Source organism: Mus caroli, unplaced genomic scaffold (assembly GCF_978045245.1).
Source record: "Mus caroli unplaced genomic scaffold, Mus_caroli_1 scaffold_17, whole genome shotgun sequence".
Taxonomy (NCBI): Eukaryota; Metazoa; Chordata; class Mammalia; order Rodentia; family Muridae; genus Mus; species Mus caroli.
The window spans coordinates 10,536,098-10,680,276 of NW_028227272.1; the positions used below are offsets into that span (position 1 = coordinate 10,536,098).

At 42.6% G+C, this 144,179-nt stretch overlaps 3 protein-coding genes and 2 pseudogenes across 10 annotated transcripts; 2 read left to right on the top strand and 3 right to left on the bottom strand.

The window, feature by feature from the left end:
* Window positions 1-8,078: 8,078 nt before the first annotated feature.
* Window positions 8,079-14,502, bottom strand: LOC147000581 (elongin-B pseudogene; annotated as a pseudogene).
* Window positions 14,503-14,578: 76 nt separating this feature from the next.
* Window positions 14,579-52,275, top strand: Rrn3 (RNA polymerase I transcription factor RRN3). Its single transcript, XM_085832503.1, has 18 exons — window positions 14,579-14,718; window positions 15,833-15,938; window positions 17,738-17,794; window positions 23,172-23,261; window positions 23,353-23,482; window positions 23,946-24,005; window positions 25,776-25,839; window positions 27,063-27,132; window positions 28,093-28,191; window positions 31,153-31,245; window positions 33,950-34,088; window positions 35,212-35,342; window positions 42,427-42,557; window positions 44,026-44,210; window positions 46,449-46,557; window positions 48,016-48,168; window positions 49,073-49,160; window positions 50,537-52,275. The coding sequence occupies exons 1-18, from the start codon at window positions 14,636-14,638 to the stop codon at window positions 50,717-50,719; spliced, it is 1,971 nt and encodes a 656-aa protein (XP_085688629.1). The 5' UTR covers window positions 14,579-14,635; the 3' UTR covers window positions 50,720-52,275.
* A 4,256-nt stretch (window positions 52,276-56,531) lies between these two features.
* Window positions 56,532-72,118, top strand: Ntan1 (N-terminal asparagine amidase). Of its 7 annotated transcripts, none has more exons than XM_029470327.2 (10): window positions 56,923-57,081; window positions 63,992-64,013; window positions 64,169-64,234; window positions 64,497-64,605; window positions 66,110-66,183; window positions 67,593-67,646; window positions 68,152-68,205; window positions 68,890-68,987; window positions 71,350-71,463; window positions 71,806-72,118. In XM_029470327.2, exons 1-10 carry the CDS (start codon window positions 57,001-57,003, stop codon window positions 71,980-71,982), a joined length of 849 nt encoding a protein of 282 aa, XP_029326187.1. In that variant the 5' UTR covers window positions 56,923-57,000; the 3' UTR covers window positions 71,983-72,118. The 7 variants fall into 7 exon arrangements, with proteins under 7 accessions (XP_029326191.1, XP_029326190.1, XP_029326189.1 ...); XM_021185430.2 differs by having other exon boundaries at window positions 56,929-57,081; window positions 63,992-64,094; XM_029470329.2 differs by lacking the exon at window positions 71,350-71,463 and having other exon boundaries at window positions 56,538-57,081; window positions 63,992-64,094.
* Window positions 72,119-72,705: 587 nt separating this feature from the next.
* Pdxdc1 (pyridoxal dependent decarboxylase domain containing 1) lies at window positions 72,706-140,744 on the bottom strand. 2 transcript variants are annotated; one of them, XM_029470326.2, is made up of 23 exons: window positions 140,564-140,744; window positions 123,284-123,357; window positions 119,872-119,934; window positions 116,895-116,975; window positions 114,620-114,766; window positions 111,370-111,559; window positions 108,354-108,422; window positions 106,118-106,196; window positions 96,222-96,306; window positions 95,370-95,418; window positions 95,120-95,221; window positions 93,621-93,746; window positions 90,636-90,686; window positions 84,978-85,041; window positions 82,759-82,847; window positions 81,567-81,672; window positions 77,971-78,142; window positions 77,334-77,452; window positions 76,922-77,043; window positions 76,021-76,113; window positions 75,815-75,911; window positions 74,801-74,905; window positions 72,706-74,372 (listed from the first exon to the last, which is right to left on the bottom strand). In XM_029470326.2, exons 1-23 carry the CDS (start codon window positions 140,582-140,584, stop codon window positions 74,116-74,118), a joined length of 2,361 nt encoding a protein of 786 aa, XP_029326186.1. In that variant the 5' UTR covers window positions 140,585-140,744; the 3' UTR covers window positions 72,706-74,115. The 2 variants fall into 2 exon arrangements, with proteins under 2 accessions (XP_029326186.1, XP_021041088.1); XM_021185429.2 differs by having other exon boundaries at window positions 119,872-119,937; window positions 140,564-140,743.
* LOC110311969 (diphosphoinositol polyphosphate phosphohydrolase 2 pseudogene) lies at window positions 102,414-104,341 on the bottom strand (annotated as a pseudogene).
* Window positions 140,745-144,179: the final 3,435 nt, after the last annotated feature.

The following is a 144,179-nucleotide window of genomic DNA, read 5'->3' on the forward strand; positions in this document are numbered from 1 at the left end:
TTCTTAATTATCCACTCAGTTTTTAATAGCAGGGGTTTTTTTTTGTTTTTTGTTTTTTGTTTTTTTGTTTTTGTTTTTTTGTTTTTTTGTTTTTTTTGAGACAGGGTTTCTCTGTATGGCCCTGGCTGTCCTGGAACTCACTCTGTAGACCAGACTGGCCTCGGAAATCCGCCTGCCTCTGCCTCCCGAGTGCTGGGATTAAAGGTGTGTGCCACCACACCAGGCTTAATAGCAGTTTTAAAAGGACTAGAATTTTATATTGGATCTTTGAGAATTCTGAGGTACAATACCTCAAATAAAAGTTGAAACATAGCTGGGTGTTGGTGGTGCACGCCTTTAATCCCAGCACTCGGGAGGCAGAGGCAGGCAGATTTCTGAGTTCAAGGCCAGCCTGGTCTACAGAGTGAGTGCCAGGACAGCCAGGGCTACACAGAGAAACCCTGTCTCAAAACATACACACACACACACACACACAAAAGTTGAAACATAATACACATTATGCGTGTCAAAAATGACCTTAAATTTGTATCAATATACAATAATCTAAACCAATGTATACCTTAAATTTGTATCAATATAAAAAAATTCTATACCAATATAGCAGAATATAACCTCAATATGTATCAGTATTCAAAGAACTATGCCAATGTAACAAAATATCTTAGTATGTAACAATATACAATGATCTATGCCAATCTGATACTATTGGCTATAAAATGTTCTTTGGTTTAAGAGTCAATTGCATAATCTACCCCTTTTCCTATTATTCCTATATTTCACCCTTTTCTTATCAACCTTTCTCCCCCTTCCTCCTCTAACACTACATAGGAGAGAAAGATAGAGGAAAGAAAAAGAGAAAAATAAATCTCTAAATCTAACCTCTTTATTTCATGTCCTCCTATCCAAGGTCATGACTACTTGTAACCGTCCCCTTGGGATGTGTGTTGACAATCATTTAACACAATTGAATGACCAAAAATCACCTGCCCTACTTCTTGGGAATGGGGTGTGTTTCTCTTACACAGTGTTTCCTGCTGATTTGGAGGTGAAGTATATATTTGGGGTGAGGGCAGAATTTAGCAATTGAATACATAGCAGCACAAGTCCAACCCCCAACACACTGTATTAAACCATTTTTGCAAAAGCACACTGTTTATGAATATACATTTTTTTAAAAGATTTATTTATTTATTATATGTAAGTACACTGTAGCTGTCTTCAGACACTCCAGAAGAGGGCGCCAGATCTCGTTACGGATGGTTGTGAGCCACCATGTGGTTGCTGGGAGTTGAGCTCTGGACCTTCGGAAGAGCAGTCGGGTGCTCTTACCCACTGAGCCATCTAACCAGCCCATGACTATACATTTTATTTACAGATTATTTTATTTATAGAATATTCACAGAGCTGAGGAGGTAGTTTAGTTGTAAAGAGGTTGCCTTACATGGTCAAGACCCTGAGTTTAATTCCTAGTATTTAAAACAAACCACAAAACCTTAAAAATGCCTTTTAAAAACAAAACCAGGGCTGGTGAGATGGCTCAGTGGGTAAGAGCACCCGACTGCTCTTCCAAAGGTCTGGAGTTCAAGTCCCAGCAACCACATGGTGGCTCACAACCATCCGCAACAAGATCTGACTCCCTCTTCTGGAGTGTCTGAAGACAGCTACAGTGTACTTACATATAATAAATAAATAAATTAATTAATTAAAAAAAAACAAAACAACAAAACCAAAAACAACAAAAGAGCACCTTTGGAAGAAAGAAAGAATAAAGTGGACTCTGGGAGTCAACAGTATAGCTCAGGGGTTTGTTTCTTAAATTAGGTGGCACAATTGTAGGTGTTTAATTTTTTTGTATAGGTTCAACTTAAAATTAATGGAGTTATGGTTGAATCAACAGTTACTTGACAGTTTATTTATATTCCTCATGCATCATAGTCATGCATCTTGATTGTTTTTCTTTGGGATGGAGGGGAATAGGTTCCTATAAAACCAGCTAATGTGCAATTATTCCCTGGTCTGGAGACATGAGTAATTTCTGCCTAACATTCTCCACCAGAAACTCTAAGACAACATTAGGTAGAAAATCACTTCATGATAGAAGAATGCTATTTGGATTTATAATATTGCACACCAAAGTTATGCTTTTTGGTTAACAAGATGCTGAAGATAATTTCATTTCATAATTTCTATACAGTTTCCAAAAGTTTCATTTTTCTTTCTTACTGACAGTGGGGTACAGTCCTTTTTCTCCTGTGATCTCAAAGTGTGGCCTCCCTTCCCCCAGCCTGGAACCTGCTTGCTCAAGGGTGGAGCTAACGGCTCATTCGTCTTGCCACACCTACTGGTAGAACCTGCCTTTGCTGCCTAGAGGCACACACGTGTTTGTCCTGCTACTGGACCCTGAGTTACTTGGCAGGATATTGGGTTCCCTCCCCCTTCCTTTATAACTGAGTGTCTAAAAATAGTAAAATTGAGCCTTGATCAGAATGTTTGTTGTCTTGGCTCCATTGTTTCTTCCGCCCCGTCTAGATTCCTCTCTTTTCAGTTCGAACTGCCATTCTCAGTTAAACCGTTCGTGTTGTAGACTGCGGGCAGGCCGCAACAGTTGGCGCCCGAACAGGGACCTGAAGAATGGCAGAGGGATGCTAAGAGAAACGACTGCTGTGTGGAGCTCCACAAGAAAGGAAAGGATTTTCGTATTGGAAGAGCATCGGAGCAACAGACAGGTACACATGCTAGCGCTAGCCTAAAATTTCAGTTTTGTAAAGTGTTGCTGAGGATGCGGTAGGATACGAATCAAGTTTGAATCAGTGCTGACCCAACACTGTTTCTGCTTGGGGTCAGTAGTTCGTTAATCGAAACTAGATACGGAGACAGGCGGTGTGCCGCAGCTTTTTAGAAAGCTGCTTAGGTGGAAGAAGGAAGGGTTCAAAGTCATGGATCTTTTAGATAAGATAGATAGCTATTGTCCATGGTTCAAAAAAGAAGAAACGATAGATTGTGAAACCTGGGAGAAAGTTGGTGAGGCCCTGAATATCGCTCAGACAGATAATTTTACGCTAGGTCTCTGGGCGCTTGTAAATGATGCTATAAAAGATGCAACCTTTCCAGGGCTAAATCGCCCTCAGGCGGAACTTGTAGTATCTCAGGAGGAGTGCCTATCAGAGAAGGCCTCCTCAGAAAAAGATCTTCTTAACTCAAAAATTGATAAATGTGGAAACTCTGATGATAGACTGAATTTTAACAAAAATCACTCAGATAGAGGAATTGCCCATTACCTTAATGAGAATTGGTCCTCTTGCGAATCTCCCGCTTCACCTATAGTCACCACTTCAAGAGGTGCTACTCATAGGGACACACAGCTAAGCGAGTTAGAGTTTAAGATTAAGCTTCAGAGGCTGAGTCTCTTAAGATATTTCTAGTTTAGATAATGATTAATGTGGTTCCTATCCTAAATAGTAAAATTTAAGATAAAATATAAAGCAATGCCTCTTTATTAAAGCGTTAAAGCTTGCTTTAATAGGTATTCATAGGTATTAATTGATATCCAAACTTCGTAATATGATAGTAATGCTTCTAATATTGATTTTAACAGTGATAAATTGTTTTAAACATAGGTTTTGCTTTCCCAAAGTTGTAGATATTATCCTAACCTTGCACAAAAACTTAAAAATTATGGTTAAAACTGCCATTGTTCCATTGACTGCAGCTTGCAGTTTGATTACAAATTTAAGATTAATGCTCAGATTAAAAAGTATTTTACCTTTGAGTCAATACAGGGCTCTGGGCAGCCCCAGAGCAGCTTGTGGCCCTTTCTTTTGTTTTGCAAACAATGCCTAAAAAAGTTTTTCCCTGTGTTTTGAAGAAAATTTCTTTTTAACAGTGTTACAGATCTATTCAGATGTTTAAAATAATGCTTAAATTCAAAAATTTTTGCTTCTAGTAAACTGGTAATCACTAGAAAATTTTGCCTCTACGTATGGCTAATATAGCTTTACATTATGTAAGAAAAATGTTTATTGTTTCTGCTTCTTTACAAGAAGCCAAAAGTTTTAATCTTTCAATATATATTGTTTCCTAAGTGGAAAGTATTTTATTAACTAATGCTTCTCAAGGGAAGTTTACCTTAAATCCTTGCTTGTCATTTTTCCAGTTTAGACTAGCTTCTAGCCTTTTAACTTTATGGCAATAGTACATCAGAGACTGTATATTCAGACTTAGTAAAATTAGTCATTTAATAGAGTCATAATGATTTTTCACTCTTCTTCAGTGTGACCAGCCATTCTAACTCTTAGACTGGTCTAATATTCAGTTCAATTATTAGAGATTCCTATATTCTAAATTACCTAGCAAAGTTAATTCAGAACATTTCCCCCAAGGTCACCAAAGGCTCATCTTGCCTTCACCTTATTTGTCCTAAACTTTTTGCAAACTGACATTAAAGGTCATTCTGCAGCAAAACTCCACTGGCACCCAGTTACTTCTAATTCTTATGCATTGGTAAAATGAAAGGACGCCCTGACTAATAAATGAAAGGGTCCAGATCCAGTTCTAATCTGAAAAAGAGGCTCGGTTTGTGTTTTTTTCACGAGATAAAGATGAAGCACGGTGACTACCAGAAAGATTAATTTGTCAGGTAAACACAGATTCTGTCTCTTCTCATAAGTATCATTCTAAAGACTAAAATTCCTCTTGTGCTTAGAGTTCAGCTGGGAGTAGAAGCTCCCAAAAAACTGTTTTCCTCTGAGCCAAATCCCCTACAAGAGGCCAGAGATTAGCTTTAGTTTTACAATTTGCATCTAAATAAAGTACCTTGACTTCTCCAAACAAAAAATTTACAGTGCTACTCTCTCATTGTTTAAAATTCTTCCTTTTCTCAAGCAGGTCAATCTACATTCTTCGGTTCTCAGCCCCTAAGAGCAAACAGGTAGTACTACTAATCTCCCTTCCAAGGACATCCCAGCACGTGGCTTTCAGCCTGAGATAAGATTTAAATTTACCAGGAGAGCTAGGGAAGTAGAAATTTCATATATTTACAGAGATTAGTTCTTATTTTGATAGAGATGGGCTTAGTCCCTTAGCTGGCCTCTGGCTTTTCACCCTTGCTGTTACTGCAAGGTGTCCTTAGTTCCTCAGGCTATTGGGAATAACAGGTATAAAGAAAAAAGACTTTCAGCTCCTATTTTAACCAAAATTAATGGTGTTAATACTGACATAATTCTTGTCTAGGCCTTGCTAAATCTGAGGTTGACAAGTCTCATATAGAGACCGCGCATAACTCAAAACTGCGCTACTGATTCATAATCATATGAATACAGTATGAATACCGCTTGGCACAAGAGATTACTGCAGAGAAAAGGTCCAGCTTGACCGTTTCTGAGTTCCCTGTGCAACACACCTGATTTAAAAGAGGTTAGTATCTGATTCCAGCTAAAAACCAAAAATACTTAAGGCTCTGCCTCCCCTCCCCAAAAGATACCAAGAGCCACAGATGTGAGTTGTCATAATGCTCACAAGAGAAATCAGGTCAATGTCCACCCAAGTCAAGGTTAAAGGCCCACTCATCTATGGATAAAAAGAATCATTTGATCACCTCTGTTAAGCATTGCCTATTTAAACTTAATTAATAGGAGAGAGAGAGGTTGGAGACCTTACTGTCGTAAGGGCAAGCCCTTCACTGCCTCCCACCCAAATAAAAAAGCCAACTGGCCTTGTACTAAAGAGCTGGTCTTACCCCCTTCTCACTGTTTCCCCTGCCTGTCACCCAAAATTGCGGAGGATTATCAGCTCAGTGTAATTCTAAATTTGTTTAGTTAAACTTAGCCAGGGTTCCAACGCCCTACTTAAAATGCAAACAGGTAGCTACCTATTCAGCACTAATTAGCATTATAAAGTCAGAGCCTATTCTGTTGTTAGTGGTTTACTAGGATAATAAAGACAGTCTTAGCCAAATACAGTTTACCATTAGAAAAGTTAGGGAATCCCACGGAAACAGGTTTTTTCTTTAGCCCTAAGAACTCAGGCAGAACTATTGAACATAGATAATTTTTCTGCCTCAGGCCACCCCCTTTTTTATTTTTGTTTTGTTAACTAATGGGAGGAAATGTGGCCTCCCTTCCCCCAGCCTGGAACCTGCTTGCTCAAGGGTGGAGCTAACGGCTCATTCGTCCTGCCACGCCTACTGCTAGAACCTGCCTTTGCTGCCTAGAGGCACACACGTGTTTGTCCTGCTACTGGACCCTGAGTTACTTGGCAGGATATTGGGTTCCCTCCCCCTTCCTTTATAACTGAGTGTCTAAAAATAGTAAAATTGAGCCTTGATCAGAATGTTTGTTGTCTTGGCTCCATTGTTTCTTCCGCCCCGTCTAGATTCCTCTCTTTTCAGTTCGAACTGCCATTCTCAGTTAAACCGTTCGTGTTGTAGACTGCGGGCAGGCCGCAACATCAAAGCTTTAATTTCTGTTGTTTTCCAAATAAAATTTCCTCTCTTGGGGCTGGAAAGATGGCTTAGCAGTTCCCTTAAGGTGGTTCACAATAGCCTAGTTTCAGGAAATCCCTCCACAGGCACCAGCATGAGCATGTGCCCACACAGAGACACACAAATACATAAATCTTTCTAAAAAGAAAGAATAGGCAGGAAGGTATGGTGGTGTACACCTTCAGTCTCCTCACTTGGGAGGCAAAAGCAGCAGGATCTCTGTGGGTTACTCAGAGACACTGTCTCAAAACCAAACCAAAAACCAGAAAAGAAAGAAAAAAAAAGAGGGGTGGGGGAAGGTCTGAAGAGATGGCTCAGTGGGTAAGAGCACCTAACACATTTTATCCTCAGCATCCACACCAGGCAGCTAATTATAGTTCTGAAAAAATATAACATAAAAACAAACAAACAAACAAACAAACAAACAAAACTAGGCCTTTAGGCCCAATGTTGTGTCTGGCCAGTAGATCACAACCTGGGTTCTAGCCTGGAAAGGCATTTTGGAAACCTGGAAGAGAAGAGGGGCTGGGCTGCGTGAGATAAGGAAGGAACCAAGACAAAGCTCTCTGCTCAAGGTTCAATTTTTACTATTCTGGCACTCAGTTATAAAGGAAGGGGGAGGGGCCCAATTCCCGCCAAATAATCTGGGGGTCCAGTAGCAGGGTGACCACGTGATGGCTTCGGAACAGCAAGGCAGCAGGTTCCAGCAGTGGGCATGGCAGATCGATTCAGCGGGAAGCTCCACCCCTGAGCAAGCAGGTTTCAGGCTGGGGTAGGGGAGACTACATCTCCTCCCTGTTGTTAATAAAAATAAAAATAAAAAAAGACTGGCCTGAGGCAAAAAAATTTATCTATGCTCAATAGTTCTGCCTGAATTCTTAGGGCTAAAGAAAAAAACCTGTCTCCTTGGGATTCCCTAACTTTTCTTATGGTAAACCATATCTGGATAAGACTGCCCTTTCTATCCTAGTACACAACTAACAGAAAAGCCCTGAGCTGTAGGCTCTGACTTTATAATGCTAATTAGTGCTGAATAGGTAACTTCCTAGTTGAATTTTAAGTAGGGCATTGGAACCCTGGCTAAGCTTGACTGAACAATTTTGAAATACACTATATTAAGAATAACACTGAGTTACTCCGCATTATTGGATGACAGGCGGGAAACAGGGAGAAGGGGGTAATGACCGGCTCCATAGTACAAGGCCAATTGGCTTTTTTAGGGTGGGAGGCAGTGAAGGGCTTGCCCTTCCAACAGTACGGTCTCCAACCTCTCTCCCCCCTATTAATTAAGTTTAAAAAGGCCACGCTTTACTGAGGTGATTAAATGATTTTCTCATCTGTAGATGAGTGGGCTTTTAACCTTGGCTTGGGTGGACATTGACTCGATTCTTCTCGTGGGTGCTATCTCGACCCACACCTGTGGCTCTTGGTATTTTTTGGGGAGGGGAGGCAGAGCCTTAGATTTTTTTTTTTTTTTTTTTTTTTTGTTTTTCGAGACAGGGTTTCTCTGTGTAGCCCTGGCTGTCCTGGCACTCACTTTGTAGACCAGGCTGGCCTGGAACTCAAAAATCTGCCTGCCTCTGCCTCCCGAGTGCTGGGATTAAAAGTGTGCGCCACCACGCCCGGCTAGATATTTTTGTTTTTTTAGCTGGAATTAGATACCAACCTCTATTTTAAACTGGGTATGTAGTATAGGGAACTCAGAAATGGTCAGGCTGGACCTTTTCCTGTAGTAGTTCTCTGTACCAAGCGATACCCATACTGTATTTGTATGATCACGAACCAGTATGCACAATTCTGAGTACTGTGCAGCTCTTAAAGGAGAATTGTCAACCTCAGATTTAGCAAGGCCTAGGCAAGAATTATGTCATTAGTAACACCACAATTTGTGGCTAAAATAGGAGCTGGAAGTCTTCCTCTTCATCCCTGTTATTTTCATAGCCTGAGGAACTAAGGACACCTTGCAGTAACAGCAAGGGTGAAAAGCCAGAGGCCAGCTAAGGGACTAAGCCCGTCTATCAAAATAAAAACCAATCTCTTTTAATATTTGAAATATCTGCCTTACTAGCCCTCTTGGTAAACCTAAATCTTAACTTAGACCAAAAGTCACAAAACGTGTTGAAATGAAAATAGTAGCTGTCTCTTGTATGCTCTAGGGGGCGGGGATGTATGTCCGCTGTAGTCCGGCTGGAGGAGGTTGATTGACCTGCTTGAAAAAAGAAAGAGATCTAGACAATGAGAAAGTAGCAATGCAAATTTTTTTGGGGGGGAAGTCCAGGTACTTTATTCAGTTGTAAATTGTAAAGCTAAGGCTAGTCTCTGGCCTCTTGTTGGGGAGCTGGCTCAGAGAGTAGCAGGAAAACAGCTTTCCTTGGAGCTTTAGTTTTTAGCTGAATTTTAAGCAAAAGAGGAATTTTAGTCCTCAAGGTGATACTTATAAGAAGATTTGGAATCTGTGTTCATCTGACTAATTAATCTCTCTGGCAGCCACTGAGCTCTATCTTCATCTTGTGAAAAAACACAAACCTAGCCCCTTCCCCAGATTAGAACCGGATCTGGACCCTTTTATTTCTTAGTCAGTGGGTCCTTTTATTTTATCAATGCATAAGAACTAGAAGTAACTAGATGCCAGTGGCGATCTACTGTAGACTGACCTTTAATATCGTTTGTAAAATATTTAGAACAAATAAGGTAAAGGCAAGATGAGCCTTTGGTGACCTTGGGGGATGTGCTCTGAATTAACTTTGCTAGGTAATTTAGAATATAGGAATCTCTAACATTGGACTGAATATTAGACCAGTCTAAGATTGAGTTAGAATGACTGGTCACACTGAAGAAAAGAGAAAAATCATTATGACTCTATTAAATGACTAATTTTACTAAGTCTGAATATACAGTCTCTGATGTACTATTGCCATAAAGTTAAAAGGCTAGAAGCTAGTCTAAACTGGAAAAATGACAAGCAAGGATGGATCTAAAACATGAATTTAATTTAGTTTTTTAGTCATTTTAATCAGGACACTGAGTCAACTTACCTGCCAGCTCGTCACACGAATTAATATGCTTCTGTAGCGTTCTGTGGAGAGAACCTGTTTTTCCCTTTCCCAATAAGGTAGCTGTTTTAGGATCAATCTATAAGCCAATAAGTAGATCTCTTTAAGATACTATAAAACATTTATTAAATTCTTGACATTTAAATTTTAAATTTTGAAAATAAAGATATGATTTAAATAGTGTGCATGGGAATGCACTAAATAGTATGTATGGGGATACAATTTCTCTCTTTTTTGTCTTTTAAGAAGTTAAAGTTTAAAAATTTTTACAATATGTAACCTTTTGAATTAATAACTTGTTGACAAAACATTTTAAATACTTGGCTGTACAGGGGCAGTGACTAATTGCACTTTTAATCTGAAAGATTAAAACTCTGAAAGATTAAAACTCTTGGCTTCTTGTATAGAAGCAGAAACAATAACAATTTTTCTTACATAATGTAAAGTTACATTAGCCATACCTAGAGGCAGAATTTTCTAGTGATTACAGTTCACCAGAAGCAAAACTCTTTGAATTTAAGCATTATTTTAAACATCTGAATAGATCTGTAACACTGTTAAAAAGAAATTTTTTTGAACACAGGGAAAAACTTGCTCAGGCACTGTTTGTAAAACCAAAGAAAGGCCACAAGTCGCTCTGGGGCTGCCTAGAGCCCTGTATTGACTCAAACGTAAAATATTTTTTAATCTGAGCATCCTGGCCTTCCTGTAATAAGGACCGATTCTAGAGGAACAATTTAACTGTGTATGCCTCTAATTTTTGATACTCTTTTTTAAGATGACCTACAGTTAAAATGTTCTTTATAACTTTAGTGTTGTGAAAAAATTGTCCATACTGCAGTTTCCTGTCAGGCAGCAACTATAGCCAAACTGATTGTTTGAGGGTTTAATCTATTTACAAAGACAAACATAACTAGATAACTCTGTTACAGTTTTGTATGAAGTGAGCTGTATTAGCACTTTTAAAAGATGATTACTCCTATAATTATCTTAATTAACAATATATGGGTGAGTAGAAAATCTTAAATTTGTAATCAAACTGCAAGCTGCAGTCAATGTAACACTGGCAGTTTTAACCATAATTTTTAAGTTTCTTGTGCAAGGTTAGGATAATACCTATAACCTTGGGAAAGTAAAACCCAAGTTTAAAACAATTTATCATCTTTAAAATCAATATTAGAAGCATTACCATCATATTATGAAGTTTGGCTGTCGATTAATACCTATGAATACCTATTAAAGCAAGTTTAATGCTTTAATAAAGAGGCATTGCTTTAAATCTTATCTTAAATTTTACTATTTAGGATAGGAACCACATTAATTATTATCTAAACTAGAAATATCTTTAGAGACCCAGCCTCTTGGCCTGTCTTATGCCACGTGTCAGAAGGACTCTAAACTTGAGTTATCAAATTTAACAGTAACCATCTGTAGCAATGTAACAATTATTAATCTTAACCAACAACTTATGAGCTGAATGCGAAAACATGTAGAGTACATTATCAATAAAAAAGAACCAAATGAAGCAGTTACATTTAGACTAATTAGAGAATATTAATTTTTTGTAGCTACAATCATAGAATAAAAGGCACTTTACCATTATCAAACACATTAGTCACGAACCATTTATCAGCTTTTTTACCCCGAAACTAAGAGGCTGTGCACTTGCCCTTTTTTCCTAAAACGAACAGTTTTTCCAGTAGGGGCCTTTCTGCCATGTGTCTGATTCCTGGCTGAAACACGTGGCAGCTCTCAGCTTTGCAGATAAAGTTTCTTATACCATCTTTATTATCTAACATAAAACATAGAACATTAATTCATACAGACTGGACACAAACATACATGAATTGAACACGAGAACAGATTGGTGCACCAGACATTAGACAAGACACAAAAGGGAACAGAGTACTCTTGCTATAAGGCCCAGAGAGAACAAAGCATGGCACTCCTGAAATTTCTCTCTGCTTTTTGGGACATTTTTCTCCCTCATGATGCAGTTTTTTAACTGCGGCAATCTGCCTGATTATTAATTTCCTTTTAATAAACCCTTTCTTTTCTCGCGTCTAAAAATGTAGCTTCTGTGAGCCACGGCCTACCGCCTGTTACAGTTCCCAGCTCCTCTTAAGCTTCACTGTTGAACCTAAGTGAACCAGTGCTCGGGTTTAACGCTGTCTCAGCTTAGCCCATACCTTCTCCGGTATGAATTTCCTTTATCCTTTAATTATTCCATGGAGCTCCAAACCAGCAGTGCCTCTTCCAAAAATCCTTTGCCGTTTCTCAGTCCCGCATTGGTTCACCAAATGTTGTGTCTGGCCAGTAGATCACAACCTGGGTTCTAGCCTGGAAAGGCATTTTGGAAACCTGGAAGAGAAGAGGGGCTGGGCTGCGTGAGATAAGGAAGGAACCAAGACAAAGCTCTCTGCTCAAGGTTCAATTTTTACTATTTTGACACTCAGTTATAAAAAAGGGGGGAGGGGCCCAATTCCTGCCAAATAATCTGGGGGTCCAGTAACAGGGTGACCACGTGATGGCTTCGGAACAGCAAGGCTACAGGTTCCAACAGTGGACGTGACAGAACAATTGAGCGGGAAGCTCCACCCCTGAGCAAGCAGGTTTCAGGCTGGGGGAGGGGAGACTACAGGCCCAGGCTTGAGAATGTGACCTTTGTGACTCAATGCTCCAAGGCATGCTAATCATAAAACAGATAGCTATATTCTTCCACTCACCTGCTTCCTGGGTTCAGGGAGTGTTCAAAAGTCACCCTGACCTTTGCTGGAACCCGCTATGCAAATGTGCTATTGTTAGAGGCTCCTAGAAACTGTCTTGAGAAATAACCAATTATCAGGTATTTTTCTTGTGACTTCCCACTTCTTCGTGACTCTTAACTGGTATTTTTGGTATTTTCCAACAACACCCTCCCCAACCCCTTGAGTTGTGGTTTCTTCCTTTAAATACCCCGTTACCCAGCTACTCTGCCCACAAGGTCCTCTACCCCTGTGTGGTGTAAGACTGTGGGCCCCAGAGCGCTCTTGGAATAAAAGTCCTCTTGCGGTTTGCATCAAGACCATTTCTCATGAGTGATTTGGGGTGTTGCCTCTCCTGAGTCAGAACGTGAGGGAGTCCTCACATTGTGGGTCTTTCAGTTCCAGAGGATCTGATGTATCTGTATGCATGTGGTACACATACATACACAATAAATACAAATAAATATTAAGAACAACAACAACAAAAAAAAAAACAAAGCTCCTTTCTTTGCTTCTTTTTGGTCTGGTTGACATTTTTTTTTTGTCTTTGTTTTGTTTTGTTTTTTCTTTTTCGAGACAGGGTTTTTCTGTATAGCCCTGGCTGTCCTGGAACTCACTCTGTACACCAAGCTGGCTGGCCTTGAACTCAGAAATCCGCCTGCCTCTGCCTCCGGAGTGCTGGGATTAAAGGCATGCACCACCATGCCTGGCAACATTGGTTTCTCTTTTATGAAGTTATATGTGGAGCTGAATAGTAGAGCATTCATCTAGTGTTCTGGAATCTATCCTCAACATCCTAAGAAAAAGTATGCTGGATAGCAAATTCTCAAAACTGTCTTAAGATTTATTTTATGTGTTCGGGTGGGGTTTTTTGTACATCTCTGTGTGTCCTTGCTGTGCTCACAGAGGTTTAAGAAGCCCTGGGACTGGGGACTGTAGTTAGAAACAGTTGTGAACCTGGATCCTCTTTTGTTGTTTTCAAGAGAAGCTCTTTTTGTATTGCCTTGGCTGTTCTGGAACTTACACGATAGTCTAAATAAACTAGCCTTAGATTCAGAGATCTGCCTGTCTGTGCTGAGATTAAAGGTGTGTACCATCATGCCCAGTTCCCCAACCTGGGTTCTCTTGCCCATGGACATTGGTCCAACTCTCCCCTCTGGCTTTTTACCAGTCTCCACACTTCTGGCTAGGTCACTGTGTAATATGTGTTTCACACAGAGCAAGGTTATCATATGTCTAAAATGATATACAGGATCCTTCTATTTCCACCTCTCCAGTGCCTGTATTACTAACATTAAACCGGGCTTTTTACCTGAGTAACCCAGGTCCTAATAGTTACCCATTGGCTTTGAACTCCCTCTTTTTGGTGGTGGGGGGGGGGGAGGGGGAGGAATGTATCTCTAGGAGGTGGGCCTGGGACCTTCACTGTACAACTTGTTCCTTAGCACTATTTCCAGAATCCTTTACCACACCTGGAAGTTCTGGAGGACAAGAATAGAGGTAGATATGTAGGCCTTCAAAGGCATCTTCTGCTCTGAAGGCCGGCCCACTGTGGCTGGGGCCTGTGGCTTTGCTACCTGACTAGTGAAGCCACATTTCCCTAGAGTTTTCGTCTCATCAAGGAGCTGGTTGTCCTTGAACAGCAGCTGCTCCTCATGAGGCCTCTTCATGATGCCCTCAATGATGCGCTCGAGTGCCAACACCGAGCTTGACTCCTTGGCCTCAGTGAAGATGGTGGTCTTCTTGTGCGGGGTCATGAGAAACACATCCATCCCTGTGGCTGCTTCTGGCTTGATGCACTGGACCAAATCTGATGGCTTCTCAGGTTTCCTCAGCAGGAGTGATCTCTCAGTGTCCCTCGGAGGTTTGCCAGAAGTTAGAGAGCCAAAATGTTGTTTGAAAACCAAAAATCCCTGCCGTTCGATTTTACCAATGAAGATGATGGGCCAGATGCTGGGGTGAAAGCCTGCTATGTCAGAGAGGCAGAGAAAGCACCCAGCTGACCTTCCCACTCCACTCACTTCCCAGAAGGAAACCGGCTTTGAACTCCTATGATCCTCCTGCCTCCACCTCCTGAGCGCCAAGGTCACATGCACAAGTCTCTAAGACAAGCTTCTTTTTGAAGGAGTTTCTGAGGAATGCGGCCACCGATTGCCCCGCCTAGCTGTGCCAGCCTATTTCTAGGAAAGCTTCAAGCGGGATGAGGTCAGACGCAAGCCTACCCGCCTTCTTGCTGGGATCGCTACGCTCTGCTCACGTGGGCCGCGGCCCGCAGGGGCTTGCCTCCCGCAGCGCGACTTCCGGGGCGGGCAGGTCGTGGCTTCCGGCGCAAGGCCCGGCGTTCGCTCAGTTCAGGCCGAATGGCGGCCCCGCTGCTTCACACGCGCTTGTCGGGCGATGTGGCGGCAGCGGCCTCTGCCACGCTGAGTGGGTCGCGGACTGGGTAAGAGCCTGGCGGCCTCCGCCTGCGGGTGCGGGGTTCGAGCCCGCTGAGAGCTCTCGGCATGTGGCGAGGGGGCCGGGCGTGCGGGCTCGGCTCAGGCGCGCAGGAGCCTCTGGTCCCCTCTGCCCAGGCGAGCCTTGTCTGTCCCATTGTTTTCCACTCACTCTTGGGGCACCCTTGTGGGACTTTAGGCTAATCTTCCGCGCCTTTCCTCTTCCCTCTTTTGGCCAAGACATGGACGGCATTTCCAGGGTTTTGGATATCTAGGGGAAAGCTGTCACTGGTGACCTATCGAATCCCAAAAAATTTTGTTTGAAATTTGTTTCTGTAGAAGCAAGCAGTAGCATAGTGGAACCGTATATTATATAAGCAATCCTTTTTGCCCAACATTTAAAAATACCTATCCCTATAAAACATTTGGGATCTAACCTTTAGATTTTGTCTCATTCTCTTGTTTAAAGGAAGTAAACCTCGTAAAGCACTTAGCATAATACTGACAATTATTTATAAAGTGTGTATATATTGTGTTAAGGCACTGGGGACAGCAGCTTATCCAGACACTAACCATACCCAGCAGAGCTGGAGGTGAGGCAGTGGGGGGCGGCAATACATGGATAAGATAGTTTCAGGTATCAGTAAATGCTATGAAGAACTACAACGTTCCAGCAGGATAAAGGATAAGTATGAGGTTCTGGTGGAGAAGGCCTCTGACATTTGAACTCCAACCTTGGGAAGAGAAGTGAAATGGGAATCAGCTTGACAAATTTGAGGAATAGAAAGGACATCACGCTTTTAACAAATGATTGTATCGTGAGATCAGGGTTAGGAAGGGTGGCTGGTTAAACAGGATCTTACAGGGTTAATGTGGGAATATGAGTTTCCTTTCCTTCCCTTACTCTTAGTAAGATCTCATTATGTAGCCTAGGTTGGATTCTGCCACAGCTTCTGAGACGGATTTACTGAGGGAAGAGTGGCTTCGTGGGAGAGAAGGTTGGAAGGAGGGATATCATTTAAGAAATTTAAACCTCATCACACAAAATGATGTTGGTTCAGTAATGCTCACTGCCGTCATTCTCTGTCATGAATTTGATAACTGGTATTCCTGGTTCTTCAGGCTCTCCGATATGCTTGCGTTAGAGAGTGATTTCTTCAATTCTCCTCCGAAAAAAACTGTTCGGTTTGGCGGAACTGTGACAGAAGTCTTACTGAAATACAAAAAGGTATGAGGAGATACTATGTGGGGTTTGACTTTGCTTAGTCAGAGTTTAAAAGGCATTAAACCGAAGAGCAAATTATCAAAACTTTGGGTTCCTCCTGAGTACAACCCCCCCCCCCAAAAAAAAAAAAACAGTAAAGAGAGTAAGATGAACTTTAGCATTTGTGTGTACGTTTATTTAGGTTTCTCATTGATGGGGATTGGAACGAGGACCTTATCCACACCAGGAAAACAGGTCTAGTTGAGCTCCTACATAGCCTAAAAATAAATTTTACTCTGGGCTTGGAGGCTTGTGTCTTTAATAATCCCGGCATGTGAAGGCAGAATCAGGTGGATACCTGAATTTGAGACCAGCCAGGGCTGTATACAGCCTCTGTCTAAAATAGTGGTCCTCAACCTTCCTAAGGCTGTGTGTGACCCTTTCTTTTAATGCAGTTTCTCATGTTGTGGCGACCCCCAACCATAAAATGATTTTCTTTGCTACTTCATAAGTGTAATTTTGCTATTGTTATGACTTATAATGCGAGTCTCTGTGTTTTCTGGTGGCCTTAGGTGACCCCTGTGAAAGGGGGTCAACAGCCTCAGGTTGAGAACCGTCTGTCTAAAAAGATGGGATTGAGGGAAGTATTTAGATACCATACTGAAATAGAATATTTAGTGATATGCATGATACGGAAGCTTAAAGGTAACCAAAACAAGTGTGCTGAGATTTTAGGACTTAAAATGCTGTATACAACTTAAAAACTAGCAAGTGATAAAATTAAAATTAAAAAAATTAGAACGATTTTTGTTTGTTTAACTTTTTTTTTTTTTAAAGACAGGCGTGCTGTGTAGCCTGTCTGATGTTAACTCCAGTCTTCTTGCCTCAAGCCTGGAGTTATACACATAGTCCAATTAAATAGTTTTGTATCTTTTTGAGGTGGGGTCTTACTGTTTCGCTCTGGCTGGCCCAGAACTGCCTTGTGGACTTTGCTGGCCTTGAACTTATAAAGATCCAGCTGCCTTTGCCTTCTGACTGTACACCCCATGCCTGGCTTCACTAAACCATACCCCCCACCCCTCCAGACAAGGTTTCTCTGTGTAGCCCTGGCTGTCCTGGAATTCACTCTTTAGGCCAGGCCGGCCTCGAACTCAGAGACCTGCCCACCTCTGGCTCCTGAGCACTGGGATTAAAGGCGTGTGCATCACTGCCCGGCACCATTTTATTCTCTAAGGAGCTATCTCTCTAACTTATTCTCTGGTTTTGTGTTGGTTCAGTGTTTCTTTTAGATCTCATCACTAAAGATGAAGTGTCGATGATTGTCTTATAATTCCCACCTATAGCAATGCATTTAAATAGATGCTATCATTACAGTGCTTTTTAGTCATACCTTTAGAATTCTCATTAGTATCTGCTAGAGTTAGTATTCAAGTGACTGTTTATGCCTCCCTTGTCCTGTATCTTTGATTCTACTAATACAAGTTCCTTGTTGCTTTGGTTGTTTTCTTTGCTCTCCACCACTAAGCTGTAGCTACAGGCCTTGTGTTTTTTACTTTTTATATTTGATATAGGGTTGTGTAGATGGGTGACCTTGGATTTGCTTTCTGAATAGCTAGGATTATAGGCATAAAAGACACCCAGGCCTGCCTTAAATATGAATTTGTAAAAGGTTTATAGTCTGGACTTTATTATTGTGAGGGATATGTAGAAGTTTCATGGTTCCTTTTGCAGTTCCATGAGATATAAAGGCAGAATAAAAATTCTATTGATATCTAAAGGAAACCAGAGTGATTGTACTTTAATTTTCTCTTTTCTTTGTTTAGGGTGAAACAAATGACTTAGAGTTGTTGAAGAACCAGCTGTCTGATCCTGATATAAAGGTAATTTAAAAAAAGTATTTTGCTGGGCAGTCGTGGCATACGCATTTAATCCCAGCACTTGGGAGGCAGAGGCAGGTGGATTTCTGAGTTCGAGGCCAGCCTGGTCTACAGAGTGAGTTCTAGGACAGCCAGGGCTATACAGAGAATCCCTGTCTTGAAAAACCAAAAAAAATAAGAAATAAAAAAAAATAAATAAATAAAAAAGTATTTTTACTATGTTTATCACTTTTAATAACTCACTTTTAACACCCATGCGTGCTATAGCAAGGTTGAAGGCCAGGACTCCTTGTGGGAGTTGGCTCTATCCTTCTCCCACATGGGGCTCTAGGGTTGACTCCAAGCTGACATATTTGTAACCAGTAGTCTTAGTTTGTCCTCCAGAACTGCTTTCTATGATTCTGTCTTATTTAATTAACTCAGTGGTTGGCAACCAAGAGCAGTCTTACCATCTGTTGGTCACTTAACAATGGCTGGACCCACCTTTGGTTGTCAGAAGTAGGGAAAAACTGGCATCTACTGTGCTTCCCCTGTCCCCTCCGCCCACCCATGTGGGGGCTTAGAGGGTGGGCTAGAGCACTTGGTGTTCTTTCAGGAGACCCAGGTTCTGTTCCCAGCACCCACATGGCAGCTAACAACCTTCTGTCACTGTTTTCAGGGGATATGACACCTTTTTCTGGTCTCGCCTGAATGTACATGATGCATATACACACATGCTGGCAGAACACTTATACCCATAAAACAAAAGAATGAGAGAAAACCAAGACGACTCAATGAGTTGATATCCAAGAAGTAAGGACTTTGTCATGACTAGCTATGGTGTTGCTCCCATTGTCTGCACACCCCTGACTTTTTACACTTAAGTCAATTTATTACTACTCTAATTACTTGACAAAAGTTACCAGTGATTATATTTTTACCCCTAGTAATTTTTCATTTCCTTCTTTCTTGGGAGACAGGTCTGTACATATCCCTGGTTGTATGTAGACCAGGCTAGCCCAACTGAGAGAGATCCTTCTGCCTTTGCATAGTGAGTTCTGAGATGAAAGGTGTGTGGCACTGCCTGGTCTTTCCCACTAATCCTTCACATGCTCACTTCAGTGGGCATTTGCTAGCCTTAGACAGTTGACGCTGTTGCCCATCCACTTACAAATGCTTCTTTTCTTTTTTTTTTTTTTAAAGATTTATTTATTTATTATATGTAAGTACACTGTAGCTGTCTTCAGACACACCAGAAGATCTCATTACAGATGGTTGTGAGCCACCATGTGGTTGCTGGGATTTGAACTCAGGACCTTCGGAAGAGCAGTCAGTGCTCTTAACCTCTGCGCCATCTCTCCAGCCCATAAATGCTTATTTTCTTGTTTGTTTGTTTGTTTATTTTGTTTGTTTGTTTGTTTGTTTTTCGAGACAGGGTTTCTCTGTGTAGCCCTGGCTGTCCTGGCACTCACTTTGTAGACTAGGCTGGCCTCGAACTCAGAAATCCGCCTGCCTCTGCCTCCCGAGTGCTGGGATTAAAGGCGTGCGCCACCACGCCCGGCTGCTTATTTTCTTGTGATCTTTGTCTTCTCATTACTTATCTATTTATTCATAGGTTCTTTATTGTATACATTATCTTTTAATAGGTTCTTAACTTTGGTATTGAGTGAATTTTTTTTTCTTTTCTTGAGACAGGGTTTCTCTGTATAGCCCTGGCTGTCCTGGAACTCACTTTGTAGACCAGGCTGGCCTGGAACTCAGAAATCTTCCTGCCTCTGCCTCCCGAGTACTGGGATTAAAGGCATGCACCACCATGCCTGGCTGGAGTGAATTTTTTTTTCAGGTTTATTTTCTTTTATATGCATGAGTGTTTTGCCTGTATGTATATGTGTTCACTCTGTGTGTACATACCGGGTACCTGTGGAGCAGCTATGTGGGGGTTGGAAACTGAATCCAGGCCCTCTGGAAGAGCAACAGGTGCTCTTCACTACTGAGCTGCCTTTCCAGCCATGAATTTTTACAAACACCTTTTAAAGCTCTGAATTTTTTTTTTTTAACTTGATTCTTTTATTTTACTCAATAGTCATGTAGGCTTTGAAATCTACCTCTAACTTTGTAACTCCTGAATGCATGTGCTGCAACTCCTGTGGGCCCATGACATTGCCTCTACCAGAATTGTTAATGTGCTCCAATATGGCAAGTCAGACAATCTCTTCCCCAAATCCTCTTCTGTGTAGCCTTCTGCACCCTAAACTGGTTTATTGATTAAAACCAGTTCTTGAGTTAGGAACATTGTAGTCTTTCTGGACTGTCTCACCTATAGCAATTGTTCATCCATGTTGGGCCAAAAAAAGAAAAAAAAATTCTTCCTATGTGACTTTGTTGATGTTCTCAAGTCTGAGTTCTTCTAAGAACTTCTCTCGATGCTGCCATGCTTTTGTCTTCCTCCCTGTGGCTGTGTTCCGAACAGAGAAGCCTTTCCACGGGACGTGCCTAGGCATGCCATTCCCCTGCTTACCACCTTCCTGTCTGTAGCAGAATGAGTAGCCTTTAGTACAGTGGTAACACTTTTTTCCTCTGAGTAGAGAACTTCATATTTTACATTTCCCATTGTTCACCTGTATGTCCTTGAATGTCTTTGTGGCTGGAGGTCTTAGCATTTTCTTTTGAACCTTGGCTCTGACAGCATTGCTTCCTGCCCTAGGGTGAGTTCTTGCACTTGTACTTCAGTACCCTCATGTAAATAGGATGGAGATCTGTAGTACCTGCTTTGTGATTACTTGTAAGGAGTACATGAGTTAACATATGATAAAACCTTAGAGCACTGCCTGGGTCACAGTTCATGTTGTACCTGTTTATTGCTGCTATTGTAATCTACAAACTGCTTTATCTCAGATCCTGGTGAGATGTCAGCTGCTTTGAGCTTTCTCTGGTTCTCTTAAGCATATGGTCTTTCCTCCATTGTGTCTATTTTCCAGACCTCAGCAGATCTTTGTGCTTCTATTCCTGGCATGCATGGCCTCTGTGCCCTGCGTAGTTGCTTGTTGGCTAGTTCACTGTGCGCTAGAGCAGAGCAGAATTACGTTGTGTTCTGAAGATGTGCTTTCTCTTTGTTAGAAATGTTCCCCACAGATATATTACCCTTTAAGAGTATTAAGGCTTTTCCTGATCCTTTCCTTCTTTCTTGGGTTCAAAGGACCAGTATCTTTGTTGCACTGTTAGTGTCTGTGTGTTGCACTGTAGTGTCTATGTGTTGCACTGTAGTGTCTATGTGTTGCTCTGTAGTGTCTATGTGTTGCACCGTAGTGTCTATGTGTTGCTCTGTAGTGTCTATGTGTTGCACCGTAGTGTCTATGTGTTGCTCTGTAGTTTCTGTGAGCAGATTCCCCTCTTACTCAGTGCTGAGACTACATCTCAGAGCTTGGACTGAATCCTCAGCACATCTTTTTTTTTTTTTTAACTTTAAAAATTACATTTTGCTGGGCATGGTAATTCACACTTTTAGTCCAGGATTAGGCAGGCAAAGGCAGGTACAGGCAGATATTTATACATGTGAGGCCAGCCTGGTCCACCTAGGGAGTTCTTGGACAGCCAGAGCTATATACAGAGACCCAGCCTCAAAAACAAAAGAGAATAACCAAACCAACAAAAAAATTACATACTTGGAAGGGGGGGAATGGGGAGAGGAGGCTTCAGAAGACAGCTTTCAGGAGTTTGTTCTCTTCTCCCACTGTGGGGCATGGGGTCATGCTTGCTCGGTAAGTCTTTTGCCTGTTGAACATCTCACCAGCTTCCTCCCCTCCAAAATATATATGTGTGTATGTGTGTATACATATTTGTGTGTGTGTGCGAAACCTGAAAGTTGAACATGGGTTCTCTGCAAGAACAATTATGAGTTCTCCAGCCTCGTCCCCAGTTTTCTATATTGTATTTGTGATTTTTGTTGTTCTGGGGTTAAACTGGGCCTTAAGTACCACTAATCCAGCACTCTTGTGCTGATCTACAGCCTTGCCCATCTCAGCAGGTTCTTGGCACAGTAAAAAAGCAATAGCAGTTGTGGCTGCCTTTTTCAGAGTGCTCTGTGCTCTTACTCAGGGCTCACTGAGGCAGTAGTTCCTAACTCTTTTTTTGTTGTTCTTGTTTTTCAGAGTTGGGGATTGAAAGCTAGAATGCAAGCATGCTGGGCAAGGGCAAGGGCTGTCACTGAGCCCCAGCCCCAGCTTCTGTTCTGTTCTGTTTGGGGTTTTGAAGGTGGTCTTAGCTACGAAGTGTAGCCTTTTCTCAAACTTGAGACTCCCCTCCCACTATTTCTGAATGTTGGCGTTACATACAGATGCCATTGTGCTTTGTGGCTGATTGGCTTTTTTTTTTTTTTTTTTTTTTTGGTTTTTTCAAGACAGGGTTTCTCTGTATAGCCATGGCTGTCCTGGAATTCACTTTGTAGACCAGGCTGGCCTCGAACTCAGAAATTCGCCTGCCTCTGCCTCCTGAGTGCTGGGATTAAAGGCGTGCGCCACCACGCCCGGCAGCTGATTGGCTTTTTATTAAAAAGCTTTTTATTTATTTTTGTGTGTGGGCACAGGTAGAAGTCAAAGGACCACTGTAGACTAAGAGTTTTAAAAGATGATTCTTTGTTTTTGTTTTTTGTTTTTCGAGACAGGGTTTCTCTGTGTAGCCCTGGCTGTCCTGGAACTCACTCTGTAGACCAGGCTGGCCTCGTACTTAGAAATCTGCCTGCCTCTGCCTCCCGAGTGCTGGGATTAAAGGCGTGTGCCACCACTGTCCAGCCCAGATGATTAATTCTTATGTATAGATGTTTTCCCTTTTGTGTATATCTGAGCACAGTGTACATGCCTGGTGCCTAAAGAAGCCAGGGGAGAGTGCTGGATCCTATCTGTACTGAAGTTACAGATGGTTGTGAACCACTGTGTAGATGCTGGGAATTGATCCTGTGTTCTCTAAAACACAGTGCGTTTGACTACTGAGCCAGCTTCCCAGTCCCTAGACTTGCTTCTTTTCATATTCACATGGCTTTTGGTGGTCAGACTCAGGTTACCAAGCTTGTGCAGGAGTGCTGGGCAGCAAACCGGGGACTTCAGCATGGTAGGAAAGTGCACTGTCAAGTGCCCTGCACTTAACCCTTCCCATGCTTTTGTTTGATTTAGTATGTATGTAATCTAAGTTGTTCTGGAACTTAGTATATAGCTCAGGCCTTGAACTTGCAGCCTCTGTTTCTCACAGGCTGAGACCACAGGAGTGCACACTGCGGCCTCTCTGCCACATCTTAGTGGAACATAACTGTTTTTCTGAGTCTTTATTGATAGAGGATTGGTACAAAGTAGATCCATTACTTTTCTGTAACACTAGACAGCTTGTGATTTTTCTTTGTTTTTTACTTAAGGATGACCAGATCATTAACTGGCTACTAGAATTTCGTTCCTCTGTCATGTACTTGACAAAAGACTTTGAGCAACTTATAAACATCATATTGGTAAGTACATTCTATTTCACTGACTAGCAGGTAATTGAGTGTTTTGGAAGCAGTGTGTATACCTTCTACCATCCTCCTCTTTCATCTCTAGAGATTGCCCTGGTTGAATAGAAGTCCGAGAGTGGTGGAGGAGTATTTGGCTTTCCTTGGTAATCTTGTGTCAGCACAGACTGTCTTCCTTAGACCATGTCTCAGCATGATTACTTCTCATTTTGTGCCTCGTAAGTAAATGGGTTTTCTTCTTTCTTTTCCCTACCTCTCACTTGTTTTCTCTGCCCTTACCTTCTGTATTCTAGACAGTAGTCTATTGGGCTCTCAGCCGTGGCCTAAGGTTATGTGGTGCCTCTCATGGCTGCTACTGTGCAGAGCCCTGGGATGGCACAAGGTATCCTAGGCAGGAAGCATATGGATGTCACCTGACTTACTTAACTTCATTTTTGCTGTGTTCATGTGTGAGAGTGTTTTTCCTACATGTGTGTAGTGTGCCCTACATACAGAGAAGCTACAAGAATGTCAGATCCCTCGGAACTAGAGTTACAGGCCTTTGTGAGCTGCCACATGTGTGCTGGGAATCCGGTCCTCTGGAAGAGCTAGCTCTCTTAATGTCTCTAACCTTGAAAAGTACCTATTCATTGTTTATGCCCATGACAGAATAGAATAACAAATTTTCTTTTTCTTCCAAAGCCCGAGTAATTGTCAAGGAAGGTGGCATAGATGTTTCAGATTCTGATGATGAAGATGACAGTAAGTATGATCTTAGAACATGGGTCCTACATGGTAAAAGTCTCACCACTTACTCTCTTAGGGAGACAGTGACAAATGATAGATTTGACAGATTCTTTCTGGTTTGTTTTGTTTGTTTATTTATTTATTTATTTATTTATTTATTTATTTATTATATGTAAGTACACGGTAGCTGTCTTCAGACACACCAGAAGAGGGCATCATATCTCATTACGGGTGGTTGTGAGCCACCATGTGGTTGCTGGGATTTGAACTTTGGACCTTCGGAAGAGCAGTCGGGTGCTCTTACCCACTGAGCCATCTCATCAGCCCCTCTGGTTTGTTTTGAGACAGGGTGGGTCTCACTATGTAGCTCTGCCTGTCTTGAAATTCATATGTGGACCAGGTTGGCCTCACATTCACAGAGAAAGTGCTGGGGTTAAAAGAGTACACCACCACACCCAGCTTGTTAGACTCTTTGACACATCCCTATTGTGCAGTCACCCACTCAGTAAGTGTATTGCTAAAATAAATAACACTCCCCAACCTGCAGTGGAGACAGGGCCTTATGTATCCCAGAACTAGTCTTGAGCTTATGTAACTGAAGAAGACTTGCATTTCCCTACCTCCTGAATGCTGGGTTATAGTATATACTGCCGTGTCTGTTTGGTGTAACTTTAGCTCAGTGTTTTGTGAATGCTAGGCAAGCACTCTACCAGCTGACCCCCACCCCACCCCACCTCTATTTTATCTTATTTTATTTTGTTTATTTATTTATTTTTGATTTTTTTTTTTTTTTTTTTTTTTTTTTTTGGAGACAGGGTTTCTCTGTGTAGCCCTGGCTGTCCTGGAACTCACTTTGTAGACCAGGCTGGCCTCGAACTCAGAAATCCACCTGCCTCTGCCTCCCAAGTGCTGGGATTAAAGGCGTGTGCCACCACGCCCGGCTTATTTTATTTATTTATTTATTTTTTTTTTTGGCTTTTTCGAGACAGGGTTTCTCTGTGTAGCCCTGGCTGTCCTGGAGCTTACTTTGTAGACCAGGCTGGCCTCGAACTCAGAAATCCGCCTGCCTCTGCCTCCCAAGTGCTGGGATTAAAGGCGTGTGCCACCACGCCCGGCTTATTTTATTTATTTATTTATTTATTTTTTTTTTTGGCTTTTTCGAGACAGGGTTTCTCTGTGTAGCCCTGGCTGTCCTGGAGCTTACTTTGTAGACCAGGCTGGCCTCGAACTCAGAAATCCACCTGCCTCTGCCTCCCAAGTGCTGGGATTAAAGGCGTGTGCCACCACGCCCGGCTTATTTTATTTATTTATTTTTTTTTTTTTTGGCTTTTTCGAGACAGGGTTTCTCTGTGTAGCCCTGGCTGTCCTGGAGCTTACTTTGTAGACCAGGCTGGCCTCGAACTCAGAAATCCGCCTGCCTCTGCCTCCCAAGTGCTGGGATTAAAGGCGTGTGCCACCACGCCCGGTTTATTTTATTTTTAAGTAGTGTCTCTGTAGACCCAGCCTGGCCTCACACTCATAGCAGTTCTGCTGCTTCAGCCTTGGGAGGGTTTCACTGTATACATGTGTTGCCATGCTTAGCTAAAACTGTAGCTTTTTTCGAAGAATCTGTGCAGGTGTGACGTAATTAATCCGTTTAATCTTCATTGTTAATTGAAGAGACAAACCATGCAGTTATTTCTCTGGTTGGTTGCTCAGTTTTTGTTAGAAAGTTTTTTTAGCTTTAGGAACATGATTTTGCAGTTTTTAGTTTTGATATTTATACTTCCAAATTTTTCTTTGTAGATCTTCCTGCAATTTTTGACACATGTCACAGAGCCTTGCAAATAATAACAAGATATGTCCCATCGTGAGTATTCCTTTGTTGACTTTGAATCATGGTATTTGGTTTAACAGGTTAAGGGTTAATTCTGGTGGGTCACCTGTTATAATGTGTACACACATCTCTGGAAGGAGGAGAGAGATAGATTATAAAGTATGCTAGCATTAAAACCTGGGTTATATGCTCTTTTTCAACTGTGTTGATAGCACATGTTGAAAATGGTATTTCTATTCCTATTTCCTATGTTTGTTATTTTAATTTATTTAAAAATCTAATTTGAAGCCGGGCGTGGTAGCGGTCTTTAATCCCAGCCCTTGGGAGGCAGAGGCAGGCAGATTTCTGAGTTCGAGGCCAGCCTGGTCTACAGAGTGAGTTCCAGGACAGCCAGGGCTATACAGAAAAACCCTGTCTCAAAAAACAAAAAAAACCAAAAAAAAAAAAAAAAATGTACTTTGTGTGTAGGCCACAGGTGTTCAGTGTGTCATAAGACATCTATCAGACTAGGCTCCATTCTGCCACCTTGTAGCTAGAACTCAAACTTAAGATGCAAATGTCTTTCCCTCTGAATCATCTCATGCCTGTTTAACTATATATATTTAGTTTACACATAGTGGTCCTACCTCTGTTTTGTATAGAAGTTGGTATTTTACTTTTATCTTCAACGGATACGGTATCTAAATACTTTTACTGAAATCCAGTATGTACATGTGCACTGTGCCATATAATGAAATCACTTATAAAAAGCTCGGTGGGCTTGTGGATTTCCTTGGCAGTGTTGCTTTTGTTAACTAAAGAGGGGAAGTTGTGGCTGGAGGGTGGTGTATTGCATATATGGAGTCTCAGCAGCTGTGTAGGTGGGGATAAGGAGGGTTAGGCATTCAGAGTCATTTTTGGCTACACACAGTTTGATGCTAGCCTGGTCTACGTGAGACCCTGTCTTAATCAAAAAATCTCAAGTTAATGATACTTTGCCTCTTTAATATACTTATGCACTGATTCCTGTTTTACAGTTTAAACTGAAGTCTGTTAAACTTTCGTAGGAGAAAAGCTTGCCTTTTGACTTGCTGTCATAACAGTTAAGAAAGCATGTTCTCCTGTGAGTTGTTTGACAGTTTTCTCTGAGGTTCTCTTGACTTGGGTTTACTTGCCTGAGGCAGGGAGCCTTTTTTGCCTTTTATGTCTTTATTGCTCAATCTGTGAACACCAGTGTCTTAGAAAGTCAGTTGACATGGGTTGCTTTTTTAAAACAGGACACCATGGTTTCTAATGTCAATACTGGTGGAGAAATTCCCTTTTGTGAGGAAGTCCGAGAGAACACTGGTAAGAGATCTTTCCTGGAAAGATAGTTTTGTGACTTTATTTTAGATGGTATTATTATTGTCAATTATTACTCTGAATTTCTTAAAAGTTTCTTTTAATGATTTATTTTTATTTTATGTGCATTGGTGTTCTGCCTGCTTGTGTGTGTGTGTGTGAAGATATCAGGTCCCCTGGAACTGGAGTTAACAGACAGTTGTGAGCTGCCGAGTGGGTGCTGAGAATTGAACCTGGATCCTCTGGAAGAGCAGCAAGTGCTCTTAACCTTTGAGCCATCTCTTCAGCCCTTAATATTAATATCTTAAAAATACCTTTTTAGATGTTTAAACTCAAGACTTTCACTGAGTGCTGTGGTGTAGGCCTGTAATCCTGCAAGTTCGAGGGCCATCCTGAGCTGTAGTGTGAGATCCTATCCCAAAAACATCAAGAGAGAAGACTGAGAATATTCCTCATATTGTTTTCTTATAATTTTTTGAAATAGGACCTTAATCTGTAGCCCAGTCTGGCCCCAGGGTATCCTCAGTGCTGGGGTTATAGGTGTGGGCTACCACACCTAGTGTCTAGTTCCTTGCAGTTCTTAGTGTCATTACTATGTACAGGTCATGGACAGAATCCGTTTCAGAAAAGCTTTCGTGTTGAATGCTTACACACACAAGAATTACCAGGGAGGCTGCAGATGGAGCTCGGTGGCAGTGCTTGCTTAGCACCCCTAGGTCCTGGGTTTGATCCTCAGCAGCATAGATGAGTAAAAGAAAGAAAGGTATCAGAAGTTAATAGTGTGTTACTAAGTAGAAACGCTGATGGGGAGGATGACTAGATTGACTAACTCAGCATATAGAGATTTGAGGAGTGCAGTTTAGAAACTTTTCTATCTATGTATTTAAAATAAAAGTGTTATAATGGCTGTTTTGCTTATATTCTGAAGCTCTGTGCTGAATTCACCTTTTTATGTCTCATGCTTAGGAATGTTATGTTCATAACTTACTAAGGATAAGTTTGTATTTCCCAACTTTGAGGCGTGAAATTCTGGAGCTTGTTATTGAAAAGCTACTCAAGTTAGATGTAAGTATCAGATCACCTAAATTTTTTCCTCTATTTTTATGGGATTTTATGACTATGTATTTGCATGTGGAAAACAGTCCAGATCTTTGCTTCACTCTAGTCCTACTTTTTGAACTTGGCCTATTTTCTGGGAATTGTAGACAGTTCAGTCTGTGGTTAGGGACAAGGTGTAAGCAGTCATCAAGGGCAGAGGTGCACTGAGGGAAGTGCTGTGAGCTAGACTGCCTGATGGGGCTGTATGTGTGATGTGGTATGAAGACGGCCCAGAATGAATGTTGAAATGAGATTCTGCATCTATTTATGTTTGAAATTCTTATGGATAATATATGGGGGAACAGGTCAGGCTTTGTTTTGTTTATAAAGAAACAAAAAGGGAAAAGGCTGTATAAGATACATATTCCAGTTTGCACAGGTTTAGTTGCAGGTAGGGGCTAGTTGGAGAGTACTTACTGTGGTAGTTTGAATAGGTGTGACCCTCATAGACTCATGTGTTTAAATTCTTGGCCCATAGGGAGTGGCATTAGGAACTGTGGCCTGTTGGAGTAGGTGTGGCCTTGTTGGAGGAAGTGTGTCAGTATGGGGACAGGCTTTGAGGTTTCCTATGCTCAAGGTCAGCCCAGGGTGGGATACATTTTCTTTCTGCTGCAAGCAGATCAAGATGTACAACTTAGGGCTGGAGAGATGGCTCAGTGGTACTAACTGCTCTTCCAAAGGTCCTGAGTTCAATTCCCAGCAACCACATGGTGGCTCACAACCATCTGCAGTGTGATCTGATGCCCTCTTGTGTGTCTGAAGGCAAGACAACTACTCATGTACTCATGTACATAAAATAAATAAGTAAATCTTTAAAAAAAAAAGATTTAGAACTTCTACAGCACCATGTTGCCTGCATGCTTCCATGCTTCTCACCATGATGATAATGGACTATAACCTCTGTAACTGTAAGGCAGCCCCAGTTAAATGTTTTCCTTTATAAGAGCTGCTGTGGTCATGGTGCCTCTTCACAGCAATAAACCACTTCCTGCAACACTTACGAGCAGTTGTAGCTAGAGAGCTAAGAATAAGCTAGTGGAACAATTCAGTCAGGACAGGGAGCAGGAATGGTCAGAAGTGGGGGGTAACTTAATTTGTGGATGTTGGGAGGATCTGGAAGAAGAGAGATTCTGGTTAGTACAATCAAGGATGAGCAAAGCAAAAGTCCTTGGACTTGGCCTGTGTAGATGGCTCAGCAAGGAAAGTGCTCATGAAAACTTGCAGTGGGTGTTGTGGCCTACGAAAGTGCTTGGAAAGCAAAAACAGTCTCCAAAGCTACCTGGTTAGCTAGACTGGCCTTACCTGCAACCCTAGGTTCTGAAAGACCCTGCCTTGGTGAATAAGGTTGAAAGCAGCTGAGGGAGACTCCTGATAACATTGGGCCTGCCCCCATAAACGTGTATAAATTTAGGTCTCTTACATACATGCACACATGCATATGTATATACATAAAATATGCAAAATTGATTGATTGATTGATTGTATGTGGCGGGGGGGGGGGGGTCAGTAGAGGCATTCCCTATTATTGGAGTTAGGGGTGGTTGTGAGCAACCATGTAGCTGTTGGGAAATCAAGCCCTTGTCTTCTGGAAAAGCAGTCAGTGCTCTTAAGTGCCAAGCTGTTTCTTTAGCTCTTGCATGTGAAATTTAAAAAGTTCTTAAATTATAACAGTTTTTGGTGTTTTCTGAGATGGTTTGCCAGTGAATACTGCAGATTGAATAGGGCTTGAATACTTGAGTAGAAGACTTGATTTTTGGAATACTTGAAAACCTGAGGAGTTACAATTCTACAACTATTTCTTTTGATTTTGTTTTGTTTAGGTTTTTTGTTTTCAAGACAGGGTTTCTCTCTGTAACCGAGCCCTGGCTGTCCTAGACTTACTTTATAGACTAGGTTGGCCTCAAACTCACAGAGATCTGCCTGCCTCTGCCTTCTCCTGAGTGCTGAGATTAAAGGAGTACACACCCTCTCCCCTCCCCAGCCGCTGTTCTTTGAGACGGCATTTCTGTGTAGTCCTGGTTGCCCTGAAATTCATTGTCTATACCAGGTGGGCCTTGCATTCACAAAGATCTGCCTGCCTCTGCCTCTTGAGTGCTGGGATTAAAACATGCATTGCCATGCCCAGCAAGATAGAATTCTTAGTGGAGAAAAGTTTAATATTTTTTATCTTTGTTAACTTTTGATTTTCCCCCCTCCCCCCTTTGGTTTTTCGAGACAGGGTTTCTCTGTGTAGCCCTGAATGTCCTGGAACTCACTCTGTAGACCAGACTGGCCTCGAACTCAGAAATCTGCCTGCCTCTGCCTCCCAGGTGCTGAGATTAAAGGTGTGCACCACCACGCCTGGCGAGATGGAGTTTCTTGCTTGGGGTTACAGGTCTGGCTCCCTGTATACATAAGCCCTGTGAAGTCTTATATTCCTAAAGAATATTTTCAAGTATTTCTGTAAGGATCATGCATAGGCAGTAAGAAAAACCATGATTTGAATAGTGTGACTACATATCTACCACATTACAATATGTCTTTGTCTTGAAAGAGATGTAATGAATGTCACTGTGCTTAGGCTGCCTAGAGTCTCACACCACATCTCTATTAGGTACACTGGTGAAGGACTTGCCTTATAACTTTTCAGTTTTTTTAGTGGTAGTTTGTACCACCATTGTGGTGTAGTGTTAAACGGTGCTAATGGAGCCCTTTAGTAAGTGCAGTGAGCCTGGTGCATTGACACTCACCTTTAAACCCAGCACTAGGGCTGCAGAGGCATCTCTATGAGTTCGAGACCAATGTGGTCTACAAAGTGAGATCCAGGACAGCCTGGGCCATGTGGAGAGACTCTGTCTCAAAAGACAATATAATATATATATAGTAGATCAATTTTCAGCTACAAATAGCTGTATTTTTAAATGCTTTCATTTATTTTTTGTGATGTAGGTGAGTGTATCGCGGCAGGATATTGAAGATGCTGAAGAGAAAGCAGCTCAGACTTGTGGTGGGACAGATACCACAGAAGGACTGTTTAATATGGTCAGTGTCTCTGTGTTTTGACATTGATGGTTAAATGCCTTTGTTTTAATCTTCTATTTTGATTCTTGTCCTTTTAGCATTTCTACGAACAGAAGTATCCATTGGAGCTTTATTATCACTTCTGAGTGTGGAAAGACAGCTACTGGCTTAGCCTTTTCAAGGATTTCTGTTAAGACAAAATAGTGGAGGGGCTGGAAGGACAGCTGTGCAGGCAGAGTACTTGTCTTGTGTTTATAAGGACCTTAGTTTGACCCCTAGAACCTGGATAAACATGTTGGGTGCAGTGACTTGTGCTCAGAGTCTTAGCATAAGTGAGGCACACACAGGAAGGCATCCAGCATGCCAGTTGGGCCAGTCTGGAATAAGTGGTAAGGTCTAGAGTTAGAGACTCTGTCTCAGAGGTGGGCAGCAGTCCCAAGGAAGAGGAAACTAAGCAGCCTGTACATACGTGTGCACATGTGTGCCTGCTTACATACTTGTGGCAAATAAATAAATAAATAAACAAATATTTTCACAGACTTGAGTGAGTTCACAGACCTTCTTAAATGAGTATGTTGTTGGGATTACAGGTAGGTAATATGCCCAGTGCTGACATGTTATTTACTGCCTGTGTAAGATGCTGGTGGAGCCCTTTAAGATAAGTGCAGTAACCTTATCTTATGTCTAAGACTTTAAGTTTGTTTTTGGTGAAATTTGTTTCACTTTCATTCTTCAAATGTTTTTCATTGTTTCTGTGAGCCACCAGCATCTGAGGAAACAGCAGGCATAAAGTGTCCCAGCTTAGTTCCTGTTTTATGTTCATTGGTGTTTCGTCTGTGTGATGGTGTCAGAAGCTGCTGTGGACTGGAGCTACAGACAGGTGTGAGCTGCCATGTGGAATAGAATCCAGCCGAGCCATCACTCTGGGGCTTAGTTTCTATGTTTCGTCAGTTAGATACCTTACAGTCGGCACTCTCTTATTGGGATGATGTGTATTGTGGAGGTCAACTGACTATAAAGTGTGAGCTGAATTGAGGTACTGTTGAGTTCAGGTATCATGGAGCAAGAGAGCTGGGAGGAGCGAAGTGAGAGCCTGTTTCTGGGTATGGCTGGAAGTGGCACATGGGAGCATGGGTCAGAGGACAATTGTTTGGAGTCTTCTCCCATGTAGATTCTGGAGATGAGATACATATACTACAGTCACTGAGAATCTCCATGGCTCTGCTACCTTTGACTCCTGGACATTGTTTCTGGGGCTGTGACTGGAGAGGCTGTGCATTCTTTTTTCTTTCTTTCTTTCTTTTTTTGAGACAGGGTTTCTCTGTCCTGGAACTCACTTTGTAGACCAGGCTGGCCTTGAACTCAGAAATCTGCCTGCCTCTGCCTCCTGACAGCTGGGAACAAAGGCGTGCACCACCACGCCTGGCTAAGGCTGTGCATTCTTGGCAAACAACACAGTGAATATTAGCCCAGAAACATAGAACATCCAAGATACAATTTGCAAAACACAAGAAAATCAAGAAGAGGGACCAATTCTCAGTGACCAATGGGTGGATACTTTGTTCCTCCTTAGAATAGGGAACAAAATACCCATGAAAGGAGTTACAGAGATAAAATTTGGAGCTAAGACGAAAGGATGGACTATCCAGAGACTACCCCATCCTGGGATCCATCCCATAATCAGCCACCAAAACCAGACACTATTGCATACGCCAGCAAGATTTTGATGAAGGGACGCTGGTATAGCTGTCTCGTATGAGGCTATGCCAGTGCCTGGCAAATAGAGAAGTGCATGCTCACAGTCATCTATAAGATGGAACACAGGGCCCCCCAATGGAGAAGCTAGAGAAAGCACCCAAGGAGCTGAAGGGGTCTGCAACCCTATAGGTGAAACAACAATATGAACTAATCAGTAACCCCAGAGCTCATGTCTCTAGCTGCGTATGTAGCAGAAGATGGCTTAGTCGGCTATCACTGGGAAGAGAGGCCCCTTGGTATTGCAAACTTTATATGCCCCAGTACAGGGGAATGCCAGGGCCAAGAAGCAGGAGTGGGTGGGTAGGGGAGCAGGGCGGGGGGAGGGTATAGGGAACTTCCGGGATCGAATTTGAAATGTATATAAAGAAAATATCTGGGCTGGTGAGATGGCTCAGTAGGTAAGAGCACCTGACTGCTCTTCTGAAGGTCCAGAGTTCAAATCCCAGCAACCACATGGTGGCTCACAACCATCTGTAATGAGATCTGACTCCCTCTTCTGGAGTGTCTGAAGACAGCTACAGTGTACTTACATATAATAAATAAATCTTTAAAAAAATCTAATAAAAAAATGCTGCAACAACAACAAGATACCTGCCCAGACCTGGGAAGGTGACCCAGCCACAACACCGCGGACTCAGGGATGGGAACGTGTTGTTGGTGTATCTCTCTGGGTCTTCCTGAGAGTCAGGGCTGGGGATACACACGTGCTTACTTTGCATGAGGATCCAGTCTCAGTCCCTCCCTCTCTCACTTGCCCCATCCCTTGAGCCCCCAAAAATAAAAGGAAAAAAGAATAGACTAGTGTTTATTTAAAATTCAAGACCTGACTGATCCACATTTCTGCGTGAGAGTCTGTGACAGTGTGTGTGTTTTCTCATCTTTTAGAAGAAATAATGGCCTTTGTCGGTTTCCCTAGACACTAAGAACTTCTGTGACTTTTGTAATGTCAGTTTTCACTTGCTCAAAGGATGAAGATGAAGACACTGACCCTGAGAAGAAAGCTGACCAGGGGCAGCCTAGCCAGATGGCTCATCCCACCGCAGAGCGCCTGGACATCCTGCTGTGCTTGCTGCTGTCCTACATTGAGGATGTCTGCCGTGTGCATGGTAACCTCCAGGGTGCCCTGAGGATGAGACAAAGGGTCAGACACATCACCTTCCGTGCCAGTGTCATAGCTTGAAAATGGAGGCAACGGGGTTAAGACTCTGAGTGTTCAAAGTGAGGCCGTCAAAGCCCACGGTGTTCTTTCTCACTGTTGGGCATTAGGTGGAGTTTGCACAACCTTAGAAAAAATCACTTGTATTTGAGCTGCTCAGGAAGTTTAATAATGGTGTGCTGACCGTCCCAGTATGGTGCCTGTATTTTGTAGTTACTTGAGAGGCCTTTGCGGGTGTATTCATTATACCCAGTTTCAGGACTTTTAACTTGACAGGAGAAACTAGTCCTTAGGAACCAACTTGGAGACTGCATGCCCATGCACCCTCCTGTGGTTTAAGAGTGAGTTTGCTAGCCAGGCTTGGTAGCACACAGGAGGATCTCTGAGTTAGAGACCCAAGTCTCGGGACAGGTGTGGATACATAGAGAAGCTTTGTCTCAAAGACGGAAAAAAGGAGTTCAATTGGCCTAGGAGATAGGGGCCTAGTCGTCCATGTCTGTAGTCTCAGACTTTGGGAGGTAGAGGCAGGAGGAACATGGGTTCAAGATCAGCCTTTTCTACATAGAATTGCAGGCCAGTTTGTGCTACCTGAGCCTGTGGCTTCACAGCAGGGTGTGATGTAAGGATTGTAAGTAAGCCTCTTGGATTACACTGAGAGAAGCAAAGTCTGGAGCCATTGAGATGACTCAGGATGCAGAACTGCTGCCGCCTGCTTAGTGCTGGGGCTCTTGGTTGGTCTGTATTTGCTCTTTGGCTGTCGGCCTTTTCCTTAGTTTTTGTACTTGAGCCTCATGAATGTACAGCCCTGTGGCTGATTTTTTTGTTTGCTTGTTTGTTGGTTTGGTTTGGTTTTTCAAGAGAAGGATTTTCTGTATAACAGCTTTGGCTATCCTGAACTATTTTGTAGATTAGGCTAGCCATGAACTCAGAGATTTCACCTGCCTCTGCCTCTGCCTCCGGAGTGCTGCGATTAAAGGTGTGCACCACACACCATTGCTTGCAAATGCTGTTTCTTAATAGTATTGTGTATCTTTGAAAATATCTATGAAATTAAAATTCAATTTTCTCTGTAGGTAAAATTGATAGCAATAAAACAAAGGATTTATACCGTGATCTGATATCCATCTTTGACAAACTTCTGTTGCCCACACATGCCTCCTGCCATGTACAGTTCTTCATGTTTTTCCTCTGCAGCTTCAAATTGGTAAGTAAAATGGCATTGCTGTGCTGTTTGATTGATTGATTGATTGATTGATTGGCTACCCTGGAACTCAAGAGATCAGATCTGTCTGCCTTTACCCGTGAGTACTGGGATTAGAGGCGTGTGCTACCAGGCTCAACTAAAAATTTATTATCTTTTAAAAAGTATGTGTACCTGTGCATGCCAGTGTGTGGCTATGTAAGTTGTGTGAGTACGGGTGCCACAGCATTTAGAAGAAGACATCAGATCCCCTGGAGCTGAACTTTGATTTCCTGAGCTCCTAATCCCCATTTCTCTAGCCCCTGTTTTATTATTTTATTCCACAGTTTCCTCCTTAAAAACCGGAAGACACTAAAGGTGTTATCCTGCCTTTGGTCACTAGGTGGTGCCCTTCCCCTTCTGATGGCACGGGGCTTAAATCCAGTTCTTGTAAGGGAAGCAAGCAAATACTCTACCAGCCAAGCTCTCCTTGGCTCCCAAGCTGGAGATATTTGTGGGACGTGTTTAAAGTCAGAATCTCTGTATAGCTTTGACTGCCTGGAACTAGAGATGCAGATGAGACTGGTCGCAAACTTGAGAGAGATCTGCCTGCCTCTGTCTCCTAAGGTGTTAGAGGCATACTCCATTACACCTGGTCTGGGGGATTAGTTCTTCTGCTCTCTCACAGTATTGAGAGCCACCTGAGGTGGGTACTAGGAATCAAGCATGTGCCTTTTTTTTTTTTTTTAAAGATTTATTTATTATGTATGTGAGTACACTGTCGCTGTCTTCAGAGACACCAGAAGAGGGCATCAGATCCCATCACCGATGGTTGTGAGCCACCATGTGGTTGCTGGGAATTGAACTCAGGACCTATGGGAGAGCAGTCGGGTGCTCTTAACCACTGAGCCATCTCTCCAGCCGCCCCCAGCACATGTCTTAAAAGAGCAGCAAACTCTCTTAGCTGCTGAGCCTTCTCTCCAGCCTTTAATTATATATAGAGAGTGTGTGTGTGCGCGTGTGCATACGTACATACATACTTGGACCCTCTGCAGTGTTCACAGAGGTCAGAGGACAACCTGGGGGAGTTAGTTCTCTTCTACTTGGGTCTGAGGGATCAGGCATAGTTCAGTGAGCCAGCTTTTGGTCCCTTAACCAAACTTCTTAACCCAGAGTTTTAAAAACTGTAGGTTTGGGCTGGTGAGATGGCTCAGTGGGTAAGAGCACCCAACTGCTCTTCCGAAGGTCCAGAGTTCAAATCCCAGCAACCACATGGTGGCTCACAACCATCTGTAATGGGATCTGGCGCCCTCTTCTGGAGTGTCTGAAGACAGCTACAATGTACTTACATATAATAAATAAATCTTTAAAAAAAAAACAAAATAACAAAAAACTGTAGGTTTAGGCTTTCTCCTTTTAGAAAAACAAAATCAAAGCCACCAGAGGTTCTCCAGCCCTATTTTGGGCAACTGTTTTGTAGAGCCTACAACAATCCAGAGAAAATTGGTTGAAAAGCTAACCTCAGTCTGAGCATTCCTGGCTGTAGAAAACAGTCTCTAGGGAGCGGTGTAGGGCGTGCCTTTTGCTAGGAAGCCTGTTGGCAACTATTCCTCTATTTATTTAATCTTGCATCTGGGTGAGGATGCTTTGTATTCATAGCAAGAGCCTCTGGGGAGTTCCAGGGAGTGTGGATAAGCTCTGATTTTCAGGTTGGCTCAGCATGCAAACCACGCAGAGTGCTTTCTTTTTTGAGATCGCATCTCAGTACATATCCCTGACTGGCCTGGAACTTGCTGAGTAGGCCAGCTGGCCTTGTACTTACAGAGCTTTTATTGTGTGTGTGTGTGTGTGTGTGTGTGTGTGTGTGTGTGTGTGTGTGTGTATGTGTGTGTGTGAGTGATTTTATTTTTTAATTTTATATATATGGGTATTTTGCCTGCATGTCTTTCTGTGTACCACTTGCATGTCTGGTGTCCTCAGCGGCCAGAAGAGGGCATTGGATCCCTTGAGACTGCAGTTCTCTTCTCTCTCTCCCTCTCCCTCCTCCTCTCCCTCCCTCTCTCCCTCCCCCTTTTCCTCCCCCCCCCCCCCTTTTCTTTCAAGACTGGGTTTCTCTGTGTATCTAGGCTGTCCTGGAACTCATATAGCTTCCTCCTTCAGTGGTGATGGAGAAAGGGAAGGTGAGAATGACAGAGAGGTCAGTGATTTGTAGATTGGGAGTTGAAAAAGATACAAGATTCAGAAAAATCCGGAGAGGAAGTCATGCTTTGATGAGTTTTAATTTGTCCACTGCTCTTGTATTCCTCTGGCCATAAATGGGTTAAAGATTCTGGATAGAAAACTAATAAAATTGAGAGTAGCAAGGAAGAGCTAAAACATGAATTGGGTACTCATGTGGGTACTCACAGGTTCTCTGCAAGGGCAGCAAGTGCTCTTAGCTTCTGAGTTGTCCCTCCAACTCTGCTGTGATCTGTAAAGTTACATGTGACATTTATTTCGGTTTGTGTCTGTCTGTTTCTGGTTGTTGTTGTTGCTTGTGGTGGTATGGACTCTCTGTGTGTGTGTGTGTGTGTGTGTGTGTGTGTACACGTGAGTGTGTATGCACCTTGTCACTATACATCTATAGAGGTAAAAGGACATCGTTTGTGAGTGTGTTCCCTCCTTCCATTGTATGAATCCCAACTTCAGACTTGGTTGTCAGGATTAGTGGCAAGCACCTTTTCCTGCTGAGCTCTCTCACCGGCTTTTGGGTCTCTGAGAGGAGATGTCCATATGTTGCCAGGCTTGACACCAAATTTCTGGGATTAAGTCATTCTTTTGCTACAGCCTGCCCACTGGTAGGGACTACAGAGACACAACTGTGCCTCACACTTTGCATTGATGTTGATAACCAACTACATTTGAAGACCAGTGGATCATTTCCACCTGAGGTACTTTTTTAGTTTGAAGAGGTAGATTTTTCTATTCCTCCTCTTCCTCTTCCTCCTCCTCCTCTTCTTCACTAAAAAAATACAATATATTCTGATCATGGTTTCCTATTTCTCATATCCCAGGTCCTCTCCACCCTTTCAACTCAAGGCCTTCTTTTTTCTCTCTTTGAGAAAGCAAATAGGCAACAACAAACCCCCCACAAATAATAATAACAACAGTAGAAGTAATAGCACATAAAAGAAACAAAAAGAAATGGTACATACACACACAAATAAGACTTATAAAAACAAAAATTAGAAACCTTAATATACAAGCAAAGAATAAGTAAGATTTTGTATTGTCAGTCTATTCCTGAGCTTGGGACCTGCTTGCCCTTAAGTATGGTTTGAAAGGCCTTTGGAGAAACTGATTTTTCCTTTGCAAGGGGGAGTTGGAGATAGTTTTTCTTTCTGCCTGCTCCTCTACATAGTTCCTGAGCCCTGAGGGGAGGGATTTGATGGAGACAACCCACTTAGAACCAAGTGGTCAAAGATCTCTCACTCACTGCATGTTGTCAAGATGTGGGTCTCTATATGCATTCCCATCTTACTGCAGGAAGTGAGACACCAGTCAACAAGTATAGCAGAATGTTATTAAGAATCATTTTATGAAGCCAGGCGTGGTGGCCCACGCCTTTGATCCCAGCGCTCAGGAGGCAGAGGCAGGCGGTTTTCTGAGTCTATAGAGTGAGTTCCAGGACAGCCAAGGCTATACAGAGAAACCCAGTCTCGAAAAACAGACAAACAAACAAACAAAAGAATCATTTTATGGCTTCATCTTGTAGCCAAACAGTAGTATTTGGGTTTTTGTTGAGTCTATGGTCTATCTACTCTCAGGTTCTTGGCTGCCTAAGCAGTCAGGCATAGATTCCATCTCCTGGGTGGGCCTTAAATTCAGTCACAGAGTGGTGGTTACTTGAGCAGTTGTGCTGCTTTTGTTTGCCTTAGTGGATCATGCAGGCAGACCCCCTTGTAGATCGAAGGGTTTAAAGCTGGGTTGCTATTCACAGTTCTCCTTTGATAGCATTCAGAGTCTTTCTAGTACCGTGCACACTAGTCAGTAGAGGGTGAAGGTTCAAGGTACGCACCAACTCAAATGTTCTGTTCAGTGAGATTGCAAGTGTTGTCTTTAGCTATCAGGCCCTATCAGTTTGTGGAGAGCAACTCATAGACTTGGCAATAGCTTGAATTTTTAGGGAATTTCTTTGGCCAACAACTCAAACAATGGGTTACAACACAGATGTAACCTCTTCCTGGCCCTGGAGATTTCAGTTGTGTTGAAAGATGTATAGTTGTAGGTTTGTCTACCCAAACATTTAGTGCCTCCAGTTAGACTTCGTTCAAATGTGTGTAGTTTTAGAAGCTTCTGTGGTAGGTTTTTGTGTGACCCTTCAGATGGCCACATTGTTAGCTGTCCCTCCCTTACCCACTCCTCCCTTCCTCTCCAGCTAACCCTCCCATTCCTGTCTCCTCCCCACTCGCTCTAACTAGACATTCTACTTTCCTTACCTTGGAAAATCCTCCCCTCCTCCTAGTTTGTTCCTTTATACCTAACCTCTGTGGTTGCGCTGAAGCCTATCGAAGGCTTAAAGGCTTCAATGTCCACATACGATTTTGTCTTTGGGCTTTGAGTTATGACTCTTTGGATGATTTATTTTTTCTGGCTCCATCCATTTACCTGCAAATTTAATAACTTCTTTCTTTCTTTCTTCTCTTTTTTTTCACAGCTGAATTGTATAATCCATTCTGTAAATGTACTGTATTTTCTTTCTCCACTCATCTGTTGATGACATCTAAGCTGCTTCTAGTTCTAGCTTTTATGAATAGAGCAGCAGTGAGCATGGATGATCAAGTGGCTCTGTGACAGGATGTAGAGTCCTTAGGTGGATGCTCCAGAGTGAGGTAGATCTGCTTCCAGCTTCCTGAGGAGCCACCACACTGATTTCCATACTGGCTGTAAAATTTGTACTCCCTCAGCAATAGATGAGTGTTTTCCTGCCCCCTGCATCCATGAGCTGTCCCTTGTCTCATTGGTCTCGGCCTTTCTGACTGGTGTAGGATGAAATCTTGAAGTACTTTTGATTTGCATTGCCTTGATGACTAAGGATCCTTGAACATTTCTCTAAGTGTTTCTTCTTTAAGAACTCTGTTTAGTTATGTGCCCAATGTTTAAGTTGGGTTGTTTTCTTGATTGGGTTTGGTTTTTGAATTCTTTGTGTTTTAGATATTAACGTTTTCAGATGTGTAATTGCTGTAAGTCCTTTCGCCATTCTGTGCTCTTCCACTTTGTCCTTTGCTGCACAGAAGGTTTTTAATGCCATGAAGTCTCATTTAGTGTTCTTAGTGCCTATTCTATCAGTCTTCTCCTGTGCCAATGAGTTCAAGATTATTCTCCACTTTCTCTTCTATTGCATTCAGTATATCTGGCCTTATATTGAAGCCTTGATTCATTTGTGGTTGAGTTTTGTACAGGGGGATTAATAGGGGTTTATTTACATTCTTCCGCATTCAGCCATGCAGCCATCCAGTTTGACTTGGCCAGCATAATTGTAAAAGGTGCTCTTTTTCCCAGTGTATATTTCTGGCTTTTTTTCTTTTTTCTTTTTGGTCAAAAATCAGCTGGCCTTCAATTTTGATTCCATTGATAAACATTTCTATTTGTTTGCCAATACCATGCAGTTTTTATTACTAGCTCTGTAGAACCCTTTCAGATTGGGGATAGTGATACCTGCAGTTCTTTTATTATTCGGGATAGTTTTAGCGCTCTCTCTCTCTCTCTCTCTCCTCTGTGTGTGTGTGTGTTTTCATATGAAGCTGGAAGTTGCCCTTTTAAGTTCTGTGGAGAATTGTGTTGGATCTCTAGGATTACTGTTGTCACTGTATTTGTTCTACTGATCCACGAGCATGGGAGAGCTTTCCATCTTGTAGTATTTTCCTCAGCAGTGTCTTAAAAGTTTTTATTATGTGAGTTTTTCACGTGCTTAGTTAGATTTATCGCAAGGATTTCTTTTTTATTTTAATTAAAGGCATGTGCTGCTACCACCCAGCTTCTTTTCTAACTTTGTTTCTTTTCTTTGTTTCTTTCTTTTTTTAAAAAAAAAAGATTTATTTATTATGTGAGTACACTGTTGCTGTCTTCAGACACACCAGAAGAGGGCATCAGATCCCATTACAGATGGTTGTGAGCCACCATGTGGTTGCTGGGAATTGAACTCAGGACCTCTGGGAGAGCAGTCAGTGCTCTTAACCGCTGAGCCATCTCTCCGGCCCCTTTTCTAACTTTTATGTCTTTAGCTGTTGTCATTATTTCATTCCACTATCTATGTATTTAGGACTTCGTTAAGGAATTTATTTATATCAGTCTGTTCCTTAAGGTCTTTGGACATATGCATAATTGTCGTTTTAAAGTCCTTGTATGTGCCTCTGCTGTGTTGCATCTCTCAGGGCCTGCTCTATGTAGCAGGCTGCTGGCTCCTGGTGGAGGCGTATTTACTGCTTTGGGTGTTAAAGGTTGTGTTTTTGAACTGCTGTCCAGGCATTGAAGTTTGGGGTTCTTGGTGTTGATACCAAGAACCAAGAGGCCCAGCAGTCCCTGTCTCCCTGCTGAGGCCTAGGGAGCAGGGACTGATACAAGGGATTAGGGGCGCGGGGGGTAGAGCTCAGTCTGCCGGTGTTAGCTTAAGTAAGAACCATGGATGCCCCTTTGTGTTGCAGTGTAACTACAGTGTTAGGCGCTGAGAGCTAGAAGATCTTTAGCATTAGAAAGATCAAGCTACAATGGAGAAGCTAGAGAAAGTACCCAAGGAGCTAAAGGGATCTGCAACCCTATTGTTGGAACAACATGATGTACTAACCAGAACCCGGGAGCTCTTGTCTCTAGCTGCATATGTATCGAAAGATGACCTAGTCGGCCATCAATGGAAAGAGAGGCCCATTGGACTTGCAAACTTTATATGCCCCAATATAGGGGAATGCCAGGGCCAAAAGAATGGGAATGGGTGGGTAGGGAAGTGGGGGGGTGCTATGGGGGACTTTTGGGATAGCATTGGAAATGTAATTGAGGAAAATATGTAATAAAAATATTAAAAATTTAAAAAAAAAAAAAAGAAAGATCAAGCTAGTGGTCTCTCTCGTTACAGGGATTTGCAGAAGCATTTTTGGAACATCTCTGGAAAAAGTTGCAGGATCCAAATAACCCCGCCATCATCAGGCAGGCTGCTGCAAATTATATTGGGAGCTTTTTGGCCAGAGCTAAATTTATTCCTCTTATGTAAGTAACCTAATTTTCTCAAAGCCTTTTGTTGTTGTTTTAAGATGTATTTATTTATTTTATGCGAGTACACTGTCGCTCTCTTCAGACACACCAGAAGAGGGCATCAGATTCCATGGTTGCTGGGAATTGAACTTAGGACCACTATAAGAGCAGTTAGTGCTATTAACCGCGGAGCTATTTCTTCAGCCCTCCCCTCCAAATGCTTTTTAATATCTTAGTCAAAGAAATTAGCTTTATACTTTTGGTCTGTCTTTGTAAAGCAAGGGGGAAATCTGATCACTACAATGCAAGATGCCTTTCTCTTTTAAAGATTTATTTATTATATGTGATTACACTGTAGCTGTCTTAAGACACTCCAGAAGAGGGAGTCAGATCTTGTTACAGATGATTGTGAGTCACCATGTGGTTGCTGGGATTTGAACTCAGGATCTTTGGAAGAACAGTTGGTGCTCTTAATTGCTGAGCCATTTCTCCGGCCCGTATGTCTTTATTTCTAAGAAGCAGCCTGAGACGGGGAGAGCTCCATTTTGGAAGAAGTACATGAGGCTTTTAGAAAGCATGCGTTCATGTGTTGTTCCTGAGAGCCTGTCTGTCTTCATGGATAGCATGCTGTTGTAGATTGTTTTGATTCTTTTTGTAGGTTTGTCATTTTTCACTTGCTTTCCAAGTCACTTGTGTCTGTTTGACCTGAGGAAAACCCTTTTTAAGGTAATTAGATGTGGGATGGAGGCCAGTTTCTTCAGGGGTCTCCAGAAGCTGTCTTTCAGCAGAGATGCTGTTAACCCATCCCCCAGTCAACTGAAAGTCTGTGACACCACTTTTTGAGTCCACACCAGAAGAAGCTGAGATCCTTAGCCACATACCCAGTGGGTTGGGAACTGACCCAGGAAACCTGAGCTGAGTTGGAAAAACTGAGCTGCATCCTGGTTTTTGTTTTGTTTCTTTGTGTTTTTCTGAAACAAAGTCTTGCTCTGAAAATCAGGCCCAAGGCCGCTTGCTCTACAAAAGCTAGCACTGCCTCACCTTAAAATTGGAAGGCATCCTTTAATCCCAGCACTTGGGAGGCAGAGGCAGGTGGATCTCTGAGGTCAAGGACAGCCAGGGCTACACAGAGAAACCCTGTCCAAAAACACATGGAAAACCACAACAAAAAATCTGAAGGCAGCTTCCTGCCACCATCCTTTTCCTTGTGCTTTGCTCTGCTAGTGGGTAAGGGTTTTGGTGAGTTTTTTGTTTGCCTATATTTTTTGTTTATTATTATTATTACTTTATTGATTTATTTCTTTTTTTGTGATGGGGATGGACCCTAAGACCTCATGCATGTTAAGCAATTGCCTGCCAGTGAGCTACATCCCAGCCCATAGGTAGTATTTGAGCCTCTATAATGGATAGTGAGAGACAGGTGTGTGTTTCTGTCTCTAGCTTTATGATAACAGCAATAACCCTGACTCTTTTCTCTTTGTAGCACTGTAAAGTCATGTCTGGATCTCTTGGTTAACTGGCTGCACATGTACCTTAATAACCAGGACTCGGGAACAAAGGCTTTTTGTGACGTTGCACTCCATGGACCATTTTATTCAGCCTGCCAGGCTGTGTTCTACACTGTTGTGTTTAGACATAAGCAGCTTTTGAGTGGAAACTTGAAGGAAGGTCAGTTGTGAGGGTTCAGGCTGGGTTTTCTTATTGTACTTACACCTTTAGGGCACTGCTACTGCTCTTGAGTTTGTGACTTGCACCGACCTGTGCAGGTGTTGTCTTCGAGACCTGGGATCTGAGGACCTGAGGGAACGGGTGGGGGTCTGGTCTAATGCAGACAGCCTCCCTTCCGTTTCAGTGTGCTTTATACAGAGAGCAGCGAGCCAAGGATGGTTGCCTGAGTTCAGAAACACGTGATCAGAAACACACACATGCAAATAAATGCCAGTAAGCACATGCAGATGCTGACAGACAGAGCAGCCCTGCTTGGCGTGTACCGTGGCTCGTATCTGGGAAACAAAAGCAAAGCAGGTCACACTCAGATCAGGGTCCACTGACCATTGGGTTCTACAGCTGTGCTCCCACATCCAACAAGAGTAAGCCTGTCTTATAAACTGAATGTAAATGTTTGTCACAGGAGGTCCAGAATTATCTCCTAGAGCAATCCAGGGAACAACGCACCTGAAGTAAAAGGCCCTCTGCCTTTTTTCCTGGAGCCTTTCTCCCAGTTCCCCAAGGCATTATTCTCTATGGGTCGTTCTGTTGACAGTGGTCATGCTTATTTTTAAATGTGTGAGGGAGTCGAGGGCCGGGTGTCACCACGGAGCATCTGTGACGTCATGAACCTAGAACGGGTTCACTTCAAGGGTGAACAGTTTTTATTTCTTCTGCTGCTGCTTATGCACTGCTTAGTTGGCTGCTAGAGGGAGCGCTGCACTCTGAGCTTGAGCAAGCAGTGCCTTGACTCGGCTTATTTGAGTTCATCCTGCTGCACTGCATCATGGCCTTGTTTTGCCCCAGGACAACATTCCTCCTAGGCCAGTGGATCTTAATCTTCTTAATGCTGCTGCCCTTTAATACTGTTCATGTTGTGATGACTGAGACACAAAAATATTTTCATTATTACATCATAACCGTAATTTTGCTACTGCTATGAATCGTAAGTAAATATCTGTGTTTTCCAACAATCTTAGATGGCTCCTGTGAAAGGGTCATTCGACCCTTCAACAGGGTCATGATGCACAGGCTGAGAACCCTTATCCTAGGGCATGGGCCAACATGCACGTGGACTCGTGTGTGTGTGTGTGTGTGTGAGAGAGAGAGAGAGAGAGACTATGTCTATTTGTGTCTGTGTGTATTTGTGTGTGCTACCTTGCCTAAGCTTCCCAAGGTCTGAGATTATAGTTGTGTGCCATACCTGGCTTTGTTTATGTGATTTTGGAATACATACATATATACATGTGTGTGTGTGTGTATGTATATACATACATATATATTATAATATATTTTATTAATGTATTAGGTTTATTAGCTTTATTTTATGTGTATGGATATTTTGCTTGCAGCATGTATGTCTGTGCATCATATGTGTGCCTGGTGCCCATAGAGGTCATAAGAGGGCATCAAACCCCTGAAATTGGAGCCACAGACAGTACTGAGCTTAGAACTCAGTCTTGGTCTTCTGCTCATAACTACTGGGCCAACTCTCCATTCCTATGTAATCTTAAATTGGTAATTTAATAACCAACTAAATTGGTAATCTAATTACCAACTTAATTGGTAATTAAGAAAACAGACGTGAATTGGTCTGCTTGGTTCAAAATAGTAACTAGATCTATATTTTATTTAAAAAAATATTTTTGAGGTAGTTTCACTATGGAGCCCAGATTGGCTTCAATTCATAATCCTTGTACCTCAGCCTGGGCTAGGACTCCTTTGTGGGAGGGGATTGATTGGTCCTGAGAGAGAGGCTTCTGTTAGGGTGACTGAGGGAGGGGGAGGAAGTACGGTCAGTAACGAGCAACCTTAGGGTGGGGCTGGGCTGCACTGCTAAGAAGCACACGCGACCTGACCGTCTCTTGGTGCGCGATAGGAGGCGAGCTCCTGTGGTCTCTCTCCTGTGTGCATTCAGTTCTCCTTGAGCCCGCAGATACTGATTGCAGGTTGCTGTGTAATCTGTTACCCAAGAGGAACTCGCTTCTCTTTTCAGGAAGGTTGTACTGTATGCCAGCAGGGCCTGAGCTTTACTCCTGCGTTGCTGCTTATAATCTTTATCTTGGGATGTGGTGTGCTAGGGCTCAAGCCCATCCTAAGCATCCGCCCTACCACAGAGCCCTAAAATTGTTTTTTTTTGCATGTGTAATAATTTGTGCTTTTAAAGGTATCTTAACCCCTCCCTTTTTTTAATCAAAGGTCTACAGTATCTTCAGAGTCTAAATTTTGAGCGCATTGTGCTGAGCCAGTTGAACCCACTGAAGATCTGCCTGCCGCAAGTGGTTAATTTCTTTGCTGCTATCACAAAGTGAGTTGTTTCCTTTACGGACATTTAAAAGTCAAGGGGGTGGAGCTTGGTGCTGGATGCTGTCCGCTTTGGCACTGAGTAAATTCCAGTACTTTCTCAAGAGCAGTGCATATGAAGAAACCAGCAATGCTGTTATTACAAGAGTACTATAGCCAGGTGTTGTATTCTTTAGTGACACTGGAGTTCTGCTTGTACCCAGCGCAGCCTCAGCACTCTAATACTTAATGGACAAACTAATACTAAACAGGCAAACTCGTGTGCTGCGAGGTATAAGTAAGCCGCAGATCCGTAGTTCTAGGGAGACAGGTATTAGTAACAGAACAAACTGGGGGAGACCATGATAGGTCAAGGTTGGGATAACTGAGTATGGCTCTCAGGAAGCACTCGACAATGGTAAAGATTCTGATGCACAACAATGAATTCAGAATCAAGCAGTAACAAATCTGAGGTGTTCTGGAAAGTTCATGGCACATCCTAACCCAGCTAAGTTCTGTACACAGAGCTCTGCACTGGGCACTGGTTCAGACTTCTGACCGCAGCATGGCATAATCAGGGTTTTCACTGTATGCACAAATTTGCTGCTCTTATAGAAATACAGTGGTGTGATTATGGAAAACAAAGGCTTCTTTCCTGCCATGATTCTTCAGAATGTAAATATGGAGTCAGTGTATCTTTGGGCTGGGTTGTGCTACCGTTTTTGATTTTCATTGATGCTGACTTGAAGTTCATAAAAAATCTTTAACTGAACTTTGGCTTAAGAGCAGCAGTGCCGGGGCTGGTGAGATGGCTCAGTGGGTAAGAGCACCCGACTGCTCTTCTGAAGGTCCAGAGTTCAAATCCCAGCAACCACATGGTGGCTCACAACCATCTGTAATGAGATCTGACTCCCTCTTCTGGTGTGTCTGAAGACAGCTACAGTGTACTTACATATAATAAATAAATAAATCTTTAAAAAAAAAAAAAAAAAAAAAAGAGCAGCAGTGCCAGCCAGTGAGCCCTGCCTTAGGCTGAGGTTAAAAGTGTGCGCTTCACCTGGCTTCTTGTTGGTGTGTGTGTGTGTGTGTGTGTCTGTGTGTGTGTGTGTTTTGAGATGAAGTCTCACTATGTAGGTCTGGCTGTCCTGTTTGTTTGTTTTGTGAGTGTTTTACCTGCATGTACACATGGTCACCACGTAGACCAGACTAGCTTCAAACTCACAGAGATTTTCCTGCCTCTACTGGAATCAAAGGTGTTTGCTACCATGCCTGCCGTGCCTGGCATTTTTCCCCTAAATGTATACAAGTGCTTTGCCTGCATGTGTCCCTGTGCAGCACCTTCGTGCCTGAGCACCCTGAGTGGTCTTGTTCTTGTTGCCCTCGTATCCAGCAGCATCTGCATTTCAGCTGTGATCTCTGCATCATGGTCCCCAGGCCTGGGCCTGACATGGTGATGCTCCTTCTGCTTGGTTGTGTCCCACAGTAAATACCAGCTGGTGTTCTGCTACACCATCATGGAGAGGAACAGTCGCCAGATGCTCCCCGTTATCCGAAGCACGGCTGCTGGAGACTGCGTGCAGACCTGCACCAACCCACTGGACACTTTCTTTCCCTTTGACCCTTGTGTGCTTAAGAGGTAGGTCCTCTCTCCTTCCTCTTCCCAAGGCTGGGATTGAGAGTGGCTCTGTCCTCAGTGGACTGACTGTTAATTTGGCAGTGGTGAATGCATGGCTGCCAAAGGCCCCAGACTGCCACTCAAGTGCACCATTCTGTGCTCATGGTTTTCTGAGCCCAGGAGGTACCGAGGTCTTTTTTGGCTTTTGTTTGTTTGTTTGTTTGTTTGTTTGTTTTTACGCTGGTTGGTTTAAATGCATTAGTCTGGAGGTGAGTGAATCTAGGTTTCCAGGTCAGGATGCTGACAGCTTTTGGCCTCCTAGGGTTCTGCCAACATGATCTTTCCTTCGAAGACTGAGTCCCATGGCGGTGCTTGTGATTTATCTAGGTGGATTGTTGGGAAACCACCTAGTCAGCTTAGTGCTTGTAGGTTCTTGCTGACTGCAGTTTCTTTCTTTCTTTTTTTAAGGTTTTTGTTTGTTTGTTTGTTTGTTTCGTGAGTGTTTTGCCTGCATGTATACATGTGCACCACAGCAAGTGCTCTTAATGACTGAGCTATCTCTTCAGTTTATCAGCAGCTTTTCGTGTTGCCTGGTCCCTAAGTCTTTGTAGGGATGTCATTGTAGTTGGTCTTCTACACTTACCATTTAACAGATTCCTGCAGGAGTTCCAGAATATCAGTCTGTTTGTACATTTTTTATTGATCACTGAGTGGGTCAGAAACAGTTTCTCTTGAAATCTGAGAGACAGAAGATAAAATCACTCACCTGCATGACTGGGGGTCTTAGTGATGAAGCCCCAGCACTCACCACATTTCCCTGTCAACTGTAGTCTTTACTTCTTGCTTTGGGATGTGGGTCTGAGAAGAGAATCAAGGTGTTGGACTTTTTGGCTACATATTGACTTTGAAATGCCATCCTTGGCAGGTCAAAGAAGTTCATTGATCCAATTTATCAGATTTGGGAAGACGGGAGTGCTGAAGAGCTTCAGGAGTTTAAGAAATCTACTAAAAAGGTAAGACTGGGACGGAGGCATTGGTGAGAGTCTCCTGTAGTCATGGGCCACAGTGGACTACAGGTCACGGTAACTGCTGCTGGCATCAAAGCCCAGGCTATGGTTCCAGTAGTAGAGAGGATTTGTGGAGTTCTATCTCATTTCTTTCCGCCTGGCAGTTTCATGCAGCCCTGGGCCCTCCCTCTCCTCTCATTCAGTGCTGTTCACCATCATACTAGGCTGCTCTCTTCTTTGTTTTATGTGTGGATGTGTGTGAGATCAGTCCCATAGATGTGTATGGCAACCTTAGGAAGTAGTCAGCGCACTTTCTCAGACTGGCAGGATCTTTCATTGAGTCTGGCTACCCAGCGAGGCCAGGGATCCACCTGTCTCTGCCTCCTTAAGGCCAGGGCTCCAAGTGTACATGTACCCGAGTTTTTATTTTATTTTTATTAATTAGTTTGCTTGTTTATTTAATTTTTGGGGACAGGGTTTGTCTTTGTAGCCCTGACTATTCTAGAACTGTAGACCAACCAGGCTGGCTTTAGAGACCCACCTGCCTCTGCCTCCCAAGTGCTGGGTGTGCAACACCGCCTGGCTTTATTTTCTTTTAAATAATCAGGTACTTCCTATAATGACTTTGGGAGGTAAACGCTGGTTGGAAATGAGTGTGCTTGTTTGCAGCTCCGTGTGGCTTAGTGGCGGAGTGCTTGAGTAGCGAGCGAGCGGCCCTGAGCTCCTTTGCAGCAGCCGAAGCTGGGTGTGCTGCCTCATATCTGTCATCCTAAACACTTGGGAGGATCAAGAGTTTTGAGGCTAGTCTGCTACATATTGAGACCCTGTCTTGGGGTACGCAAGAGGGGGGTTGAGAAGGAGAATAGCTGAAAATAACTGTGGCCGGTGTCTGTAACCCCACGGGTGCCAGAGGACTGCTGAGGCTACAGAATGAGACCCCGTTTAAAGCCAAACCCTGTGAAAGACCCCTGGAAAGGGCTGTTCAGTCCCTAGTGGTCAGGACCCACAGGTTGAGATCTGAGTTCTTTTTTTTTTTTTTTTTTTTTTTTTGGTTTTTTGAGACAGGGTTTCTCTGTGTAGCCCTGGCTGTCCTGTAACTCACCCTGTTCTTGTTGGGTAGGACAAACAGAAAGTGATCCTAGCAGAGTTTCACTACCCAGCCATCTGCTCGTTAGCCACCAAGTCCAGATACTCACTGTAGAGTCTGCTCTTGTTTTGGATCCTCAGGAATACACAGACTTATACCTAGGGCGTTTGGTTCATTCCTTTCACACACTGGTCCAAGCTCAGGTTGCCAGGCTTGGTGGCAAGCACCCTCTCTCCATCCCATGAAAAGCTTTCCAGACCAACACTATGATGCTCTCACTCTGTTCTCTCCACAGGAGCTCGTGGACGATGAAGACGATGACTTTTTGAAAGGTGAAGTGCCGCAGAGTGACACAGTGACCGGCCTCACTCCGAGCTCCTTTGACACCCACTTCCGAAGTCCTTCCAGTAGTGTGGGCTCCCCTCCTGTGCTGTACATGCCAGGCCAGTCTCCACTCCTCACAAGGATCTATGATTGAGCTGTGCGATTCTCCCCAGAGCCCTGTGGCCCTGTGCTCCACCACTGACCCCACACTGGACTAGTCTATGCCTCATGTGTCCAGCTTCCGTGTTGGACTTCGACCAGCATCTGAAGGGACCCAGGTTGTGTGTGCTTTCAGTTTTCTCCCTGTGGACATAAGGAAAAACTGAGTGTCATATGCAGTATTTCACAGTCTGTGCCTGTGGGCTGCTGGCTGCATGCTGTATCAGCCACAACCTGGCAAGTGGCCTTCTGACAGGTTTCTTTTTATTAGAACCACAGTCACATGACTTTGCTTTGGTAAGCTGTCCTCCAGGATCAGCACTGCCTGTGAATACTTTGAACTGTCTCCTGCTTACAGTGGTGTAATGGTTTCCTTTTGACTAGAAGTCTATTTGTGTTGTGGGGTGCATGGGGAGAGCCAAGCAGAGGCAAAGCTGAGGAACACCAAGGACTGCAGAGGAGCCAGGCGGGAAGAGAGGAGTCGGAGAAGCACAAAAGGCACTTGTGCAGGATTCCACATAGACCTAGCTGCAGCAGCTGTAGCTCAGGCCAACTGAGGCGGGCCTGGGGAGCTGCCAACCATTCCACAGCTTGCACAACACGGACTCAGCCAGGAGAGTGGGTTTTTTTTGTTTGTTTGTTTTGTGGGTTTTTTTTTTTTTTGGTTTTTCGAGACAGGGTTTCTCTGTATAGCCCTGGCTGTAGACCAGGCTGGCCTCAAATGCAGAAATCTGCCTGTCTCTGCCTCCCGAGTGCTGGGATTAAAGGCGTGCACCACCATTGCCTGGCTCAGGAGAGCTGTTCTTAAACTGAACAGCCAGCCTTGCTCTGTAGCAGGTGTGCTCGAGGACTGTGGACGTTGTCTTCCCTTGGATCCTTACATGTAAACTTGCGTGTTTGTGAAAATGGCCCTTTAAGTATATTTAATTTTTTGCCACTTATATTTATTTAAAGGCGAGCAATATTTTCTTGGTCACGATATTTTTTAATGGAATTCCTCTCAAGGTTTTTATACTCCTGGGTAATGAGACTGATGCAGAGCCCTGAATTTCAGTCTGCCTATGAATACCTTTTTGAACAAAGAAATTTTTATTGATTTAAAAAGCTTTTATATGAGGCAGACAAGTCCCTGAGTTCCAGGCTAGCTTTGGTGGCAAGTCACTAGGAAACTTCAATGTCTGTCTCATCTTTATTTTACTGTGTGCCCCTGGCTGTCCTGGAAATCATTATGTTGCTCAGGCTGGCCTCGGACTCAGAGATCTGCTTGCCTCCGACATTTGAGAGCAGAGAGTTTGCACCACCACTTCCCGGTTCAAGGTTCTTTTTTAACTGCTGACTGAAAATGGAATGAAATTGCATCCATAGATACTGATGGGATGCCAGGCTTGGAAAGTAGCTAGAATGTAGAAGGTATGTTGACAAATAAGTCTCTTAGGTTACAAAGGAGTTTGAGGGGAAAAATATCCATTGTGAAAATGAAAGTACAGCCTAGCTCACCTTGGGCCTCCCTGCTCACACCAATGCAGGCTTCAATAAAGACTCAGCCATGCTTCCATGACTACTGTGTTGAATCTTAGCGGACTGCTCCTAAAGGGAGTAGGATGGTTAGAAAGAAATGGGCATTGGTTAAGGTGTTTCTCATGCTTTGAACAAGCCTATACGCGTCAGAGAAATTGCGTGCTATCTGGGCATCGTGATACACTTTCTGTAATTTCAGCATTTGGAGGTTGAAGTAGGAACATTTTTAAGTTAAAACCAGACATAGTAACATTTTAACAGCTAAACATTTTTGGAAGAAATTAGTGAAGTCTCCTTGGAAAACAGAGAATTTTCTTTTTCGTATTGAGGATGAAAACCAGGGTCTTACACATACATGCACCCAGACCAGTTGTCTTAGGGTTTTACTGCTGTGAACAGACACCCTGACCAAGGGGACTCTTAATTGAGGCTGGCTTACAGGTTCAGAGGTTCAGTCCAGTATTATCAAGGTGGGAACATGGCAGCGTCCAAGCAGACATGGTGCAGGCAGAGCTGAGAGTTCTACGTCTTCATCTGAAGGCTGCTAGCTGAATACTGGCTTCCAGGCAGCTAGGACTAGGGTATTAAAACCCATACCCACAGTGACACACCTACTTCAACAGGGCCACACCTCCTAACAGTGCCACTCCCTGGCCCAAGCACATACAAACCATCACACAAGTCTGAGCTATCTTGAGGTGAGAAGAGTTGGCAAGTGCTGTGTGTTTTGCAGCCTTTGTGCTTGGTGGTCTGGGGAGTGGAGGGCTCTGCATCTTCCTTGAGGCTTGTTGCAGCTTGGGTCTTGACTTTATTGTCTGCTCCTCAGGGCCCTTATGCCTCATGTCTGGCTTTAGTAGTGTAGACAGGCTGTTAGCTGCACTCAGCTCTTCCACTATTTACTAAGTGTCTACATAATGCTCATTCTTTGTGTGTGTGTGTGTTCTCTCTCTGACACAAGGTTTCTCTGTACGTCTGGCTGTCCTGTAGCCCAGGCTGGCCTCAAACTCAGATGTGCTTCTGCCTCCTAATTGCTGGGATTAAAGGCGTGTGCTCCCACCACTGCCCTGCATACATAATACTTTTTTTTTAAAAAAAGATTTATCTATTATTATATCTAAGTACACTGTAGCTGTCTTCAGACACACCAGAAAGGGGTGTCAGATCTCATTACAGATGGTTGTGAGCCACCATGTGGTTGTTGGGATTTGAACTCAGGATGTTCGGAAGAGCAGTCAGTGATCTTAATCGCTGAGCCATCTCTCCAGTCCACATAATACTTTTTAAACAACATTTCTTCTCACTTCGGAGGGCTGGTCCTTGGATTCTGCTATGAAGGTGTGCGACCTACATTCCTTGCTTCCCCACACCCATAAAGTACATAGTATACAGCTTAGTACTTTCTACCTGTAAGCACTTAACTGTTTCACTGCTCAGGGCACCTTCACATTTCTGTCTTCTGGTTCTGTATAAACTACAATTCAAAGCCATACTCAGGGATTGGAGGTGGCTGCGTGGACCATAGCACTTGCTCTGCCAGCAGAGAAGACAAGTTCTGTTGACAGCATCCACATCAGGTAGCTCACAGTCTGCTTTCTCTGGGCACCTGCACTCACACAGCACATAAATACTAGTAGAAATTTTTTAAAAAGCCATAATTTTAGTACTTTAGACTCTTAAGATGGGACTGCCATGAGTTCAAGGCTAACCTAGGCTATACTGTGAGTTGTAGGCCAGCAAGAGTTGCAGAGTGAGCAACTGTGTTGTGATTGGTTATTCCAGGAGATAGGCAACTCATTTTGGAGAGTTCAGCTGAGCCTCTTCCAAAAGAAGTACCACAGCTGGGCTTGTTGACCTTTTGTTTCCTGCCACAAGGGTGGGAAGGCAGTGAGACACCTGAGGATGCAGAGGCATCTTGCCACTTGTTGTATGACGTTGCCTTAATTGTGTGGTGTGGCAGAGAAGTTGGACCTGCGATGACTAGGGGAGGGGCCCTCATTCCTGCAGATACAGCTGGTTAGGTGGAGGGCACCCACATCACTGTAGGTAATATTTCACCTAATACTCTGTAAGGAAGCCCCAAAACTCATTCACTCCTCAAGTGAACTTGAGTGGAATCGTGCTGAGTTAGGCTTGTCAATGGCACCTCCTAAGGTGTCCTGGTTTGTTTTCTACACAACCTTAGGATCGATAAGAATTGATACAAGCTCCAATCTTTTGGGAAGAGGAACCTCAATTGAGAAAATGCCTTCATCAGTCCGGCCTGTCTCTATTAGATGGGCCTGTAGACAACTCTGTAGAGCATTTTCTTGATTAATGGTTGTTGTAGAAGGGGCTAGGCCACCAGGGGAAATACCACTTTAGGAAGGTGGTCCTGGGTGCTATAAGAAAGCAAGCTAGCAGGCTGTATGTACAAGCCAAGAGGAATGAGCCAGTAAGTAGGTTCCTTAAGTTCCTGTCCTGACTTCCTACAACTGTGTACTGGCAGTCGGCCATCAGTGGGTGGAGAGGCCCTTGGTCTTGTGAAGATTCTATGCCCCAGTACAGGGGAATGCCAGGGCCAGGAAGTGGGAGTGGGTGGGTAGGGGAGCAGGGGGAAGGGGATAGGGGATTTTCGGAAAGGAAACTAGGAAAGGGGATAGCATTTGACATGTAAATGAAAAAAATATCTAATTAAAAAAAAGTTGTTCTTAACCTCAGAAGTATAAGAATGAGAATTGTAGCCGGGTGTGGTGGTGCACGCCTTTAATCCCAGCACTCGGGAGGCAGAGGCAGGCAGATTTCTGAGTTCGAGGCCACCCTTGTCTACAGAGTGAGTTCCAGGACAGCCAGAGCTATACAGAGAAACCCTGTCTCGAAAAACCAAAAAAAAAAAAAAAAACCAAAAAAAAAAAAAAAAAAAATATCAGCCGGGCGTGGTGGCGCACGCCTTTAATCCCAGCACTCGGGAGGCAGAGGCAGGCGGATTTCTGAGTTCGAGGCCAGCCTGGTCTACAAAGTGAGTTCCAGGACAGCCCGGGCTATACAGAGAAACCCTGTCTCGAAAAACCAAAAAAAAAAAAAAAAAAAGAAAAACCAAAGAGAGAGAGAGAGAAAGAGAGAGAGAATAAATATTAAGGAGATAAAAGAAAATCAAAGAAATGTGAATTTCTCTAGGAATCTCCTGCTGGAAGAAGGCAATGGCACCGATCTGAAGGGGAACTTGTCTCCAGAAGAGATCTCAATGAGGCCTAAAAAACTTGTCAGACCACAGAATGAGACTAAAGCCTAAATAATGATGGGTTGGACCCAAACCAGCAGGAATAAGGGCCTCAAACCGGAATGTGTAAAATGAATCATTTTTAATATAAATGTAATTAGTAGATTTATCTGGCAACTGTATTTCTCTCTCTCTCTCTCTCTTCGAGACAGGGTTTCTCTGTGTAGCCCTGGCTATCCTGGAACTCACTTTGTAGACCAGGTTGGTCTCAAACTCAGAAATCTGCCTGCCTCTGCCTCCCAAGTGCTGGGATTAAAGGCGTGCGCCATCACTCCACCACTGCCCGGCTGTATTTATCTTATGCTAGTCTCCATAACATAAACCACACAGATTTATTTCAAGCAGCTCCTCAATAGCTGAGGAGTTAAATGATCTGTTAACCTCTACGGTAATCTGGCTACCTCCCATCCATGACCCCAATTCTTATCGTCAGGTTCTTTGGGCTTCGTGTGTTTCCATGATCTTGCTCCAGACCCTTTCCTCATGGCACCAGTTCATCCTCCTAGCCTATCTGAAACTTATGAAATATAAAGCTCCGGGATAATGCGGTGGGCGGGCCCATGTCAAAGTATCCCCCAGAGGAATCACACGTTGAGACATCAAATATAAAGATGAATTGAGTAGGGGTATAGAAAGGGGTAGAAGCAGAGGACAAAGAGAGAAAGAGAGGGAAGAGAGGCTGCCTGAGAACACATGGGAATAGAGAGTGAAAGAACTGGGGTAGTGACTCATGTATATGCTGGTGCTGCTGTCACACCTGCCTTGCACCTGGCGAGCGGGCAGCGGGCAATGACACGAGCTGTTGCTGGGTAGCTCTTGGCCTGAGCCTAGTGGAATTGTACACCAATAGAAACTCCCGCTCTCCTTCCCTGTGGTCCCTGCGTCAGACCCCAAGCTCCTCCTACTTCTGCCCAGCTGCAGGCTGTAGGCACCTTCATTAACCAATCCGGGATAACTTGGGGGGGGGGGGGAGGGAGGCGTTATATAACAAAAGCTGGTATATGTAAGGACCCTGTTTCTTCCGCGCCCACGCCCCCGCGGTGCCAGCTGGGGCCGCAATTCTCGCGTTCCCCACGCCTTCTGCACTATGCCTGCCAGCTGAAAGGGACGTTGACTGATTAAACTTTTGCGAATCAACTCGGCCGAGGCAGGGGTCAGGGCGACGCAAAGCGCGGGGCTTCCCTTGCGGTTCTCCTTTCCGTGTCCCTAATGCCCAAGTCTCTGCGACTACAGCTGCTGGCACCAGTCAGGAGGGACGCGGGTAGTGAGTGGACGCCGACAAAGTTTGGACTACATCTCCCGTGATGCCTAGCAGCCCAAGGACTAGTCCGTCTCCTCGATCCCTTCGGGCTGCTCCACGTCCGCCTGGACTACACATCCGGGCAGAGTCCGCCGTGGGCGCGGCGCTCACGGTGGGCGTGGCATGGCCCGAGGCGGGGCGAAGCGAAGCGGGGCGGGGCGGGGCGGTGGCCGCCTAACTTGGCCTGGCGGCGGCCTAGACGATGCCACTGCTGGTGGACGGCCGGCGCGTCCGTCTGCCACGGTCGGCTGTGGAGCTGGTCCGGGCGCACCCGCCTCTGGAGGTGAGCGACCTACCCGGGCCTTCGGGACGGGTGGGAACTCCGCAGCCCGGCCGCCGACGCGCTTTCACTAGGGACCTGGTGAGACGAGGCCCAGAGAGGTTAAGGTGACTTACGGAAGGTTGCACAGCGCGTACATAGCGCGAGGACACTCGGCGGGCTCTGCAGATCGGGGCGCTCGTGCGGCTCCCCGCATTACCCAGCTGCAGACAGGTGTGGGCAGGGGTCCCAGTTCTTTGCGCGCTCATTCCGGCCCCCCCCCCCCACCAGGCGTAGAGGGGCGCAGATTATTTTTTAGCCAGAAATAAGGGATTCGTTTGGAAGTTGCTGGGTCCGGGAGGACTGCTCCCTGATGGAGTCTTGTTCTTTCCTTGTGGGGACTTCTGAAAGAGGGCTCATAGTGAAGGCAGTGATAACCAAGTATCCCACATACTAGTTTGGACTCAGCCCGTCCGTGGATCTCACATAGTACAGTCTAGGACGGGACCTGTTTCCTAGTCAGTTATAGCCTTGAAGGAAAGATGCCCACGCTCCCTCTGAGTCTCCGTGGGGTTTGTGGTTCTGTCTGCTTACTTGCTTTGTCTTCCCCTGGATCTGCTTCCTGGAGCAAATGCTTCCTGAAAGCAGATGGCATTGTGCTAACCAAATATTTGTTGGGTAAGTATATGGGCAGAATGACCCCTGAGAACTACAGGACAGGGAGACTGTGACTGTTAACTTGAATTTCAAGACAGACTGATCCTAATACTGGCTCCTACAAATCGGGCTAGGCACTGTACACTGTGTCGATGAAGCCAGAAACAACACAAGAAAAGTTCCAGCACTTCAAGGATTTAGGAGACTCTCTCCTGTGTCTGAAACTTGTAGTTTTAGTGGCCACGCAGCACATTACACGAGGAGGCAGAGATGAGGTGATGTGGGGTGGTGTCTCGGGAAGCAAGGGTTTGGTTTATTTAGGGATACGCAGCCCAGAAAGGATGCAAAGTGGAGAGTTGGCTTTCAAGAGCAGGGAAGTGGGGCCAGGGAGGCCCCCAGTGAAGAGGGCAAAGAGGGCTGCACACAGAGGCCAGGGGAGCAGTTGGAGTAAGAACTTCATGCCCACTTGCCTTAGGGGATGATATGAAGGCTCTGTAGAGGAAAGTAGAAAATCAGTCCTTGGTCACAACCATTCTTCTAAGTTTTGGTTCAATTTTGTTTTTGATACAGGATTTCTCTGTGGAGCCTTGGCTGTACTGAACTTGCTCTGTAGACCATTCTGGCCTCAAACTCTGAAATCTACTTGCCTCTGCCTTCCCTACTTTATTTATATGCTAGGCAATCCACTGTTTAAAAAGATTTGGGGTGGGGTCTGTGTAGCTCTGGAACCTCACTGTGTAGGCTGGCGTCTGGCTCTGAGCTCTTCTCTCTCCTCCGTCACACATGCTGGCGTTAAAGAAGTGCACTAGCACATGCGGATCTTTTTGTACTTATCTGTGTGAATGTATGTGCACATAGGTGAGTTTGCATGCGCGTGCACAGGGAGGCCAGAAGGTGGCATCGAGCACCTGGCTCTCCACTGTGTGCAATTCCTTTGAGTCATGGTCTCTCCCTGAATATGTGTCTTAGCTAGGCTGTAATGGAGCAAGCCCTAGCCATCCTCTTGCCTCATGCACCTCAGAGTTGGGGTTACAGGCATGTGTGGGAGTCTTGGCTTGTGAGTGCTGGGACCCCACTTCTGGTAGGTTTCCCACAGCAGTTTTAACTACTGCAGCATCCTCTCTGTGTGAGCCCTGTCCCCCTTTTCTTTTTAGAGAGACAAGCTGACTGAGAATGCCTTGAGACCTCTTACTTCAGTGATACTTTGATTAGAGTTATTATCCAATGTGCCCATCATGATACATTAAAAAAAAATTATTCTCAGCCGGATGTGGTGGCACATGCCTTTAATTCCAGCACTCGGAAGGCAGAGGCAGGTGGATTTCTGAGTTCAAGGCCAGTCTGATCTACAAAGTGAGTTCGAGGACAGCCAGGGCTATACAGAGAAACCCTGTCTCGAAAAACCAAAAAAATAAAAAGTTATAAGAAAATTATTCTCTTATATATTACATCCTGACTGCAGTTCCCCTCTCCACTCATGATCTACTTTTTGAATGACAGCTTACTGTATATTGTCTTGTTTGGTTTGGTTTGGTTTTTCTGATACAGTTTCACTGTATAGCCCAGGCTGGCCTTCCACACACTCATGTATGTCTCAGCCTTGTAAGTTCTAGGATTGCAAGTGTAAACTATAAACTACCATGGCTGGCTTATTCCTGTGTGCCCTGTCCTTTCCTTTCTCTTTCTTTCTTCCTCCTTCCCTCTTTCTTTTCTCTTCTTTTCCTTTCTTTCTTTCTCTCCTTTCTCTCCTTCCTTCCTTTCTTTTTCTCTTTCTGGGGGTAGTGGTGGTGGTGCTGGTAGTGTGAGACAGGGTTTCTCTTTGTATCCCTGGCTGTCCTGGAACACAGAGATATGCCTACCTCTGCCTCCCAAATTCTAGGATTAAAGGCTTGCACCACCATGCCTGGCTTCCTGTATGTCTTTCATGTATCCGTGTTCTATGAGCACACAGCCCCAGTGAGTCATAAGCCTCATTAGTATCCCCCTCCCCGTTTCCTGCAGTTACCCTTCCTTGGGCAACTACAGCCTGAACATTTTAGATGGAAAATTCCAGAACACTTAACTGTCATGTGCATGTCTCCCCATCCTCCCTTCTTTCATGAGAGGTCTCACTCAGCTGATCACCAACTCATGATCTTCGAAGCCTCACAGGCAGATGCCACCATGCTGGCTAGGAAGTTTGAAACACCTTTCATCATAGCCTGTTGTTAGGGCAATCCCATATTGCTACTGTTAAACTCCTTCCCCAGTATGTCTGGGTTTACTGCTGTCTGATTTTAGGCACCCATTGGTCAACCACAGTAGAAGGCCCCATGCTGTGCCCAATGAGAGTATCTTTGCTCTTATTTACTAGGTTGAGGGCTGTGAGGATCAGACACAGTGTGGTGGTTTAAGTGAGACTGGCCCACATAGGCTCATATGTTTGAGCTCATAGTAAAACTGTCTGGGAATGAATAGGAGGGTGGGTTTGGAGGTTTCAAAAGCCCATGCCAGACCCAGTGTCTCTCTGCTGCAAAACTCTCTCAACTATTGCTTTTAACAGCATGCCTGTGTGCTTCTCAGCAAGGCCCCAATCAAAGGCTTCTTTTTCTTTTTTAAATAAGAGTTGCCTTTGCATGGTGTTTCTTCACAGCAATAGAACCGTGACACAGTGTGACTGTCCTAGGCCCCAAGCTTAAAAAGAAGTTAGGATTGGAACCCTGCCGTCTGCTTTTCACTTTGTTGTGTAATTCAGTACAGTAGCCCCTTGCAATGTGGGGCTGCTAATACAAAATCTTAACTGAGCACATGTGGAGAGGCCCCGTAAGCATTAGCTGTTAGTATGCTGAGATAGGCCATTTGGGGATTACACAATATGTTCCAGGGTAGACAGCAGTCAGAAACTTGGGGCTTGGCACTCATGAGTGGCCCGATGCACTCACTCACTGTGTGTTGGCTTCTGCTGTTTTTTTAGAGTTTTCTGTGCTGTGCTGGGGATGGAGCCCAGGACCTCCCACTCCACACCCCTGCCACTAAGCCACACCCAGACTTCCTGCTATTAATTTGGTTTATACCCCGCGCTTCACTGTAGAGCAGGTACTTTCACATTTAAAGAAAAGTGCCCACCTTTAATCCCAGCACTCGGGAGGCAGAGGCGGGCGGATTTCTGAGTTCAAGGCCAGCCTGGTCTACAAAGTGAGTTCCAGGACAGCCAGGCTATAAAGAGAAACCCTGTCTCGGAAAAAAAAAAAAAAAAAAAAGAAAGAAAGAAAAAAAGAAAAGTGCCATTGGAAGGGAAAGATGTACATAGCAGAAGGGTAAGAGGTGTGGGCTGGTCCTCAGAATTGCAGATAAGAACTCTTCTTTTCTCACTGGCCACAAACATGCTAGACAAATGCCTACGTCTAAGATAGACTGGCAGAAGAAGTGAAAGGAATATTTTGTAACAGTAAATTACATGAATTCAAATTTCCATGTCACCTGTCACTTTTTTTGTTTTGTTTTGTTTTTTTTGTTTTTTGAGACAGGGTTTCTCTGTGTAGCCCTGGCTGTCCTGGAACTCACTCTGTAGACCAGGCTGGCCTCAAACTCAGAAATCTGCCTGCCTCTGCCTCCTGAGTGCTGGGATTAAAGGCGTGTGCCACCACAGCCCGGTACCTGTCACATTTTATTAGAACACAACCACATCCATCTCTGGCTCTTTCACTGTGTAACTAGAGACCCTTAACCTTTAGGCTTTTCTTCTTTCTTTTCTTTTCTTTTTTTTTTTTTCCTTTTTTCTTTTCTTTTTTTTTTTTTTTTTTTTTTTAAGATTTATTTATTCGGACATGCCAGAGGAGGGCATCAGATCCTATTACAGATGGTTGTGAGCCACCATGTGGTTGCTGGGAATTGAACTCAGGACCTCTGGAAGAAGAGCCAACCTTTAGGCTTTTCATCTAGTCATTCTGACAGAAACGTTTGCTGATCTCAAACATAAAAAGCAGTGTTGGGCTGGAGAGGTGGCTCAGTGGTTAAGAGCATTGACTGCTCTTCCAGAGGTCCTGAGTTCAATTCCCAGTAACCACATGGTGGCTCACAACCATCTGTAATGGGATCTGATGCCCTCTTCTGGTGTGTCTGAGGAGAACAATGGTGTACTCATATACATAAGACAAATACATCTTTAAAAAAAAAAGCAGTGCCATTCCCAGGTCACTGGGAAAGGAAGGGACTGAGAGACACTTGAGTGCACATGGATTAAATACAAAGAAATATGAGACACTGTGGCAGGTGGGCCACAGCTACTTTAGGAAGTATGGGACAGAAAGCTTGACTCTGTGAATGACATGCTTGCGGGGCAAGCACAGGGACCTGAGTTTGGATCCCAGCACCCACATAAAAGGCTTCAGAGTGCTTATGTAATCCCAGTGCCAAGGGGTGGAGCATGGATCCGGGTGCTGGGTGACCAGCCAGTCTAGACAAAACTGTGAGCCCCAGGATCAGTGAGAGATTCGGTTTCAAAACACTAAGGCAGGGCAGTCAGGATGGCTACATGGTAAACGCTTGCTGTCAAGCCCAATGACCACGATTGGTGTCTGGACCATACATGCTAGAGAAAGCTAATATCTAAGGGTTGCCCTCTGGCCTCCATGTGCAAGCCAGGTATGTGGTACCTCACACATGTGTATGTGTATGCACACACAAAGGAAAACAGAAATAAGAGACAAAGTAATAGAGGAAGGCATATGACACTGATCTCTGGCTTCCAGGAGCACATATATGTACACCGTGATGTGTGTACCTCTCACACATGCACACCTCTCATGTGCACACCTCTCACTCATGCACACCTCTCACTCATGCACACCTCTCACACATGCACACCTCTCATATGCACACCTCTCACACATGCACACCTCTCACACATGCACACCTCTCATACATGCTCACCTCTCATATGCACACCTCTCACTCATGCACACCTTTCATATGCATACTTCTCACATGCACACCTCTCACACATGCACACCTCTCACACATGCACACTTCTCACTCATGCACACCTCTCACACATGCACACCTCTCACACATGCACACTTCTCACTCATGCACACCTCTCACACATGCACACTTCTCACTCATGCACACTTCTCACTCATGCACACCTCTCACACATGCACACCTCTCACACATGCACACTTCTCACTCATGCACACCTCTCACACATGCACACTTCTCACTCATGCACACCTCTCACACATGCACACCTCTCACACATACACACCTCACACATGCACACCTCTCACACATGCACACCTCTCATGTGGACACCTCTCATGCACACCTGACACATGCACACCTCACACATGCACACCTCTCACACATGCACACCTCTCACACATGCACACTTCTCACTCATGCACACCTCTCACACATGCACACCTCTCACACATGCACACCTCTCATGTGCACACCTCTCACTCATGCACACCTGACACATGCACACCTGACACATGCACACCTCTCACACATGCACACCTCTCATACATGCTCACCTCTCATATGCACACCTCTCACACATGCACACCTCTCATATGCACACCTCTCACAGAGGTGAGTAGAGGTGAGTGCAGGGCTGAAGCAGGTGCAGGGTACTGACACATGACGAGACTTGCTTATTGCACGGTGGAAAGTAGAATTCATTCCAGTAGTGTGTCACCTCCCCCCACACATAAGTACGTGCCCAGGCTGGCCTCTGCCTCCTGAGTGTTGGGATGACTGTGTTTCCTACCATGACAAGCCAGCCTCAGTCTCGCTGTGTTGTAATTTCCAGTGCTCAGATTATAGGCATGAACCACCACTCCTGGCTCAGATTTTCTTACACTTGTAAAATGGTGATGCACACCTATAATCACAGCATTCATGAGGTAGGAGGATAGAGTGGGCAGGGTAAAGGCAGCCCGAACTACTGAATTACTGTGGCGAGAGGAGTAGGCAGACACAGACAGACAGACAGACAGACAGACAGACAGACAGACAGACAGAGACAGCAAAATTAAGGTCTCTTAATTTTGACTCTTGAACTCGGTGAAGGATTGGCCCCTCTCTCCTGGGTACTGGGATCTGTGTCACATGTTGTTTAGTCAGAAGGACTGTTGCTGCTGCCTTTCTGCATCAGCCTTCTGTTGCCAGTGCAGCCCAGTTCAGACATGTGGCCTGTCTCCCACTTCTGAGTACACACTGGCTCTCTCCACCTCTCTAGATCTTTAAGCCTTACTAATTCACACCACTATTTTATTCTGTTTCAATTAAACAGGAAAGAGCCAGACTTCTCAGAGGTCAGTCTGTTCAACAAGTGGGACCCCAGGGCCTTCTGTATGTTCAGCAAAGAGAGCTTGCAGTGACCTCCCCAAAGGATGGTAGGTTAGGAAGCAGCGCATTGGGCCGTATCCGAAAGCTACTGGGTATTTCATGTTATTTCTTTTTCAAACAGGCTCCGTCTCCATTCTGGGTTCTGATGATGCTACCACTTGTCACATTGTAGTCCTGAGACATACAGGTATGATGACAGAGGTGAAGGAGACTCTTTGTTAAACCATCCCAGCCACATGGAACCACTGACTTTCTCACTGAGTTTCCTAGTAAAATGCGAAGCCAAATCTTTCTTGCCTGCATCGCGTCTCCCTGGTGCCCTGGTCAGATGGGTTGGCTGGGCAGCATGGAGTCTTTCAGTTTTCTTACAGGGTGCCTAAAGATGAGGTGGTCTACATGTCTCACTTGCCAGAATAGAAAGAATAACTTCTTTTACCCTTGTTTTCCAGGAAATGGGGCAACCTGCCTGACACATTGTGATGGATCTGACACCAAAGCTGAAGTCCCCTTGATAATGAGCTCCATAAAATCCTTCTCTGAACCTGCTGAGTGTGGAAGGTCAGTACCATGCTGTTGCTGTATGGACACTGTGGGGGATGCCCTGGGCTTGTACACCATGAGCATGGCTGGTGTCTACACTGACTGCATGGGTGGGTGGCTGGGTGGGTGGATGGAAGACTAGAAGGATGGATGGGTAGATAGATGAATGGATGGATGGTTAGACAGGAGGAACAAGCCAGCACTGGACTTTTTGTTGGACAGGGCTTACTATGTAGTCTGGCCTTGAACTCATGATCTTCTCGCCCTGGTCTCCATAATGATAGGATTATATGTCGGGCTTCTGTGCTCAATTTTAAACTGAGTTTGGCTTTGAACTTGTATAATGTTGGGATCTTTATATGTCAAGTATTAAAGTGTTGTGGCCTATTCAAGGGGTATTTCTGTGGGAGCCACTTGTTCTTGGGGCCAAGAACTTCCTGTTCAGTGTAGGCTCAGTGTTCATACTCTAAATAAAGCAGGCAGGTGAGTAAATGTGTAGGAAGGACTAAAGAAGGCAGCAGGGTCAGCTGAGCATGACAATGCTACACACTTCAGCAGGCCAACAATTTGAGCAAGGATGTAGGGTAAGAACCAGCCCGAACTAACTGTCCCTCAGCATTTCATCCTTACCCTGTGACACATGGCCATTTACCAGAGCCACAAAGCTAGTTAAGTTCTGGCCTGTGACCCACTTGCTCACATAACTGGTCCACTTGCTCTGTTACTACACTTGGCTCTTATTTTCTTGGTAGCTTTGAAGGAACTAGTACAGTCATACACAGGTACTTAGGGTCTTGGGGACACTATTGGTCAGCTTTATAGTGCAATAAGTAAATTAAAAAATGGGGAGAAGGTATGATAGCACACCTTTGATTTCAGTATTGGGAGGCAGAGGCAGAAGGATGTCTTAGTTTGAGGCTAGCCTTAAATACAAACCAAGTTTAAACTATATATACATATATATATGCTAGATATTGAATGCTGGGCCTTGCATATGCTAACTGTGTTGGCGCTGAGCCCTTTTTAAAACTTAAACCTGTGGCTGGGTCTGTGTCATAGGCTGGTGAGCTTCACAGGCTTTTTGACTTGTGTGGTTCTAAAATTGCCTTTTCCTTTTGCTTTGGCCCAGGCTAGCCACAAGGGTTCTCAGAACATAACTGTCTGGTCTGCTTGCAGACAATGTTTAGTTATTGTGGATATCGAGGCCAGCCTGGTAGGAGCGGTGGCAAAGCCATGGTAGCCACAGCCCAGATGCTCTTTGGTAGAGGTACTGAGAAATTCTAGCGTATTCCATGTGGGTGGCCAGGTGACACTGCACTGAGGACCCTGGGTGACAGCCTTGTTACTAGCCTTGGCAACATCACATGGCGCCCCATCATGCCCACAAGTACTTTCATCATCTGCTGTGAGAAGACACAGAAGCCTGTTGTGTCTGTTCAGGGGAGCCACTAGCTAAATATCACCTTCAAACCAGCACAGTCATGTCTTGTCCTAACTCTGATCACTGTACCTCTCTTGGCAGGCTGGAAGTACATCTTGTGGGAGGCTTCAGTGATGACAGGCAGCTGTCACAGAAACTTACTCATCAGCTTCTTAGTGAGTTCATCCCCCACTACAATTACAAACTGTCAAAGATGCTTTTTTAAAACAGGAGCTAATGAATTCTTGGGGAGTACATACTCTGAGCTGTATAGAAACAGAATTACTCTTCTGGCAGGAGTGGTCTTTGTAATCTTGAGAAAATGAAAACAGCAATGATAGCCTTTTCTGTTAGATCAGTACAAGAGAAGACACGGTTATGTATCGGTTGTGTAATAGATATTCACACATACCTCGGAGCAGCCTGCCATCGAGGAACCTGGCATTGTGGCTCAAGCCTTTTAAAGGTTCATTCCCCTTCTTAGAATCCATTCTAAGAAAATCATCTAAAGTGTGCACAGAGAGAGGCTGGCAGGATGGCTCAGTGGGTAAAGGTACTTCCCACCAAGCCTGACAGTCGATCTTTGGAAGAAACTCGACTCCTGTAAATTGACCTCTGACCTTCTTACATGCTTCACAGCGAGTACACACAAGTAAGAAAATGTAAAAAACCAAACATTTGCTCAGGGATTCTGACCCACAGATGAGCAATATGATAGCTCTGACAACAGGGAACACCCAGTGTCCTGAGAAGAGTTACAAATCTACTAGGAGCTGTTACCTACGAACCAGGCGTGGAGTCCATGCTTGCAGTCCAACACTTGGGAGGAAAGTGAGTGAGGCAGAAGGCTGTTTATTCCTAAACAGCCTGAGCTACACAATGAGACCAACAAAAAACACTTTTGAAAGCTTGGTATGGTAGAATATCTCTTTAATCCTAGCGCTCTGGGAGGCTGAGGCAGGTGGATCTGAGTTTCAGGTTGGCCTGGTTGATGTATTTACTAAGTTCGGGGCAGCCAGGGCTATGTAGTGAGACCTGTGTCAAATATACCTTATTAAGAAGTTTGAATTGCATGGGACAGGGTTGGAGTGGGGTGGGAAGGGAACCTGTGTCTAACAAAAGCAACCAGAATATAAAACTATATGATGTGTCTGGTGTATTGTTGTCTCTGTTATGACTTTTTTTTTTCTTTTTCATTTAAGTGCATGTGAGCATTAGGTCCCATGTATACCGTATAGCTTGAGCATGGAGGTGAGGCCAACTTGGGGGAGTGGGTCCATATACGGAACAGAGATTGCAAGAGCCTTTACATATTTCGCCATCTTGCTGGCCTAACCTTACTCTCACGTAGCCCCTTTTGAGACAGGATTTCATGCAGCACAGACTGGACTTGAAATTGAATTGTGGCACCATGCCTGTTTCTGTAGTGCTAGGGATTTGAACCCAGGACCCTGAGCATGCTAGGAATTACTGTGTCAGTTGAGCTATAGCCCAGGACCCTACTAGGAGGTTTTCATGATATATATATATTAACCACATTCACTTATCCCTGTTAACTTGGGCACTTTTTTGACATCAATTGTAGGTGAATTTGACAAACAGGATGATGACATTCACTTAGTGACATTATGTGTAACAGGTAAGTTCTGCTACATTTCCCAAAGGGGTATAAGGGCTCAGGAAGTTTTTGTCTGTAATTTTTTTAAGATTTATTTTTTTATGTGAGTACACCGTTGATGTATTCAGATCCCATTACAGATGGTTGCGAGCCACCGTGTGGTTGCTGGGGATTGAACTCAGGACCTTTGGAAGAGCAGTCAGTGCTCTTAACTGCCGAGCCATCTCTCCAGCCCTGTCTATACCCTTCTTACAATAGGATAGAAATTGTAGAAGACACTCAGAAGACACTGTCACCTATTGGATGCCTTGTGCCCACTACTCCTTATCACTAGGTAGACGTCTTGCCACCGGGTCCTACCCAACTGACCTGGATGTTCATGCTGTTTCTGCAGAGGCACTGCTGTCTGTTTTCTCTGTTCCTGGGCGGGCAGGGCTGGCCAGTGCCCCCTGGGGCTCTGCACTGACTGAGCTTCTCCTCTATGAGGAACAACTGCTTAGTGCTTCTACTTCCCTTTGTTTCTTAGAGTTAAATGACCGGGAAGAAAATGAAAATCACTTTCCAATTATTTATGGCATCGGTAAGTGGCGTTTGTATCCGAGGGTTATATGGTGTGCATGTGGGCATAGCAGACTGTGTTAGGTTAAAGGTCTGTTGGTGAGTTTGGAAACCCTGGGCAAGAGGCCAACCTTGACTAACCTTTTAACTGTGAGGCTGTTAATGCCAGTGTACAGCACAGGTTATGCACACCCCACATGCATTCCTGCAGCACAGTGTCACATGTCACAGTGTCACATGTCACTGGTGGGGGGTGTCTGGCTTTTTTTTTTTTTTTTCCTAGCCAGTGCTCATGGGGAAGGTGTGAGGTATTTGGATCTCTATATATTCTGGGAATGAAGTAAGGAAGCCCAGGGTCCTCCTCTCTTCAGTTCTGAGGCTAGCAAATTGCAAAGGGCTTCTGGTGTATCCTTGTTTAGCTAGCTGGGTGGTGAGCACACAGGCACTTCTTATTTTATTCTCTGTCACTTTGCAGCCTCACAAGTGTCTATGGTCACAGCAGAGTTCTGAGACCACATGCCCCAAGAGTCCAGAGCAGGTCTGGGGCTGTTCTTCCCTCTGTGCTGGTCCAGAGGTTGTCAGCACTTCAGACTCTCTTCAGATCCCTCCCGTTCTTTTCTGTTTCTGCTGCTTATGTGGAGTGCTAGAAACGTGAAGGCTGATTTGGATCTTTGTTGATTTAAAGCCACTCCCTTGTCCCTTGCAGCTGTCAACATTAAAACTGCAGAGATTTACAGAGCTTCCTTTCAAGATCGTGGCCCAGAGGAGCAACTGCGTGCTGCAAGAGCTTTAGCAGGAGGCCCAGTGAGTGGGAGCCTATTTTTGTGGGAGAAAGAGGGAACCCCAAGAGCCTCAAGTTTTTAGACCTGAGAAAAGCTATGGCCACCTCCTTACCCAGCCCACTTCCTCAAGAGTTAAGAGGTTTGCCTGGCAGTGGTGGCACATGCCTTTAATCCAAGCACTTGGAAGGCAGAGGCAGGTGGATTTCTGAGTTTGAGGCCAGCCTGGTCTACAGAGTGAGTTCCAGGACAGCCAGGGCTACACAGAGAAACCCTGTCTCGAAAAATCAAAAAAAAAAAAAAAAAAAAGTTAAGAGGTTCTAAGTGCCAGACACTAGTTCTCTCCTTGGAAGATAAAAGAGACAGTAACAGCCAGCCTGGGACCTCTTCCCATAGAGAGGATGGTAAGGACAGAAGTGACCAAGGAGTAGTAGTTCGGTGAGTCACTTAGTTTAAAAGTTTAACTTCCTTAGGGCACTATATTTTCCCTTGTTTTTAGTAGTGCTAGGGATGGATTCAAGATGCTACTCAACATATGCTGGCTAAGTGCTTTGTCACCGAGCACTTTTAGCCTAGGCCCTTTTATTTTTAGATAAGAGCTTGTTATGTAACAGCTTCAACATTTCCCAGGCTGGGATTACACAAGTGTACAACTGTGTCTTGGTCTCTAGGATGCTTAATATTCATCCCATCTGAAGAATTGGTAGAAGCTAGAAAAATTTACAATGTACAGAATGAGCCTGGCACACAGTTTTAATCTAAACACTCAGGAGATATCCAGGTGGATTGCTGTGAGGTAGAGGCCAGCCTGGGATGTCAAGCCAAACACGATCCTATGTAACATGTAAACATGATCCGTAGCACTGACATGAGAAGCTGAGTGTGCTGTGCATGCTTCCAGTCCTAGTACTGGGGAAGAGACAGACAGGCTGACGATTGAGGTTTCTAGCCAGCCAGTCTTGCTGAATATGTAGTTTCAACTTCAGCGGGAGGTCCTGTCTCTGTCTTAAAAAACAACTGAAGACACAGGGCACAGGTGCCTGGTCTCAAGTATGTGCCAGCAACCCATGCTCCAGCAAGCTCCAAAGTCTGCTTGTTTGTGTAGTGCTAACATCTCAGTAAAATGTTCAGAGACAGACATTTGTTTTGCCAGTCTCTTAATAATTTTCAGGAGTCCTAATCTTGTCTTTAAAAACTTTGCATTTGATATGGTTTTGCTATGTAGCCTAGGGTGTCTTGGAACTGTGGCAAGTCTCCTGCATCAGCCTCCACCAAGTGATGGGATTATTAACTACCATGACCAGCTTGGTGGTTTTGGTTTTTTTTTTTTTTTTTTTGAGACAGAGGGCCACCGCAGTAGCCCAGGGTAGCCTGGAACTTACTTTAGGATTCATTTTGTTATTTAGTTAATAATTAGAATATTGAGTACCCTTCTCAAAACTGAAAATTCCCACTGGCATGATTTGGGAATTCAAGGAATGGCCAATCAGCTTCCACAGAGCTGGTTGTGATGGGATACACACCTGTGATCCCACATTTGGGAGTCGAGATCAGCCCAAGCTATGTGAGATCCTACTGCAGAACATAAAACCAGGGGAGGTATGGTGGTGCACACATTTTTTTTTTTTTTTTTTCTTTTTGGTTTTTCCGAGACAGGGTTTCTCTGTGTAGCCCTGGCTGTCCTTGAACTCAGAAATCCGCCTGCCTCTGCCTCCCAAGTTCTGGGATTAAAGGCGTGCGCCACTACGCCCGGCTTGGTGGTGCACACTTTTAAGGCAGGAAGATCCCAAAGTTTAAAGGCCAGCCTGGTCTACCACAGTCAGTCCCTGTCTCAAAAATAAGACAAACAGCAACAAAAGCAAAAGACCCAGACCTTTCTTTTATTCCTTTTGTGAGACAAGGCCTCACTGTCATCCAGGCTGTCCTGGAACCCAAAGTGATCTTCCTCTGGTTCAGCCTTAGCCTCCTGAGTGTTTGATGGCAGGTATGAGCTGTCTTACTTGGGCACTGTGAACTGTTTTATGTGACATGATGACTACTTGCTTGGGGTAGTAATAAGGAGCTGTGGTATTCTGTGTAGCCATGAGGAATACAGGGTTTAGTCAGACCTACCTGACTTTGAGGCACTGTTGCTGCTCACTGGACATGTGACCTGAGACTTTTCTCACCATCAGCTTCCCCTGAAAGGACAGCATGTTGTCTTCTTGTAGGCTTGTCATCAAAAGTAAACACTGGCAGCGCACAGGGAAGCATTTGGTGGTGGCAGCCTTGTTGTTACGGGAGGTCGATGTGCGCTTATTAGCTAAGGGGACAGACAACCTTGGAACTAGACTACAGCAGTGGTAGGGCAGTGTCCTTACAGCTTGTCATGGAAATGGTTCTTTTAGATGATTAGCATTTATGATGCAAAGACAGAACAACTTCGAATAGGCCCGTGTTCCTGGACGCCATTCCCACATGTGGATTTCTGGTTGCAGCAAGATGACAAGCAAATCCTAGAGGTGAGAGTTTACAGGTCGGCTAAACCTTAAGTCTCTGCACCCTGGTTCCCATCTGTAAGAAAAAAGGGTTAGGCCAGCTAAAGCTGCTTCTCCTCGATGGCTGAGAGTGACTTATCTGTTGCCACTGGCAGTCTCTATTTCCTTTATGGAGTGGGGGATTAGTAACATCCTGGCAGCTGTTTATACAGTTGAAGCAGTAAGCAATGCAGTGTGTGTTTCCCCAGATGTACAGAGACACCACACTGAAACTAGCCCAGTAAATGTGTACGCAGCCCAAGGCTACTCTGATGTTGAATGAGAGGTCAGCCTGGCCCTCTCACATCCACCATCTTGTCTTTTCAGAGCCTTTCCACGTCTCCTCTGGCTGAGCCCCCCCACTTTGTTGAACATATTAGATCTACCTTGATGTTTTTAAAAAAATTCCCATCTCCAGAGAATATACTCTTTCCTGGAAATAAAGCTCTCCTCTACAAAAAAAATAAAGATGGCTTGTGGGAAAAGATCTCTCCAGGGAGCTGACATCAGATCAGAGTTTACTGAAGAATTCATCTTCACCTGATAAAGATGGTTGCTGGTTTGGAATCTACACCTGCACACTTTTACTTCTTCCTTCCTTACTGTCTTTCAAAATAAAATCTTATTTTGGCAAAGGCAATTTGTTTAGATGACTTTTTGCGGCACCAAAAAGTCCACATTTCCTCAGCAGTGAGGGAGAGAGGCAAGACCACTGGCTTCATTGGCAGAGCCTTCAGAGACAAGTTGGTCGAGAAAACTCCTTATTCAAAAGTTACTTTTAGAAACTTCCTGTCAAAACTGCTCTGTTCTAGGAAACATGTCGCTAGGTTCAGAAAGAAACAGTTGTGCTTTGACCTTCCCAGGCTCCCGGGAGACCAGATCAGTCTGAACTCCATGAAGGCAGCTTTCACATACACGGCTGCTGCTGTAAGATGCTCAATTAGGGCATGGAAGTTACTGTTTAGAAACTATTATGTTGCCTGGGGTGGTGGTGCACACCTTTGACCCTAGCACTTGGGAGGCAGAAGCAGGCAAATCTCTGAGAGTTTGAGGCCAGCCTGGTCTACAACGCAGATTCCAGGATCTACAAAGTGAGTTCCAGGACAGGCTGGGCTGTTCAGAGAAACCTTGTCTCGAAAAACCAACCAACCAACCAACCAACCAACTATTCTCCATCCCCCCAAACCCTTTTCTGTTATCTGATGAAAAGTTAAGATTTATACCAAGTTCAAAGGTAGCAATTTCAAGAGCCTTTATTTAAGCCAACATCAGATAGTCTCAAGGTAAGTTCTGTTGCAGCAAAACCAAGGTAACAATTCCAAATGTACAAAAACATTTAAAAATCAATCTTGTTAAAGGTAATAATTTACCCCTTCCCCATGTCACCTGCCATACTTCATTGCACCAAATAAACAGGGAAGACAGTATTTAATCATTTACACCCCCAAAAAGGGAAAGAGTGCATGCTGACAAGGGGCAGCTGTCAGCAATCTCCCGGGTGAACTCAGTGTAGTTATAGGCTTCATGTGGCGTAACTAAGGCTCTAACACTGCAGTCTGCAGGAACACCATCTTAGCATCTTCCACTGCAGTCTGCAGGAACACCATCTTAGCATCTTCCACTGTTTGACTTTTAGGGACTAGAAAGGCACGGGGTGGGGCATCTTAGGGTACCACAAGTGATACAGTACTTGGGGGAAACAGAAATGGACAGGAATGAGGCAGCAAGCTCTGGCTTGTTAGCCTGGAAGAGGTGACTTCTCTGGCTCTTTCCTGAGCTGGGCCCAGGTGAGCTTCAAGTAGAAGAGAAGCTACAACCGCACCATGGAAAGCAGGCCAAGGGCTTGTCTGCTTCAGCCTTACCGTGCTGCACAGCAGACACTGACTCGTCATGGCGGCTTTCTGTCCCAAATGGACACAAGCACAGTGCACACTGGGCACCAACTTAAAAGCATTACCAGTGTTTAAAAATATACTTAAATATGGTCAGGAAGAGATCTTAGAGTTAGTTACTATTAACAGGTGAGTCCTTACATTTGTTTACAAAGAATGTGTAAGGAAGAAAAGGTGCAGCAAGGGACAGTCCTAGTGCCACAGCTCATGTGGACAGTCCTTACTTAGGCTCCCGGAGAAGCAGCAGTGGGGATAGAGGCAGAGGAGCTTCTGATGCTCTTACTCAGGGTCCTACTGAGACCCATTCCCTGATGCCAACCAGTGAGCAGGCATCTACCACAACTCGGCTGACCTACAGAGCTACTAAGACAGATGGAGGAGGACCTGGAGAGTCACTGTATGCAGCTTCATCACGATTAGATTCAGAGACATGAGAGCAGTGTTTCAAGTGGCAGGTGCTTGAAGGCCACAGTTCTCAGTACAAAATGTGTGGTACAGGAAGAAAGGGTATGCCTATGTTGGACAGGCCAAAATAGTCAATTGTCATTTGTTCTACTTACAGATAAAATAATTAATTGCCCCCTAGAAAGCCCGCTTTTCTGACATGTGTCTGTGCAAAACTCCCAGTTTAGCACAAACAGAAGTTTTTATCATATTAACATGTGGCATCGTTCACATCTTCCACAGAACTTCACCTTCCCTGAAACGACAGTTAGTACAGCCTCCAGCCCAGCACTACCGAGCTTTATCTTAAGCGCTCCAGCTCTTCTACCTGTGAATGGTCATCTTCCTGATGCTGGGCCTTGTTCTGCAGGGCCTCAGTCTGTCTGGCCGTGAGGTCAGCAGCCCTGGGAGGCTGCTCGGGGCTGTGGGCCTCTAGGTTGTCATGCTCTAGCCCACTGGACAGCTGTTCCACCTTTTCCAGGTCTTCAATGTGGCTGACTGAGCTGGTCTCACTCACAGCATCCGAGCCTCTCAGGGACCTTTTAAAAGGCTTCTGACCTAGAGACATGAGACAGACTATCCTGAAACTGGTAGTATATACAAAGGCTCTGTGGTCCTGCATGGTCATTGATTTTTGCAGAAATGCTGGAATTGTGGCTTAGAAGCATCTCAGAGGTGAGGTGGGAACTAAAGAAGATTGTGACACAAAAATGCTCCCCAGGTCAGAGATTCTATGGTGAGCCTAATGGGAGTGAACACTTCGATTAAATCAATGCTTCCCTTTGGAGTACCATGGAGGCATTTCTATGGGAATGTATCATGGGTGCATGTTTCAGTGGAGGGAATAGAATTCTGGATTAAAGAAAACAAAGGCACATAAGGGAACAAGTGAGGAATCTCAACAGCATGCGGAGTTCGTTCCCTAAGTGGAATAGAACTAGTTTTCTTCTAGTAATGATGGTGAAATGTGGAGAGGTTTAACCCACCTGGAAGCCTCTGTTTGCTTCGAGTGCCTAAGGGTGTGGGAGGTGGTGTCACTCCAGTACCTTGTACTTTGTGGACATAGGTGTATTCTGTGGACTCCAGAGAGCCTGTAAGAAAAACAAATGAGTGGGCAGAAGCTCCTGGCATAAGCATCCTGAGATGTCACTTGCCCTCAATTGGCTTTGTGTCCTAACCAGGTCTATAGCCATTTGGCTCCCCACTAACTTTGACTGGAGTAAACCCAGCCTGCAGCTGCTCACATCTCTCCCCAGCCTCCAGTCCTGGGGTGCTCAGTCAGTGTGTGCAGTGTGCCGGGACCCACCTTCAGCTGGGAAATGCACTTTAGCATCAAAGAGCACTAATGGCTGATGTCTGACAGATAAAGCATTACTTGTTCATGGTCTTTTGAGACAAAGTCTCACATAACCCGGACTGGCCTCCTGAATGCCATGATTATATTTTTGTGCCACCATACTATGAAAATCTAATGCTATCTTTGGCTACTGTGAGAATCCAGACATTATTTTCTGGAAAAGGACCAAAGGAAGGAATATCAAATTTTGGGTGTTTTTTTTTTGTAGAATAGGAAAGGCATCACAGTTTTTATATTCCAGACGGTTGGTAATACTGCTAGTCACTGGTTTAAAAAAACAAACAAACCAGTGCTGTGTGCTATAATCATTAGGTTCCCCTTTCAGAATACTCAGCGGGGCTGTAGGGAACCAACAGTCCTTATGCCAGTGTCTACAGTGTGCTGCTCCCAGACCTAGCCAACTGGACACCCATGTCCTTGTTCCAAGGAAGAGCAATGCACATGGGATCAAGTGTCTACTTGCTTTCTCACTGTTTCAGCAGGGACTGGGGAAGATGACATGGCAGCAGGAGCAGTCTGCTGCATTTCAGACTCAGGGCAAAGAATCCAGGCATGTACAAAAGCATGAAGGTACTAGGAGCTAAAGGCATCTGGTCAAACTCTGAAATAACAGATCTAGGCATAGACCAGTGAGACATCCTACCTGCTGTTAAGTTAAAACTTCTTCCCTTTTGTGAAGCCTGGACTGGAGAAAACCAATTCAGCACAGATCCTACTACAGGGATTTGCCGCAACACTCCCTGCAAAATATAACCCTCATTTAGGACCGCCCATGGAGCCCTTGTTCAGGACCACCTGGTGAGCCTCTTCCCCAGGACACCAGCCTGGAGAGCCCCAACAGGAACCTACCTCTTCCAGAAGCCGCTCCTCATTTGCCTTCTGTAGCTGAACCTGAGCCTCCTGAATTCCCTTCCGAACAACTTCTGTCATGTTCTCTAGAAGCTATAAAACCAAGACAGATACTGTTTGTCTAAGCTTCTTGCCCGGGGCCTACAACTATTTACATAGTCAGCATTCGTGACACTTTCACAGAGGTCTGTCAATATGTTAGAATTCTGCACTGAAGTACATGAGCAAAAGTTAAAATAGAAAATTAAACAGAAAATGATGAAAGCTCATGCAGATCAAAGCAGATATAACTTGTTGTCCAGCCTCATTTGCCAAATAGAGAAATAACTACTTACATTCATAATGTAACTAGTACAGTTTAATGCTGAGACAAAGTCAGAATAGCCAAGCCTGGGAAAAGCCCAAAGTCTAAAAGTCTAACTAATCGCAGATGTAGCCAGCTCCTTGGCCTTCTCAAAACGCCTCATCCCTTCCTTACTCCAAAGTGAACTGCAGCATGCTCATTCGTGTGTCTGCTCTCAGACAGGGCTTGGTTGGAGCCTGTCCTCTAGCCTTGTAGGCTAGTGTTCCTTGCTACCTGACACACTTGTGCTGTCTGTCCTTAGGACCAGCTCCTTTTAGTTAGGAAGACTCGCCTCAGGATACTGCAGAGGTGAGCAAGTTCCCAAAAGCTCAGCTATCCTGAGCCACAGTACTTGCTCACACTGCTGGCTCTTTCCCCACATTTCTGGTGAGGTCACTGGGGGCAGGCAGCAACTGTGTAAAGGCCTCCTGGCATAACCCCTAGATCACAGGTCTTAGCATAGGACCAACATTTGGGAAAGAAAGAAGTGAACATACAGTCCCACGTGTCCCATTGCAAAACTCAGGAAAGACATGAAACTCGATTAGTCTTACAGACCCTTGAGTTCTCCTCAATTTCCCGGGCCGTGACTGCAATGGTCTCCACTAGCTCAGAAACGTCCACATCATCACTTGCCATGCCAATGTAAATGCAGCTCTTCATGCTTTTGTACTCAGGGCCTGAGGGAAGAAACATGCAAGGCTAGCTCCTAAGTCCTCAGACCAGATGGAGGCCCAGACTGTCAAAGGGGCCTCCTTCCTAGGAAGAGGAAGATTACTCTGATATAGGAAGGGAAGTCTGGAGAGCTGGAGAGGTGTAGAGGGAGGGCGACATTACTCTGAGAGACACTTCATCTCTGGCTGGTCCTAAAACCAGAATTGCCCACCTCTGTGGTGATGCAAAGCAGCCTCCTTAAGCCAGTTAGACACGGTCTTCTTAAGTTCCAGTGACTTAGAAAAGCAGTTCTTACCTATTTTAAATGTGAGGTCAGATTCCAGTTCATTTAACTTTTTCAGAAGTCCAGTGTGTATTTTTTCCCCCTCTGGATCAGATTTCAAACTGGTGTCATCATCATTAGCATGCTCATACCTAAAACCATCAGACAGCAGGAACAAATCTAAGAGTGTGGATTTCTTCAGACAAGACTGTGGATGGGGCATGATGAACACAGATGTGTGAAGAGGAACCAATGGCCATGTGTTATGATTAAAACAACCACTATCTTTCAATAATGTTGTAAGCTTCAGTCTATGTCCCAGGAAAGTAATTTTCAAAGAAAAAGGAAACATGAGAGGAGAGAAAGGTGGGTCACCAGAAGACAGTGAGGCTAATATGGCTCTCTCCCATTTACTCATTTACAAAGTTCTGTGTATCCCATATAGTGGTCATTTGTCCACCATGTGTCTGCCCAGGCACTTGTGAATTAGCACACAGTGAGCCCTGACAAAGTCCAATGCTGGAACAAATTGTCTACAATAGGCCTCGTAACATCTCATGAGATCTTAGCAAATATACTCTAATTTCACCTGGATATGCGAGTAATAACAGAACCCACTTGTGCTTTGACAAAGCAGTCTTTCATATCATGTAGCAAGCCAAATCATTACCTGACAACCCCGATTCCAGGCCAGTTGGGGTCATCAACATACAGGAGCCCTGCTGTCCCCTCTACCTCCTGTTTGAATTCTTCCCGTAGCTGTAGGGTATAGGTCAGGACTGGCAGTTTGCTGTGAATGCAGGTGATGAGTTGATCGACATCCTCTCCTCGAGTTCCTAACACTGAGAACAGCCACAGAAAGGTTGAGAAATGATTAAAGGATGGCTTGGTCACTCTCATTTACTACTAACAAGGTCAAAGGCCAAGAGCTCAGTATGAACTGAAAAGGTTTTTGTTTGGTTGATTTATTTTTTTGAGACAGGGATTCACCCTATAGTTGAGGCTGGCCTCTATCTCATGGCAATCCTCCTGCCTCAACTTTCAAAATGCTGAAATTGTGGATATGAGCTATTAATTATGCCTGACTTAAAATTGTTGAAACAAAAGTTATTCCACGTAGCTATGGAAGAACCAGGTGATGCAAACTAACACACTTAGGGCTGAGATGATGGCTCCCTTGCTGAAGTGCTCGCTGTACAAACAACCCGAGTCTGAAGTGGATCTCCATGGACCATTACATAAAATCGGGTGTCATGGTATACACCTGTAATCACAGCACTGGGCAAATGGAGACTAGAGGTTTCCTGGCCTCTCTGGCCAGCTCAGTGAGCTCCAGCATTAAGCAAGAAACTCTGTCCTAAAAGTATAAGGTGGACAGAGATAAAACACATCTAATGTCAGCCTCTGGCATCAACATGCACACACACAGAAACATATACCACACACATAGATTTTTAAAGATTGGGCTGACAGGGCTCAGTGGTAAAGGTGCTTGCCACCAAATCTGGCAACCTAAGCTTGATCCCCTGCACCCACATGGTCAGTAGTAGAGAGAACTACTACCTATAAGTCCTCTGATTTCCACAGGCACATGCCATCTCACACACAATCAACATATATAGAAATAATGAGCAAATAAACTAACAATTTAACCTAATTGCTGCTCCACAGAAAACAAGTGCTCTGTAGATTTAATGCACAATGGAGCTCTCTACCCAGAAGCCATTTTCTCACAAAGGCATGACCTGGGTTACTCATATCCTGTCATAGGCTAAAACAAGGCAGGTTCTTGATTTATATGCAAATATTAATAGAAGGGAATGTTCTAGCAGGTTTCTGTCAGGAAGGGGGATGGAACACTATACCAGTGCCACTGAGACACATGGAATCATTAACAAGCCAGCTTTAGAGACCTCAAGAGTTCGGAGGTACAGGAGCCTTGACAGTCTACCGTCCTTCCTTTGGGCTCATCTGGCAGCCTCCAGCACTGTCTTCAGGGCTGGGGTTGAGGCCATCAGCAAGCTACAAAATGATCTTTTCTTTGCAGGGCAAATTTTCTTATTTGAATGAGCTTCAGAAAATATCTTTGCAAAAATGTAGACATCTCATAAAAAAAAAAAACCCACCAAACATTTTCTTAAATTGTTTTAAGTCTTTTTTTTAAGCTTTATTTATTTTATGTATATGCATACAGTGTAGCTGTACAGATGGTTGTGAGCCACCATGTGGTTGCTGGGAATTGAACTCAGGACCTCTGGAACAGTAGTCAGTGCTCTTAACCACTGAGCCATCTCTCCATCCCCCATGTTTAAGTCTTATCATAAAAAGCACAACCAATGTTTTTACTATCTCCCCTACCTCAGCTTTTAAAAACTGACATATAAGAAAGGTGTGGTGGCCGGGCAGTGGTTGCATACGCCTTTAATCCCAGCACTCAGGAGGCAGAGGCAGGCAAATCTCTTTGAGTTCAAAGCTAACATGGTTTACAGACTGTTTCAGGCCTATGAAACGTACAAAGTGAGATCTGTATTCAAAGAAAAGAGGGATATAAAAACTACATTATTTACAGGGTACCATGGACTCCCTTGATACATGTATGTACTATTAAATGATCAAATCTGGGAAAAGCATATCTTCCTCTTCAAATATTTACCATTTCTTTGTGGAGAACATACATAGTCAATGTCTTCTAGTAGCCTTTTAGTACATTACTGTTAAACTAGGGTCACTCACCATGCAACAGAACAAAGAGCTTATTTTTCCTGTCTAGTTGTTTTATTAGTAACTGAGAGGGCGCAACTCATGTTCTGTTTTAACTTCATAGATTTTAACTGAACTGTTTTCTGAAATGTCTAAAACAGTGGCCCTATCCTATTAGAATCATCAGGGGAACTTTTAGAAATGAAACATCCAAGAACTTCTGAAGGGTTGACCACAAGGATAATCCTGGAGGGTGGCATAGCAGAGGACTGCCCCACCCCTAGAATTCAACTTATACATGTCTTTCATTATGTATATTAAACCATATTATAAACCTTAAATATATAATACTGAGTATCTACTACTAAAAATGCAATTAGTGAAAAACAAGAATGTATGCTTGGGCTGCATTCTAGACACTCAGTGTTAAAGGTCTGGAGGTAGCCCAACTGGGTGGTTTGTTTTTGGGAGAAAGGGCTCTTTTTTTTTTTTATTGAAAAAATTTTGATCATGTTTTCCTCTTTCCCAATTCCTTTCAGATCCTCTCACTTCCCTACCCACACAACTTGACGGTCTCTCTTTCAAAACAAAACAAAACAAGAGACCCCCCCCCCCCAAAAAAAAGGCCCAAGAAACACAACACCTCCTCCACCCAAAAATAACCCCAGAGTCAAAACCAACAAAAGACCAAGAAGACATGGAGGGGAAGGAGAGCCAAAGCAAAGGAACAAAAATTCACAAAATACCACTGAGTTCGTTTTGTGTCGGTCAACTACTCCTGGCAGGTGAAGTATGGATGGATGGTGCCTATTTCCTGACTTCCTCTTTGCCAACAGGTATCTAATTGCAGACAGGTTCTTTGTTGGGGGCAGGGCCACCTATGCCTCCTTCTCCTGTTGGTGCTGGGGGCCGTGTCTGGCTTGGCTCTGGGCAGGTGTGTGAGCTGCCATATCTGTATGATGCTGAAAGGTTTGTTGTTTTGTTTTTTGTTTTTTCAAGACAGGGTTTCTCTGTGTAGCCCTGGCTGTCCTGGAACTCACTCTGTAGACCAGGCTGGCCTCGAACTCAGAAATCCGCCTGCCTCTGCCTCCCGAGTGCTGGGATTAAAGGCGTGCGCCACCACGCCCGGCGCTGAAAGGTTTTAAAGCTACACAGGTTACTCAGATGTGCATCTGGATATGAGAAACAAGCAGAATAGAAAGCCTAGAATCACACGATATCAAAACACAGGAATCCAATGGTTCAAGATGTCTCACTCTACTAGTGAGAAGTTATGCTAAAACTTAAATTTAGCCTTAAAGAAAAGCTTCTTCAGCCAGAAGTGGTTGCACACACCTTTAGTCCCAGGACTGAGGAGGCTACCTGGTCTATAGAGTTTCAGGACAGTCAGGACTATTAAATAGAGAAAACTTCTCTTCAAAAACCAAAAAATAAAAGCTCTTTCAAAGAGAGCTGCTGCAAACTCCAGGAGAGCAGAGTTATTGTAAGGGGAACGCACTCATCCGACTGCTGGCCATCTGCAGCTATGATGGAACTCTTTGAGGGGCAGAGCTGCAATTGCCTTACCTTCTGCTGTCATCAGAGGGCTGAACCGAACACATGTGCCATCTACCTCCAGGTCTATGACAGTGAGGCCACACTGAGGCACCAACTGTTTCAACTGTTCACCCAACTGCAGGGAAAAGGACAGAGAACACTTCTGCAACAGGGACTTAAATATCTTTACCACCCACCCTCATCCCAGACTAAAATGGCTTCTGAAGCTAGTTCCCCTTATTCTTCAGGGTATCTTTCAATACTTAATAGCAATTTTTTGTTTCCCGTGCTGGGAACAGAACCCAGGGGACTTTGCCCCTCACCTACTCCCACCCCACTCTTCCTACCTTTTCCAATTAACAGTTCCTTTTATGTTATTCTAAATACAAATTCACTTTAGAAAAACATGCAATACAGTTAAGTCAAAAATATGAAATAAAAATGACCCATATCCTCCTAACATTTGACTGTTGACATGCAGTTTATTTCCCAGGGTCTTTTCCCTGTGTTTATAACAAAACATGGTATTCTGTACACCTTAGGAACCTCCTCTTTTTCTTTGTATGTATGTGTGAAGGCACACATTTGTGTGTGTGCATAGTTATGTGGAGAGCAGACATCAATAGTGGCTTTTTCCTCACTTTCTGAGACACGACCTCTCACTGAAACTTGAGCTTCTCAGTTTGCTCATACTGTCTGTCTGTTCAGTGAACTCCCTGAACCACCCATCCCTGCGTTCCTAGTGCTGGATTGTAGGCATGCTGCTGTACTTGGCTATTTTTTTAAAAACATGAATGCCAGAGAGCTGAACTCAGGTATTCATGCTTACACTGCTTGCACTTTATCACAGAGCTACCTACTCAGCCCCCCAAATTGCTTTTTTTCCCATCTAGTTTGTGATCATTTTCCATCTGTTTTAAACATTTGGCAACTACCTTGCTGCCCAAAGCAGAGGTATTGTGTGCGGGCCAGGCTTTACATATTTTATTGTCTTTCATAGCAGTTAGGAAATGGTCACGGAAGCAAAGTGAGTGGCTTGCCAGAGGTAACAGTGTCTGATGTGGTGATATGAGTCAGAACAGAACAAGCCTAGTGTCTCTGTATGAAGTTCCTTCCTGTGGGAATGACTAACCAACCACACATGACCATGCTATCCAGGTGTGAGGCCAGGAAACGCTGTTCTGGATGTAAAGAAGAAAAAGTAGACAGCAGCCATCTTTACCCAGCGGTTCAGTGCATCACAGGAGTGTCTTTCCCGGCCAACTGCTGCAGGTGCTATGCTGGATACAGGAACAGCTTTAAACGCTGAATCTGAGGCCAAACACAGAAGGGATTCACTGCCAGAAACAAAGCTACAATAAACATTACAACTCAATCCATCAACAGCATCATATAATAATGAAATAAAAATGTCTGATATGTTAATGTCCAATACTTTTCTGATGAACTAAGTAACTTCTCAATGCATTTCTATAATAGGATTTTTGTTGTTGTTCTTTGAGACAGTGTTTCACCCGTGTAGCATTAGTGGTTATTTCTCTATAGATCAGGCTGCCCTTGAGTTCAAGGAGATCTGCCTGCCTCAGCCTGCCAAGTGTTGAGTTTAAAGGCATGCACCTCCAATGTCCATAGGATTCTTAATTTTCTTTTTTAAAAATAATTTCTTTCAACACCAGCCTGGTGGTGCACATCTACAAAATCTCACTCAGCCTTTAGTAAAGCTAAGGCCAAAAGGCTGTTATGAGTTCAAGGCCAGCCTGGGTCCCAGGGGAAGATTGTTTCTTAAAAAAAGAAAAGTTCCCTTTCAAGGAATTTCAAATGGAATCCAAAAAAAGATGTAAATACACCATAAAGAAAATAAACCCCACTATGTATCAAGCTAAAGCCACTGAAAAGTGGTAGGGCTCTGATAGAAGGTAACGGAACCTATGCAGACAGGAAGATGAGCATTCAGTGGGAACAGTAATAAAATCAGTAGGGGGAAGGGTCTGAAGCAGGAGGACTGTTACAAGCTAAAGCTAGCCAGGACTACACAATGAGATCCTGTCTCAAACAAAGAAAAAAGAGAAAGAAAAGGAATGAAGAGATGTGTATCTGAAGCAGCAGCGCCACAACCACATTTAAGGAGAGAGCAGTGTTTCTAGGAACAAGGAAAGGGCTAATGACTGGAAGAAGCAGCGATCAGGAAGGAGGCAGATCTGACAGGCAGAGCCTTGTGGGTATGGTGTGGAGCCCTAGATTCTGATGGCTACCAGTAGGCTGACGTGACTTGTAATGTTCACTAATTTCTATGCAGAGTTTCTTGGAAGGAACTGTGTGCAATATGGGAATGACAGTGTCACATAGATGAAAGTTAATGTGCCTTGGACTAGGCTGGTGGCATGGTGGTCATTTTTTGTGTCCCCCCGCCCCCTGCAGTATTAAGGATTAAAACCTAGTGCCATCTGAATGCTAAAAATTGCTATATTCCCAGCATAGTCCATTCTTTAAAAACAGAGTTCTGGTTATTTTTTATTTTTATTTTTTTGGACAGGGTGTCTCTGTGTAGGCTTGGCTGTTTTCTAGTTCTAACTTGATCTCAAACTCAGAAATTCTGTGCCTCTGGCTCTCCAGTACTGAGATTGTAAGAGTGTGTCACTTCACCAGGCTAAAACAGATTCTTAACTCCAGCATTCAGGAGGCACAGGCAGGTTACTCATTGTGAGTTTCAGGCTAATCTAGTTTATAAAGCAAGTTCCAGGCCAGCCCGAACAAGATGGTAGGGTAGGGGAGGAGAGAGAGTGGGTGGAAGAAGGGGAGACAGAGACAGACAGACAGATGGACTCTTGGATCTATCCTCCTATATCACAATACTTGAGAAGCAGCTTAGGGGCTGAAAGCTAGCAGGGGACAAGAGGTTTCATGTCCACACTTTTTCTTCCTCATGTGACTCCTAAAAACATGCCTAGAAATACAATACCTTCTTTACAGTTTTTTAAAAAGTCACTCTCCTTAAAGGAATTTTGAAAACAAAGCAGATGTTGTAAGTTAACAACTCGTCTTTCTAAGCACTGTCCTTTAGCTGGCTCAGCCCAGGGCTATGTGGCAGGATTGCGGAGTCTTTGGTTTACTCACAGGCACTTAGCATGCTTGTGGGAACTGTTATACTTTTCTATGAGTGGAGATTTTATCAATAAAAACATATAGAATTTAATTTTATATGATATTAAATTTAAAGCCATGAACACACACACACACACACACACACACACACACATCCCACACACAGTTTGGTTTTTTGAGACAGGGTTTCTCTGTGTAGCCCTGGCTATACTGGAATTCACTCTGTAGATCAGGCTAGTGTCCCAGCTCACAAATATCTGTCTGCCTCTGTCTCCCTAGTGCTGGGATTAAAGGCCTATACCTCCACACCTGGCACAAAAAAAAATTTTAATCACCTACCTGAGGCTGGTAATTCCTGAAAAAATCTGAACACCACTACTGGAGAACTGAGCTCATCTTCCACCTGCAAAAAGAGAAATGTGCTGTTACAACACAGAAGATAGGGCTAAACATCAGCAGGATAAGACAGTATCTTTGGAAAGAAAATAGGCAGAAATGCTGCTTATACACAAAGGTTAAAAGGCTCAAAGGCTGTAACTGGCCTGAGGTGACCAATGAAAATGATGGTCCCTCCCTCTCTTGACCCAACAAACTCTATGAAGTCATGCATAAACTTAAAAAAAAAAAAGTGTATGAGTTAACCAAGGTATGCTTGGTACCCACAGAGGCCCGAAAAGGATACTGGATACCCTGGAAATGGATTTCAGACTAGTGTGAGCCATTATATAGGTGCTGAGAACCAAACCTGGGTCTTCTGCAAGAACAGCAACTGTTACTAACTGCAGAGTCGTTTCTTCAGCCTAAATCAAGAACTTTTTATACTCGGGGATTTAAAAGAAAATCTTTCATTATCTTTTATAACAGAACAGTATGAGCAATGCTCCAACTGGCAGCTTAAAGCATACCGGTGTATTGTCAGACGAGTGGCGTGGTGTCTCTCCTAATAGATGGCAATGATAACAACGCAGAGTATACTGCATTACTCTGGCATCATGCACTTCCCTCTCCACAGCCAGCCAACCACCAGGCTTTACCATACAACCAGGCAACAATCTCAGGCAGGCCTTTTCGTTGGGAGCAGCTCTGGGGATGCTTTCTTTCAGTATCGAACAGTTGTAATCTATCACTGAAGCTTTGAATCCTATGTAATTAAATTATGCTGTGGCTGATAAACTCACTAGTAAAACCACAACAAGGAAGTTCCTATGCACACAGGAAGCAGCTGGCCCATCAATTTCTCTAGCTTCTTTTAGGTTATTGTTTTGAGAGAGAAGGGTTTACTGTGTAGCTGGCCTGGAACTCAATATGTAAACCAGGCTGGTCTTGAACTGAAGAGTAATCTTCCTGCTTCTGTCTCCCAACTGCTGAGATTAACGGTGTGTACTACCAGGCCTGGCTCTACTAATACTTTAAGGACATAAGTGGATGAGATTCTGATTAGGCAAGAGTTACATTACATCTGCTAATTATTTGTAGAGCTGGGTACTTATAATGCTTTCATATCTGTCATCTCTAACTTTCTTTTTTAAAAAGATTTATTTATTTTATGTATATGAGTACACTGTAGATGTACAGATGGTTGTGAGCATTGTGGTTGTTGGGAATTGAATTTTTAGGACCTCTGCTTACTCCAATCAACTTCATGCGTTCAGTCCCTGCTCACTCCGGCCCAAAGATTTTATTTATTATCTTACATAAGTACACTGTAGCTGACTTCAGACCAGAAGAGGGCGACAGATCTCATTACGGGTGGTTATGAGCCACCATATGGCTGCTGGAATTTGAACTCAGGACCCTCGGAAGAGCAGTCAGTGCTTTTACTCACTGAGCCATCTTGCCAGCCCCTCTAACTTTCATATAAACAAAAGTATTAATGCCTTTACGGGAATAAGGATTTATTGTTTAAGCAGACCGGGTAAGTTCCACAAGCATGGAGGAACTAAAAAGTCACATAACAGAAGGGCCTGGACATGTCTTGCAGTCTCTAAGAGAACACAGGGACCAGCCCAGACTAATCCCCAGCAAAACTTTCAATTACCATAGATGAGGAAAACAAGATATTCCATAACAAAGTCAAATCCAGCCCTACAGAAGGTACGAGAAGGAAAACACCAATACAAGGAGGTTAACTGCAAGTCACAAAGCAGGAAATAATCTCACACCAGCAAAGCCAAAAGTGAAGTGTACGATGCAAAACGAAGCAAACAAACCAAGAGGAGTAGACAGTAAGACATAACCAACTTAGGGCTGACAGCAACAAACTAGAAACAAAGAATCAGTTCTTTGAGAGAAAAATCAACTAGACAAACCCTTATCCAAATCAACTAAAAGCTAGAATATCCAAATTAACAAAATCAGAAACGAAAATAACAAAAAAGTCAAAGAATGATTAGGTCATACTTAAAAAAACTTGTGTTCCACAAAATTGGAAAATCTAAAAGAAATGGGTTTCTTGATAGAAACCACTTATCAAAGTTAAATCAAGATCAGATAAACCATTTAAATAGACCTACAACCCCTAAGGAAATAGAAATAGTCATTAAAAGTCTTTCAACCAAAAAGAGCCTAGGGCGCCAGACAGGTTTAGGGCAGGATTTTACCAGACTTTCAAAGAAGAGCTAATACCCATACTCCTTAAATTATTCCACAAAATAGAAACAGAAGAAACACTGCAAGACTCATTTTATGGGGCTTCAGTCACCCTGATACCCAAACTACACAAAAATTCATCAGAAAAAGAGAATTACAGACCAATTTCCTTCATGAATATTGATGCAAAAGTACTCAATAAAATGCTCGAAAACTGAATCCAAGAACACATCAAAAAGATCAAGTAGGCTTCATCCCAGAGATGTAGGGAAGGTTCAATATATGAAAATCAGTCGAGCCAGGTGTGGTGGCGCATGCTTTTAATCCCAGCACTGGGAGGCAAAGACAGGCGAATGTCTGAGTTCGAGGCCAGCCTGGTCTACAGAGTGAGTTCCAGGACAGCCAGGGGTACACAGAGAAACCCTGTCTCAAAAAAAAAAACAAAAGAAAAAAAAGAAAATCAGGCAATGTAATCCACCACAAAAACAAAGTGAAACAAAAAAACCTTATCATCTCATGAGCTGCTGAAAAAAGCCTTTAACAAAATCCAATACTCCTTCATGATAAATGTCTTGGAGAGATTAGGGAATACAGGAGACATAATAAACACAAGAAAGGCAATTTACAGCAAGCCTATAGTCAACATCAAATTAAATGTAAAGAAACTCTGAGCAATTCCACTAAAATCACAAACAATACTAGGCTGCCCACTCTCTTCATATCTATTCAGTATAGAACTTGAAGCTCTAGAAGTGCAGTAAGACAACTGAGGGGGAACAAAGGGGATACATATTGGAAAGGAAGAAGTCAAAGTACTGTTATTCTCAGATAATATAATCGATGTGATATATAAGTGACCCCAAAAATTTTACCAGTAAACATGTACAACTGATAAACACCATTGAAGTGGCTAGATGCAACATTAACTAAAAAACAAAAAAAATCAGTAGCCGTCCTATATACAAAGAAAAATGGGCTGAGGAAGAAATCAGGGAAACAACACTCCTCACAGTAGCCATAAGTAATAGAAAATATCTTGGGGTAACTCTAAGCCAAGCAAGTGAAATACCTGCATGACATTAACTTCCTTCTTTGAATAAAGAAACTTAAGATTATCATAAAATGAAAAGATGTCCCATGTTCATAGATCAGAAGGATTTACAGTGAAAATGGCCATACAACCAAAAGCAATCTATATATTCAATGCAATCCTCATCAAAATTCCAACACAATATTCAAATGGAAAAACAAACTAAAAATCTCAAGGTAGCTATTGGATGGATCACAGGGTCCCCAAAGGAGGAGCTAGGGAAAGTACCCAAGGAGCTAAAGAGATCTGCAACCCTGTAGGTGGAACATTATGAACTAACCAGTACCCGAGAGCTCTTGACTCTAGCTGCATATGTATCAAAAGATGGCCTAGTCAGCCATCACTGGAAAGAGAGGCCCATTGGACACGCAAACTTTATATGCCCCAGTACAGGGGAACGCCAGGGCCAAAAAGTGGGAATGGGTGGGTAGGGAAGTGGGGGGGAGGGTATGGGGGACTTTTGGGATAGCATTGGAAATGTAAATGAGGAAAATACCTAATAAAAAAAACTCAAGGTAGATAAACAATTCTGTACAATAAAAACCTTCCAGAGGTATCACCATCCCTGATTTCAAGCTGTACTACAAAGCAATAGTAATAAAAACTGCATGGTATTGGCGTAAAACAGACAGGATGATCACACAGCTAGGGACACCTGGTTTTTAAATAAAGAAGCTAGAGATATAAAATGGAAAAAAGAAAGCATCTTTAACAAATGTGTCTGTCTAATTGGGTGTCTACATGCTGAAGAATGCAAGTAAATCCAGACCTATCACCCTGCACAAAACTCAAGACCAAGTGGACTAAGGACCTCAACATAAAACCAGATACACTGGACCTGATAGGAGAGAAAGTAGGGAATAGCCTTGAACACAGTGGTTCAGGAGACAGCTTCCTGAACAGAACACCAACAGCATAGGCACTAAGCTCAACAATTAATAAATGGGACTTTATGAAATGGAAAAGCTTCTGTAAGGTAAAGGAACAGCAGCCCATAGAGTGGGAAAAGATTTTGATAACTCCACATCTGACAGTGGGCTAACATCCAACACATATAAGTAACTTTTATTTCCTTGATGTAGTTGTCATCTCCGAGGTTTACTGCCTCTGTCTGCTAAGCTAGGCCTAGAATGATTTCAGCCTTTAGACTTGCTGCTGAATAAACTCACCCTTTCTTGTTCTTTCTGAACTCTAGCTGGCTGGTTCAACTTGGCTGTTCTGCCTCAAACTCCTCTCCAGGTGATTTATTCAATCTGGCTTTTTTATTGGCCTGGAATTGTTCTCCTTGGCCTCAAACTGACTCTAACAATCTTTTCTAATCTTCTGGCTCCTCTTCTTGTTCTGTCTTTTTTTTTTTTTTTGGTTTTTCGAGATAGGGTTTCTCTGTGTAGCCCTGGCTGTCCTGGAACTCACTCTGTAGACCAGGCTGGCCTCGAACTCAGAAATCCTCCTGCCTCTGCCGCCCGAGTGCTGGGATTAAAGGCGTGCGCCGCCACCACCACCCGGCTTTGTTCTGTCTTTACCTGTATCTAGCATGTTCTCTCTTCAATTTGTCTCTATCCTGATAACCCTACCTCCTCCCTATGTGCTGCTCTAGTCTTCTCAACTCTACTGTAATGTTTCCATGAACTCTACTGTCTTCCTTGAAATCAACATCCTTAGCCATCAGGGAGCTGCAAATCAATTTGACTCTGAGACTCCATGCTATACCTGTCAGAACGGTTAAGATAAAAACCACAAGTGACCACTCATGTTGGATATGGAGCAAGGGGAACACTTCTCAATTGTTGGTGGGAGTGCAAACTTGTACAGCCACTTTGGAAATCAATATGGCAGTTTTTCAGAAAACTGGGAATCTATCTACTCCACTGAAGGAAGTGGCTATTGAAAAAACCTGGAGGAATGCTAGTGGCTGGGCTCTGTGCAGCCTTATAGAGACACTTCAAAAGAACTCAAGGTTAGGAGAGGACATAAAAAGAGCCCAAGTGGGCTCAGCAAGGAACAGGAAAAAGACTTGGACTATACTGCCTCAATTCCCAACAACAAATTCATTTTAATCTACTTTGAACTCTTCTCCAACCAATCTATTTTCTTTTGATAGCTAAGATGACAGAACAAGAGGTTAAGAAAACAATTCAGAGCCGGGTGTGGTGGCGCACGCCGTTAATCCCAGCACTCGGGAGGCAGAGGCAGGAGGATTTCTGAGTTCGAGGCCAGCCTGGTCTATAGAGTGAGTTCCAGGACAGCCAGGGAACTCAGAGAAACCCTGTCTCGAAAAACCAAGAAAAAAAAAAAGTAGAGAAAATTATATACTATACCAAGATTTTGATGTGGTCCACTTTCTTCAAACTTTCTTGCAACCGTTGACTCTGAAAATAACAACAACAAGTAAGTATACAACACTTATACTTGACTAGACTGACATAATATATTAGCAAACTTCATGAGGATTTTTGTGATATGCAAATAGGTACCTCAGGCAAAGCATCTGCAACTTGGTGATTACTAAGTGTGACAACTTAACATGTGCAAATAGTTTCCATTCTTTTACATGTAAAGGTACAAGGCATACCAAGTCATGAGGATGGATACCGTTAGTATTACTATACAGTGTCAATCCAACATCCCTCATCACTGATGTGAGAATCATTATAGTCACCAACTCAGGGAGTAGAGGAAATGATATTCAGAGCAGATATCCACTGAGTTGGATGTTGTAGAGCTCCTCAAGGAACCCCACTTGAAATGGTTCTATCTGTGAACTGTGAGCATCATATGAAACAACACAAAGTGCTTGATTGTGTGTGTTCCTGAGTAGATTCTAAGCAGCTGCCACAAATGTAAAAAGAGATGAGGAGAAGAGACACAAGAGGCAGCTCTTCTTTACTAGGAATGTATGTCACAGTATGGATTGTACTGCATGGACATGCAGATATGCACAGTTGCTAATGGTCCCATGTGGCCCAGCAATGATGACTGAACAGCAGGCTGTCATTCAAATCCTCTTGAGCACTGGAGACTAGCTACAAGTTTGAGTTTTAGGCAGATCCTAGAGCTGTGGTAACCTGAAGGGTTTGGTAGTTGATGTTATTGTTATTTTCTTGCACTCCTAAAGCCAAGGGGGTACTAAACCTCTCCCATGAGTGTGCAAACCTTCACCTAACTTGACTAGGTTGCTATGGTAAATCAGCTTTTATTTCCTCAAAACAGAATCATGATATGAGCTAACAGCATAATGACAACACTTTTAAAAAGATATTCTTTTTATAAACATATACCTTAAAATTAATTTGTAATATAGAAAGGGATTAAATACTAATTTTTCTTAAGTATAAAAATGACACAAGAGTGTCAATATCCTGGTTGGGGAGAGAAAGAGTAGAGTATTTGTTTGGGCTACTAAGACTGAACCCAGGGTCTTACACATGTGTGCTTTCCTTCTGACCTACCACTGAAGCCCAAGAGTATATTTAAAACAAAGATTTACAGATACATGAATAATTTATGTGACCAGGTACTACTTAATAGTTTAACAGAAACTCAAGTAAGTCTTTATAATAACCCTAATTATTATCCTATATCACAGGTGATAAAACGCAGGTGTCAAAAGATGACATTATGCTTTTAAACTAACATAAGGATCAATGCTCAAACTACACAAATATGACTCTTGTTTTTCCAAGATAGTTTTTCATGTAACCCAAGATACCCTCTCAAATTCGCTATGTAGTGATCCTGGCCTTGAACTCCTTCCTGATGTTTCTGCCCCTACCTCATGAAAGCTGGGATTACAGTCATGCACGATCATACTCAAACCCAATCTCTCTTTTTCTGTTGTTAAAGCTGGACTTGTATGCTTGGTCTTCCTGCCTCTGTCTGCTTCTCAAGTGGTTAGGAAACAGCCTGATCTACCACACCTACCTTGATTTTCTTTTAGTTTTTGTTTTTTTTTTTTTTAAAAGGTAAGGTTCTGAATATATGTATCTGTCCAAAAATCCTATGCTGAGACCTAATATCCTAAACAATGATATTAATAGGTTCAGCCTTTAGAAGTGACTAAAGGATTCACTAAAAGGGATTTGTGAACATGCTTATAAAGAGAGGATGGAGGACTGCTTCTCCTGTTCCCAGGTAAGAATACATAGCTGGTACTATTAAGGCCTTCACCAGACATTGACTCTACTGATATCCTGTCCTTAGGTTAGAACATCTACAAATGTAAGCAACATAGTTTTTGTTACTCACAAATTACCTGGTCCAATGCATTTTGTTATAGCAGCCAACCAGATAAAATTAACTTACAATACAATTTATGGATTTAATAATCAGGATATCTCAAATACAAAGAAGGATTTGCCCCAGAACCTGAAAAATAGGAAATCCAAGCTCCTTTATTAAAATTACCCATGTCTGGGAGCTGGAGAGATGGCTCAGCAGTTCAGAACACTGGATACACTCCCAGAGGACTTAGGTTCAATTCCTAGCATCCGAATTATGCTCATAACCACCTGTAATTTCAGTCCTAGGACCCACTCCCTCCTTTCGTCTTAGGGCACTGGGCATGCACCTGGTACACAGGCATACATGCAGGTTAAATATTTATACACATAAATGTTAAGAAAAAAATACCCATGGACTTTAGCAGAGTACAGAGCTATTGGTAACTGATAGCTGCTGAGAGAGGGACAGTGTCCTTTCTTTAAGGTGTGGCCTCTGGGAGGCCTAACATGTTTCTGTGATGGCTACACACCTAAGACTATATTGGCAGCATTCATGGGATTGACAGGTAAACAATAACAACAAAACAAACAGACCAAGATGGATGGGTACGTAATGGAGTGGGATTTCAAATACACACACATATATAAAAGCCCGTGCCGCTCACACTGAATTTTCCTTTTTTCTCCCTTACCCACAACCACCCCCCTTTCATTTTTTGTTGGTTTGGTTTGGTTTGGTTTTTTGTTTTGAGACAGTGTCTCTCTATGTAGTCCTGGCTGCCCTGGAACTTACTATGTAGAACAGGCTGGCCTCAATCTCAGAGATCTTTTTTCTCTGCATTCCCAAGTGCTGGGATTAATGAAAGGCATGAGTCACCATGACAGGCCTCTACACTGAATTCTCAATTTCTATATTCCCTTTCCCTGGAGGCCAGTCAGTCAGGGCAATATTACGAACCATCTCTTTTCCTGAAAGTCACCTTATGACTTTTCTCATTCTGGACAGAGGATATCAAAAGTAAAGGACACTCATGTCTCTGCTTTTGTGGAAGTCTCTGCAATGCTTTTAATGTTTCTACTCACCAGCTGACAAGCATGTTTTATTCTCTCCACAATGCCATCAAGTCCCAAGTACTGTAGAGACAACCAGAGTGGTAGGGCTCGGAGTTTGTCTGCAGGCTTATTTGATGTAAGACCAGCAACTAGTGTCTAAAAGAGACAAGACACATGCTCTCAGGGCTGCTGGAATGTCAGCACTGGCTAGCTATTCTACTACACATAGAACATGTCAGATGCTAGGCTGGATACTTGGCTTACATTACCCACTGGCCTTTCAAAACTAGTACCCTAAATGAGCTTAGCTCAAAGAGCTGGCTGTGTTCATGGAGGATTCACAAGTGAGGAAAGACAGAGCTACTCCAGGTGAAACTGCAGATGGACTAAGTTCTAGAGCCACACACTTAGCCATTTAGGAGGCAGCACCTTAACAGGTTCCTATGAGCATCTTTAAAATTGTTGGACATTATCAACTAAGCAAGATATCAACTGTTTAAGCAGTTATCATTGAACATTTACTTTGCATGAACCTATCACTAACAGATCTATGAAAAAAAATTCATGGTTTAAACCATTAAGATTATTATGTTACAACCTATACTGAAAATGTGGGTCAGTGTCTTAAATGGTAATTCTACTTTTGGGAACCTAATCTCTGAAAATAATTTGATTTGTAAATTTGATATGTAAAAAGATGTTTATTATCTATTAACAAAAACTTTGTAAGACCCTAAAAACTCTTAAATGACCATTATTAAGTAATCAAGCAAAAGAAAAAAAAATCAGTCATAAAATGCCACACACACAAAAAGCCTTCCATACACACAGGAAGTATGGGGAGGGCATAAGTAGGAAGATTTAAAGTATTGCATCCTGGGTTAATGAGACAGTTCAACATGTAAAAGCACTTGTGAGTTTGATCACTGGAACCCAGGGAAAGGTGGAGGAAGAGACGTTCACAAAGACCTCCACATGTGTGCGGAGGTCTGAGTACTTCCCCACCCCCTCACCCACCCCCAAATGTATCCTAGGAACTCCTGACCCTCCTGGCTACATCCCCTAAGTGCTAGGACATCAGGCACTGTCAACCACAGCCACTTTGTGTGGCGCTGAGGATGGAGTTCCGGGCTTCAGGCCTGCTAGACAAGCACTCTTTACCAATGGAGCTTCAGCTCCACTAACTTTTTGTTTGTTTGCTTTTATTTTTGAGGCAGGGTCTCACTATGCCCAAGATAGCCTTAAACTTGAGATTCTATTGCCTTAGCCTTCTGAGTACTGGGATTACTGGTATGTGCCACTTTGCCCACTTTAAAAAGAACTGGTACTGGAGAGTATGACCAAGGTACAATATACATGCATGAAAATGTCATACTGAAGCCCATTATTTTATACATTTGCCCCCCCAAAAGTAATTTAAGAAAGGCAACAGAAGTAGAATTAGAAAAAAAACTTTCCTTTATTTCTCTAAGTTCTATTCTAGAAGGCAATTATGAATATCATTCATTCCCTAGTGACAGTCAGCTCACCAAGGCAGGATCGTCATGTTTGTAGAGTGTCACTGCAGGAACAGCTGGCAAACCTAGCCATAGGCCAGGAGTTAGTGTCATGCTATCGCACTTGGTTGCAGCCTACCAAAAAGAGAGCTTTTGTTCATTAGGTAACCAGACAACATGAAACACAGTCCCTCCTCTAGTCATAAGAACTATGGAAAACCAGAATGAACTGAATAGACTAAGCTCCTTACCACCACCAATAGTCAATAAACCAACAACATACCAGCACAGATGAGGAGACATAACCTAGAGCCAATGTTGCCAGATTCACACTGGAAGAAAAAGCACCAGTGTGAGAACCAATTACTTAAATGTTACTTGTTCCCTAAGCAGGCACTCTACAAAAAAAAAACAAAAAAGAAGACCGTGCTGTCCTTAAGGTGATATACTAACATCTTCGCCTATGCCTTTTGTTAGCATTTATTAAAGCCAAAGGAGTTATAGAAAGCTTCAAAATGCACTTTTAAGAAAAACATGCTTTAGGGGCTGTCTCTGCTTACTTAAGACAATGCCCGCACTACTGTGTATCTTTCATGGTTACTCTTCCTTTTTATAGAAGATAAAAGGACCCTTCTCGTGGATGATGTGGTGACATGGGCATCTGGCTGCCCTGAACCTGCTCCTCTTCTCTCTAAAGACACTCCAGGGGCCTTCTGTCTAACCACCCTATAACCTTTATCAAACTATGAGCTCAGGTGGACTCACCCACTTCAGAAGTGTTCAAATGACCTCAGCTGTCAGAGGAACTCATGGAACATGAAGATGGAAAGAGGGCTAGGATTTCTGAAGTTACTTTTTACCATAATAGGAAATGTCTCTCCACAAGTCAAAACATAGGAACTCAAGCCAAGTGACCAGGATTAGGGAAGGAGGTGGAGAGGAACTTATGGAATTCTGGTTGACAATGTGTCTAAAGCCATTCCTAGCAATGGTCTTTTCCGTTATATGAAGCAATAAAATCTCTTGCTTTAGCCAGTTTGGGTGACCGTTAATGATAAATGTCACTCAGTGGTGGTCTGATGTTCATTCTCCATAAGGACCAAGATGGAACTGGCCAACCTTACTGTCTACTTACCCTTCCACATGAAGCCAAATGCTGTACTGCTCACAGAGTTCCTTCAAACGTCCAATCTTGTCTGTGTGTCCAACTGCTGCAGTTCCTAAATATAATGAAGCAGGGACATTAAAAAGCAACCCACTGCCTTCTGAATCTTTACAATGAGGGAGCTTTCATACACAGCTATACAGCATTTTGATGGGATGGAAGCAGCAGTGTATTCCTATTTGAAATCTTCCTTGTGGGTTGACTTACAATCAACACTTGCTAGTTGATTTGTATGAGTTTTGAAGAATGTGTCTCCTCTTTTAAAAGTGCCTAATTTTGTACTGAAAGCAGACTGACTTTTTACTCACTGTCATCAAGACTGTGGGACTGTTGATCTATGCTACATTTTATCAGCACTCTCTTTAGAAACCTCAGTTTTGTGCATAAACGTTTGTAGCTTTCCTCTTTCCGATGATGTCCTGTCAATAGAAACTGTCTTACATTCACTACTTTAGGTACAGTACTTCCATTGACATTTGCTCAAGTTATCTTTTCTCACTGTTTTTATATCCACATCCTGAGCTTTTTGATTTAGGTATCACCTTTATAAAAAGAATATGTAACATGAGTTTGTATTTTTATCACACAGGTTGCTATCATAAAACATATATTCTGACGACTACTTAAATATGTCCAAGGAGTCCTTCCCTTTAGTAATTTGCACTACAGATTTAGCTGGAGGCATCCTTTTTCTACTTAAGTAAAACACAGAGTCATGTGTTTCCCCAAATGCCCTAAATTTTCAGTTAACAAAATCCCAACTAGTAAAAACTTCTACATCCTCACTATGGCCTGAACAAACACAACTTTAAAAAAAAGGTTATGTAGGTTGGCAATGTGCCTTAGTTGGTAGAGTGTTTGCCTAGCATATAGAGACTCTAGATTAGATGCCTAGTATTACTCAGGAATGCCTGCTCACCCTGCCTCCCCCCCCCCAAGCTAGGAAACCCCACCTACCCTCCTTTCTCCAGGTCCCCCCCCCCACACACACACACACAAAAATCCTCCTCTACCCTTCCTGGCTGACATGACTCCTTGACTCTGAGTTTCCGGCAACGTACCCAAGAATGCCCACCCAGGGGTTCAGTTTTTGAACATGTATAGACACAATTCCAGCTCCTACCTGATACATCATTATTCCTTGCCTAAGCTCTACAAAACCCCCTTGCTTTAGCCTAGATATGTGACTTCACTGGCCTCCACTTTTGACATCGATGAACCCACGTAAGAGCTGCCTCCTAATAAACCTGCCTTTATTTTCTTTTCATCTGGTCTAATCAGGCCTATATCTTCATCACCAAGGGAGAGAAAAAGCTATCACCCAGCACCATATAAAGCAGGCATGGTGGTACATGCTTGTAATCCTAGCACTAAGACTAAAAGTTCAAGGTCATCCTTGGCTACCTGAGTTAAAGGCCAGTGTGAGACTTTTGTCTCAAAAGGGGATAAGGACTAGGGAGATGATTAGGCAAAATGCTTGTTCCACAAGCATGAAAACCTAAGTTCAATCCCCAGAACTCATGTTAAAACGCCAGGCATGATGGCAGCACATAGCAATCCCAGTAGGAAGCAGAGATAGGCAAGACCCTTGGGCTCTGCCGGCCAGACAGCCTAGCATTACCTGGCAAGGCCAGTGAGAGAGACCTGGTCTAAATAAAACCAAGTAGATCGTGCCCAAGGAACAACACTACAGGCACCACTCCCCACACATATACACAGGGTCTTACTATGTAGCCCTGCCTAGAACTTAGTATGTGTATCAAGCTGACCTCAAACTCACACAATGCTTGACATGTACCAAAACCTTTTTTTTTCTTTCCGAGACAGGGTTTTTCTGTGTAGCTCTGGCTGTCCTGGAACTCGCTCTGCAGACCAGGCTGGCCTCGAACTCAGAAATCCGCCTGCCTCTGCCTCCCAAGTGCTGGGATTAAAGGCCTGCACCACCACTGCCCAGCTTAAAAATATTTTTGATTCTGTTTATTTGAGACAGGGTCTCTCTATGTAGCCCTGGCTATCCTGGCACTTGCTATGCAGACCAAGGGGGCCTCAAAATTATAGAGACCTGCCTGCCTCTGCCTCTATTGCTGGAATCACAGGCATGCATACCACACATTTAGGTTACAGAATTAAGTAACACTTGATTGTAATACTTCTATCCAGATGAAAGTACAGGGTTGTATTTAATGACTGGATCACTATTGGAGTAATTTCATACTTTTGGTAGTGCCTATTTCTGAGGCATTTATTGAGGGAATATAGGTCACAATGGGAGGTCACTCAGTTACATGCTAAACATAATCTCTATCAAGTGACTGAATATGGGTCAATTTGTGCTTCTTTCTAAACATATAGTAAGGTAAGTCAGGCAGGAAGCAATGGTTTTCATTTTTTAGACAAACAACTTGATTAAAATATAATTTACTTGCAAAAAACGCCATTCATATAAGTATATAGTTCAATGAATGCTGATACATGCACATAGTATGTAACTAATGTCATGATCAATACTGATTCTATTACCTTAAAAGCTCTCCACCCTCACTGTAGCTGGTCTCCTCCCTAACTCATGACCCAACAATCTTTTATCCATTCCTTCCACTCAAGTCTTGTTTGTCCTAGAGTGTCAAGAGAATGCACCATATGCAATTCTTTGTACATCGGCGTGCCTTTGAAACTCCTCCACACTGAAGTGGGGGCCAGCACATCTTTGTACTTACTGATTAGTGTCCTACTGTAGGCAAATGCCCTAATTTGTTTATCCACTCACCTCGTGAAGAACACTCAAGTTATTTAATCAATGAACAAACACATGCATAGAAATCTTTGGTTGGAGATTGTTTCATTTCTCCTTGATAAACTACAGTAAGGGATGAGTGGATTACAGGATTTGCATTTGGCTCTCTGAGCAACTGTCCAAGTTTACTGAATGTCTGCAACATTTTGTATCCCAATATTGTGTAACAATTTCCTCCGAGAAACAAGGGCCACCATGCCTACTTTATGTGGTGCTGTGCAATAGCTTTTTCTCTCCCCTGGTAATGAAGATATAGGCCTGATTAGGCCAGATGAAAAGAAGATAAAGGCAGATTTATTTAGACAAGCAAATCAGCAAAGACAACTCTGAGACCAGTGGAGCTGCCTGGAAGAGTTTTATTGCAACAGAGGAATCTGGAAAGTATAGTCCTGTGATGATTAAAATCACATTTAAGGTTTAGACTTACTACGCTTGAGACCAAAAAGCAAAAGAATGCCTTTAACATATAAGTCCCTAGCTTCTACAGGCTGTACCCTAGCAGTCCAAGCTCTTTTTTTCCCAGCTGTTGAAAACTACTCTTAAATTGATTGATCTTGTAAAATTTGCTGTTCTTGTAAAATAACAGGTCATAAGACTCACTGCTATTTCTGCTTTTATAATTAAATTTGATTACTCTGCTAAAAAGATGACTAGGATAACTGCAAGATAAAGATGTTAAAATAAGACTCTGCCGATCCACTAGCAAAATACATGTAATCTTGTGGGTTTCACCTTTATACGCCTTGGGCTGATATGGCTAGCTGCTGCATCTTGGGAGTGCTCTCAGTTACAGTCCTGGTGCCATGAGGGCAGTATTTAATAAAGCCCTTCTTATTAAAATTTATCCATGGTCATGGTAAATCTCTGAGTGATCCCAGATCCGTAACAACTCCAACCTACTGAGCTGCCTGCAAGCTGTGCATGTGCTCCAGGCTGCCAGTGTTGTGAGCTGTCACTCATGCTGGGGTGGGCTTTGGTGATGCAGCTGTCTTTTAGTCATTTCTGCTTTAAGTAAACCCCAATAAAACTCACTGGCTCACCAAGTTTGACTTTGGTCTGTAGTGGGATCCCTATCTGGAGTACACTTTGTCACACAACACCCTACCAGGAATGTATGTAGCTGCTGTGACCCCTGTAAGCATAAGGCACCTTTTTCCTCAGCAGTGTAAGAGTCCCTCTCCGAAGGGAGGGACTGGAGCCAGGGTCAAAGGCATAGCAGACAAACAAAGACTGAACTAGATCTTGAGCTCTCATTGTGGTTTTACTTTATTATTTTATATTTTTAACACTGCCTGACCCTGAACTCACTATGCATCTTAACCCAATCTTGAACTTCAAACCTGTGGCCCACATACTCAGAGTGCTTCTCACCGACATGTGCTGCCCACCTTTGCTTCACTTAGACCTAAGGATCAAACTCAGAGCTTTGCACGTACTAAGTGTGTACTCTACCAACTGAACTACATCCGAGACCTCACTATGGTTTCTCTGTTTAGACCAGACTGGCCTTGACTGTTGATCCCCAGGCATTAGCCTCTGAAGTGCTGGAATTAGAAGCTATGATCTAAGTATAGACCAACATATGGAGCTAAACTGTATTGTTGTAATGATAATGACATTAAACATCTTTAAAGTGTTTATATACCCATGTGGTAAATTATCCATCCAAATGTTGTTTATTTTAAAGCTGTCTGTCACCTTAATTACTGAATTGAAACAGAATTTTATATATTTTAGATATAAATCATATGCCAGAAAAAAAAAAGTTTTGTAAATACTTTTCCCAGCCTACTGCTTGCTTTTACTTCTTAATAGGGTTTTTGCTTTTGAGATAGAATCTATTATATAGCTCTGGCTGTCCTGGAACTTGCTGTGTAGACCAGGCTGGCTTCTAATGTACAGAGATCCACCTGCCTCTGCACTGCTAGTGCTGGAATTAAGGGCATGAGCCACATACCCAGCTCAAACGGGTCTTCTCAAATAGCAAAAGCTTCTTATTGCTGGGGCCTGAATCCAGGATCCTGGACTTGCTAAACACAAGCTATAAACTGAGTGATGGTCCAAATCAAGTCTGTCTGTCTGTCTCTCTTTTCTTTTCTTGTTCCATTTTATTTGCTGTTTCCAAATGTAAAAAAGAAAGTCAAGATTCTTACAATTCTTACAACAGTTTGAATGAGACATCTCAGACAAGCAAAGCAATTCTTGTACACATTCCCATTTCTCTCCACCTTTGCTGCTTCATACAGTGTGACTGATAAAACTGATGGCTTGTACTTGGTGGGAAAATGCCATTTCTTTACACCACCACATAGCAGTTTCTACTTTTCTGCAAGTCAATTTTTAACAAGTTACTTTGCTTTTTTTCTTTTAAATGTTAGGAGGCACATGGAACTGGAGAATTTAGCTGCCCCATTTTATTCAGCAACTGCACAAATAAGAACAGCAGTCTCCCCACTGCAGGTGGCTAGGCTGGTAGATATTAGCTCTAGTAGATTCAATTTCCTTTATATCTTGCAAGTCTGGATTCCAGAAGAATAATGAGGACCTCACAGGTGAAATTTAACAGTGAAGCTGCATTCAGTTACATTCTGTTAGTCTCTGCTATCTGCATAGACTAAAGACGGTTTGCTAAATGGCACTGAAGAAAATCCTGACCCAGGTGACATGACTTAGTCCAAATGTTTCTGACTAAAGAAATTATACAACAATATTTATAGACTAACTTTTAAAGAGATGGTTGACATTAATACTGTACATATTTTACATATAAAATAGGTTCAGGCATTATTACCTCTGAGAGTGTCAGGTACATATAAACCCCCAAGCACTTGTGATGGTTTATTAGCTAGGAGCAGTAAAGAAACAAAACAGTCCGGTTTCTCTGTTGTGTTTAATACATGGAGAGATTGCAGAAAATCGTGAGAAAACAAAAAGACAGAAAACGTCAACCTGTGGGTTTCTTTAAAACACCCAGAGTACATGACCTCTGCACAAAGACAAATATAAAAGGTCTGGATGATCACGCTTGGTTACACTACATAATTTAGAATGAGTACTACTGGCTGAGTTCTTCTGCTTTGGAACCTAATGCTTTTAGTTCTGCTGTACCTGTGGCCCAAGATCTCATTTTCAGAGCGGCACAGTTTTCCTTACAGGCAAGGACCCATTTGAGCATCAGCATTACACCTTAAAGGTTAACAAGCGACAGAACAAATGTCTTAACTCTACTTTACTGTTTTATGCTTGCGGTTAGAGTATTTACAAAAGGCTAATAGTGGATAAAGATCTTTCCCTCCTCTCCTCCCCCCCCCCCCCCCCCCCCCGGTCACTTCCTCCAGGACTTTATGGAGGAAGTACCGGTACTTTTATGGGGTGATCAATTTTGAGTAAGCACAAAGATGAGGTACAATAATTCTTGGCTCGAATGTTCTAGTTCCCCCACAGCTAACTTAACTGACATGTCGCTAACTGACAGTCAAGACAGTGCCTTAGGCCTAGAACAGCCAAAAAGAACAGCCATTTTATGTAGGGTGATAAAGTGATCACTGACTGGCATCCAAGGTTAGAGTCTAGTCCAGTGGTAAACAATGTTGTCAATAAATCAGAAACTGAAAATATATTTAAAGAACACTGGCCATTGAGGGAAATGTGGCCCCTAATATTGTCTATGTCAAAGAAGGGAAGTGGTAGCTGAATGTGCTCAATGGATTTCTATAAACACAGTTTCAGGAGGAGCTGTGCTGAGCTTTTCCTAACAAAAAGGCGCACTCTTTCATATCAAATCACTGTGGCCAAGAGGAATCAGTCATAGGACATTGACTGTGACATAATTCTGGCTGTAAACAATTTATGGAAATAGGAAGCTGAAGTGCTTTGTCAAAGGCTACTTGGCCCATACAAAAACAGCCCAAATCTGCAGTTTACAAAGGGAAAATACAACTCTCTTAAATTTAAATTTTGGGGTAGATATATTTTTTCTTTGTTTGTTTGTTTGTTTTGTTTTCAAGACAGGGTTTCTCTGTACAGCCCTGGCTGCCCTGGAACTCACTTTGTAGACCAGGCTGCCCTCGAACTCAGAAATCCGCCTGCCTCTGCCTCCCGAGTGATGTATTTCTTTAAATACCAAGAATTTTTCATTAATTTCCAACAAAGATTTGGTGCCTATTTGATACTGCAAGAAAAAATAATTAGGGCAAAAATATACCAAACAACCAGTTGATCTGTCAAAATAAAGCACAGAATGTTAAGTGGACCAAAGTGAAAATGTTAAAAATGGTATAAAAGTGAAACCAAAGTCATGGGGTACAATGAAGGCTTTTAAAAAAATTCCACATGCCTTTGGCATCTTAAAATATTTTTGTTATTTTGCTATTTATTTTAAAAGACTTCAAAGCAGATGAAATACGTGCAAATTATTTGAAATTCCTGCCAGCAGCAGTCAGATGTGTTAGAAGAAAAGTGAAAGAGCCTCTCCTGTGGCAGAGCCGCCACATGATGGGAGGGGCTCAACCCTCTACCCCGTACTGGATGGCACCCCAGAGGGCCGTGCAGCAGTCACAAACAAGGCATTGTTGTGTGGGAGGGAAGGGACCGAGGAATTTCCACTGGTCGAAAACATCCCATCTTTAGTTTTTCCAGATACTCTGCGTGGACTGAACCTTGATTGCATCTTTTACTTTGAATCACTCTCTCTTCCTTCCTATATTCCCAGTCTTCCAATACTTCAGGAACTATCAGAACATAAACATATGTTCTGTGCTTCTGGTCTTGAATCTGCTCAAATATTCCCAGGAGTCTGCCTAATTTTCCTTTGACTCCAGCCTTTTCATACACTTCCCTCAAAGCAGCAGTGCCAGGCTCCTCCTCTGGGGACAATCCACTGGACTGCTACTCAACAACTGCACCTCATCCTCCTGCTCGCTTCTTGAAGCCCCCGCGGTCCTATGTCCGCGTCTGGTTGTTCTTGAATTTCATCCTGGAGCTGGGCTCCTGCAGCCTCTGCTCTGGCCGCCACCGTGGAGACCCGGCCGCCGCCACCCCGCTGGGTAGTCGCCGAAGGAAGTCGTGGTGCTTGGGCACCAGTAGGACGCCCGGCGACATGGACGGCCACCGCGACCCAGGGTGGAACGCGGGTCACTGCAGTGGGGGCGCAGCGGTGGAAGCGCCGCCTCTGTTCCGGCACCCGCCGCTCTCCTTGGAGCCCGCCACCGCCGCTGTCGCTCGCAGGGGGAAGAGCGTGGCTCGAGGGTCGTGCCACAAGGAGACAGTTGGAAGCAGCAGTGCAGACCTGGCAGAGAAGCCCTCTTTCTTTCTTTCATTTTTGGTTTTGTTTTGAGATAAGACATTGCAGTGTAGCCTTGGCTGGCCTAGAACTCATTATGCAGAGACTATGACAGAGCTTGTTTAGGGAGAAATGAGTTACTGACATCAAGTCTCTAACATGTATGCTCTAGTACATTTGGGCCTTTTTATTATTTATTTATTTATTTATTTATTTATTTATTTATATATATTTTTCGAGACAGGGTTTCTTTGTGTATCCCTGGCTGTCCTGGAACTCACTCTGTAGACCAGGCTGGCCTTGAACTCAGAAATCCACCTGCCTTTGCCGCCCAAGTATCGGATTAAAGGTGTGCGCCACCACTGCCCAGCACATTTGGGCCTTCTTAAACTTCTTTCAGGGCCGGGCGTGGTGGCGCACGCCTTTAATCCCAGCACTCGGGAGGCAGAGGCAGGAGGATTTCTGAGTTCGAGGCCAGCCTGGTCTACAGAGTGAGTTCCAGGACAGCCAAGGCTACACAGAGAAACCCTGTCTCGAAAAAACCAAAAAAAAAAAAAAAAACAACTTCTTTCAGGAATACACTGTACTTTTCAGTGCATAGATATTACACATATTTTGTTATATTTATTCACTAAGTATTTTAAATTTATTAGCCTGTGTATAATAAGCACGTGAGATGTGTGTGTGCCCACATGCCATGGCAATAATGTGGAAGTCAGAGGCTAACTCTATGGAGCTGATTTTTCTTTTCACCCTTATGAGTTTGGGAAATTGAACTCTGGTTGTCGGATATATATCATCAGGCAATAAGCACCTTTACCTGCTAAGTCACCTTGCCCCATTTTCATGGTTTGGTTTGGTATTTTTTTTTTTTTTTTTGGTTTTTCGAGACAGGGTTTCTCTGTGTAGCCCTGGTTGTCCTGGCACTCACTTTGTAGACCAGGCTGGCCTCGAACTCAGAAATCCGCCTGCCTCTGCCTCCCGAGTGCTGGGATTAAAGGCGTGCGCCACCACGCCCGGCTAGTTTGGTATTTTTAGGTAAGGTTTCTCTATGCTGCCTTGACTGGTCTGGAACTAGCCCTGTAGACCAGGCTCTTGAACTCACAGAGATCTGCCTGCCCCTGCCTTCCAAGTGCTGAGATTAAAGGGATGCAATACCACTGCCTAGACTAGTTTCATCCTTTTTGATGCTATCATAAAAGACATTGTAAATTCAACGTTATTTATTGCATTTATTTTGTATGTACACGTGGGCATACATACAACAGAGTGCAACAGGAAGGACACTTTCAGGGTTCTGTTCCCTCTTTACCATGAGACAGAACTCGGCCCATTCAATTTAGCGGCAAGCATCTTTATCTTCTCAGCTAGCTATCTTGTTGGCCTTAAATTAGATTTCTATTTGTTGGCTGCTAGATAGAAATCTAGAAACTTTATTAGGTTCACAAATTAGTTCCAGGAGCTTTTCTTTAGTTGCTTTAAGAGCATCTCACCTTGAGTTGGAGGCCAGCCTGGTCTACAAATCCAAGTTCCAGCACAGACAAGGCTATACAGAGAAACGCCGGCCGTCTCAAAAACCAATCAATGAAACAAAGAAACAAAAACCAAGAGTGCCTCACCTTGATGGGGGCGGCATCTCACTTTTTAACATGAGCACTTACAAGGCCAAGGCAGGAGGACTACTATGAATTCCAGGCCTGCCTTGGTTATAGAACTGAGACCCCATCTTGACAACACAGGATCCTATCTCGTAGGCCAAGTATTCAGTGTGTACTAGATTATGACACCTACCAGCATTTGCAACAAGCAGCAAGGGCAGTCTTCCTCTTTCTACGTCATCTTTAATCAGTTTCTCGAGAAAGGCAACGTCCTAGGACCAGCAAACAAACCACAACAATATAAGACAACCAGTATAAAATATAAGACAACCAGCACAAAAGGTGCACACTGATAAGCTATGACTGTGTGTGTACACACAAATGCATGTACATATGGTTACTAGAACACATATGTATGTGCAGAGGGGTCAAAGGTCCAGCTCAGGGGTGCTCCTCAAGAGCCAATTAGCTTATTTTTTGAGACAGTGTCTCACTGACCTGGAGCTTGCTGATATGACTGTGCTGGCTATACAGCAAGGCCCATGGATTAACCTGACCTCGTCTCTCAAGCATGAGCCACTATGTCTGGCCCTAAGGTTTTTTAGTTTTGTTTTTGTTGTTGTTGTTATTTTGAGACAGTATCTCACCATGTAACTCTGACTGGCCTGAAACTTGCTATGTAGACCAGGCTGGCTTTGAACTTATGGAGATCCACCTTCTCTACTGCTCAAATGCTGGGATTAAGAATAAGTGCCACCACGCCAGTGAGTTTTAAAAGGTGAGTTCCAGGGATTGAACTCAGGTCCTCACATTTTCTTAAAAAGCACTTTACCAGTTGAGCTCTCTCCTATCCACCACCAGTTTCATAAGGCCTAAACTGGCTTTGAAGTTCTGATTCTTGCTTCCACCCCCTGAAGGTGCATACCATGTTTGGTTTTACGTGGTACTCAGGATCAAACCCAGGGCTTTGTGCACACTAGGAAGCACTACAGAGACCTAAGCTAATGGTTAATGAAAAACCGTGACTTCTAAAAGCACAGATGACTCAAAATTAATAACTCAAATCATTTTTTATGTTAGGATAACTATTTACTCATGAACTTCAGATTTAAAACATTAAAATCTATTCAGTTTTATTAATTGGTGTAAGAAAAGTATTTTAAAGTCACTGTATGCAACCTGGACAAAATGCATATTAGAAGCTCTTAAAAAACATTAATTTTCTTGTGATTTAAAAAAATTTAAGAGTTCTGAACTCCTTTTATTTTATTTTATTTTAGGCAGGGTCATATATATAGAGAGAGAATAATAAAATAAAAACTACTCCTATAATATTAAACGTTCACAGGAAACACATTTACAACCTTTCCAAATTTCTCTTTGGTATCACTGAGTTATTTTTCTCCTATTTATTAATATTAAATTATTAATATTAAAGTATGCCTCCTATAGAAATTTCACACTATTCAAATAAATTTTTATAACAATTCTGCTTTCTATAATCACAGATAACAAAAATCTGTATTCCTAGTAAACTAATTAGAAATATTAAAAGAGATTAAAGGTGAAAACTGTACATATACAAGACCAATATTTCTAGTTTTAAACATTTACATTAGCTGGGAACTGGTGGCAGAGGCACAGTCCTTTAATCCCAGCACTCAGGAGGCAGAGGCAGGTGGATGGATTCAAGGCTAGCTTGGTCTACAGAGTAAGTTACAGGACAGCCAAAGGTACCCTGTCTTGAAAACCAAAACATTGAAAACAAACAAAACATTTACATTAAAAGAAAATAATTTCTCATTCCCCACAGACAAGTAAACTATTTTGAAAATAGAAATGCAGAATCCTAGAGTTTTTCCCTTCCTTTCTGCTTCAATGTCGAGATATTTATCTCCTGCATGTGTAAAAACTAACCCTAAGATTACAATGAAGGACTTCATTTCAAATCTGCTCATTCACATTATAGAAGGATCACAGTTCTAAAGCCAGTCTGGGATCCCAGGAAGACCTAGTCTCAACACAACAAAAAACAAAAGAATCTGCCCACTCAAAAACTTAGATAGCAGTGACAGCTAGCTAAAGCTCTGAGCGTGAACAAATTTCTCATGCTTACTTGGGATGCATGATGATGAAAGGGCTGGGGAAGAGTATATACTCAGCATACAAGGGGCCTTAGACCAAAACAATCCTCCTCCCACCACTCCAAAAGAAGCAGGTGATGAAGTAATACAAAATTCCTTTAGAGCTACAAAGCCTGGCCTTCATTCAGATACAAAAGCATATACAGCACCACAACGGGAGCAATGAAGCAATAAATGGGTAAGCTAATAACTATCTGGGAGCCAGCAAACACAATGTCAGATAAAAGAAAAACATGGTTTCAAAACGCAATTCTATAGAACCATCTAACCAAAAGGGGAACTCACCATCTGATGCTGGGATCCAAACATAGTGTTACAGGGCACACGGCACAGGCAGGGGAAGGGTAAGCCAAGCTGCAAGAAGAAACACACTGTTTACTTATGACTATGAGACTGAGCAGTGGAGACAAACCACAAAGTATTCTTTAAAAACAGAGATTTTAGTGGGGGTACAATGGTGTGTGTGTGTTATCTTATTACTAAGCTTGGAGGTCACATGTATGAAGTCAGCCTGGCCTATACAGTAGGACCTTGCCTTTAAGATTTAAAAAAAAAAATTCTCTCCCCTCAAGACTTCAAGCTTTATAAATATATATTAAAGGACATTTGGAAAGTTAAACTCTCACTCCAAAAGGTGACTTAACAAATGATTTGTAGGAGGACACAATCTAAACCTCTCTAAATAACATAGTCTATAATATGCCAAAAACCCAACCCAACCCAAACCAAAAAAACCAAAAACTAAGCACATTGCATTCTGAGTTGAGGAGGGTAACCTGGCATTCTTCCTTCAATCATTCAGAGAACAGTATCTTTTTTTTTTTTTAAGATTTATTTATTTTATGTATATGAGTACACTGTAACTGGACAGATGGTTGTGAGCCATCATGTGGTTGCTGGGAATTGAGCTCAGGACCCCAACTTTGGGGCCCACTCGCTTCTACCCAAAGATTTATTTACTGTTATATGTAAGTACACTGTAGCTGTCTTCAGACACCCCAGAGGAGAGCATCAGATCTCATATGGGTGGTTGCTGGGATTTGAACTCAGGACTTTCAGAAGAACAGTCAGTGTTCTTAACCACTGGGTGGTCTCTCTAGCCCAGAGAACATTATCTTATTTATGGGTCCTTCTACCCCTAAAAAATAAGAAGTATAGATTATCAGAAGAATATTGCTTAAAAGAAGCAAAGTCTGGTGAGATGGCTCAGAGGGTAAGAGCACTGACTGTTCTTCCAAAGGTCCTGAGTTCAAATCCCAGCAACCACATGGTGGCTCACAACCATCTGTAATGAGATCTGACGCCCTCTTCTAGAACGTATGAAGACAGCTACAATGTACTCATATATAATAAATAAATAAATCTTAAAAAAAAAAAAAGAAGCAAAGTCAATGTCACGTATGGAGAAAAGTTGTCAAATTAATTTTGTAACATTAAATTCTTAATGTTTAGTTTCAAAACACAGGGAGCTGGTAGTTTTAGAAACTATAAACAGATGCAGCATTAAAAACATACAGTGAGTTGGGTGTGGTGGCACACGTCTTTAATTCCAGCACTCGGGAGGCAGAGGCAGGCGGATTTCTGAGCCTGGTCTACAGAGTGAGTTCCAGGACAGCCAGGGCTATACAGAGAAACCCTGTCTCGAAAACAAAACAAAACAAAACAAAAAACAAAAACCAACCATACAGTGAGTGCTTCATTCACACATTTTCTCTAGAAAACACTTTATGTAGTATGCTTTCCTTTGGCAGCGCCAGGGATTGACCCTAGGGCCTTATGGATGCTAGACCAAGTGCTCTGCTACTGAGCTACATTGCATTCCTTCCTTAAAATACTTAAAAAAACAAAGCAAAATAAAAATCCACTTCAAAAGTGATTTGGAGTCTAAGAAAGGAGGATGGCCAGTTCCTGAGCTACAGAGTTTGATACCAGCCTGGGCTACACTCATGATAAGATCTCATCTGAAAAATTAAGTCTGGTGTGGTAGCTCACATCTGGGCAGTGCTCTTGCCTCTACTTTCCAAACTCTAGAATGGTTGTGCTACCAACAAGCCCACGGAGTCATTATTTCTCTTTTCTGTTTTTCGTCATGCTATATGCTCCAAGTTAATTGGCCTATGCCTCTGTACAATTCTCCTGTCTCCATACCCATCTCATGCTGGGATTACAGAAGTACGGCAGTGTGTCAGGCTTCCTTGTGTGGGCCATCAGGCTTATGCATCAAGCACTTTTATGCACTGAATCATTCTGCCAGCCCACAGTGCTGTACTGTTTGTATAATAACAAAAAAGCATATAAAGAGATCTTTTTGTCTACTTGATACAAATAGCAGCTAGAGAAATGAATCTGTGTGCTTTAAATGTTTAAAGAACAGGGGCTTGAGAGATGACTCAGTGCTTAGAAATACTCATTGACTATCTGGGTTTGGTTTCTAGCACCCCACATCAGGTGGCTTACAAACACCTGCCACAGCTCCAGGCATCCAGACTCAAGCACAAATGTAGCACACCTTTACAGACATGCATCTATAAGGAAAATGTGTTTAAAAAAAGTTTAAAAGACCCAGCACTGGGGCTACAGGTGCAGCTGAGTATGTAGAGCCCCTGCTTAGCACATGTGAAGCCTTGAGTTTGAGCTCTAGCAATACAAATCAAAAAGAAACCACATGACACAGTTTCTTTAAACTATCTATCTCTGGGGGCTAGAGAGATGGCTCAAGTGTAAAAAACACTTGTTGGTCTGGGTTTGGTTCTTGACAGCCACATTGCAATGTTTCCAATCACCTCTACATCAATTACAGGGCATGTTACACCTCTTCTGGTCACTGTGGCAACCTGCATAAATGTTCTACAGATACAGACATGCAGGCAAACACAAATACACACGCACGCACACACACACACACGTACACACTCACGCACGCACACACACACAAATAAAATAAAATAGCATGCCTCTATCTTTGGGACTGGGGAGATGGCTCAGAGGTAAAGCATGTGTTTGGATTACAGAAACCTATGTAAATGCCAGGTGGGATTAGTCACCCACTTGTAATGCCAGACCTGGAAGGCACAGACAGGGAATCTACAGAGTAAGCTCTGGGTTTAACTAAGAGACTTTGATTCAATGAATGAGATGAAAGAATACTTGAGGATGACTCCTGACATTAACCCCTTGGCCTCCATGAATATGTATGTATCTACTCACACAGACATATAAAAACATGCATACACACATACACATGAAAAAAATATGGGAGGTGTTAAAAACAGCAACCACTTTTTTTCTTTTTTTACATTACCTGATTACAAAGGTATTGGCCCAGGCCAGGTCTAGCGGCAGCACTAAGATATATGACAGGCTTTTTGTTATATAACACGTTGAATCCATCTACAACAAAGTCTTCGTAGCGAGAATGAATGGCAAGCCTACAGATCTTAGCAAGTCCTTCCCTCTCTTCCTCGTGGAAATATGCACATCCATTTTCGTACCTATTAAGAGATGTTGTATGTTAATGTACTCTTATTTTAAATTTTAAAAATATTTTATTTTACACCTTATACTAGTTAAAATGGCTAAAATAAAAAACTAAGGTGACAGCACATGTTGGAGAGAATGTGGAAAAAGAGGAACACTCCTTCACTGCTGATAGGATTGCAAACTGTCTAACCACTCTGGAAATCAATCTGGAGATTCCTCAGAAAATTAGAAATAGATCTTCCTGAAGACCCAGCTGTACTACTCCTGGGAATATACCCAAAAGATGTCCCACCATGCCACAGGGGCACGTATTCCACTCTGTTCTTAGTGGCCTTGTAATATCCAGAAGCTGGAAAAAACTCAGATGCCCACAACGGAAGAATGAATACAGAAAATGTAGTCCACTTACACAATGGAATACTATTCAGCTATTAAGAACGAGGACATCATGCATTTTGCAGGCAAATGAATGGACTTAGAAAATACCATCCTGGGGCTAGAGAGATGGCTCAGTGGTTAAGAGCACTGTCTGCTCTTACAAAGGTCCTGAGTTCAATTCCCAGCAACCACATGGTCGCTCACAACCATCTGCAGTGTGATCTGATGCCCTCTTCTGGTGTTTCTGAAGACAGCTACAGTGTACTCGTCATATATATATAATAAAATCTTTTAAAAGAAAGAAAGAAAGAAAGAAAGAAAGAAACAAACAAACAATATATCATCCTGAGTGAGGTAACTCAAACCCAAAAGGACATGCATGGTATGTACTCACTAAGTGGATATTAGCCAAAAAAATACACAATACCCAGGATACAATCCATAGAACTCAAGGTTAATAAGCTGAAGGGCCCAAGTGAGAATGTTTCAATCCCATTCGGGAGTGAGAAGAAATCACTGGGGATGGGGGAGGAAGAGGGAGGGACCTGGGTGAGAAGAGGGTTTAGGGAGGGGAAAAGGGGAACAAGATCAGGTATGAGTGGGGGGAACAGGAGTGAAGCCCCGAGGGCCAAAGAAAGAATAGAAACAGGCAACCTCGAGAGGTAGGAGGTGGGGGAACCTTCTAGAATGTACCAGAGACCTGGTCTCAGGATTCAAAGGGAGGAACCTTAGATGAAATGCCCAACAGTAGGAAGAGAGAACTCGTTGAGTCTATATCCAGCAGAAAGAGGGACGGGGTTGGCACTCCACAGTCAAAAACTCTGACCCATAATTGTTCCTATCTAAAATAACTGCAGGGACAAAAATGGAGGAGACTGAAGGAAAGGCTATCCAGTGACACGGCCCTACTTGGGATCCATCTCAAGGGGAGCCTCCAAGGTCTGACACTATTACTGATGCTATGCTGTGCTTACAGACAGGAGTCTAGCATGGCTGCCCTATGAGAGGCCCAACAAGCAGCTGACCAGGACAGAAGCAGATACTTACATCCAACTGATGGACTGAACTTGGGAACTTCTGGAGTTGACTTAGGGAAAAACTGGAAGCTGAGGAGGAGGGTGACCCCATAGAAGACCAGCAGTCTCAACTAACCTGGACCCCTGAGATCTCTCAGACACTGAGCTACCAACCAGGCAGCATATATTTGCTAGTCCAAGCCCTCCGACACATATATGGCAGAGGACTGCCTGGTCTGGTCTTAGTGAGAGAAGATACACCTAACCCTCAATAGACTTGGGACCCCGGTGAGTGGGGAGGCCTGGTGGGGTAGGGTGGGGTGGGGTGAATGGACATCCTCTTGGAGATGGGGGGAAGAGGAATAGGGTGAGGAACTGTTGGAGGACAGACCAGGAGGGGGATAATGACTGGACTATTAAAAAAAAAGATTAAAGATAATAAAAAATAATTTATTTTATGGGTCTTTACCTGCATGTGTATGTATGAGTAACACATGTACCCAAAGAGGCCAGAAATCATCAGACCCCTAGAACTGGAGTTACACATAGGTATAAACAAACACATGGGTGCTGGGAAGCAAGTTAGGTTTTCTAAAAAGCAGCCAATGCTCTTAATTCATCAGTCACCTTCAGATGCTTATTAATATATTCCTATTTCTAGTTAGTTGTTTTTTTTCAGTAGTATAAAATCATGAAAACAATTCTTTTCTCATAGACACTACTCCTAGATCAGGCAGAGAAAACACAGTGAGAACCCCCTTCACTTTTAATGGATGCCTACTTACTGCAAGTACAAGTTATAAAGAAAGCAAGGATACAGCATCCACACCTAACTTTAGGAAATGGAATGAGCAGAAACAATGGGAACAAAGACTAAAAGTCCAGAAATAAAAAGCCTGAAGACAATGGCTCTTGATTGTACCACATGACGGCTAATACAGGCTGAAATGGTTAGGAATTTCAGCACTAAGACTTCAAAAATACATGAAGCATTAATGTACTCATTTAATTCTTGAATAAAATAGCTATCTATGCTCTCCCCACTTAAGAGAGGACAATACCTAGGCATGGAGAGGTTAAGCAACAACTGCAAAGAAGAGTTAAATCCATATGGAACACCACAAAACATTCTTCACAATCCACATCTGATTCTGATTTATCTTTATCAGGAATTAAAAACTTGTAAAGGTGGCTTGGAGAGGTGTCTGGTCAATTGAGAGCACTGGCTGCTGTTCTAGAGAATCTGGGTTTGGGTCCCAGTCCCCACATGATAGCTTATAACTATCTGTAATTCTAGTTTCAGAGGACTTGACCCCCTCTTTTGGCTTCCTTGGGCACTGTACACATGTGGTGCATATCCATACATACAGTGAAAATACTCATATATGTTAAAAAAAAAAAAAAAAAGGTAGAACTGGGCATAGTGGTGTCTGCCATTAGTTTCAGCACTGGGGAGACAAGGGAAGGCATCTCTGTAATTCGAGACCATCCTGATCTACGCATCAAGTTCTAATAGCTAGGCTATATAGAGACCCTGTCACAAACAAATAAGTAAACCTAAAATCCAACAAACAAACAAACAAACAAACATTGCCCATAATATCTTTACCATTAAATAAATGGATCTTTAAAAAACAAAAAAACCCTGCAACAACACCCAGTTCATAACGTCCTTACCTGAAAATCCGGCGTAGCCATAAGGTAGTGTCTGAAAGTATCCTGGTTGTAAGTTTTCTCAGCTTTTCTTTATCCAGAGTTGAAATATAGGCACCGAGGCTATGACCCAACAAAGCCATGTGACCTTGCTCTCCAATATTCTGGATTCTGTTAATCAAAATTCATTAGAGTATTAAAAATTGATTATTACCAAAGCATAGAGGGGGTAAGGATAAAATTTAAATAGTGTTTCACAGAAATTTGGTAGACTTTCACTTTACAGAGAGATCCAGAAAATGTCCTCGAGATGCTGAAAGTTTGGGGAGCAAAGTACTTTAAAAATTGAGTCTTAGGGGCTGGAGAGATGGCTCAGCGGTTAAGAGAAATGACTGCTCTTCCAAAGGTCCTGAGTTCAAATCCCAGCAACTACATGGTGGCTCATAACCATCTGTAATGAGATCTGATGCCCTCTTCTGGTGTGTTTGAAGACAGCTACAGTGTACTTACATATAATAATAAATAAATCTTTAAAAAAAAATTGAGTCTTAAAAGATAAATATCCTCTTTACTGACAACACAAACAGTTCTTAAATTTTCTTAAAATACCACCCTTTAGAGCTATAAAGGAAGGCTGGAGAGATGGCTCGTAAGTTTAAGAGCTCTAGCTACTCTGGGAGGGGACACAGTTCTGTTCCCAGCATCTACATGTGTATGTGTGGGGTCACAACCATCTGTAACTCCTGTCTGAAGAGATCAGACACACACTTCTGACTTCTGCAGGCATCAGGCATGCAGATGGTACACAGGTATATATGAAGGCAAAAAACTCCCACATAAAACAATTATGATAATGATGATGAACCATAGAAGAGTAATTCAGCTCAGGTGTAGGGCGCCAGCTCGGACATGCATATTTATGTAGCATACATTCACACAGACACAGACACATAAATAAAGTCTTTCAAAAAGTCTTTTTTCAAAAGAGTTTTAAAAACAGGTTCTAAGGCTTGAACTTGAGACCTTGCCCACGTGAGGCAAGTGTTCTACCATTGAGCTATACCCCCAGTATCAAGTCTTTACAAATATAAAAAGATATAATCTAGTTCATAAGAACAATATTATCACTCCCACTCATCACTTATCAGAGATCCTCAAGTTTGCTAATACCATTGAAGCAAAGGTGTGGGGAAAGAATTCTCACACATGGTCTGTGAGCCTATGAACTGGATTATCTCCTAGGAGCAATATTTGGCTCTACCAAAATCAAATGCATACATGCATTATCTAGCCCAACATCCTGCCTCTATGACTTATACACAAACACACTTGCCCAGTGAGAAATGACGTATGTTTAAAGTTATTGGCTGCAGCAATATTTTTATCAGTAAAACAGAAACACAAAGTAAAACTCTCTTCATCCATTCAAAGGGAAATAAAGCTGCTCTTTACACCGAGAAAGTTCTCTGTGTGACATGCAGTGAAGTCCAAGACCAAGCAAAGAAGGCCGGGGGAACAGTATTAAGTACTGTAGGGGTGGGTGTGGAGCTTTTGCTTGTTTACATAAGTGTACCAGAGCCTACAAAACTATTTTCTTATCTTCTCAATTTTAGTCTTCTTTGCTTATGTCTTGCTACCTAGCCCTACACTAGCTTCAAACTTGTGACCCCCTTGCTTCTGCCTCTAGAATGCTAGAATTACAGATGTGTACCACTGTGTTCAGTTTATCTTCTGTCTTTTGAACAGGAAAATATATTACTGATAGCAGAAAAATTAAAGACGAATGAAGATATATTCATTGAAATATACTAGACAGATGAATAAATAAAAGGTGATTCATAGACAATACAGGCTTCCAGTAATTAACTTAACTGTAGTAAATTCTTAGCAAGCTAAAGCAAAATAGAAAAGCATATGGCACATCAGTCCCTCCAGTGGCTCTTCATAAGACCTAATACTATAAAAGTGCTAGGACCTACTTTTAGAAAAAAAAAAAAAAAAATATATATATATATATATATGTAACTTTTAATGAAATTAATTACTCTTAATGAAGTTTCTTTCTTGAGCCACTCAAGAACAAGTCAAGAACAGACTTTCTTTTTTTTGTTTCATTTTGTTTTGTTTTTCTCTCTGTAGCTTTGGCTGTCCTGGAACTTGCTCTGTAGACCAGGTTGGCCTCAAACTCACAGAAATCCACCTGCCTCTGCTTCCTGAGTCCTAGGATTAAAACCATGAACCATCACCACCCTGCCAAGAACAGACTTTCAAAGGCAAGTTGCCAGCATTCCTTCATTACCGGGTGCTCTGGGGCTCCTCATCTTCATCTCCATGCATCAGATTTTGAACTAACTGGAGGATGCTCACCATATCTTGTCCACTGCAGAACAAAAAGGGTAGGTGGGTACAAAGAACACACAGTCCCCTCCCCTTCTCCAACCGGTTCTCTCATTCAAATGAACTTGAAGGGATTTTTTTTTCTTGTTGTTGTTTTTTCTTTTTAAACATTTGGTAGCTTGCTTAGAAGACAACGAATATTTAGAAACAGGTTATATATTTTTAAAAACCTTCAAATTATGTAACTTTACTTATGATTCTTTGATCCAAATTTATTTGATTTTTGAAAGTATTTCCAATATTGCTCTAGCCATATTTCTATAGTAGATCATATCATTATTGAAGAGGAGAGAATTTTTAACAAGTTATATTTTAAGAGCCAGTCTTTGTAAGAATGCTAAAAGGTTATAAAACCAACAAAAACTCTAATGACACAGGTATATCACTCTTATTTTCTTCCTGGGGAGTCTTGTCCAATTGAAACAATAGCCTTAAACATGTAATTTATTTCCAACTCTTTTTTTAAAAAAATTACTTATTTTTATTAGATATTTTCATGATATACATTTTAAATGTTATCCCAAGTTAGAAAATTTGAGACTTGCTTAGAGGATAGACTGCTTGACTTCTATACAAGATATGCTGTTAACTGTTCATTATATACAGAAGGAAAATGTCACTGACTAAAACAGTATGAAGTGGCAAGGTAATTTGTGGTACATAAAATGTAAAAATACTCTACTAATAAGAAAGTGAGTGGCCAGTGGTGGTGGCATACAGTTTTTAATCCCAGCACTCAGAAAGCAGAGACAGGTGGATCTTTGAGTTCGAGGCCAGTCTGATCTACCAATGAGTTCCAAGACAGCCAGAGGTATACAGAGAAACCTGTCTCAAACAAACAAACCAACCAACCCTGATAAAAAGAAAAGCAGCATTGAAGGAATACAGTGGGGAGTAGTAGAGAGCTTATCTAACATGTATGAACTCTAAGTTCAATCTCTAGGACCACAAAAATAGTAGTAAAAAAAAAAAAAAGAGACACTATCAAAATAATGATCCAAACTCATCTCTGAAAAGGTGCCAACCTGCACATGAAATGTTCTGATGCTTTACAACTGAAAGAGGTAAAGGCAGGGGAAAAAGCTGAAGCCACTTTGCTACTATCCTTGTGATCTGAGTTAGAGACCCAAAGTGCCAGGGCCCATGCATTATAGAACAGGGTGGAGATAGTTTGTGCCTGTAAAGCACTTACTAGCCTCATATGCTAGACATTAGTGTGATTAAATATAAACACTCCTGAGCACCGCTAAAAAGGTTTTAATGTGCTGTCATTCTGAAAATTTCAGCTGTTCTTGGGAGATTGAGATACGTTTGTGTACTTAAGAGAATAAACAAGTCCTTGTCCAGTTTCACCTGGAACAGGAGACAGGATCTGCTTCCTGTTGAGTGGCTAGAAAGGACTATAGGATTTCAAATCAACAGGATTCATGCTACAGCAGGAAGGACACAAGGCATCCGTACCTGGGCGTGTTAGGCTTGATATTTACTTTATGGTGTGGTACTTCCTCAATGCGTTTCTTGTCCAGCTTATATTCAGGTCAAAGGACAATTTAAGGGAGTTGTACTGTTAACCTAAGTGTAGTTTCCTGGTTATAAAAGAAAAAGTGTTTGCCTCAAGGAAGTTGAGCTAGGACTTTAATTATAGACTGTCTGCTAACTTTCTGTGAAAATGACAGCCAGCTATTTCTTTTTCACTAATTGATAAATTTGCTTTAGCCTCAAACAAATTAATCATTCCAGCAATGATTAAAGCTGACATTTTCCTTTCATTTACTATATTATTTTTGTTGTTTGTTTGCTGTTGTTGTTTTTCTTTTCTTTTCTCTCCTTCCTTTTTTTCTTCCTTTTTCTTTTTCCTTTTTTTCTTTTTTCTTTTTTGAAACAGGGAATCTCTATGTAATCCTAGCTGTCTTGAAACTCCCAATGTAGACTGTAGACAAGGCTGGCTTTTAACTCATGAGTTCTGCCTATCTCTGTCTCCTGGGTGCTGGGATTAAATGCATACACCACTATGCCCTACTCATTTACTGTATTATAAAAATTATAAACTGTACCAAACTAAAATATTTCTTACAATAAAACTCAGCCTACAGGAGAGATTACAGGTTTCAAGAATGATCTGCTTTGCTATCCCAGCTAGAATTATGAATTCACTAATGGCTTCTGATCACTGGTTATAGTTCTGAAAGGAGACCAGGTATGGTGGGACATGTCTGTAATCTAGAACTCAGAAGGATGAGGCCAGACAACTGCCACCAGTTGAAGGCAAGCTAACAACAAAAGTTCTGGGAGAGAAAGAGACTAGTAAGTTCCCCACTATCACCTACCAGCCAGTTCTCTAGTGCGCTACTAAGTAACCACTTCAATTAACTTGGTACTCATTCAGAATAAACTTATAAGAAAATAACTGTCCCGGGGCCTAGCAAACACAGAAGTGGATGCTCACAGTCAGCTATTGGATGGATCACAGGGCTCCCAATGGAGGAGCTAGAGAAAGTACCCAAGGAGCTAAAGGGACCTGCAACCCTATAGGTGGAACAACAACATTATGAACTAACCAGAGCCCCCAGAGCTTGTGACTCTAGCTGCATATGTAGCAGAAGATGGCCTAGTCGGCCATCAATGGAAAGAGAGGCCCATTGGACACACAAACTTTATATGCCTAAGTACAGGGGAACGCCAGGGCCAAAAAGTGGGAGTGGGTGGGTAGGGGAGTTGGGGGGGGTGTATTGGGGACTTTTTGGATAGCATTGGAAATGTAAATGAGGAAAATACCTAATAAAAAAATTAATTCTGTAAAAAAAAGAAAATAACTGTCAATTTTGGGTTAAGAAAAATGTATCCCCTAAGTAAAGGTACTGGCTCTCACTGGCACCTACCTGCCTTGCAGTGGCCCTGGAATATCCTCGGACGCTGGCTTCTTTCCATTTTCCTCCTCTGTTCTTCTGGATTAAAGGAAAGGAAAAGTTGACTGTATGTTTTAACCAATAAAGTTTCTAACATATGAACATGCAAACACGTGACTTTACCTAGAACAATCAGTGACTGATGGAAGATTTCAAATCCATTTATTTCATTTCCTTAGATCCCAAATACATTTGAGAGTTTCAGGAGAAGAATGAATATATATATATATATATATATATATATATATATATAAACACTTCAAACAACTGTTTTGTCAATTGGTTCCCTATGTGACTGAACCTACACTAACAAGTATTTAAATAGCTTCCAGTCTGGGCCAGTGCCCTGAGCAGACCTTGGGTGCGAATTCTGAAGCTAGTCCCACAACACCCAGAGAAAGATCTACTCCCAGGCGCTCTAACACTCCCAGGATCACAGCCTGACCCAGGCACTCAGGAACTCCACCCAACCAGTGGCACAGGTTCTTTCCAGTCTGTCTGGACCAACACCACAACACCCAGAGGAAGCTCCACTCCCAGGTGCTCTAACACACCCAGGATCCCAGGATCCCAAGATCCCAAGAGCATGGTCACACCAGGATCTCACGATCCCAGAGGCAGCTTGACTCCCAGGAGCTCTGACATATCCAGTATCTCAGGATCACAGGATGCTAGAATCAGAGAGACAGCTGAACTCTGAGGAGTTCTGACACAACCAAGATCACAGGAAGGACAGGTTCCAGTCAGACACAGCGAAGGCAGGTTGCACTAGAGATAATCAGATGATGAGAGGCAACTTAAGAACTTAAGCAACAGAACCCAATTCTCCCACCATAGCAAGTCCTGGATACACCATCACACTGGAAAAGCAAGATTCGGATCTAAAGTCACTTCTCATCATGATGATAGAGGACTTGAAGAAGGACATAAATAACTCCTTAAAGAAATACAGGAGAACACATGTAAACCAGCTAGAAGTCCTTAAAGAGGAAACACAAAAATCCCTTAAAGAATTACAGAAAAACACAATCAAACAGGCGAAGGAATTGAACAAAAACCATCCAAGATCAAAAAATGGAAATAGAAACAATAAAGAAATCACAAAGGGAGACAACCCTGGAGATAGAAAACCTAGGAAAGAGATCAGGAGTCATAAATGCAAGTATCATCAACAGAATACAAGACATAGAAGAGAGAATCTCAGGTACAGAAGATACCATAGAAAACATTGACACAACAGTCAAAGAAAATACAAAATGCAAAAAGCTCCTAACCCAAAGCATGCAGGAAATCAAGGATACAATGAGAAGACAAAAACCTAAGGATAATATGTATAGAAGAGAGCAAAGATTTCCAACTCAAAGGGCCAGTAAACATCTTCAACAAAATTATAGAAGAAAACTTCCCTAACCTAAAGAAAGAGATGCCCATGAACATACAAGAAGCCTACAGAACTCCAAATAGACTGGACCAGAAAAGAAATTCCTCCTGTCACATAATAATCAAAACACCAAATGCACTAAACAAAGAAAGAATTTTAAAAGCAGTAAGGGGAAAAGGTCAAGTAACATATAAAGGCAGACCTATCAGAATTACACCAGACTTCTCACCAGAGACTATGAAAGCTAGAAGATCCTGGGCAGATGTCAACAAGACCCTAAGAGAACACATATACCAGCCCAGGCTACTATACCCAGCAAAACTCTCAATTACCATAGACGAAGAAACCAAGATATTCCATGACAAAAACACAAAATATTTCCATAAATCCAGCCCTACAAAGGATAATAGATGGAAAACACAAACACAAGAAGGGAAATAACACCCTAGAAAAAGCAAGAAAGTAATCTTTCAACAAACCCAAATGAAGATAGCCACACAAATACAACTCCACCTCTAACCACAAAAATAACAGGATAATCCCATGCACCCTATCAGATTACCACAGACTAAGGCTGGTCTTAAATACCAACAAAAACAATGGAAAGCACACATACAAGTGGAAGCTGAACAATGCTCTACTCAATGATAACTTGGTCAAGGAAGAAATAAAGAAAGAAATTAAAGGCCTTTTAGAATTTAATGAAAATGAAGACACATCATACCAAAACTTATGGGACATAGTGAAAGCAGTAGTAAGAGGAAAACTCATAGCTCTAAGTGCCTCCAAAAAGAAACTGGAGAAAGCTTACACTAACAGCTTGACAGCACACCTGAAAGCTCTGGAACAAAAAGAAGCAAATACATCCAAGAGGAGTACACAGCAGGAAATAATCAAACTCAGGGCTGAAATCAACCAAGTGGAAACAAAAGAACTATACAAAGAATCAACCAAACCAGTAGCTGGTTGTTTGAGAAAATCAACAAGATAGATAAACCCTTATGTAGACTAACCAAAGGGCACAGAGACACTATCCAAATTCATAAAAATCAGAAATGAAAAGGGAGACATAACAATGAAATATATCTTAAAATAATTATTCTGTTTGTTGAATATTAACAGTTGAAAATACTAAAATGTTTACAAACATCAGGGAAATATTATTGATAATTTTTCTCACTGTGCTTGAAATTAGCAGTTACTTAAATGTTTAATTTCAAAGAGTTTTTGCTATTTTGAAATTTTAAAAATATACTTACTGATAAAATAATTTCTCTGCTAGAAACACTGATAATCATTTTGTAAGTGAACTGATTGTTACACAAGGCACACAGGTATATAGTGCGTTTTAAATACTCTCCCACTATGTCAGGTGGTATCATATAAGGGCTTTTGAATATATTTCTTAATGATTCATTTTTAATATTTTATGCTCTTTTACTATGTTTAATTCCCAAAGGATATTTTGTATGTTTTGAAACAAGTGAGTATTGAACATTAGATATAGGATCCTCAGCTATGGATATTATTAAATACTCATTAATGATAGCTTTAGGGTATGAAAGGATATGAATATAAAAGTTGAACAAATTTTTTATGTATAATTTGATTCTCAAAATACTCAATGTTATTGTTTGATGTATAAAATGGATTTAAATAATAAAATCTAAGAAAAAAATAGTTGTGGGCCTTTCATGTACATACAGTATACACACATAAAATAAACATATACTTAATTTAAAAAAGTATTTAAATATTCAAATCAACGTATTCCATAAACACAACTCTAAAGTGGCAGAACTGAAAGAGCCTTCCCAAAATTTCAAATACTTTTGTTGCAAAGCACCTTTTGCCCAATATCTAGCTTTAAAAGCCAGTAAAAACTGGCACTGTAGAGATGGAGGCATCTAAAACTGGAAGGAGAAGCACCAGATTCAAAAGTGGCTGGATACACTCCCCAGGACAGCCTCTACCCAACATGCTCATATGCATGCGCATGCTCACCTCGGGCTCTCCTCCAGCATCCGCATCGCCTCTTTCAAGTTTTTTCCCATTTCAGCTAATGTAGGGTCTGCTATCTAAAATAAATAAAAAAGGGTAAAATTTTAACATTCCTCTATTACTATTTTTTTATTTATTATAAAAATATAATATTTTTTTATACCCTAGAACTCATGGCAATTCTGTCTCAAGTGCTGGAACTGTAGGCATAAGCTAGCACATATGCCTTGTCTTTTACCTCTGTTACATAATTCATTTGGAAAAATCAAATGCAAGGCAACTTCTCTTGGATTAACTACAAAAGGCATAGATTTACTATAACATACAAAAGCATAGCATACAAAAGTAAAATCCCAGGCAGGCAAGATGGCTCAGCGGGTAAGAGCACTCACTGACTGCTCTTCTCAAGGTCCTGAGTTAAAATTCCAGCAACCACGTGGTGTCTCACAACCACTCATAATGAGATCTAATGCCCTCTTCTGGTGTGTCTAAGACAGCTACAATGTACTTATGTATAATAGTAAATAAATCTTTGAGCCAGAGGGAGTGGGGTTGACCAGGCGAGCAGAGGTCCATCTGTACAGCTACAGTGTACTCATATACATAAAAATAAATAAGTATATCTTAAAAAAAAAGGTAAAATCTTCCAGCCTTAACCTTTAATAGAACCCATTTTCATCTTACACCTCTGCAGTTTGCTGATGCCAACTTTACAGTATGGCCCCAGCCAACATGCCTGCTTCATTTTTCTAGTGGTTACCTTATTCTATCTCACATATAATTTACTTAACCAGTCCTAAGTTAACAGATCCTGAGGTTATTCTAGTTTCCCATCTTAAAAAACAAAAACCAAGTATAATAGTATGCTACTTGTTTATATTATTGCAGTAGGCTAAAAATAATCTTACCTATTCCCTTCCTATAAGATCCTGGGTTATAATACATGGTAAAGTCTTCATAAATTTGATTAAGTTAAATATCTTGAGATGGCTAGACAACATTTACTATCCAGATGAATCCAAAATGTAATGAAAAGTATCTTCTTTATGATAAGGGCAGAGGAGCCACATATGCACATACAAACAAAGATAGTATGAAAAGGGAGTAGAAAAACTTTGAAGATGCTGGCTTTAAAAACTATTGTCATGGGCTGAAGAGATGGCTCAGCGGTTAAGAGCACTGACTGCTCTTCCAGAGGTCTTGAGTTCAGTTCCCAGCAACCACATGGTGGCTCACAACCATCTGTAATGGGATCTGATGCCCTCTTCTGGTGTGCTTGAGGACAGCTACAATGTACTCATATACATAAAATAAAAAGTAGTTCTTACAAAACAAAACAAAACCCCAAACTATTGTCATTAGCCTATGAAACACAATGATGAGCAACCTGGCCCAATAACCCTAAGAGTACAACAGTGGCAGTCACAGCCTGACGGTAACAACAGCTGTTTAATTAATAGACATAAGGCCTGCTCAACAGGAGGGAAATCATGCATACTACTAGAAACCTAGCTAACCACCAGGGACTAATGAGGTCATGGATCTTAGAGAACCTACTAATGACACTTTACTAAACCAGCATAAATGCATCTAAATATCCCACAGATGAATACAGCTTCTCTCCTCATCAAAGAAACGTGGATCAAAACATAGTGATCTGGAATGCCCATGCCAACTATAACATGACTCCTGCACATATGACAACGCAGGGAACATGGAAGAAGAGAGTACCAGGGGACCTGAAAAGTTGCTATGACACTGTGTCTCCTAAAAATGACAGGGAGGCTTCACTCACAATATCACCACAATATGGTTGCCTAAACAAGACCCAAAGAAGCACAAAAGCAATAGACATGCTAAATTTCATGGAGCCTACACACAGACAAAGAAATACAGGTAACTAAGGAATCCTGAGAGCATTAGAAATAATTCTCTGGCCAGGCATCATAGTGCATGCCTTTAGTCCCAACACTCTAGAGGCAGAGGTAGGCAGATCTCTGTGAGTTCAAGGATAGCCAGGGCTGTTACATAGAGAAACTTGGTCTTGAAAAATCAGAAAGAGAAAGAGAAAAAGGAAGGTGGGGGAACGAAGGGGAGGGGAGAGGAGAGAAGGGGAGGAGGGAAGGAAGGAGAGAGTGATAGAAAGAAAGATTTCTCGCCAGGGATGAACCCCTAATTGGTTATCATATACCAAGTGGTCAGCTCTGAAGTCACATATGTACAAATTACACAAAACGACTGAGCAAGCTGTATAGGGAAAATGATGCATACATATTTCAAATTAAAATAACATCAATAAGTAACGGAAAGCAAGAAATGACAGGAAACCGATAGAGAGGGAAATGTGGTTAGTTTTCCTTGAACTTCAACCATGACTTCTGTAGTGATCTGAATAATTACAACCATATTGCGGATAAATATTTTAGTCTTTAAAATAAATCAACTGACATACAGGAAAGTGTGTGTGTGTATGTTTGTAATAATGATTTTTAAAAAGGGCCAGATTTCCAGAGGGAATGGGAAGAGATACATGGGAGGAGTTGAGGGAAGGAAAGGGAAGAGAGAAAATGATGTCATTATACTTTGATTAATTAAAAATGACATGGTCACAAGCTGAAGAATGTCAACACCCATTATGAACTAGAATTAGAATGTCCCCTTCTTTTGAGTTCAGCTCTGGTAATCTTAAGTAGACCACCGATAGGAATTTCTAACTTCTGGCCCAGAAAACTCAAATGCAAAATCCGTCTCTCTTTTTCTTCCTCCCTTCCTCCTTTCCCCCACCTGACCCTGTTTTTTTGTTTTTGGTTTTGTGTGTGTGTGAGATAGTTTCTGCCTACATTACCAAGTCTTTCCCCCACCTGACCCTGGTTTTTTGTGAGATAGTTGCTGTCTACATTTCCAAGCCTGGCACCACAGCTTTCAATCACAGAGAAACAGGCATGCACCAACATGCCCAGCCTCACTTCATGGATATTACACTACTGAAGTTGTGATTTGCTCCAGCAGCTACAAGAAAATAACCTGCACAAAAGCCTGGAGATGATGGTTTGTTCTGGAAAAAGCTGGTCTAAGTGGTGGCCTGGAGACCATGCAAGTATGAAGATGAGCAGCAGTCAGAGGGAGCCTTTCTGCTTGTCTCTGTCTGCTCCTTTCCGATTGTAGTGCCGTATGTGTACATTAATCTCCCTCCAAAAAGAAACGAGATAAAAGTATTTTTAATTCTTAAAAAGTTTACATTTATTTTAATTATACCATATTTATGGCAGTTAATTTTTTAAATTAAAATTCAGCTCCATCATTTCACCACTCCCTCCAATTCACCCATCTGTCCCCCCACTCCTCCTTATCCTCCTTAAATTCAAGGCCCCTTTTTCTTTACTTATTGTTATATACAACATATATTCAAATAAATATATAAATTTCACCTGATGAGTCCAAAATTATTGTGTGTGTGTGTTGGGGTGGGGTGGGTGCCCAAAGTCCAGAACAGGGAATTAGATCCCCAGAGCTGGAATTAAGGGTAGTTGTGAGACACTTGATGTGGGTGTTGGGAACTGAACTCAGGTCCTTTATATAGCCCCAAATTATCAATTCATATAGAATTAAAACACACAAAAGGGCCTGTGAGAAGGCTCAGCAATTAAAAGTACTTTTTACCAAGACTGATGACCTAAATTTGGTTCTCTAGTCAAATGATGTTAGAAAAGAACTAACCTAAGACAGACAGACAGAGACACAGACATAGACACACATACACACAGTCACACACACACACAAACACATACACACACACATACACACACACAAAACCCACGCATTATTTCTGTCTTCTTAGTCTCCATAATGATTTTAGAGAAGCCCTTCACATCTTTTTTTTTAATTAATTTATTTATTCATTATATGTTTTAAGTACATTGTAGCTATCTTCAGACACTCCAGAAGAGGGTGTCAGATCTTGTTATGGATGGTTGTGAGTCACCATGTGGTTGCTGAGATTTGAACTCAGGACCTTCAGAAGAGCAGTCAATGCTCTTAACCACTGAGCCATCTCTCTAGCCCCGAACCTCACATCTTATACAGCAAGTCTGCAGGACTATCTCTCACATTTAGTACCCCTACGTTACCTCACCTCTATCAACAAGTTCTACTCCGTTTACCAATATCAGAAACATAAAATGTTAAATTTTAGATAAGACCTTAGGAATCTAGTTCAGAGGTCTTGTAAGCCCTACAACAGCAAATGGGAAGGAGGCCAGGTATATGTGCAATCCCAGATCTTTATAAGCTAAAACTGAAGGGTCTCCTCAAGGCTGAGGACAGCTTAAGCTATAAAGTAAGATACTGTCTTAAACAAACAACTAACCAGTCTGAAGAGATGGTTCAGTAGATAATACACTTGCTTGGCAAGTATGAAGACCCAAGTGTGAATTCCCAGAACCCATTAAAAGCCACCCATAGTTGTGGATCTGTAACCCCCTATTCCTACAGCAAGGTGGGAAACAGAAAAAGAATACCCAGAAGTTTGAAGGCCAGCAAGCCTAGCAAGTATGGCAACAAACAACTAAGGGACCTTGTCTCAAACAAACGGAAAGTGAAGACCAACACCCAAGACCAACATGTCCTCTCTCTGATCTCACATGTACACACTGGTACTCTCACATATGAATGCATGAACACACATCTCTATCACACACACACACACACACACACACACACACACACACCCCAAACCAACCAACCAACCTCCTAAGAACAGTAGGAAGAACTACATAAAATTGAGGCTTCCAGTGCCTTAACCCCATTAAGTAGATCAGCTTTGGTTTTCACAAAGGATCTTAAGTCAAGTTTCATTCATAAAATTGCCACTAAAAGTAAAAATATATGTCATGAAAACATCAAATTCTAACTTAACATTTTAGAGGTGAAGGAATTAAGTCTTGGAAATGAGATTTCCTGATGACCAAAGGGCTTATAAAAGACAAATGATAGAAAACCCAGGGTTTCTTATTTCCCTTTCTGGCCTCTATTATACAAGTTGGCTTCTAAGAAGGTTTACAAAGTAGTCCAATAGCCATATCTGCTTTTATTTATTTATTTTTCTTTCTTCTCCTTTTGGAGACAGGATCTCATTATGTAGCCATGGCTAGACCGGAATTTGCTATGGAGACCAGTTTGGTCTCAAACTCAGAGATCTGTTTGCTTCTTCCTCTGAGTGGTGGAATCAAGCTATCCAGGTTATCTAGTTCTGATGCTTAAATATAATTTTAAAATCTTTTCAAACATGTCTTAAACAAGTGTAGCTATCAAACAGAATAGATGTAAAATGGTCCCCATGCTCTGCTTATGAGTGGGAAATGGGAAAGATAATAGTCAAGAGAATTTATCCTAACTTCTAAGTCTCTCTGGTTTGTTCCTTATCATCTACTCAATGAAAAGATAACCATTTTGCTTGATCAATCACATTTCATGCTCCAAACACCTGCCTGGTTTGAATGTCTTTGCATCTTTAAATTACCAGTCAAGATTCTTTTTTAAAATTTTGATATGTATATGTGTGTGCACACACATGTGTACCAGTATGGCTGGGTACCTGTAGAGGCCAGAGGAGGATGGCATACAGGTCCCTCTTTTTTGTCAAACCCCTGGAACTGAAGTTATAGGCAGTTGTGAGTTGCCTGATAACATTCTGGAAAACAAACTCTGGTCTTTGAGAGCAATAAGTGCTTTTAACTAATGAACCATCTCATCTTTTCAGGTCCACAATTCAAGATTTCTATGAAGCGTTTTGGATAAAACCACTTCCACATGCCCTCTACTAACAACATCTTTTTTTGTTTTGTTTTTTGAGATAGGGTCTCTCTCAATATCCCAGGCTGGCCTAAAACCTTCTATGTAAGCCAGGCTGGGCTTAAACTTGCTATGATTCTTCTCCTCCTCAATGCTGGAATTATAGGCATGTGCTATATGTCACCATTTTTTTCTAAACCTAAAGTCTGGACACACTGACAAAAACAAAAGATAGAATTTATGGAGATGATGGAATAAAACTTGAAACTAAGGCCATTCTGACATTCAGTCACTAGTCTTCACAATTCCTCACATCCTTCACTGAGAACCAATTTCACAAATGCTCTTTCCAGTACAGATGTGAACTCCTTAGCCACATCATGAGCTGCCTATAGGCAGGGAAACAGACTCCTATTATTTCCTGTTGATCAAGGGTTCAACGTCAGATGATTTTCAGCACTGGACATCAGCCTCCTTTCTATAAAGTGCAGCATAATATTTTTTTTGCCTATAGCCTTGGAACAAATCTTTTTAGTTAAACAGTAAACAAACAAACAAACAAACAAACAACCACAATCAGTGAGATGGCTCAGCAGGTAAAGGTACTTGTTGCCAAGTCTGACAGCCTGAGGAAGAGTATCAACCCTTTAAGTCATCCTCTGACCTCAAACATACACCATGGCACATATCTCCCTCTTTCCTTTCCTTTCCTTTCCTTTCCTTTCCTTTCCTTTCCTTTCCTTTCCTTTCCTTTCCTTTCCTTTCCTTTTCGATCTATCTATCTATCTATCTATCTATCTATCTATCTATCTATCTACCAATCATCTGAGGCAGAGTCTTTCCAAGCTCAGACTGGCCCTGAATTATGTAGCTGATAAGGACATGAACTTTTGTCTGTGTGTATGCACTGGTGTCTATATGCAAGAGTATAGGAGAGGCTACAAGTTAACATAAAGTATCTCTCACTATTATCTTTTGAGTAAGAGGAATCTAGAGCTCACCAAGAGGCTAGAATGGCTAGCCAGACTAGATTGGTTAGTCAGCTAGCTCTGGGGATCTACCTGTCTTTGTTCCCTCAGTGCTATGGTCAGGACATGTGTAGCCACATCTGGCTTTTTAAAAATGTAGGTACCAAGGATCCTAACTCAGGTCCTAACATTTGTATGACAGGTACTTCACTGACTGAACTATCTCCTTCAACTTTAGCCTGTGACCTTGAACTTCTAGCCCTCTCCTTGCCAAGTGCTAGAATCACAGGTATGTTACCATGACCGACTTGTATATTTGCTGAATCCCTTAAAACTAAAAACCATGTGAAAAGAAGTTTCTATGAAGAACAGCCACTATTTTCTTATTCCTGTTTCATATGTTGTCTCTTGTCATATTGCTGGGTGTTTAAACCACATGATTATACTAAAGCAAAGCCAAAACCATACATAAAACCTACATGGATAAAGAGGTGAAACCATCAAAAAAAGTTGTTGGGGAAAAAAAAAAAAGAATTAAAACCATGTGTGGCAGTGAATAATCCCTTGGGAAATAGAGGTAGGAGGGTCAAGTGCTCAAAAACCAATCTCATCTATATATGGAGTTTCAAGTCAGCCTGAACTATGAAACTCCAATTCAAAACACAACAAAAAGAATGCAGTTGAATTGGATTGGGTCATGTCTGCAATCCCATACTTAAGAGGCTGAGGCAAAACTGAACTGTTATCAATTCCAGGCCATGGGTTTGATCCTCAGCACTGCAGAGACCGGTTAAAGTAGCACATAGCTGTGATTTCAGTAGGATAAAAGTTTAAAGCCATCCTCAGCTACACATTGAATTTCAGACCAGCCTGAAATACATCAGATCCTGTCCAAGCAAACAGCAAACCACCACCATCATCATCACCACCACTACTACCACTACCACCACCAAACCAAAGCAGACAACTCAGAAATTGTGCAAAGCCGCCTAGTTTTGATACATAGAAAGGATCTGTTTTATGACAGAAGGAGGGAAATAGACGTGGTACTATTTTATGATATTAAGGATAAAACAGTATTTTCTATGGTCTATTCTTAGGAAAAAAGTCATAATTCCACTGTGCTTTGACACCAAGCATAGGGGCTGCCAGAGAATAAGCAAGATGATCCTTAATAATTACTGAGTTGCTTAAAATCATCAAGCATTGTGCTATTAGCCAATTGACACACTTTACACTTTACTACCACTTAACATTTTAAAGTTATTATTACTCTAGAACCATGCTCTCTTAACTACGCGGCAATAATGCGTATCAATATCATAAGACTATGAAATAACTCACGTTCTGCGAAAGGGCCATACTCCAAAATCATATAGCTTAAGTTTACTTTTAATTTTTCTTGTGGGGGGGTTCTCTCTCCAATCTGGCCTCAAACTCACAAAGATCCTCTAGCCTCTGCCACCTGAATGCTAAGATTAAAGATGTGTGCCATGCCAGATTCATGATCTTCTTTTTAATTCTGGCTTCCACTCAGAAAAAAATATCACTGACTCTCCTTTCAGGGAAAATTTCCATCATACAATGTTACAACTAGATGGCAAAATTTTCTTACAGGACCAGAACAAGCCTTTTTAGTTAAGAACAAAGGAAATAGAGCCAGTGAGAGGGCTCATAAGGTAAAAGCATTTGTAAGCAAGAGTGGCAAGTGATCTACTTTAAGAGTATTAATAATCGCCGGGCGGTGGTGGTGCACGCCTTTAATCCCAGCACTTGGGAGGCAGAGGCAGGCGGATTTCTGAGTTCGAGGCCAGCCTGGTCTACAAAGTGAGTTCCAGGACAGCCAGGGCTATACAGAGAAACCCTGTCTCGAAAAACCAAAAAAAAAAAAAAAAAAAAAAAAAAGAGTATTAATAATTAAACTAGGATGAAAGGTGTAGTCTGGGATGGGCCTAGGGAAACCAGGATCTAATCACCCTACCCATAACTAAATGTTTACTTAAGATCTTAAACCTTGTTCCTTCCAGTAAAAGTCAGGGAGATTTATGTGGTGGTGGTGGCAGTTTATGAGCTCTAAGGGAAATGAAAGAGCATACACGAGAAGGCAGCACACCTGCCATGAAGGTGTCACCAGGGCCTCACAAATTGGACAAAATATTGACTTTTCTGCCTTCTTTATTTAAATCCTAGAAAAGAGCCTGTGAAATGGTTCAGGAGGTAAGTGTTTAACCATTTGATGATGTGGCCTGAGTTCTATCCCCAGAACCCATGCAAAGAAGAGCATCAACTCCACAAACTTGTCACCTCCACATGTGTACTGTGGCATGAGTCTTCACCTATAAATATTACACAAATAACTTAAAAATAAATAATCCTGAGTAAAATAATCTGATTAAATGTCTGAGGTGTACATGCAACTTGAAGACAAAAGCAGTTATTTGAAGGACGAGAAGGGTCTTGAGAGTGAGGGGGAGAGAACACGGGAGGACAACTGGGTAAGGGAAAAAAGTTAGAAGAGAGAAAAATGATAAATATGTATAAAAAATGTCACAATGTGCTGGGTGGTGATGGCACAAGCCTGTAATCCCAGCATTTGAAAGAAAAGGCGGGTGGATCTCTGAGTTTGAAGCTAGCCTGGTGTACAGAGCTAGTTCTAGGACAGCCAAGGCTATAAAAAGAAACTGTCTCAAAAAAGAAAAGAGAAAAAAAAAAGAAAGAAAGAAAAGAAAAATGTCACAATGTGCACGCAGCTTGTGAGTGCAGGTGCTTATGGCGGTCAGGGGGTGTTGGAACCCCTAGAAATGGAGTTACAGGCAGCTGTGAGCTGTCTCCTGGTGCTGGAAATGGAATCCAGGTCCTCTGCGAGAGCTTCAAGTATTCTTAACTGCTGAACCATCTCTTCAGCCTCTGTGTATGCTTACTTCTAAAAAATAAAACAAAACACACCCCAGGAGCTGTGGTAGTGTACATCTGTGATCTAGGGACTTAGAAGGCTGATGTAGAAAGAGCCGGAGGAGTTCAAGGCCAGTCTCTGCTGGACCTTACGAAGCCTTGTTTCAAAATAATAAACAGAATTATTGAAATTGTTGAATGGGTAAAGGTGCTTGCTGTCATGCTTGTTGACACAGTTTAAAGCCTCAGAATTCACACTGTGGAGAGAGGATCACCTCCCACAATCTATCCTCTGACCTCCAAAGGCATACTGTACATAACCCACACTAGAATCTTAAAAACAAAACAAAACAACAACAACAACAACAACAACAAAGAAAACCACAAATAAAAAACCCTCTTTCTATGTTTGAGTGTGTCTGTGAGGACATGAAGACATACTATAATTATTTATTCATAAAACAGCATAATCTCCAAGTTCAAAGAGATATATAGTTATTGACAAGGTGTAATTATGAGTGTTTAACCTACAAATTTATAAGCAAGTAGAGAAGAATGTAAAACAACAAAAGTATGCAACAGAGATATACATCTGTAAAGATAAAGAACAACGATTTTAATAACATGACAATAGTGCACGGAAAGACAAGAAAGGCACCATGGTGGATTGAATGAGATGCCCCCCATAATCTAGGGCATTTGAATATCTGGTCCCCAGTTGATAGCACTGGGGAACCCAGTAGGAGGTATGGCCTTGCTAGAGGACTTATGCACTGGGGTCAAGAGCTGAGGTGTTAAAAGTCTTCTGCCAACCCCACTTGTCTCTGTTTCTTGTGGTCTAAGATGTTGACTCTCAGCTTCCAGCTCCAGTTGCTGTATCTGCTGTTTGCTGTCCCTGCCATTGTGGATCCTAACCTCTCTGGAACTGTAAGTCCCAAATAAGCCAAGTTGCCTTAGTCATGGTGTTTTATCATGGCAACAGAAGAGTAATGAATCCAGCGCCCAAATAACCATCAGAGATGCACAGAAACCAAGAAGTTCAAGTCTAAATTGAAATTTTCTCCCCCTCCTAGAAATCAGATTCTAAAATCTATCACTTAGACATTAATGAATACTACATTCCAAACAAATAATATATATAGCAGGCAAGATTTATTTCTAAGTTCTTATTTATCTGGAATATCAAACTTATTCTGGAACAGAAAAATGTGCAATTCCTCGGTAGTGGATGTAACTCAGTGAGTTCATTTATCCAACATAAACCAAGAAATCGGGTTCAATGCCTAATACCACAAGAAAAAAAATCCTTAAAGAGCAACATGCTGTCCTAAGTATGATAACTCTCTGAGATGAGCTTCCTCAAAGTGTTGCCAGGACGTGTCTGCAGGCACTCAAGTCAGAAAGATAAAAAGGTTATCTACCATCTTGAATATACAGTTCAGTGGTGGAGTACTAACCTGGTATGAAAGGTCTGTGAGTTTTAATCCCCAACATCAATAACAATAATAATGAAGGGATTTATTGTATTTGGCATTATTACTATTTTCAAAACTGTACTGGAATCATAAGGAATTAACACTGGCATGTTATCTTGAAAATAACAAGATGACAGACCACATGAAGCTCAAGAAGAAGGAAGACCAAAGTGTGGGTGCTCCAGTCCTTCTTAGAAGGAGAACAAAATACTCACAGGAGCAAATATGGAGATAAGTGTGAAACAGAGACTGAAGGAAAGGCCACCCAGAGACTGCCCCACCTGGGACAGTGGAAGGAGACCATCAACTTCAGGAAGATAACTAACCACTGGCCTTCACACTAGTGCTGTGGCATGCCTGTACTTCCTCTCTCACACACATCACTCACGTGAGAATACTTCCTCTCTCACACACATCACACGCATGAGAATAACTAATAATATTGACAAGCCCAAACACCTTAAACACCCTCTTCTTCAAAATCCTTGACTGGCCATCTTCTTCATGTCTTTTCCACTTCTATACTACGTTCTAATCCTCCTTCTTCAACAATGATCAATATTTTAAAATGTGCACCTATTAGCCCATTGTGATGTGCGTTCCTGTAATCTCAATACATGGAAGGTTAGAAAAATCTGAGTCTGAAGCCCACTTGGACTACACTGCAAGATCTCATCTCAAAAATAAAACAAAGTAAAAATGTTTTCATTCAAAGTAGAAATGTTTTCATTCACTATACCATAACTAATAAGAATGCACAAATCAAAACATATTTCTTCTTTAAGTAAAAACATTCAATGTAGGCTATAATTCACAATCCTAACTATAACATCAAACCTGGGGTGACAGGGGTGGGTAGGGAAGGAGACTACCAAAAGCCCTGCCACTAACACCTCAGAAATCCAGAATAAATTGGAATCACCGAGGCCATTCAAGGGCTTGTTTGTTGAGACAGGTTCTACATAGGCCTGGCCATCCTGGAACTCACTACGTAGACCAGGCTAGCTCATGGAGATCCACCTGCCTCTGCCATTTGAGTGCCCAGCCAAGGCCATCCATTTTTAGGAACATAGCAAATCCCATCCAATGGATAATTATTTACTGTCATACCTCATACCTATCGTGCACCTGTATGCAAAATCCTCACTTTCTTCTTCTTCTTTTTTCTTTTCTTTTCTTTTCTTTTCTTTTTTTTTGGTTTTTCGAGACAGGGTTTCTCTGTATAGCCCTGGCTGTCCTGGAACTCACTTTGTAGACCAGGCTGGCCTCGAAGTCAGAAATCCGCTTGCCTCTGCCTCCTGAGTGCTGGGATTAAAGGCATGCGCCACCAAGCCCGGCTAAAATCCTCACTTTCAATGAGAGCACAAATGTCAGTCATCACGTCTACACAGAAGTTCCTCTATAATATATGAAAGAGTGGACTCTGCCTCAGTAGACACAGAAACCAATCATTTTAAATCTGCCTCATTGGGATTATTTGCTTGTGATTAAAAAATATTTTTAAAGGATTTACTTATTATTTTTATTTCTGTGTATGTGTGTGAGGCTTCATGAATTTTAGAGCACAACAAGCATATAAGTACCTTCAGAAGCCAGAGGACATCGGTCAGCTCCCCAAGGAACTGGAGTTACAGGCAGTTGTGAGACACATTACATCAACGCTGGGAGCCAAAATCAGGTCTTCCACAGGGGCAGTAAGCACTCTTAGCCACTAGCCTTCTCTCCAGCCCCCTGTATTGTGCTTTTTAAAGGAAAACATAAAAGTTTGGGCCACCCTTATCAATAATGATCGGGAGGCTCTAATCATGCTGCATTTGCTCCTCTTTATAAACATATAACTGTAAGATGACAACTTTTTTTTTTCAAAATCATACTCAAAAGAGAAATAAATGTACAGTTTAGGGTAAGGACAAGAACAAAAAACTGGGGGCTTGTGACACAGCATAAAGTGTAGTATGTACCTAGTACTCACAAGTCCCCACTACTACACAAAATTAGGTGTGATGGCACATGCTTATAATCCTAGCGCTCAGGAGGTGAAGGCAGACACTGAGTTCAGGATAATCCTTGGCTACACCGTGATATCCCTTCTCAAAGACAAACAAGACAAAGCAAACAAAGACCCAACAACAGTGGGCTTAGTGAAAAACAGAACTGAGGTTGCCTCTTTCAGAGGTCACCCAGCACTATTGCAGCCCTGCACTGCCCTGTATGGTAGCATACATACTGGGCTGTTGAGCATTAAGAATGTGGTTAGGATACTAAGGAAATGAATTGTCTATTCTGCTTAATTTCAGTACATCTTGATTTAAGTTGGTAAGTATAACTAGTGGATCCCTAACTGAACAGCAGCTCTGGGTTGTCAGTTAATGATTTCCACTCAGAGGCAATTCCTTCCACTCCATCTGGAGCCATTTTTAATTGTCACAGCTGGGATTGTACTGCTAGTGGACGGAGGCCAGGGGCTTCTGTTAAACATGTTGCATTGCAATGAACTTCCCACACATGGAATCACAGTTGAAACAAATATCAGCAATTGAGAAACTCTGTCCATAGTTTGTTCAAGGGTGGAGTTAAAGCAAACAACAAACTGCACACCCCTTGCCAAAACAGAATATTCTCGAAGAATGACATTGTTCATTCAACGTGAAAAGGTTTAAAGCAGCAAGACATTACTGAAAAAATGCATGCAGTGAATAATCCTCGTGGCCACAATAACTATGTCCTGTGCTAGAACTAACTTGAATATTAACTTTGTTTTTGTTTTTGTTTTGTATTTTGAGACAGGGTTTCTCTGTGTAGCCCTGGCTGTCCTGGAACTCACTCTGGAGACCAGGCTGGCCTCGAACTCAGAAATCCGCCTGCCTCTGCCTCCTGAGTGCTGGGATTAAAGGCATGAGCCACCACTGCCTGGCTAACATAATATTAAAACTATTATCCGGGACCTTTTGCGCTTTGCTATTTATGTGTACATGTACATGTGTATGTATGTCATGTTTATACAACTACTTTCTGAAGGCAGAAGATGTCAGACCTCCTGAAGCTGGAGTCACTTTGGCTCCTCTGAAGGAGCCGTACACACTCCTCAGCACCATGTCATCTTTCCAGCTCCATGTTTCTTACATGTTGAACATAAGATGCTAAAGGATACCTACCCACTTAAAACTTTTTTTCAGATTTATTTTATATGTTATGGGTCAGTATACCACATGCATGCCTGGTGCCTGAGGAGGCCGGAAGAGGGTGCTGGATTCACAGAGCTGGATGTAAAAACTGTTGTGAGCCACCAAGTGTTGGGTCCTCTGGAAGAGCAACAAGTGTTCTTAACCACAAATCCAGCCACCTTACCCACCTTTTTGTTGTTGTTGTTGTTTTGGCAGATTTACTTACAAAGAGCTATTCTCAGAGGAAAGATGACCTAAGTTCTTCCCAGTCCCTCTCTTTCTACTCTCCTAGTTTGGATTCCTTGTCCTTTCACTTGGCCTATCTGACATGGAGATACCACTGTGAAAAACCAAATTAAGGCAAGAAAAGTGACTGCCATTCATATTTGCAAGCTTGCATATTACTTCAAGAAAAAGTAGGGGTAAAGTTATGGTTTGATCAAGGGAGATGTATAAAGTGATTCTACTGAGTAATGATCACATACTACACCCTAGAGCAGCAGTTCCCACCTTCCTCATATTGCTACCCTTCAATACACTTCCTCATGGTGTGCTGATCCCAACCATAAAATTATTTCATTGCTACTTCATAACTATAATTTTGCTAGTTACAAATAATAATGTAAATATCTGATATGTAAGCTATCTGATATATGATTCCTGTGGGAGGTCACAACCCACAGGGTGAGAATTGCTGTATTAGAGGAAAAGATATTGAACTTTCAGAGGATGAATATCAAATAACACTGTGGTTCTATAAAGTATGCATGGATCAGATGAAGTGGGATTATTCAGAACTACTCAAATAGCTCTCAATTTTATATTAAAATGTAGAATCTAGCCCAAATTAGCCTAATCCTCAAACTGGACAATAGACATAATTTAATGTTTCACTTCAAACTATTTCTCAGAACTGAAAGTCATCTAAATTCATATTACAGAAATTATTTGCTATATTTAAAGTTTTCTATTACTTCATGGAATATAAAAATAAGAGCCCTAGCTTTTTTTTTTTTTTTTTAAGACAGGGTTTCTCTGTGTAACCCTGGCTGTCCCTTACTTTGTAGACCATATTGACCTCAAACTCAAAAATCTGCCTGCCTCTGCCTCCCCAAATGCTGGGACTAAATTGTGTGCCACCACCTGGCTGAGCCCTAGCTTTTAAAACAAAACATTTATAATTTTCACACTGGCCTAAGGCAGCAACTTTCAGCCCACATATTATGAATTCCTTAAAGTTCAATGCAATTAAAGTTCCATCCTAATGCATGCTGGAGTTTCAGTACCTCCTTAGATTTTCTTTGGAGGGCTTAAAATATTTTACCATCACTTAATATATAGAAACATACCATTTACACTAGAGTTCCTACCCACTTTTAGTTTTCAGATACTCTCAAAGGAAAGATCATCTTTGTTCTTTCAGGTTTCTAATGGAATGACTTAAAGCCTTGTTAAGAAATGGGAAACAGTATATTTTCAGCATCATTTTGTATTCAGCTACTGGAGTTACACACACAATCTCAACTAGTTCTCTGAGCGTCTGAATCGCTGATCGTTTCCCAATGTGCAGAACTAGCCTGGGCAACAGAGAATACTCGAAAGTATGCTTGGGTTCTTCTTACTAGGTCCCAGGAGTACCTTCCTTGTCCTCCCAGGACTCTAGTTTAAAACACCTCCAAAAGCTGCTAAATGTGCCTGAGGGAACAAACCTAACCCAAAGTTGAGAATCGCCATTCCAAGTGAAGCTCATGGTACCAAAAAGTCGACACTATGCTCGTCAGAAGAATCAACGAAAAAAACATCTTTTTCTCTGATTGCTTTCCACCCAATTTATACTTGAAATAGCCGAGGAGCAGGATATGCCACTGTGTGCACATGAAGACATCTGGCTTAATTTCTACAATTACTGCTTTCAACAAGTCCTGTAATAGCAGTTTGGGAGGCAGAGGCAGAAGGATCACTTTAAGTTCGAGGCCAGCCTAGTCTACAGAGAGTTACAGAAGAGCCAAGGTTACTTCCACAAAACCGGGGACGGAAGAGAGATTGAAGAAGGGGGTGGGGGTTGGTGGGGAGGGTGGAAGGAAGGATTGATTTCACTTGTAGGGAAAACTAGGTTTTTACATCATACCGGATAAGCAGAATTTCGAGAAGGGACAGAGAGAAAAGACTGGGAGGACAGAACGTTAGGCACTGAAAGCACAGTCCATGAAGAAACCCAAGGACCTGTTTGTTCTCCATAGCCAGCCCTTAGATGGGAACAATTAGAGTCTATTTAACATGCCCGAGTAGGTAGCCAGATCCATCAAGCTGCTGTTGCCCCAAGAGGTGAGCAGGGCTAGACACAGGTTCCCATGGACTTGGGATTGACCTGAAGGCCTCTCATGAATCTCAGAAAGAGGAACCCAAACGTAGTGAGACCAGCTGAGACCACCTCCTCCCCCCAGCCCCCAAATAAACTCCCCAGTTACAGAATACCCACTCCTTTCTGGATACCAGGGGATCTAGCCTGGGGTTTGCAGGCGACAGCATCGTAATCACGTGGGGAAACTTCTTAAACTCTACAAACGGAGTTCCCGCCCACCCGAGCTTGAGACCCGAGGCTGCAAAGGCATGTTTTCACCAAGGTCCCCAGGTGATTCCTACGCCTGCCAAAAGTTACAATTTGTCTCCTAACTTGGAAAGCACTGGACATCTGTGGCTTTGCAGTGGCCTCCGCGACAACTAGGACTTCTTCCCGTACGCTTCTGGGGCCCACACCGATTGCTCCTGTCACCCTACAGGACCAGCGCGGGTTCAGGCCCGGTCCTACGCCGAGCCTCGGTAAAGCCAAAGCCGGCTCCGACAGCGCCGGGCCCACCTCCCCTCAGCCACCGGGCCCCGTGACGTGGCCCGGCCCGGCCGCCCTCCTCCGGCGAGACTCCTTAGTCCTACGGGGAAACCAGTCGCCCCGGTGGCGAAGACCCGGGACCGCAGCGCCGCCCGCTCCTTCCGTACCTTCTCCAGGGACGCGTCCATGGCTGAGGCGTCCGGTGCTGGGCACTACTTCCGCCTCCCGCGGCCCGCAGCGGTTTCCACGCTGGCAGCGCTGACGTCCTCCCCGCCCGCAGCCGGCGGGGCGGAGAGGAGGAGGAGCTGCCCCGCAGCGCGGCCCGCAGGTATCCTGCGGCTTGCTGAAGGCGGGGCTAGACCCGTCGGGTGGGCGGGGCCTCCTGGGGCGGGGCCTTCCAGGCTTCCGTACTCAGGCGTCACGCCGGACGGTCCTAACGCTGCTTGGTGGGAAGAACCCCGTCTATAGGGCGGTCCAACTTTGCCAGAAGCCTGTGACGACCGTCGCAATGAGATATCCACTAAGTAAAATACTATCGACTCAGCTGCACGGCTCAAGCCAGGCTTTCAAGTCCTCCGCCGTCAACACCGGTCAGGAATGGAGTAGTTATTTACCTTAGCAGCCTAAGCCCAGAGCCCACCCTTGCGCATGCGCGGGATGACGGCTGCCGCGCGCGCGCTCAAGGATTTTGTGTGAGTGTGTATTGTGTGTGTGGTTGGGTGGTGGGCTCAGTTCTTTAGTGGCTGCTGTTTGGACGGAATGCTGGTCAGAGCTGAATGTATTTTGTCAGCTCTTTCCTCAGAAGTCCAGACAGAAAGGAATTCGAGGTCGCTGGTCTGGCATCCTCCCTCATGTCACAATGATGGCTTGTCGGAGGATGGGTAATAATAATGATAATAGTAGGTCTGTTGCCTTTCCATTTTATATCATAGCAGTCTTTTGATATGGAGATCATTATTATCCGTTTTAGATGTAGTCCCTTGCAGCCGGGCAGTACACCACATTATCCCCGCTTCACTCCCGCTAGGTGGGAGTAGTGCGTTTTTAGTGAGTAAGAGCCGGCGGGATTTGTTTCCTACATTGCTCCACTACTGATGGGTAGGTGAAATGGGATCTTACCACCATTGTGGTCAGTGAAACTTCCTGCACAGAAGTCTGATGATCTTAAAAACCACAAAGCTATCCCTACCCTCTCCTGTTTCTTACGCAGCATGCTCCCCCCAACCCCCGAGGTTGGGTCGGGTTGTCAGTGTAGTAATTATCTGCAGGAGGTCTCTATTTTGTATTTGAATAAATGGCCTGCTGTGTTGTTAACATTTCCTAGCGAAGAAATCCTGTGTGCTGCTTTTGAGTAACTCTCCAGTTAACAGGAAAAAAAAAAAAATGATGATGAAATGGTGCCTTTTTTTTTTTTCCCCCTTTTTCTTTTTTGGTTTTTCGAGACAGGGTTTCTCTGTGTAGCCCTGGCTGTCCTGGAACTCACTCTGTAGACCAGGCTGGCCTCGAACTCAGAAATCCCGCCTGCTTCTGCCTCCTGAGTGCTGGGATTAAAGGCGTGCGCCACCACGCCTGGCTCGAAATGGTGCCTCTCAAAGACTGAAAACTGATGTGCTCCTGCTTGAACAAAACAATGTGCTATGAAAATTTCCAAACCTGTAGAAAGGACAAAAGAATTTCGGTGAACAATCATGTGCCCATTAGCTAGATGAGTTGCTGTTCTCTTCTATATTTTTTTTATCACGTATGTATATTCGGATAACTGTCCATCAGTATATGTGCTGGTATATTACAACTCTGAACACTTCAATATTAGTAAAGACTTATTTTTTTTTTTTAGGCAGAGGTACAAGAAGCGTCTCCTCCCCCACCTCATGATTTGGAGGCTAGACTAGGATAGATGCCGAATTTCAAAACAATCTGGTTTGGTGACTCCAAACCAAACAGCTAAGGTGCTGATGGTAATGGTAGTTGCCGCTAAGTCTGATGGACAGGGAGAACCATCTCCCGCAAGATGCTGTCCGACTGGCATGTGCGTGCTTACACACTCACAATTTTTTTTTTAAAGCAAATAGCAAAATAAAAACAAGCAAACAAAAACAGTGCACAGGCTGTAGAGATGGCTTAAGAGGTAAAGGCCTCTGCCACAGTGGAAAGAGTACCAACTCTGGAGTTGTCCTCTGACTTTTGCATGTGGCACACATGCACACACACACACAAGAGCTCACAAAATAAAAATGTAATAAAGATAAAAAAAAAAAAAGAAGCTCATAAATGTAACATTATCTCCAAGTAGTTAAAAAGTAGATTCAAACCAAGCCTGGCGGTGCATGCCTTTAATCCCTGCACTTAGGAGGCAGAGGCAGGTAGAGCTCTGTGAGTTCTAGGCCAGCCTGGTCTACATAGAGAAACAACCAACATCCCACCGCTACCCCCAAACCTCTACAGACATATGGCTTGTATATGGTGAATGTTAACATCACTACTATGTTTGAGATAGGGTCTCACTATGTAGCCCTGGCTGTCCTGCTGTTCATTTGTAGACTGACCTGCCTTGAACTTAAAGCAATCCTCCTGTCTCCCAAGTGGTGTAAGCTATCACAGTGAAGTAAGAATTTCCTTGAGGGCTAGAGAGATGGCTCAGCAGTTAAAAACAAGATTCAATTTCCAACACTCACATGGCAGCTCACAGCTTTCATAATCTTTAGTCCCAGTGGAATCCAATGTATTCTTGTGGCCTCCACTGTGCATGCAGGCAAAACATCATACACATAAAAATAATAGATAAAATGTTAAAAAGAGATTTTTCTTGAAGAGTAAAACAGAAGGAAACAAAGGAGAGGGATATGTAGGGTTTTTTTTTCTTTAAATTCCTCAACATAATTTTGCTGTGAGCTGAATTATTACAGCCATATTGTAAATAAATATTTTAATCTTTAATATTAAAATAAGCCAGTGATATACATGGGTGATTTAATATTCACTACAGCAATGCAAAAATGTGGGGTTTGCTGCCAAGCCTAATGACCTGTGTTTGATCCCCAGACCCTACAGTATGGAAGGAGAGAACTGACTCCCTAAAGTTATCCCCTGACCTCCATACACACTCAAGAGCGCACTCGAGCACACACACACACACACATCAAATAAATGCATATCACCCGATGTTCTTCTAAAAAATGATAACTATCAAAAGCTGTGAGGGAAGAAGAAGATGAATAAAGATATAGATGGAATTACTATTGTCCTCAGTTTTATTCTAAGAATAAGTAGGTGTTTGGGGAAAGGGCTGAGTGAAGACAGAGCTTTATTCCTATTATTATTTTGCCAGGGGTTTTATTTGTTTTTGAGACAGAGTCTTTCTAAGTAGCCCATGCTGGCCTCTAGCACTCTTTGTGCCTCAGCCTTTCAAGTCTTGGGATTACAAATATATGCTACCATGCTTGGCTATATAGAACTTTAAATGTAGTATTTAGATGTAAAGAAACTCATGTATGTATATATACCATGAATGTAGAAGTGAAGATGTCTAGGGTACAAAATAGACTAATAACAAGTGGGAAAGGAAGAATAAGGGTCCAGAGGGAAGTATGCTCAAAATATATCATTTTTAAATTAGTTCCCAACACCTACATGGCAGCTTACAACAATCTGTAACTCTGCTACCAAAGTATATCCATTTATGTTACTGTCTTAGTCAGGGTTTCTATTCCTGCACAAACATCATGACCAAGAAGCAAGTTGGAGAGGAAAGGGTTTATTCGGCTTACGCTTTCATACTGCTGT

Excerpts from the sequence above, each read along its gene's own strand:
- Rrn3 (XM_085832503.1), top strand. The coding sequence starts at position 14,636 with ATGGCGGCCCCGCTGCTTCACACGCGCTTGTCGGGCGATGTGGCGGCA. Across the intron at positions 27,133-28,092 it reads GGAAGTCCGAGAGAACACTG|GAATGTTATGTTCATAACTT; the intron begins GTAAGAGATCTT and ends TCTCATGCTTAG. Across the intron at positions 42,558-44,025 it reads GCTAAATTTATTCCTCTTAT|CACTGTAAAGTCATGTCTGG; the intron begins GTAAGTAACCTA and ends TTCTCTTTGTAG.
- Ntan1 (XM_021185430.2), top strand. The coding sequence starts at position 57,001 with ATGCCACTGCTGGTGGACGGCCGGCGCGTCCGTCTGCCACGGTCGGCT. Across the intron at positions 57,082-63,991 it reads GGGCGCACCCGCCTCTGGAG|GAAAGAGCCAGACTTCTCAG; the intron begins GTGAGCGACCTA and ends TCAATTAAACAG. Across the intron at positions 68,988-71,349 it reads GAGCTTTAGCAGGAGGCCCA|ATGATTAGCATTTATGATGC; the intron begins GTGAGTGGGAGC and ends TGGTTCTTTTAG.
- Pdxdc1 (XM_021185429.2), bottom strand. The coding sequence starts at position 140,584 with ATGGACGCGTCCCTGGAGAAG. Across the intron at positions 116,976-119,871 it reads CCAGGGCCACTGCAAGGCAG|TGGACAAGATATGGTGAGCA; the intron begins GTAGGTGCCAGT and ends TTTGTTCTGCAG. Across the intron at positions 81,673-82,758 it reads GTGATGCACTGAACCGCTGG|TTGGGTGAACAGTTGAAACA; the intron begins GTAAAGATGGCT and ends TTTTCCCTGCAG.